This window comes from Lepisosteus platostomus, chromosome 3 (assembly GCF_059453375.1).
Source record: "Lepisosteus platostomus isolate fLepPlt1 chromosome 3, fLepPlt1.hap1, whole genome shotgun sequence".
NCBI lineage: Eukaryota > Metazoa > Chordata > Actinopteri > Semionotiformes > Lepisosteidae > Lepisosteus > Lepisosteus platostomus.
Window position 1 is genome coordinate 71,533,443 of NC_142613.1, and position 144,179 is coordinate 71,677,621.

Here is a 144,179-nt window from a genome sequence, read left to right on the forward strand (position 1 = left end):
TATGAGTTATCTACTGCTTCTTTCTTTTTCTTTTGGGATTAGCTAATCTGCTCTTCCACTCTACCTGATATCAAGCTGTCAGAGAGTTAATGCATTGCACCCAGCAAGACTATCTATTCTACTCCTCTTATCCATCAAACCACCCTGTTTTGACAAACGGTACTGAAAGAATGTATGACAGAGTGGAATACTGTGTGTATGATCTGAGCCTACTTTCTATTGTGTATGTGGCCGCTCACTAGTGCTCACAGTGGCAAAATGAGGAGGACCAAGCCCAGTGAAACCTAGCCTAGTATTTCACTGCCTGATTCTTCACACGCACACAGGTCTACATGCTTATTCTTTTTTGCCCTTTCCAATAAAATGAAAAAAATAGTATTTTAGCACTTTCTATGGGTAAAAAACAATGTGAGGTATTAACCACCCTTTGCAATGTGATCTACCATTATAGTTGCTTAATGGAATAAATCAAGGACAGATACTGGATTCCTGTTTCAATGATTTATAAGTGACTTTCAGGTCAAGAAAGACATGATCATAGAAAAAAGTGTTCTACAGTAATCGATCCGAGAAAGAAAAAATAGAGCTACCTGATCTCAGTGTTACCTTTTTGCTTTTTACTTGATTAATTAAAAGAAGAAAAGTAGAATATATTTTTATCTCATGAACTCACACAGGAATCATTGTATTCAGTCAAGAAGAGCAAGTGTGTCCACAAATTAGAAGTTTTATTTTCTTGATTTCAGGTTCTGGGTTCTTACAGAGGTGGCAGCAGTGAGAAGGACCAAGAAGATGAGTCTTGAGAACATACAGAGGAAATGAAAATCATTTAAAAGAAGCATGTTTATGAAAAACAGTGCAGCTCAAAGTAATTTAGAGCTCTAAAGCCGTATGTATTGTATTGTATGTGTGATGTGGATTATATTCTATTGTCTGGAAGTTTGCATGCTAACCAATGTAAGATGACTAGATGCTTTTTGTCATCCTAAGGTCCAGCAGGAGTGGCTCCAAGGATTCCTCGACATGTTCGTCAGAAGTAGCAAAGCTGTGGTGACCAAATCCAGAGGCTCTTCTCCGTAGTTTTTTAATTAAGCACATTTTTCTCTGATAAGTTGCTCACCCATAGTCATAACATAACAAACTTCAAAAACATAAATCATACTTCCTGTGCTGCAGTTATTAGCTGTGCTGTATCTCGAATTCTTGCTTCACTACTCCCCTGTGTCCCTGTATGGCATAAAGTGGTTAGAAAATGGATTGATTGATTGCTTGATTAATATATTTAACAGCATTAGGGTTAGGGCTACAGCCCATAGTTAATTACAATTCTATATTCAGCATTGCAGTATTATATTTTTTAATGTTAAGTCTGTTTTGTAAGGTGTCAGCAATATGCACAAACAATATTGAAAGGGTGACCATTTATCACAAGACTGCAGTTATGTCCCCTGAGACCTCTAGTCTCTTCTGGTTTTTCTTTAGTTAAGCGTTCACCTACTTAATTGGCCCAATTAATTGATTTCCTGGCTGAATTAAATCCAGGCACCAGAAGGTTCTGTAAAGAGAACAGGACCTAAGGATCTTCTAGTTTTCATTCAACCTCTATTCCTTTCAGTGGAACAAATTATTGAATCAAGAAGTTAAGTCACCTATTCGTTTACATATTAATCTGCTGCTATTCGCAAATTACCTGAGTACCTAAATCCAAGATAAGAAATCCACACATTAAAGATTGGAGTTGAGCATTCGTGTTTTATAAGAAGATGATATATCCAAGAGATACTGGAGATATTCTGTACCCAAAGAGTTGCAGGGGTATGGAACAAGTTACCCTGCCATATTGCTGAAGCCAATACCCCGCTTTCTTTCAAAACGTGGTTGATAGGCTCTCTGGATCAATAAGCCACTAACTACCAAATGTTTGTAACATTTCTTTTGTTCTTATGAGTTGTCCATACAATACCTACTTCACAATGAGGTGGTGCTTTTTCAACATTTGACACTACTGTATGTCTTGCACCCTGACTACTATCAATTCCTGCATTGTTTTAGTTAAATTTATAGACTGAAATAGTTTAATGTTTTTACATTGATACATTATGAGTTCATTCATACTCCAAACCACATTTCTTACAGGTTACCTGTCATACAGTATGAATAATGCAGCATACTTAGCTTTCCAATAATTTTAAAGGACGTGTTCATATCCCTGTCACATTTCTTTCGGTCAAAGAAGCTTATACACCATTATTAAGATTTAATGCAAATATGTGAACGCAAGGCATCAGTTTTAGCATCACTGCTTGTATTTAAATTCGTAGCTACCTCTGAGATGTTTACTGATGTTGCTAACACTGCGCCAATAAAACAATTAAGATATGGAGTGAAGGTAATTAGCCGAGATCAGCATTAGACAAATGTGTTATATTGGTTTTAATAATGCCAAGTAATGCTAAAATTGTAAACATCATTAAAACCTAGCCCACGGTGTATTTCCTTCTTCATAAGATGTTCTCCGACTCTTTTCAACTAATCAGTAGTACATAGTTGTCATGGGTTCATTTTCAGAACAGCACTGTAATAAGAGAATGCACACCTTTACACCTTGTTAAAATAAAACAAATGAAAAGTAACTCAAAAGCCAGAGTGCCTTTACAGCAACAATAAGACAACAGTAAGCAGGGTGATTTCAATCATTCCAGTCATGTAAGCTGAACCGTAGCTCAGGTACAGTATGCCATCGTCTGCTACAGTCATGCCTCAAACTACTTCAGTTAACCTTGCGTTTGATTTTCAGCAATCAGAATTTATACCGGAGCCCAGTGATCTTCCCTTCAAATCCTTGAAGGGCAACAAGCCACCAACCAGGTTTTAGAAGGAACCTAAACCCACTCAATGATTAAAGACTTGGGCATTCTGTATTTGCAATTAAGACCAATTAATTAAATAATTGATTAAGAGATCAGGTAGAATGAGAAATATAAAGGCTGGGAGTCTAACCAAATCTGGATTAAACACCTTAAGGCTTTAAAGGGACAGCATTTTTTAAAAAGTAATTATGTGTTTTAGAAATAATTCTTTTTCCCTTCTTTGTGGCCCTGGTATGAGATATGAGTAAGGTGAAAGATTACATTTTATGGGTGATGTTATGGCTAGTTTTATTACATGGAAGTTAGATTTTATGTCTTCTACAACTAAACCTTGAAATACAGCATTAATTTAAATTACTTGTGTTAATCTCTTAGAGATTAATGCAAAATAAGATGATTTATTAATATTTAAAATGCTGTATTGCAGGGATGGTGTTACACAATTACTTGTAAGGGCAGCACACAAAACACAAACAGAACATTGTGGTTTAGAAGCTCAGAAAAGTTTTTTTATGATAATTATTAGTAAAATAACTATGTTAATAATATTCAGGCTTTGCTAATTTCAGTACTGAGAACTGATCAGTAAATGAAAAAAAAATCACCTTTCTAAGTTGAATTTTAGGATTTGAGTATTTAATTTGTTGTGATTTTTTCTTTTACTAATACTTTTAAATTTTCCCTGTGGCCATACTCCCAGGTGGGGAGATGCTTAGATGCTTACCTTGCAAATTGGAAAAGCTATTTTTATGGAACTATCCCTCCTGTGATAATTCATCTACTGGTATGAAATCCCTCACACAAAGACAAACATTGTTTTATCATTTCATCACAGGACTACGGGGTCTGCTATATTCATCAGCCTCAGCCTTATCCCACATCTAAGCATTTTATTTCACATTTATTACTCTTCTATGTTAGAATTAATTCGAAAATTAATTAGAATTATTTTTTATTGAATACAGTAGTGAACACTGCATTGGTTAAATATGAAAAAATACATATCTTTTAACAGCAGCCTTAGCTTAGGTCATGGTTTATGGTGCACTGTTTTATTTTATGAAAACAGTCCCAAATTGTAATATTTTATGAACTATATATAGTATGCCAGAACCTTCTATATTTTGATGGGAAAAACTCCTGATAAGAGAATATATTTCCTTCTGAAGGATTTTATTTTTAATTTGCTGTGAGTCTTACACAATTGTTCCAAAACCATTGTGATTTTTATTTTTGAATTTTATATCAGACTTCTGTCACACCAGATGAATTTAATTCTGAAACTGTTTTGGCTACAGTTATCAAAAAAATGTATCCCATGAACACTAGCGGAACTTTCATCAGTTTCCAGCGCATTTTTGTGAAACAGTTTAGATGTTAATTACTGTATTGTGGCCTTGAAAAAATGTAGCATCTGCATGATTAATGTGGTCCGGGGTGATCTGTTCACGTAAATTATGATTTTTCTCTAAGCAGAAATGAAATTTCAGTACATTGGTGCGGAATATCAGTCATGTGTGCCTCAGAAAATACAAATAGAGCTGTTTTAATATTAAAATATTTTTTTTCATATTAAAAGAGACTTCGTTTCTTTAGAGTTCAGAATGAAGAGAGAACACAAGTGGAAACTACACAGAAGTGTGTTTAAAACTATAGTAGGAACAGAAGACACTTCTATACCCTAAGGGTTGTAGGTGTGTGGACGAGCTACACTGCCATGTGGTTGAAGTCAATATGGTTTCAAGAAATGCCTGAATGAGATTTTTAGTTCAATTAGCTACTAACTACCAAATGCGTTAGATGGAATGAATGGCCTCTTCTCATCTCTTTTACTGTTGTTAAAGGTTTATTGTGCTTAAGTTCTTAAAATTTCTACATTTGTTGTTCATCTCAAGAACAAAACCACCTTCCAGGTTTCTGCTTGGTTACTTATCACTGCAGCTTGAGGCAGACATTTACTGTGGACGATGAAAATGAAATGTATCCAGTCACATTTTTCATTCGAATATCTGAAATAAATTCGAACACGATGTTCAAGAAAATGGATATGTTGTTGTTGAATAGCAAAAATGGAACAGTTTCACTCCATGGGATCCTCCAGAGAACAGCTTGACGAGATTCCTGAATCAATAAGCTAAAGCAGCCAAACAAGCAACATGGGCCTAATTGCATCTTCATGTCTAAAACCTTTTTCATGTTATTATATTGGCTTTAATTAGTGAGGAAAAAGACGAGCTGCACAGAATATTTTTAGAGGCAGAACTGGGAAACAAATTTAACACTTCTTAGTTATGCGGCCTGTAGTTTTCTACTCTCTTCTGCAAAGGTCAGGGGTCATACTAGTATTGCAATATTGCTCAGATACTGTATGTTGAAATGTCAGCTTGAGCGAGAATACAGTATGTTCTCATCACCCCCATCATTTATTCCTAATAATCATTACGGCCCAGCATCATTATTTTTAGTTTCTCCCTTTCCCTAACCCCGTCCCCATTAGTGGCCCCTTCCTCTTTCTGCTCTGGAGAAGGGCCACCCCCTGATAAGGACTTGCTCTCCGGAGTTACCACCATCTCTCACCCTCCCCACAGCACCATGTGTCCCAGCCATTAAAACGATGTGCCGTTGCTAGTACTGCAAGAACAAATCCCCACGTTTATCAGGGTCGTGCCACAGCTACAGACTACTGAGACTATTGAGCACATTGCCATTTGATTGGTGCCATGGAGGCAGTTCTGACAATAATATAATATAATATAATGGCAATGTTTGAGCTCACTGTGTATGTTTCCTACTGGCCTCCTCCATAGCGCATAGTCTATCAACACCTCGGTTCAGCCACAGGGGCCCTCAGACATATAGTATCTCACCAACTGGCCGTAATACTAATTCCTTGTACCTACATGGTGCTTTTCATCCCAAAGGATTTGAACACAATTGTGACCAGCAGTTTCACACCTCCAAGGAGACTTAGCTGTCTCTATGATTTTGATACAGGATGCAGATACAGCTGCCCTCCTCCCTATTTCAACATGTGCTCCTTTAGTAGCGGGTTGAGGGTAGCAGGGTTCTGGGAGATTCCAGACTGGGAGAGAGGCTGACCAAACCTCTGACTGAACCTCTGACAAATGTAAGAAACAAAGCTGTGAAAATAGTCTGAGGGACCCGAACGAAGTCTTGCTTTGTTTGAAAATGTTTGGTTTTGCTTCAAAACAATAGAGGAAGCTGTCATTTCTCCAGCCGGTAACAAAGATTTGAACACAGGTGGAGACTTACAGCACACTCCAGCGTGGTGCTCCAACAGCCCCACTGCACAACAGGTGAGATAACGAAGTGAGAGATTGTTTCACTAAGTGAATCAAGGGGAGATTTAGGTAGGCCAGGTATGCACACTCTCAATGAGTTTCCACCAGTTAACATAACACTTTTATTCACAGCTCTGAAGTTCTGAATCTGGTGTAGATCAAACCCAATGAAATTGCTTCTGTTACATCCTGAATAAACTATGCTTTTGGATGCTTCTGTAACTTTGTAGGGGTTAAGAGCATCTAAGCAGAAATCCCCTGACTTACAGGATGTTCCACTTGAGCTGTTACTGGTGATATGGAATTAAATTGGCTATTTAATACTTTTATTCAAAACAAAGTGCAAATTTTTCATCGCAGATCTACAGGCCATTGAAACAGCTCATTCTCTGTGGATGGAAACCTACTGTACAGTACATGTATTATCTAACACTGTACACCATGACTAGACAGGCTTCCTGAGGGACCAGTTTGGTTCTGATCATTTATAGCTCATCCTCCATGATCTGGTTGAGACTCCTCACCATCTTGATTTTTGAGCGGTGCTTTCTTTAGATCCAGAGAAGGAATTTGATTTTGTGGAATGGATCTGTAGGCAGTTCTGGACCACTTTGGGTTTGGCCTTTCATGTATTAATAGGATCTGTACCTCATACAGTAGTACAACTGCTTGTGTGTGGACTGGGGTTAGTTATATCCTGCCAATATTCCGTTGCACTGGACTGAGGCACTTGTAAGAGCTTTTCAATATCACCATTACTGTTTGTGCTTTTGGTATAACTACAGCCATCGGCTAATAGACAAAATAATTGCATGTCACTCTGTCCCAGTCGTCTCTCTCTGCGCTGAAGGATTTAATGTGTTTCTTGCTGATGTTCCACACGCCTTAAAACTATTTGAACCGTTGGACTTTCTGGGTCCAAACTGAATTTGTCATTTTGCATCTGAATGCCACTTCTGTGACAAACATATTTCTAATAAATTGCAGTCTCCAGGTTTTGATTTCCTGGGTATGAGGATCTGACCCTCTATACGTATATAAAGGTATAACTGCATTCACAAAATCTATTGTATTTTACAAATGTACATGGAGACTGGGACAACCTTGGACTGCATTTGCAAAAGCTCAATTTTTATGAAAAGTGTGACTAGACTACAATTTTGAAGTAAAATAACTGACAGTGTCATCACAATAGCAACAACAATGATCCTATATTTGACTTGATATGTCAGCTGAGAACAGGTTCTGATTTGAAATGATGACTTCACCAAAAGGCTTCCAACAATATTGTGCAGAAGACGAACAAGGAAAGAAAGATAGGATGTGGAAGGATGTCATGTTTTTTTTTCCTTTCAGACTTTAACTCTCTTTCCTATTTCTGTAAGACTCACCCTCATTTATTGTCCTTTTGGTGTGTTCATTTTTCTGTCATAGTTTATTTTTTGATTTTTAAGAAACTTGATAAAATTTTTAAAACAGTGATCACAAATAATACAACAACAAATAGAACACATTCATCTGCCAAAATACTGATCATTGAAGAATATATTCTGCCATCACATGGAACACTCTTCAATTAAACATTCCCTTAAAGCAGTCACTGCTAAGAGGCACTAGTCTGGCCCAACATGCTGTGACTTTCACTCTTCGGCAATTACAAACGGACAGCAGGCTAGAGGAGAAGTGATGTCCAGGGAGTCTTTAAAGTCAGAATAGTGTCTCTCAGTAAATCACACTGCTAGTCCACAATTTTTCCATATGTTCTTATTTTGACACCTTCTGTTCCATGTAGATTTTGGGGGGGGTTTTGTGGCAAAGAAGAATATCCACACTGTGGTTAAAAAGAAGATCGATTGAGGGATTATCAGTCAGGTCTAGAAATGACTGATGTAGTTTAAACAAGTCTAAGATCTTCTGGGCTCCGTTTCTGTGTTGCCACGCGATACACTCCTCTGCTTGTCATTATTCAGCATTATTTTTTATTCAGCACTTTAAATGGTCCCTATAAATATATTACTTTAATTGTTTACAACTGACTTTAAAAAAAAATCCAAATATGATAGTAGCTGTGTAAATGTGTTTATTGCAAGTAAGTGCCGTTTTCCTTCTGTATAGTCAAGTAGCCTGTGAGTAGAAGGTGTATGGTCGAGTTGCAGTAAAGCCACTGCATGGCTGGACAATGAGCTAGAGAGCCCAGCTTCTTTATGGGGATTAATGCAGAGGCAATAATTCAGAGGAGCCCGTCGAATTAGTTTCTGGGAGGAGGGAGGATGCTAGAGCACTGAGCAAACACCCTCATGATGATGGGAGGCATGCAGTAGAACTGTGGCCTGGAACCTCAACACCACTGTGTCTTAATCACTGCCAAATGGTTTCTAATGAATATGGGATACTAATTATGACGTACTGCAGCTGGAATTCTAAAGGAGCGGTGGAAATAAACTTTACACAACAGGAAAAGAAAGTCATTATGGGTTGCTTTCTATCAAATGGGCTGGCTTTAGGAAAACAAGCTGTTGTGAACTTTACCCTGCAGGGTTTGGATGTTCAAAACCATCTGTGGCTTTTATTTGATATGGACAAGAGAGGAGACGCTCCTAGGTTTCCAGGTTACACAGATACAGCTTAATTAAAGAAGCAGAACCCATGAGAGAATGTGTCTTGGAAACTAATGGGGTTTCTGGCCTTATAGTGCTAAAAGCAGCTTGAAAATAATTTACTGCTAGGTTTAAAATGGTGATTTATAGTCTCCAGTGCAATTACAACATTTTGTACTATAGTTTGACATTAATTAAGATAATTATCGAAAGAAAGAAAAACTGCTCGCAAAAGACCTTTACAAAACCTTATTTTTTTCAAGAAGAAAATTTCACAAAGACTCTATTTTGGGCAGATCAGCAGGATGTTACCTGATATAAATACCTTTCTTGTGTACTGCAGTATTTCAAGACATGCTCCAAAAAGTCTCCATTTAACATGAATGTATTTTGTTCTATAATGTACACCTTGGTGTGGTTTATTTCTCACCTCTTACAGTACTTACAGTAGCTCATTGTACAAAAGAAAATGCCTGCATTAGCAGGAAGTGGCACACAACAGAGCTGTTCAGTTTCGGACTCTTTGGAGTGTATCACTCAAACTAACAGGAAGTTGTGCACATAATCTTGGGAGATCTACTGTATACAGTTAGGTGAGCGGGGCTGTGCTTGTGCCAGTGACGTGTTAAAAGATGTGCACGGCTCGGTGAAGTCTGCCTACTTTTAATGAACTCTCCTGTTGAGTGCTTTCTTCACTACCTCCACTTTCACTGTCGGAAAGTCTCGCCATTTGTATCACTGACCCCACGGATTTTTCAGCTCAGTCTAAGGGATTTCGAGGGGAAGAAACCGAGGAGTTCTTTCAGCCACGCAGATAAACATGGTCAGGGTTGTTCCATTCAAAAGTTGGTCGGCTGTGTGCACTTTGCCACAGAGGGAATTCTAGAATGCAGTTTGTGACAGGATGAAAGGAAGGTATAAGGCAGATAGTAAACAATTGTTGTGGTCCAAATTCAGACCTAAATTGTCTGTTATATGCCCTAAAAAATTTTGTTTATAAATAAAATGCACCTTCCTTTCAGAAACATAAAAGTATTCCATTATTACTCAAAACCCCCTGCTGAGGTTTACTTTATTTCATTATATATACAGTAAACATGTACAATGGCAGCACATACTGTACATTCACATTAATGTTACTAATACTGCTCCTTTATTTCATTAAAAACCAAATGTTACTCACCAGGTATGCTTCTGGCTCTCTTTGAACTCAGCACTCAGAGACAATGAGGAAAAAACAATAAAGTCGGACCATGAAAAATGTATTTTCTCAGCATAAATAAGTTTATAAGCATGACAGAAAATATTCCTCTGATGGTATCAAACTTAAATTGCATGTCACAAAAGGCAGGCAAGATGAATGAGGGAAATCCTCTTAGCTGTTGATGTACAGTAGATGTCATGAAAGAAGGGACAAAGAGGACATTAATAACCTTCCCCTTGCTCTCGTTTATGGGGGATTAATTTTTGTTTTTAAAAGAAATGATCAGATTTCAGCTGACTTTTGTTGTTTCAGCTGACACTGGTGTTGTGGTTCTCTGAAATGTATGATTTTCTCCTTGACTGACCATCCTTTATCTTAAACCTTCTTAGTTCTATGTCCTCAAAATACAGTTCAAGGTAACACAAGTAATTAAATATTCCAGTGATTGTTTCCAAATATCTAAACAGATCATTAAATTCTCTCTGTATAGTTGGTAAAATTGTTAAATTGATAGCCGGCAGGATGAATAACCAATAAAAAGGCATAAATGACATTGAGATATGTAGTTGAAAGCAAACAATTTCAACCAAGGGAAAATATGTTAAAATTACACAAAGCATTAGCAGGATCTCACTTTGAATATAGTGCTTAATTTTGATCAGCACATTGCAAAAAAGGATGGTGGCTTAGGAATCCATTAAAGATGAATGACCATGTAAATTTCCAAACTTGAAGAAATGCTGTAAATGATCTGATAAATGAATGAAAAAATGAAACATTTAAATAATATTATAAAATGAATTTTGCCTTGATTCAAGGAGATGGGTGGATCATCTATTCGTCCATGATGTTGATTCAATTAGTCATGCTTATTTCAAAACAGATCATGTTTGTGTCATCTTTTTCTTAAGGTGCTTTATTTGCTTCATTTGCAAAAAGAAAATAATTATGTACTGTACACTATGATGCAAGTGCCAGTGGTAACAGAAGAATTGTGTCTGTCTACCCTTATGTGATGAAGATGCATAATTTTGTATAATATAAAAAATACATCAATCAGAACCATAAGCCTCTTGCACAGCTAATACAGACATAAACATTAAATATTTATAATTGAATTTATGTACAGGTGCAATTATATTAAAAAATTCAATTCCATACTTACTGTATGCATTATTAAAGGGACAGATTTGTCAATGATTAGATGAGGCATGAATCATTCTGACATGAATTACTGTACATGTTGTGATGCCCCTAGGGGTGTGATTGTGGAAGGACACTACTTTCCCAGGTTTGTCCGTTGATTTTTTTTATGTTTTTGACTGCAGCAAGATAGCCATGGAGAGAAACCAAGATGCGAGATGGTGGTGTGACTTTATGTCTGAAACAAGGCCCAGGTGTGTGTTAAAGTAGTCTTTTGTTTTCTGTGAATATGTGTGTTCCTTGTATGTACTTTTAGGAACAAATGTTAGGTTTTAGTTGACAGAGGAGTAAAACTATAATGATGTAGGATAACTGTAGTGCTCTGGACTATGGGTGCACTGATTGCTCTGGGAGATATAAAGAACCTGTTGCTGGGGAAAATGGACTTAGTACCTTTAAACTTATTAGGTGGCATAGTTGTCTAGTAGTTCAAGTATCCTGCACATTGAAGTCACTATACAGTATATCTACCTGTGAGACTACCAGCAGTAAAAGTAGATTAGATAGAAAGAAAAAAATTAAACCTGCTTTCACTGTATTTGTGGCTTTCCATTTCCATACAACATCAATAAAACAGTATCTTTCTAATGGGTCTCTTCAGTGACCTTCTAGCAACATGGCTTGGCAAAACTTACCCAGCTGGCCTCTCTACCTCTGACCATACATTCTTTCTAAAGGTGAATGTGTAGTTCTCTCCTTCAGTGGGTTTGTTCTTTCTAACTGAGCTCATACTGTATCTTTGTTGATCGTTTGATACACAGAGAAATATGCATTCTGGTCATTCCTCCTACCTTTGCCAAGTTTCCAAACAGCCTGTCCTGAAGAAGATCAATCAGGACAGCAAAGCTTACTTTCCGGAGGTCAGCAAACACAAAATAATTAAATGAAAACAAGAAGAAAAATGTCATTTCTCTTGTAGTCTTTAGCCTCCCAAGAGAATTAGAGAATCTTCACCTTTTCTGGATTACTGAAGTATGTTTGTTTTCAACTGAGATTAAACCTCATGTCAAGCTCCTCTTCTTCACACCCTATTCTACACATTGAATCTGTGCAACACTAATATATTTACTCCTTAATATTCCAATAATTCAATTAATTCTTAAATTTAAACACCAGAATATTACAAGTTTATTTATACCAAATCATTTTTATTTAAAGAAATACAGTACCTTCAAAGTATTTTATACATTGTACTACTAAGTGGCCCTTGAAACTACTGAATAAGTTTACTTGATTCAACTTTATTATTTGATGCTACTGTAGCTCCCTGGATGTTGTTGGCACTTTATCCACCTACAGTACAACCAGTCATCACTTGAACAGTGAACATGCCCCATACAGCTCCAAATTGCTTTTCTTCTAAAAGTGATTTAGCATTGATTGTCATCTGTACTAGGCTGTCTTAAGAAAGGTTTGCAGTGGCAGCTGACCTGCCACTTGAGGCCGATTAGTTGTGAATAGCCACACCAGAGGTGAAGGAGTTCATTATTGGGCAATTGGTAAAGGGTTTAGAATTTCACATCTTACACGTGCAGAAAATCCACACCCTCAGTCAGGTTCGTTTGTGAGAAAGGCACAGTGAGTGTATTATGTATGCGTACAGGAATTGCTCAGCCACAAAAGCCGTAGTGAATTCAAAGTACAAGCTGGGACTTTCTCATTTATATACAGTAGTCAAAAAGTTAACGAAAACATGCACAGGGAGGAAGCGTTTCCTGAGGAGTGATACCACTCCAAGGGAGTAGTTAACATATTTGTGCAATGAAGCATTAAGCAAAGATATCACAGAACAAAGACATCTTATTTATAACTCCAGATATCCACTCCCCACTAGTCCTTGGACATTATTTTTAAGTCTGGTGCAATTTCAGCTCCGCAAATCTTATCTGACAACTTCTGTTACTCCTCGGGTAATTTATCTGCTCAACAATAGCTAAGAGCTCCAATATGCTCTTAACCCTTTCCTTCACATGTGTGCAATGGGTGTACATGATCGTTGCAGAAGGGGGTTTGTCTTGGATGTTGTCTTTTTGTTGTAAGAACTTGAAAAGACCTATAACAAAGCCTCCTGGACACTTCTCCTGATGAATGTGACCTGACCTGGTCAGAGTAGGCTCTGTCGCACTATAATTCTAGATTCCCCCTTTTCATTCATGGTTCATTCACACTGACTAGAGGAACAGCCTTCATGCAGATAAAATAGTTTGTGGTGCGGTTTCTTCCGGACCAGCATTTATTTTTTAAAATGCCCAGTCTGTTGACAAGTGACGTGCTATAGAAGCTGCCATCCTTCAGAAAACATGCTGAAACAAGGCCCTGACTGCAGTGCTTGGTCATTAAATATCCCAAGGGAGTAGTAATAAGAGTAGGGGTGTTTACCCTGGTGACATTACATTTTGTACTTGCACAATCTGGCATACTTTAAACCATCCCTTAATCCAGTTTTCTACCTGAAGTGCTGTGTGTTAGAGCTGCAGTCATATAATGATCCTGTACATTGCTCTGGTGAGTGAGCCACTTCAGTGGTGGTTGAAGCAAGCTCCTGAGTTCCTATGTGTCAGGTGCTTTGGGAAGAACAGTGTGATACAAATGCAAGGATTATTACTACTACATAAAAAAAAACTGCTGTTGAAAGAATGCCGGTTAGCAGAAAAACCTTCTATGATGCAGTCCAAGATACACAGTAATGTCTATGACTGCAACATAAAGAAAAACACAACACATCCTTGGGCTGAATTAGTCATAAACAGCCACCGACTTCAACAGCCTGGTTATTTCTGCTCATTGTACTTACTGGCCATGTATATCCAAAAGGCTTCTTGATAAAACTGAGGCCCTGTGAAAACCCCTTGTTGCTAAGGAAACCTCTGGATTACAGAAACATCCTGTTCTGTTTGCCTGCCTGTACACATTTCCTTCCACCAACCAGTCCTACTATTCTAGCTGATATGATGTCAATTATTATATCTATCATCTAGATTTTAAGAATTTTACATTTATAGGGGTATAAAAAGATGACCACTTTAGTTATATTATAAATTAAAATAGAAATGTCATTATATTTTTTTACTAAATGCTGCTTATTGTAATCATCGATTAAGAAACATTTTTAATAAATGCTGTCAGTGGCACAGTGATGCTGGGGTTAGCATTGCTGCCTTGCAGAGCTGGAGCCCAGAGTTCAATTCTGGACCTGGGGTGCTGTCTGTGTGGAGTTTGAATGTTCTCCCTGTGCTCATGCAGGTTTCCTCCAGGTGCTCTGGTTTCCCCCCCACAGTCTGAAAACATTCTGATAGGTTCACTGACTTAGAAAATGGATGGATGGAATAAACTTTGTTTGCAAAAACAATTTAAGTCAAATTGTTCAAATGTTCTTAAAAATGAGCAATTGATTTTGTTTTACTATGTTAGCTTTCATGAACAATTATGTAAATATGAAGCATTCAGTATTTGAAGTTATAGTCCTTAGTTTTTAAATAAAATCAAAAGATTATGCACATATGTTAAGGTCATTCAAACCCTCTAATTGCTAGTAATTAACCACTGCCTCTCATCTCAAATGATTGAAAAATAATTACAGATACAAATTTACCAGATTTGAATCAATTTTTAAAATCATAGACTTTAACTGTTTTTAAGTATTGAAATAATTTTACTATATTATTTGCCATATTTTGTGCAAAATTAATTTCATTTTCATCACTAAAATAAATGTGGAATGTAAAATCACATACACTACAAAAATTCAATCTTTTAACATGCATGAAGATTCATAATAACGCCTCTGTGACATTAAACATTGTCTGCATATTATCATTGAACTCTAAAGAGAAAAAATCTTATCATTCATGCTGGCTTTGTGTGAAATAAAAGATAACCTTGCAGGTGACAATGGACTGCTGTTCTGTTATTGCTTTCTGACCTCACTGAAGTTTATTCCAAATATATTGAATTTTTTCTTAGTGTGTAAAAATACCTCTCTTTATTGCCTTTTTACTCTTGCTTCCCATTTAGTGTTATGAAAACAATTAGGGTTTAACAGAAACAAATGAAACTATATATACTGTAGATCGATGCTATAGGAGTTCTGAAACTAATGTGTTTAGAGCACCATGCACATCACTACATTCTCACCGATAAGACTATTTTATAGTCAGAACACAAATGTTTTCAATCAGTTCTGTCGTTCCATTTTCACTGAGATGGCCTTAACAATGCATGTCATGCTGAAAGCCTATACAGTAGGTAAGCTGTGAAGACAAATAACACAAACACAAACAGAATTCAGGAATACAGAAAATCAAGCAATGTTCTAACCCCAGAAGTGGGAGTGATTTTTGTCAAACTATTTAAGCTGATGAAATGGTAGATTTTTTTCTATTACAGAGATGGCAAATTTGAAATCAAACACCATGCCTTTTTTTTCCAGGTTATACCTGAGTGACTGGATCTATGGGGAAAACAAAAGATGAAGACATTTGTATGGCACCACTTGCCGAGATATTTACCCTTTTTCCCCCTATCTACTAAACTAGAGAGCCAGAATACTTACTTCCTGATGTTGATGTTGGTGTATTAATCGCTGGCTTTCAGTGCACTAATCACTGCTCCATGTACTTTTTTAACCTTAACCTCTCTCCAAAAGCTGGGAACTTCAAACTACAGTACCTGGGAAATACACTCAAAAATATACTTCCTTCTAAGCCCTACAAAATATTTAAAAATTATTAGTTGAGGAATTTATTCATTCAGTTGAGGGGGTAATTCAAACCGGAAGACAATGGAATGCTCAGTTTCTAGGGACATTTGTTTGGAGAAAAGTGATGTCAGGGAAAGGTTGCCTCCATCGTGTCACCCACAAAACATTAGCACGCCTGTGAGAATATCTCAATGTCAGAGCACAGCTCCAGTGGCGTAATAGGGTTTAAATGAGGAGAACTAAATAATAATAATAATAATAATAAATTTTGTTTTATATAGCGCCTTTAAAGGTGGCTTCTCAAAGCGCTTTACAGGATGACAATAACAATAAATAAGAAGACTACAACAATAAATAAGAAAATTTCACAAGACAGGACACAATTATAATTACAGCAATACAACAATAACAATAGAGGAGACCGTGGAAGATGGTATTAAGAAGAGCAGAGGGGTGAAGAATGGAACCAGTTAAGTAAAGGCTTTTCTGAAAAGGAGGGTTTTGAGTCTGGATTTGAAGGAGTTTAGAGAAGGTGACTCTCTAATATCCTTGGGCAAGGAGTTCCAGAGCTTGGGGGCATAGCAGGAGAAGGCCCTGTCGCCCATACAATGTAGACGGGCTTGGGGGACAGTAAGGAGGGCAGAATTTGAAGAGCGGAGGTTGCGAGGTGGGGAGTAGGGCGATAAAAGTTCAGACAGGTATTGAGGTGCCAAGCCATGTAAAGCCTTGTAGGTGAGCATGAGGATTTTAAAGTCTATGCGGAATTTGACCGGAAGCCAGTGCAAGGACTCCAGGATAGGAGTAATGTGAACACTTGCACTAGATCTGGTCAGGATTCTGGCTGCTGAATTTTGGACATACTGCAGCTTGTTCAGAGTAGATTTAGATACCCCAGGGAGCAGAGCATTGCAGTAGTCAATTCGAGAGAATACAAATATGTTGATCAGCTTTTCAGCCACAGTTAATGATAGCATAGGGCGTAGTCTTGCGATATTTCTAAGGTGAAAAAAAGATGTTTTGACAGTATGCTGTACATGTGGGTCGAATGTTAAGCCAGAATCGAATATAACCCCAAGGTTTTTCAATTTTGATTGGAGCTCAAGTACAGAGCCATCTACAGACAGGGTTACAGGACTGGCTTTACAAAGTTGATGGGGGGTACCAATAAGCATGACTTCAGTCTTGTCACAGTTAAGATGAAGGAAGTTTTGAGTCATCCAAATTTTTTTTTTTTCGGATGATTACCAGTTAATTGGATGAAGGTCCCTCTGATAAAGCCTGATGTATTCTGATAGCCCTGGGAAAAATGGGGTCAAAAATGGGGTCACTAGTGGGAATGTTACGGGTTCCCAGGGGTTCCCTGCCCACCCGGGCATGACATCAGTCTTTGAAGAAAATATTTTTGCAAGGCAATTTATGTCAGCTAAACACCATCAAATATGGTGAGCAAATACTTTTTCACAGACAATACAAGCATAAAAAAATGTCTAGAGAATACCTATGGCATTAGCCATCATTAACAGTTGTAGGGTTTAACTGTTGTTTATGGATAAACCGGTTAAGAAAGGCCCACCTTCCAAATGCAAGCCACCATCATCACTACGGCGTTGCACAGTTCCTGAAATCTTGAGGGATGTCGACGTTTTCTGCACTAAAGAGAATCAGACTTGACACACTGTCAAATCCTTACTCTCAATGGAGAGCCATTTTTTTTTTATCTGACATGAAGTATTTAATGATTGACAATCTTATTGAATGCTTCCTTTAACAGAAATATCTTAAAGGTAAAGGGGAAAAATCACCACATTCAACCGCTTTTTAATGAAAGGCATTGTTGCTTGGTCTTTTGTGTATTGCAAAATGGTGCACTTGAGCTTCACGGCAATAATGATGCTATTTATATAATTAAGAAACCTGACTGGAGGTCAGGAAAGGTGTGCAGAACAATGTCTGAAGAATGAATGGAGGACAGTACGGAGCATAAGAGAAAAAGAGAAAGCTGAAGAAGCTCTTGGCGGCTTATGATGGAAGCGAAATGTGTAGCAAACTGAACAAGCAGCTTAAAATAAAATTCTCATGGAGTGTGAACACATACAAGAGCTGCAAATGCATTGGAACACAATTTGAACACATGGAAGAAAAAAAGAAAACTTGGGGAAATCTTGAAGGGATTTCTTGGAGCACAGCACTGAGCAGAGGTGGCCAGCCTTTCCACTGAACCAACAGGTGTTGTTAGCCCTGAAGAAACGTAAAAGAGAGGCTGGGATTGAAATATCCTGTAGCAGCACAGAAAGAGGATTTTGGCAATAATGATCCCAGCATTAATCATCATCACTTCAGTAGGTACACCGTTAGTGGGAACAGCCCACTCTAAAGAGCTCAGGAAAAACGGTCCAAGCATAGTATACTAGTATACTCTGCTGCCCAAAGTACAAGTTTGAAAGTTTAAAGAGTTTGAGGGAAAGGAACACAAAGGTACAGGAGAGGAGAGAATATTGGTGGCCTGTTCCTGAAAAATATAATTCTAATGCAACAGCAAATAAACATTTAAAATGACCAAATAAAACATAATTTTCTTCTAAATAAAGAACAAAAGCATGGATAAAAATGTGAAGAGGCACTTTGACCATCCCACCCATTTGGGAGTTGGTAGTTAATTCATCCAAGGATCTCACCCAGACATTTCTTGAAAGAATCCAGAGTATTACAGTATCTTCTGCATTATGACCATATAGCTGGTTCCATAATTCCTACAACCCAATTTTTAAATGCATTTCCATATCATTTAAACTTTCATCTTCTGAATTGTGTTTAATGGCTGACCCTAATACACGACAAGGATTGAGTCTGGCAAATGCGGTTGAGATTTTTTTTTGACTACTGGAAACAGATACCTTCTCCGTTCAAAACTGAACAAAAAGGATCAGTTCTTTCGGCCTATCACTGTAGGATATCCTTTTAATCCCTCAGGATGTTTCTCATTGCTCTTCTCTAGACTGATTCCACAGAAGGCAGTGTAATGTCTGTAATTGTACACATGAATCTAAATGAGGTCTTACTATAACGTTCACCCCAGCTGCTGCTCTACAGGGGGAGTTAGCTGTGTCACGTCAGGTGGTTGTCGTCGTCTTCCTGCCTCCTTGGGGATTTGGAACACTCTGAACCGGTTTACGGCCATGCCAGTGCCTGGTGTTCTGGAACAATAAGTACTTGGATCTGACAGAGCTCAGAGCACTGTCATCGTGATTGACTAAGAGCCTTCAGATGAGAAGTAAAACCGAGGTCCTGACTCTCTGTGGTCATTACAAATCCCAGAGCATTTCTCGAAAAGAGTAGGGGTGTTACCCCGGTGTCCTGGCCAAATTTGCCCCTGGCCTTTACCAATCATGGCCTCCTAATAATCCCCATCTATGAATTGGCTTCTTCACTCTGTCCTCCCCACTGAGAGCTGGTGTGTGAGGAGCATACTGGTGTACTATGGCTGCTGTCGTATCATCCAGGTGGGGCTGCACAATGGTGGCAATAGAGGAGAGTCCCCATTACCTGAAAAGCGCTTTGAGTGGAGTGTCCAGAAAAGTGCGATGTAAGTGTAAGGAATTATTATTATTAGGAGCCCCCTCGAGTTTGGTTTCTGTGTTTCCCTGCCTTGCTTCCGCGTTACGCTTGTTGGTACTCTGACCTCTGCTTGCTTTGCAGCTTCTTGTCTCTCAACATTTACTCGGCTCTGAACCTGGACCGATTGCTATCTGCGACCCCTGGATTAAGTCCCTCGCTTCAGCCCAAGAACCCGTTGTTCCCTGGTTAGGTGTGGTGGTACGTCTTTTTGTGCGATTGGACTTGTTGGCACGCCCATCGGCTGGCGGCCAGCCACTCTACCTCCAAGCGTGTGTGCTCCGTCACCCCTGTTCTCAGGAATGCATAGCTCTGGGTGGACTGGGAAGTCCCGGATACTGGCGGGCAGCTGGGGAGCCTAACTCGGTCGCTTTCTGCCCTGCAGTTGAGTTTTCTTCCACTCCAGGAATGTGCAGGACCCACCTCAGTATTGTAGCATGTTAATATACTTACTGGTGCATTGTACAATTTTAACATAACCTCCCTTGATTTCTACATTTCTATGTCATTCTCTTACTTTATATATACAGTATATCCTAAACATTTTGTTTGCCTTTAAAATTCTTTCCCATGTTGTCTTGAAGATGCAAACACCTAAGTCTTTCAATTTATGTTAAGTTAGATGTAAAAATCAGTTCTCCAAAGCTAACAAATTACAACATGTTTCAGTCCCTATCTTTGGATTATCCTCAAAATTCTGTGAAATTAAACTTCTCTCTGGTGGGATCATCTTCACCTTTATCCTAGACACAAAAATCTTGTGAAAGACATGCTGTTTTTCTCTTTTCTAGAACAACAATGCTATATGAATAAAGAATATTAATCTTTAAGGAGCCAACAAATCAAAACAAATAAATTTTCTATGTGTTGAATATATTTTTTAAACTAGGCAGTGCCACATAAGAGTTATCTGCATGCAAGTGCCTCAAATACATAATATTTTACATATTCTTTGATTCATAGTTCTAGTTCTATTTGTTCATTCTTTGATAATAATAAAAAATTCTAACATAATAAAAAACAGACTCTCAACAATTAAGTTCTTTGTGATCCAAAGATGGCACTGGACCTTCTTTATATTTGGTTTGTACAAGTAGGACTGAGTACAAAACTTAAGTTAAAGAAATCTTAACACCAATGCCATTATTCATGTAACAGTACATAAGACTTGAACCCACAACCCTAAGAGATTCTCAGTCCTATACACAAATCCACACTGATCAATATGTAGAAAAATAACATTACAATGTTTTGTACTACTGTACAGAGATAAGAGAGACACTGATCCACTTCAATATTTGTGATTTTATTAAAATATAGTATTAGTCTTAAGTATATTATAAATATTAGAGTATTATACTATGGAGCTTTCATAGCTATATGGAGTATGACCCTATAATTTCATAGGGAAATCATTGTATGCTTATTATAATTAGCCCTTATAAAGTATAAAACAAAAGCTATGCAAGAAAAAAAGCTAATTACATTAGGAAACTATATTGTATACAGTACATGTGCTTCATGTACAGTACATAGTGCAATAGTCTTTATGTTTCAATATACCTCCTGAGTAAATGCAGGTGACTTAATATTCAGCATGGTTCCTTTTCTAGAGGAAAGTCTGAAATAACCTAACCTTTAAATTTCCGCAAAATTTCTAAATTTCCCTACAGTCAAATAAGAGCCTTTAAACATAAATTAAAGAACTGAAAGTTTTTACCTGATACCTTTACAGTACATCTCGGAGGACTTAATTAAAATCTCTCCTCTGATGCATGATGATGATTTAACAAAGCGAACTGCTTTGAAACCCCAGGCAGGGCTTTATAAAGAACATAAAAAAGTTAAAATGAGAGGGGGCCATTTGTCCTAACCATCTAATTTTTCTGCTGGTTCCTAATTGATCTGAAGATGCCGTCCAGCTGTATCTTGGGTGTAGGCTTCAATAACATGCCTGTATATCATTCTCCACACACCTTCAACTTTTTGAGTAAAGAAGAGCTCTCTAATTCGTGTTTCACTGTTGATTCTGAAGACGTCCACGAGCTAGACTTTGTGAATGCACGCTTGAAGGTGAAAAGATAACATTCATAATGTGCTGTATTCAAAGCTTTGCACTTTCCATATGCAAACGTTTTGCAAGTTTGCTTCACCGGCGCAACAAAGCTGAGTTATCATGTCAGATATACTGCTCATGGTGTTTCATCCTCATCTGGAAAGTGAAGGTAGTTTTGGTTTTGATGGGAGACACACATGCCCAGAACTATCTGCATTCATTTTGTTTTTATCATCCATCCATTTTCACTCCACTTCTCCTGGGGAGGGGAGCGGTTGTTTTTATCATCTTACAGCCAAGTTTAATTGATTCAATGGGTTAGTCTTTGGATGAAACTAAGAATAACTAAGAAGGGTTAAAATAAAAGTCATACAGTGGCTGGTTGTCAAAAAAACAACATCACTTGTTCAATTCTTATGGCATCTTCTTTGGCATGTCAGCAATGCTGATGGTTGGAATACAGGCTATTCAGTAGTAGAAAAAGGAAACCAGGAAGAAGAAAGTAAACTGTTTCAAGCTATGGAGTTTTTTTATCTACCATATATGACTATGAAAACCATTACGCTATCGCGTATTATACTGTAGCTGTAGCACTGTCCGAAAATGTAACTACATTTCATCTCATGTAAAATCGAATTCATATTTAAAATGCTTTGCAAACAAAATGAATTGCACTAAAAATTACAATGATATTTTTTTTTATTTTGGTATGAACATACAGAGATTTAGACATTGAATAAACATAATAGGATTCTAACTCCTAGTAAACAACTTTAATTTTGGTCAAATTCCCCAGTGAATTAGGTGCCCCCGATTAACCAAAAGGGTTCTTTTGTTAAATGCAAATGACAGTTGAAAAGACATTGGTAAGGAGATGAAGTTTTCCCTATTCCAAACTTATCTGTGTAAATATATGTACTGAAAATGAAAGGAAATGAAGGAAAATGCTCCTCATTAAACAATCATGACTGCTGACACAGCAGCTACTAAATCTTTATCCCTCAGTCTTATTTACGTTTCATTTTTCTTTCTTACCATAGACATGCAGTAAAAAAAAATCATCCCAAATAATGCAGGGATAGAAGTAAAAAAGATTTTACAATTAATACAATTTAATACGTCATTAGTTCATGTGCTTCGGGTCAGGTGGTTCCTCTCACATTCAAGTTCCTAATTTACTCCTTTCCAACTGCAGTGCAGGACGTTCAAACCACTTGAGGGAGACTGTAACCTCTTCCAAGAGCTAACAGCAAATAGAGACGTGAGGGCGTCTTAAACTGGTCACCCATGCAACCATATCAAATATCACCAACACAAAAAAAAACACACATATGAAGCAAAGAGTAAGAAAATACAAACAAGGAATAATAAATAGCAGAAATCCAATGGGTGTTCACCACAAAGGCTCTCTCCAAACAAGCGGGATTAAATAATGGTGAATCAATAGAATCTCACCCCAAAGCAGCTACAGTATATATGTATAAATAATTAAAAAAAAACTTACAGTAGTTTCTAGGAGAAACAGTCTTCAAAGAAGAAGTTAAAATAAAACCACTGCTGAAAGTATCAGGAAGGCAATAGGAGATCCCCATAGTTCATATTTTATAATTGCGGCTGAGGGGGGAAAAATTGCTTCCAAAAATGTGAACTGGGGAAAAAGGAAGTTGAAAAAATGTTAAGAGAAAAGGTATGGTAACAGATCCACCCGTTTCCCCCGATCCCTACAGGGCCTCGGACCCACCCGTTTCCCCAGATTCCTACAGGGGATTCGGACCCACCCGTTTCCCCTGATTCCTGCAGGGCCTCGGACCCACCCGTTTCCCCAGATCCCTACAGGGGATTCGGACCCACCCGTTTCCCCAGATTCCTACAGGGGATTCGGACCCACCCGTTTCCCCAGATTCCTACAGGGGATTCGGACCCACCTGTTTCCCCAGATCCCTACAGGGCCTCGGACCCACCCGTTTCCCCAGATTCCTACAGGGGATTCGGACCCACCCGTTTCCCCAGATTCCTACAGGGGATTCGGACCCACCCGTTTCCCCAGATTCCTACAGGGGATTCGGACCCACCCGTTTCCCCAAATTCCTACAGGGGATTCGGACCCACCCGCTTCCCCAGATTCCTACAGGGGATTCGGACCCACCCGTTTCCCCTGATTCCTGCAGGGCCTCGGACCCACCCGTTTCCCCTGATTCCTGCAGGGCCTCGGACCCACCCGTTTCCCCAGATCCCTACAGGGGATTCGGACCCACCCGTTTCCCCAGATTCCTACAGGGGATTCGGACCCACCCGTTTCCCCAGATTCCTACAGGGCCTCGGACCCACCCGTTTCCCCCAGATTACTGTGCCGCTCTAGCTGTCTACATTTGGGTGCTCCTGGATGTCATACACTTTTTGTACAGTACATTCTCCTGTAATCACTTTGCATTTGGCTGTCTTTCCTCTGCTTACCCTTCACCAGTCAGTTCACCAATCTTTGTTTTCCCTCGAGTCTCTGTCTAGAGAGGGCTGTGACATCAGAGGCTCAGGTTTTGCCGGGCAACCATCTTGTTTCCATCTGTGCTACCTTTGGCTTCAGTGGAAGTGCATTAATTAACCAACTCCCTTCCATACTAATTCACTCTCTGACAACAAAAGGCTGTGGTGCTTTTGGTTTCACGAATGCGTCTGAAAAGTGATTAAAGAAAATGTACTGATCCCTTTGGAACGTGAAAAGGAAGAAAACATGAGAACTAAAGGTCTTATGGCTCATCATCTTACTGTATGTGAACTTAAGTCTCCATGCAATATTCTTTTGAACAGCAATGTAATCAAATCAAAAATCTCTATGATAAAGCTTAAGAGGTCTTAGACATTTGCTAGATGTCAACAATGAAATTAAAAATTAAATGACTAATTCTATGATTAGGATTCTGAGAGTAAGCCTGAATTCTGAAAAAAAAAAACCATCTGAGATAGATTTAAGATAATTCCTTGGTATTCTACTGTATATTGTATCCTTAGTCCTCTGTTTAATCCTGAATATGTTCAAAATACAATATCTTGTAAAAGCATTCAGAGACTTGCAGTTTTCACATTTTGTTACTTTAAAGCTTGCAGTCATTATACTTTGAAAATGTAAATACAAATTCTTATAGAAACAAACTACTTCATACATCAAGCAACAAAAAAAGAATTGCATAATTAATATGGAAGAGATATGGAAAAGCAATGAATGGAAAAGTATTTAAACACTTTGCTGGGTCAAACCTAAATTAATTAAGGTGCACAAAATTAACTCAATGAGGCACACAATTGGTTGAGTGGTCTCTGTGTGCAATAACAGTGCTTTTAATGATTTCATAACAAATGAACTTGTCTCTGTAAGGTCCCTCAGTTAGGTAGTGAATTTCAAACATGAAGACTGGGGAGATTTTAAATCTTCAAATAGAACTGTATATAGGCACAGTATAAGAAAGGTACAGTATAAGAGCTTTCAAACTGCTTACATTGAAATAATTCTGAGGCTAGCTGTTAGTATCTCCTCTGATCCCTTACATGCCAGCAGCCATTTCACCCTGCAACTCACAACTGGCAGCCCACTGAAGCTCAGCAGGTGTGAGCCTGGTCAGTACCTGGATGCGAGACTTCCTGGGAAAAACTAAGGTTGCTGCTGGAAGAGGTGTTAGTGGGGCCAACAGGGGGCGCTCACCCTGTGGTCCATGTGGGTCCTAATGCCCCAGTATAGTGATGGGGACACTATACTGTGAACTGGCGCCGTCCTTCGGATGAGACGTAAAACCGAGGTCCTGACTCTCGGTGGTCATTAAAAATCCCAGGGCGTTTCTCGAAAAGAGTAGGAATGTAACCCCGGCGTCCTGGCCAAATTTCCCATTGGCCCTTGCCAATCATGGCCTCCTAATAATCCCTATCTATGAATTGGCTTCATCACTCTGCTCTCCTCCCCACTGAGAGCTGGTGTGTGGGGAGCATTCTGGCGCACTATGGCTGCCGTCACATCATCCAGGTGGGGCTGCACACTGGTGGTGGTGGAGGGGAGTCCCCATTACCTGTAAAGTGCTTTGAGTGGAGTCTCCAGAAAAGCGCTATATAAGTGTAAGCAATTATTATTATTATTATTATTATTATTATTATTATTATTACATGCTCTGCATGAAGAATACCAACTTCTGCCTTCAAACAGACATTTTAGAAGTCCCTCTATGCAGACTTAAAATTGGGAAATGCTTGATCCCACATTCAAACTTCTCAATAAATGAGTTCACAATAAAGGAGTATTGAGTTATGAGTCAAGTACAATGAGTAGTGGTTGTGTGCAAAATGAAGGAGTATCATACAATTACAGGGGTTCGGGTTGATTGTGGGGGATTCCTGCAACACATTGCGTGTAATGAGTATGCATGGGTCGATATCTTTTATGTAATGTTATGTTTATTTTTAATGTAATGTTTGACTGTTTATATATTTGTGCAAGTCTCTCTGTGTGTAAAATATAGCTGCTTATATGCAAAAGAAAATTCTGAGAACTCAGGTAATATATTATCATATCCACCCGTCCATTTCTGACCACTATATCTAATTTAGGCACAGTAATTTAGGGCAGTGAAGGAGCTGGAGCAAATCCCAGCAAGCAACGGGTGAAATGCATCATTCTTCCCGGATGAAACACCAGTCCATTGCAGTGTACCTCATCATTATCAAACAATTCAAAAACTCTAAATATCACTTGGAGCACCGTGGAGTCAATGATTAAAAAGTGGAATGTGTATTGTATCATCCGGATAGTGCCTGACTGTCCTTCCAAACAACGCAGCTGGGCAAGGAGGAAACTGGTTTGGAATGCCACTGCGAGACCTACTGAAACTTTGAAAGAGTTATAGACTTTCAAGACAAAATTGGAACGTGTTGAGTAAATGCTAAGCTTTACATCTGACACCAACCCCACATTGTGCATGGTTCAGACCGTCAGTGCTGAAGTCAAGGTGGTGGCGCCTTAATGTCATAGCTCTGCTTTTCATCAGCAGGGACAGGGAAGAGTGACGTGACTCAAGAGTGATGGGAACATACGTAGACAGAACTACCAATTTATCTTATTGCAAAAATGCCAAAAAAAATGCAATTACCCGGATGTCAAAAGAAACTTATTGTATTTTAGCATGCATGTTTCTGAAATATGAGGTATACAGGTTTTGATTAGTGATGAAATAGTTTTTGGAACAATTCTGATTAATAGAGGGACTCTTCAAAACCACATCATTGGAGGGGAGCTGTTCTGAGTGCAGCACAGCTGAATGTCAAGCCTGGTGAAAACCGAGAAAGAAAAACACAGAATGGGGCTGATATACCTCAAGTGCAACACGACAGGTCACAAGCTGGGAGACCACGAGTCTCAACACCTCACCAAGATCGAGGGGTGGTCCGAGTGGGATCGTTCTAGCAAGTGTGTTTTATTACCACAGAACTTAACTCGCATTGATAATGGCAACGTGGGTGCCCAGTGCCACAATGATCACGTCCAAGGAACTCCATCGCTGCCCCTCCTTTGCTCTCACCACCGCAGGAAAATATTCCAACAGGACAACATTCCTCGTGCTGCTTGTGTCGCAGTGGCGTTCTTGAGAGACGAGAAGGTGACCGCCGTGCTGCAGATGCCCTACACACTAAGCCTGAGCACATTAGTAGTGGGATGAGCTAGGGCAACCTTTGCCATGCAGACTCAGGAGATTCACAGAAAACTGCTTGTCCAGGCTCTAGGGAGGATCCCACAAGAGAACCTCTGCAAAGTGATACATGGCAGATGTAAAGTTTGTAATGCTCCAAACAGTGGCCACACATATCACTGCTTTGTAACTTTCACAGCACATCTAAGGAGAGATGTCAGACATAATGAATAGAATTAATGTAATGATCATATCTGATAAAATGCCAGTGCAAGTTGTTTTTGCTCTCCTGATCAAATATGTGTTGTAGTTTTTTTCTTCTGTATATAATTGCAGTATTGTGTATTTTTTCTGTACTCCACTAAAATTCTCTTATGTAGGCATTTTTAGGATCTTGATTGTGTGTGGAAGTTACTTGAGCTGTCACACTTCATGTGATCCCCCATTGCAGTTGCTACACTTCACTGGAAGATGGCTTCTCCTCACTGTTTCTTATGAACCTGGGTTGAAGGCAACATTGTCATCCCCTGCTGGCAGAAAACCAAAATGGAAGCTCGATTAGTAAACAGTGTTCAAGTAGGAGTCCCCAGTCCCGGTTCTGGAGAACCAGGGTGTCTACAATATTAAGGTACAGGGCAGTCTCTTGAGCATCCACACTGCCATACTATCTGCCTGAAAATGACATGCCCCCAACATGTATCCTTCCAAAACACTGATCAGTTGAGTTCGCATATTTCATGCGATTTAAGTGAGCTTGGTCGAAAGTCTACACTTATAGGACTGGATTCTTCACATGGTGCTTTCCTTAATCTGCCAAAGGGCGTATTAAGCTGAAACCATGTACTGTAGATGTTGCTGTTGCAATTGTAAAATCTCACCTAAGGATTTGGCACCGATTATTATTTTCAGCCTGCCTGCTAATGTCACTCTCCACTCTGAAGTCATTTAAATGTCTGAGAATGTAATTTGAGGACACTAACAGTCCACACTTCCTTTGATCCTCAAAACTTGAGACAACAGAAAAAGATTTGTGTGGTAGGATGAATGTCTCTTACCTCTAGCTGTACTATACAGCATATCTTACATGCACCCTTCCTGTTAGGGTACAGTTGAAGTGGCTTCAATGAACTTTAATTTTTTCCTCCCCTCTTCAAACAATTGACATGCTTATGGCATTTCTCCAAGATTCAGATCTCCACACTCAAAGTGACTGTCCTTCTGCATTCCCACATTGAGAGGCAGTTGTGTTTTTTCCTTAGAGAACACTAGACATTGTTCACTGAACATCCCTGTAACTCAAGGTTCAAACTCTTATTGAACCATTATTCTCATTGTAGTATTTCTTTCATTCAGAACACAAAGGAGGATTTATTTTCCAGGTAGAAGTCATGCCCTTGAACTCTCCTGTCACAGCAGATTTCACCCAGGATTATTTTATTTACAGCTTTCTATGTAAATCGATCTGCTTCATGCATTTTGCTTTTGGTAGTCTGTCACAGAATCCTTGGGAAGTTTCCAGTCTCCCCTCATACATTAGGATGCACAGGAGAGTGATGAAGAACAACAAGTAGGACAAAAGGCAAGAATCCAGTATCCTCACTTCAAAAAGAGTTACACTATGTCTGTGAATGACCTTTGACAGGGCACTTTTCCAGTACAGTTTCTCCCCTTGGGTCAGAATCATGGTAAACAGCGTCTTGTTAAGCCTTTCATTTTGATTGACCCATTGTGGAGGTTGGGATTATGTGCCGAGCCACTGCAACACCGTTATTTCAATTTCGCGAACGTCTCCCCTCCCCCACGTCTTAGTCTTTTGTTGTGGTAGGTCTTAATATGAATCCTGAAAGTGACAGCCAGCATAAGTACAGTAACACCAACAGGTAAACCGTGGCCTCACACAGACCACATTTTAAACTTGCCCAAAACTGAAATGGCAGCAAAATTACTCGTGCATATAAGTTTTAGAAATGTATCATGGAAATGTATACTGCAGTATCCACATCACACTACCAAACAAACCATCTCCATTAAAGACACAGAACGTGCATACTGAAAACCAGAAAACGCAAACAAAAGATTTTGCGATCTTTTTCTCTCCTGTACAAGCCAGCAGCCTCACACTATCACCTAACGGCACGTGATATTTACTTTGTTCTTTTAAAAATATATTTATCTATTTCTTCCTAAACGCTACTTTATACCTTTTAAGACAACCGACACCACCCAGTTCAAGCGCAAGACATGAAACGCGAGAATCCACCGGCCTCGGGCAGATACAAACAACTGCTACTGCTTCCGCTTCCGCTTCCGCTTCCGGCAGGTGTGGTTTGATGAGACCTCGAAGGGTTAAATAGTCGTAGATTAGTCATCACAGTTAACGATTTTTACATTTTTGATACGATCAGGATTTGAATTCGGTAACAGCAGTCATTTATATTGTCTTTAATGAATTTAACTGGAAAATTGAAGACTAATGATGATATGGACAGAGACATCGAGGAAGGTAATGATGTGTCCGTCTGGCCAGTTTATTTTGATCTAACCTGACGGATCACTTTAATTAAACGCGGCTGTTTTTGTCTGTTTTTGTTTGCTAACGTCACGTAAATTAATTGTATTTTCGATTTAAGTCTGTAGACTGATTTCTGTACACTACGTTTACTATCTTTTAAAAAAGTTTGGATGAGGGGAGACGCGGTATTCAAGTTCAAGTTCATATAAATACGAAATATCGTTCCTCTTGGTCCACGGGGCAAACAGAGGTTAATTCCACATTAAAAAAATAAATAAAACAATAACAAATACGACTTGGAGATTGAGCAGGAATACGAGGAAAGGCGGCAGGAAAGGAGGATTTTGAACAATGATGAAACGCTATAGGTCACAAGTGGAAACTACGCGCCAGTGTATTTAAGTCTGACAGCAAGAGGCTCTTTACACGAAGGAGTGTGGGAGCGTGGAGCTACCCTGCTAGTTGGTTGTACGTTAAATGCTGGCTTCATGCTTTTAACGGAAATATTAAATCGTTGGGGAAAAAAGTAACATTTAAAGACTTCCTCTGAAAATGTACTGTGGCGTTTCTACTATTTTTATGACAAACCGATGACTTCCCAGCCCCCTGAAGAAGACTTCGCAGGCGACATTTCTCCTTATTCAATGTATTATTTCTCTTTACTCCTCATCGTGGGATTAACCTTTACTTTTCCCATCTAAATTAAATCATGTAGTGAGAATGTTATGAATAATATCCGCTGGTATCGTCTGATCACTTCCGTTTACATACTGGAAAAGTCACAAAGTCCCCGTTTACACGGTGAACGGAGTGTTCCATCTAAGTGTTCGCTTCCCACTGAAAATCCAGTATCAATTTCTCCTTGGATTTTGGTATACATTATTTTTTTTTGTAGAAAGTGCGTTTTGCAGCACTAATACTTAGCAGCGTTTAACCTACTTTTTGTTTGATCGATTTCGCGGGCAGTTCTCTTAAATCCCGCTTTTGTTTTAGTTTTTATTTTGAATACACCCTAGCCCTCCATCTAGACGTTGTACAATATTAAATTCAAAATGATATTAATCATATTGATATTAATTATATTGTCTTTTCGATAAACGACCGCAAGGAGTTTGCGCATGCGTTTCGTTTGTGTCGTACCTTCTCCGTACGTGAGGATTTATTTAAATTAATCCAGACCTAGCGAAATGTCCCAGGTCCAGTCTTCATTCATAGCCATGTTATCCCCTTTCACACGTACAAAATGTGCACATGTAGACAATGCATTTTACGTGGTGGGATATATACTGTATGAGAATAATATGTATAGAGCAATATTACAGGTCAGTTGTTGTTATTATTATTGTTGTTGTTGTTGTTGTTGTTATTAGAGCCCATACAAGGAAAATCGTTGTTTTATCATCTAAAACATGCTAAAAATATCAAATTAAATAAGAAACACAAGTGGTTAGAAGTCCAATAGAAGATAAATGATGATTAGAAAATGAAGCAGACACAGACAGCATTTTAATTAAAGCCTTCCTGAAAATAAATGTTTTGAGTTTGGGTTTGAATACACTTAGGGTGGGTGACTCCTATCCCAGAGCTTTGGGGCCTGTAGCACGTACTGTTAACGAGCTTGGGAGACATAATGATGACCGTAATCAGATGCAGCGAAAGATTGCAGGGTTTTTTGGTACAGTTGAAGTCTACAAAGGGCAATATTTCTGAAATGGCAGAATGATGTTTTTACTATATTTTGCACTTCAGGGTCAAAAGTCAAGCCAGGATAAAATATCACTCCTAAATTCTTCAATTCGGATTGAAGTTCAAGTACAGTGCCATCTAGGGTTCCTGCACTGGCTTTACATAGGTGATGGGAGGTGTCAAGTACAGCACCTTGTCCTCAGTCTTGTCATAGTTTAAGTGAAGGATGATGTAATTAGAGAGTGCAGAAACAGCTAACTCAATGTCAGGTTTAGTATGGACATAGATTTGGGTGTCATCAGGTTAGAAATGATCATTCAGACCAAGTGATTTTAATATCTGACAGAGTGGGTAATCATAAATGTTGAATATCATGAGGCCCAATATCGAGTCCTGGGGAACATCAGACTCAACAAACCCAACTTCAGGACATTTAAAATAGTCCTATAAAGCTACATCCATGCATAATCCATAGAAGATTTTAAATACTTATTTAGCATAAGAAAAGTTAACCATTATCTCATTGAAAAATTAATTATAATGCCGTCTTAACTGAATTTTTCATCCAGGCCTTTTAGAAAGTGGGTATAAAAGGAACTTATTGATTACTGGTTCACCCACTTAAAACCAGGTGCTGATACACTAAGATGTTGTGTAAGAGAAATTAAAGTAAGATCTTGATTTAAAGAGGTGAAATAAGATCTTATGCAACATTGCAGTGAATGTGGTTGGTTAGCTGGAACCAGCTTTCCTCAGACATGTCTAATGCTAGACAAGGCAGTCTGCTGTGCGGAGAATATTACACCTGCCAGCAAACACAATAATAAGGAGAAATGCCTTGTTTAGACTGACAAGATCTGTCATGTTAAAGTTTCACAGTCTTCATTTTGGAAGAAAAATGACAATAATCTGAGGTTTTGTCATATTTAAAAAAGAGTGACTTGAATTGTGGTGCAAACAGGCATTCAGGTAGTTTTTTTTAAAACTGAAGTAGTCTCAAATGAGGGCTTAGAAAATGGATTCTGATATGACAGATATGAAGATTCTTGAATATTAGGGTGGTACTCACACCCTTGAATTATTTTGAGAAAACGCACAGCGAATGTGTCTGTTCTGGATTGGAATTCTCAAGATGCTCGGTCTTCCTCCCCTCCATCCTTATTTTCAGGAGCAAGCCTGCAAACCTGGTACCGCAGGACAGCAGAGCTAGGTCTGGCCCTCGCTATCATCCTTAATAAACCGCCAGAGCAAAGCGGGAGGCAGTACACAGAATATCTGGTCACCAGGCTTCAGAGCAGAGATGAGAGCTGGAAGGCGAAAGCAGAGGAACTTCAGGAGAAAGTATTACAACTACAACAGGAACTCTTTCTCACCAAAATGCTCTCTAGACCAGAAAGCAGGGGTGAAAGAGGTACAGTACTTTCCCCTTTACTTGTTAGTGCTAAATGTAGAGAATGTTTTGTGAGATTACTGGCTGCTTAGTTTAAATTGCTTTAAGTATCACTATTTTATATACAGGTACATTTGAAAGGGCATACAGTACATGTAATAGCAATGAAGCCAAAACAGACTTAAGTTCAGTTCAGTTTATTTGTCATATGCACGAGTGCAATGCAATGCTTATGCTTAAGCATGTATTAATACATATTAATATATATTACTCTTAGCTTACTGTAGCAGGGTATTCATAGCTACAAGAATTAAACATGCAAGTGGCAAATTCACTGAGCTGTGTCTGCAAAATAGAAAAGACAGTAATGACCTTTGAACCTTTGATCTTTGCTTTCACAGACTGTATGTAATGCCTTTCTTTAAATGGGTCTTGAAGTTTGTGCAGCTTCACTAGGTATTATTTAAGCACCAGTACCCAAACAGCCGTGAGTCGTTGTTAAATTGATCTGATTAAGTCAAACCAATTAAATTGATTAAGAAATTGATTAAATAAATGGAAGCCATTGGACCCCTCTAGCCTCTTTGGTATATAAGAGCCGGTTTCTTGAAAGAAGCCAGGGCATCACCTTCAGCAACGTGGCTGAGTACAGTGTGGTGAAAAAGTACACCCCCTTAAGATTTTATGATGTAACATATTTAGACACATTTGACCTTTGCATAGTCCACATTAAGTACTAATAGTAGATAAAATTGACCTGGTTTCACCAATAACACACACAAAGTCTACTTTTCCATCTTTTATTTTACAAAACATCAGGCAGCATTCAATATCTATGTGTGAAAAACCTTGATTCACTGACTTGTGACACCCCCTTTGGCAGCTAGATGTTTGAATTAAATGTTTCCTGTAAGAGTTGATCAGTGTCTCGTATCGCCTTGAAGGAATTCTGGCCCACTCTTCCTTAGAGAACTGTTTCACTTTTGTGTTGTTTTAGGGCTTTCGTGTATGCAATGCTTTCTTTAAGTCCTGCCTCAGCACCTCTGTGGGGATTAATTAATTAATTAATACACTTTAATTAATAATTGCCTACACATCCACCTGGATGATGCGATGGCAGCCATAGTACACCAGTACACTCACTACACATCAGCTCTCAGTGGGGAGGAGAACAGAGTGATGAAGCCAGTTCATAGATAGGGATCATTAGGAGGCCATGATTGGTAAGGGCCAATGGGAAATTTGGCCAGGACACCAGGGTTACATACCTACTCTTTTTGAGAAACACCCTGGGATTTTTAATGACCACAGAGAGTCAGGACCTTGGTTTCACGTCTCATCTGAAGGACGGCGCCTTTAGGTCTGTACTCTGCATTTTCCTCTAGAACAGTCTGGTACACTGTGGAATCGCCGATAAAATCAAGGACAGCAAGACGTCCAGGTCCTGAGTCCGCAAACGAGGCTCAAATCACGCCCACCACTGTGCTTGATGGCTGGTTCTTCTGGTCTAAACAGTGTTTGGTTTTCGCCAAACATGTTGTTTTGCATTATGGCCAAACAGCTCCACCTTTGAGTCAGCCAGTACACAAAGATCTCGGACATCTAATGATGGCAGATTTTTAAAAAATAAATAAATAATGACAGTCTATTTTTTGTGGTATAGGTTAAATTAAGTTTTATCTACTGTTATGACTTGGTGAGGACGAGGTGAAGGCCAAATATGTTTAAATATGTTAAACCTTACCTTTTCACCACACTATAGCTTGTTTCATACTCCTACATCTCTTTTGGTAAAGATATGCCTTCTGTTCTGTGTTTTAAATGTCCACAGTTCAGCATTTTCAACCTGTCAGTGTTGGACATTCCTTTAAACCCTTGAATATATCTGGTTACTTCGCTTGGGACTGATTCCACAGCAGACATATTTTGTTTGTAACATGTCCACGATATTCTTAATGTGTTTTCCAAAGGGCATCTCTAAATTAGTAACTATACTGTATATCCTAAAATTGTCTTGTTAACTGCTTCCCCATATTGAAAAACATCTCAACATAAAAGTCATTTTCATAAGTAACCTCATCAGGCTCCACATTTCCCATGTTGTGTGCATAGTTTGTCTTTACTACAGTACCTGCAAGCAACACCCTGTACTTGTCTATGTTCAGTGCTAGATCATCAGCCAAGTCTTTGCCCATTCTTGAGAATTTTATTTAAATCTTTGTTTATTTCTTTTGCGGGTTCTACAATGTTTGCTTATCCTCACGCTTTGGTATCATCTGCAGACTTTCCTCGATTACTGATTTGGAATTAGGAACAGCAGTGGGTTTAGTACCGATCCCTTTGGCACTCACTTTTTTTCCTTCATCACCCTCCCCTGTAAAAAAGGTTCACTTTCAGTTTAAAGATGATAGGCATGTGGGGAAATGGGGTGCGTCCAAACTGAGAATGGGGTAAAAGAAGACAAAAGGTACAGATAATGTTGAAAAGGGAGTATGATGATGTAAATAAGGGAGTTATCTGATAGTTATAAAGCTTTATACAGTATGTAGCTGTACTTTAAATAAAGTGAATGCTTTGAGTAGTCAATTGTAAATGACCTTACAAGAAATCCTGTATCTAACAAGATAATACAGGTGAATTGTTTAATAGCAGCAGTGGTTAGAATTGATGCCTTGCACTCCATTCCTTGGCTGCTACCTGTGTGGAGTTTGCATGGTCTCTCCATATTTGCGTCGGTTTCCTCCAGAGGCTCTGGTTTCCTCCCAAAGTTCGAATACAAGCTGGTTGGTTAATTGACTTCTTTAAAAATTCAGCGTGTGTGTCTGACAGCCCTGTGATGGACAGGCGGCCCGAACGGGGTGTATCCTGCCTTCTGTGATTTGCTTGCCAGGATAGGCACTGACTCCCCCTTGCATCCCTGCAACGGGATCAGCGGATTAGAAAACGGGCGGATGTTTAATGGACTGCTGAAGTCAGAACGACAACACCAGGCCCTCCAGGACCCGAGGTCGGGGCTCTTGTGTGAAAGACGAGCCAGGCCCTCTTGCTGAAGGCTTCCGCCTTTTTGTTTCAGGAGAGAGCTCCGTGGAAATACTGTCTCAAGACGTCCTGTGTTCCACGAGCCACGAGCCGAATCCGGAAGAAGATTCCGGATGCGACACCGGAAACATGGGGAGCCTGCCCCCGAGTCAGGAACTCGGGGACCTGGCCGTGCAGCAGGCCTCTTCAAGGCGCGAGGTCGCGTTCGGGGCTTGGGACTTCGAAAGCAAGAAGGTCAAAGCCGTTCATTTCCACACCAAGTTTTTACGAAATGTACTGGGTCTCAGAAGAATCAAGGAGTTGGGAAACGCAACACCCGACCCCCTTGCTTCTGACCAGAACTATAGCATAATAGGAGATTCTGTCTGCCAGTTGCTGGACTGCGTGTCGTTCTTGTACCGAGACTGTGAGGCTGTCCTTCCCAGCTCGCTTCTCCTTGAGGCTGGCCAGGCTGTTGCAAGTGCAGTGGAACAGGGGATGTCGTGTGAGCAGGCCTGCACCCAGTTTGTGAAGAAAATGGAAGAGTTCCTGAAGGAGTTTACGAGTTTAATATTGGAAAATAACCAGCTCAATAGGGTAAGTGTGATTAGAAAGCTGTTTTTTTTTTAGTTGCTTTTGAAACGACATCTAGCGTGTCACTTGCACTGTCGTTTTTAATTTTCTTTGCCCCCCTCCCAAAAAAGTATTTTTTTCATATAAGATGAGTATTTCAATCTGGTTAATATCAATATCATTTTATACCGTCTATTAATCACTTAGCAAGTTTTAATGGCAAGTCTTGATTAAGTGCCACTAATTAAAGTGTGTACTCTGGTGGAGGGTATTTAAGGAATTGCTATCAGAAATGTGTCTGATAAGGAGAAGCATCAAAGCTGTGTGATAATGCTGTATTAAAAGTGCTGTAAAAGCCTTGAGATTATTATCGGACGTAGTGAAGACTTGGAGGAAATGACAAAGCTGGGCTTACACAGTGTGTTAGGTCTTCATAATGTCTGGGAACGATAAGAGTTATGTGACATTTGACTAAACGATTCTGAGAATCTCCAACATTTCCACATATAACAGGGCCTTCAGAGTTTGATGTTAAACTTAGAAAATACGATGCTTTTCCTCACTCTCGTTTTCACACAGCTGTGTATAAAAGATATGTAGCTGTCTCTCTCTTATTCTTATGTTTTTCTCAGAAAATCTTTCAGGAAAAAGAAAATCTTAGAATTCAATTTCAGAGACTCAGAAATGTTACTGAAAAACATGGTTATTTGAGAATTTGCTGTTTTATTTCAAATTAAATCAAATAAAAGTGTATTTTTCAAATGCACAACAATACAGCGTGCAGCAGTAGTTGCTGGCAATGAAATGTCTGTTTTAGTAGTTTAATTTAATTTTAGTAGTATCCTCGACATGACTGTTAATCCTGGCATCTTGCCACTGAAATACTGTTTTGCTTGTCTTGGGAAACAAAAACCTGAAATCTAGGTTTCGTAACTAGATAGCAACCTTACCTCTCAGTCTTAATAAAGCATACATTTTCTTACTGTAAAATTATGAACTGAAAAAGGTTTTTTTTTCTATAGTGCGTTACCTGTTGTGAATCTTATGTTGTCTTGTGTCTGTCTGCTCCACCATCTTGTGTCAGATGGAGCCTGTCAACCCCCGCCTTAAAATGGAGGTTCATCTGTCTGGTTGGGCTTATAGTATATAACTTATAAACTAGATTCAAGTTTTGTAATAACCTGTAGTTTTTTTTTCCTGTTTGCCTTTTTGTTGTGCTTTGGTTTCCCTTATTAAACCTGCACTTATTTTGTTGCTTTTCTGATGGATTGGCATTTTGGCATTCTTTTTTTTGACTTGGCTGACTGCGCACGAGCAAGTCACAGGGCGCTTGTACGCTCACTGACTTGAGAATCTCATCCTGCTGTTTTTTGAAAGACGCTAAGGTATCCGGCGCTGGGTGTGATAGGTGGCTTGTTCCAGACTCCCATAACCTGTTTTGTAAGGAAGTGGCTCCTCTTCATAGATGTGAAGGCACTGTCCCTTTACTTTTAGTTTGTGTACTCTGGTTCATGTATCATTGCTGATTCTGAGGAAGTTCATAGGGTTTTTTCTTTGTCAGAGTCTTTGAGGACGTTGAATACTTAAATCAGGACCTCTCGCAGTTTTCTTTGTTCTTTTAACTTGTCAGAGTTGGACATTCCTTTATCCCAGGAATGCTCTTCTTTGGAGTGATTCGAGAGAGTGTCGAGTAGTTCCCAAATGTGGCCCAAAATAACTATAATTTATTAACTTCCCTTCCTAAAGGAAGTAAATTAAGCAGCAATGAAGTTGAGTGAGTTGCTTGGTCAAGATCATTGTTGATTTTATATTTGTAGCTTATTTTTGCTACCTGCATATAAAACTCTTCAAAGGAACACATTTTTCAGCATGGAATAAACCTTTAACTTTTTATACCTAACCTGAAGTCTGCTAGAATAGTGTTTAATAAAGGGACAAGTAAAGGTTTTATGCCATGCTGAAAAAATAAGAAAAGAAACAAAGCACACCGATGTGAATTATCCCTCATTTACCCAGGTATTTCCATTTTTTGTGCACTAGCTGTGGTGGTTTTGTGGTGTGCAGTGTGAGTAGTAACATCTGCTGCAGTGTGTTGAAAACTCGAGTTACTGTATGTGCGGTTATCTGCTGGAAACAGACAAACCTGCATCAGCTTTGCCATAAGATGATTTTTCTGTTCTGCACCTTTTCAGCTGACGAGGTTCTGCGGACGTGCTACCCATGATGTTGTCTTTTGTCATGATTTCAAAGCGTGTTTATAACATGACCGAGGAGACATCAATTGCAGTGCCATTTTTGTGGATTGCTTCTTACCAAGTGGTGTATATACAGCTCATTGACAGCAGGTGGGGTTCATCGAAACCACTGTATTGTGCACTTTAAAAAGGAAATAAATAGCAAGGCAAATGGGGACCGAATGCTCTTAGATAAATGCTTATCTTGGTGACAGCTCGTGTGCTAAAAGGCTTCTTTTCTCCACATGTACGGCACAAAGGACTGTCATCCTTGCTAACATTTTTTGTTTCTTTGGAAGTAGTGTCTCTGCAGCAAGCTAACAATTATCGAAGTGTCGCCAGTTACTTATACCGCTACAGTAAATAGTAAGGCTGCAAGATAAAATAAATATAAAATGCCAATGTTTTCTTCTCGTATTAGAAAAGAACATAATTCTCTGCAATTCCAAAGCTGTATTAATTGTAATGTTATTTAGGCAAAGACTGGCATTTTTTTTGTCAGTTTTTTTTTTCGTTCACAATTGTTGTGCTGTGTTATTCACTCTGGAATAATGTGGTGATAAATTTTGTGTTATAAACTGCTGAAAGCAAAAGGGTACTTCATACGTCTAACACAGTGGGCCGTTCTCTCCTGCCCCCTGAGTGCTAGTCTGATAAGCAGGGAGACAAAAAGGGGGCCGGTAGCCTATATTGGGGGGGGGGGGGGAAGACAACATGAATATCTTACATTAACACCTTTAAAATGTTTGCAAAAACAATGGGGACTGTCTCATTCCTGGCAGCGATATTTTAGTGTAGGAAATCCGTACAGCGATTTCAGAGGCTGGGCTTTTTCTCCGAGTACAGTATGTCGGTGTCTGTCTTATTAAGGTGTAATATTATAAGATTTAAATGGATTTTCATGTCTGTACTGTTCTTGGGATTAATAACAGTGTATTTTATAGGGTGATGATTGCCGGTCATTAATGACTGGGCATTATTCAGAGCTGAGTGATTCAAATTTGTCAAAGCTGCCCCAAGTCCTTGAAGCTCCTTGTTCAGTATTTGTTCAGGTGTTGCTTTTTAATTGGACTGCTTATATCGTGTCAGATATCTTCATGTTACCTTGCATGTGCTTGTGCAAAGGTTGAGGCTTCCTCGTTTAACTTTTGCCGCCTTTGTTTTGTCTTCTCCAGCGCTGCAAAGTCAACGGCATTTTCCACCTCAGTGCATTTCAATTATGCTAACCATGTCACAGTTTATCCCTTGCTCTGTTGAAAAATGACTGCCTTGGAACGGCGAGAGGTTATTCATAATGTGTGTAAAAACTTTGAAATTTCCAGTTTGAGTGTCTTCAAAACGGTTAAAGGACTAAGAAACATTCTTTTCCAAATTTTCAGCAACTAAAGTGGAACACCCTGTATGGTGTTCAAGGCATTTAAGACTTATCTCCTGTAAACTGTGTTGAAGGTGTCAGACTTTAAATTTACTTGAATGATTTCAATAATTTCAGAATCGTTTCATTACTTTCAGTTATGAGTTCCTCATAACTTCTATAACTGTGCTTGTTCCTGCTTTCAGTAATGGTATTTCCCTGTATTAATGTTATTATGTAACACGACCCTCCTGTTCAGCCGGAGAATTCTGTTCGTTTCCAAACTTCAGCTTGTGTGGTCTTGCTGGTCTCCATACTGTACATACTGTAGATGCCCTGGTGCTGCATACTTTATTACTGAATGCAGAATATTCCTTTGTCAGTTACTGTCTTGGCATCTCCATTTATTAGCTTTTAAATTGTGTGCAATCATTTACATGTCAAAAGTGTTAAATAAATGCAGTCACAGTTGAGTTGGGAAGGGCATTCTGTCCCTTTATCAAATGAAGATGAATAGACGCACTTTATATAATGCATCTGCAGTGCCATTGACTTGTAGTTTATTAAACGACACGTTGACACCCGACTGCAGAGGAAAAAACACATTTGGGTGATTCAGCATGCTGGTGTGGAGTTAAGAGCTGTTAAATTACACACCCGAGGCCTGGGGTTCAGTTCTCGTCTCGGGGATTTGTCTCTCTAGAGTTGATCCGTTCTCCCCATGTCTGTGTGAGTTTTAACCCAGTGCTCTAGTTTCCTCTGGCCTCCCGCTGATACACTTGCTAGGTTTGATTGGCGGGTCTCCGTTGTACCTGCATGTCCATCCCTAGGCACTCCCTGTCTCTGGCGTGCAGCGGCCCTAGCCAGGAGATGGAGAAGTAAGTCTGTACTTTTAGAGAGAGCTTTGTAGAGGGAATTAATCGCGTCCCAAAGTCGCTTACCATATTTTCTCATATTTGGCTTTTAGTGGAGTGGCCATGATTACCAACCAGAATGTGGACCATGGTTTCCTTCCTTAGTGAAGATCAGGCTGGAGACGCGGTGTGTGATGTAGGTTCTGGGGTCAGTGAATTAGTACCTTTGACAGAGGAGGCTCACAAGGCCAGTTATAACACTGAAATCAGAGCTGGAGCTAGTCGATGAATAGCTGCCTTTCACTGCAGTTCATACCCACACTATCTCGCTATGAACTGAAAAATGATATCCTGTCCATCTGACTTTTTTAGTGTATTTCTAAACTTGTTTCTCTTTCTTGCATTCTTCATCGTCATCCTGTTTTTTGTTTTTTTTTTCAGGAAAGCCAGAGACAACTTTTGTTGAGAACAAAATATATATATATATATAAAATTAAGTTTAATTCAATATTATTTGACATATATTCAATTTCACCCAACTTCACTGAAAGTGTAGGCCTGTATTGATGATGATGATGATGATGCGTGCTATGTTTCCTCGTTCATCAAAACACAGGAAATTAATTTTGTTTGTAGAAATATGACAACATTTAAAGATTAGGATTGTCATGCTGTTAGAACCAAGGCCATAAATAATCAGCTTTCCTTTCTGAAATTCATTTGATGTATTCCACTCATCGTGCACTGGTGTATAAACTCATGACAGTGTTTATGGTCAATGTGAACACAAGTAAAGTTGTCAGATGTCTTTTACATAATGGAGTTGAGGAGATAATTATGTCCACAATCTTTTTCGCAGTAATGGCATTTTGATCCGTGCTATTTGAAGCACATCTTCAGGGACATAAAGTAAAATTTGTTTTGTTTCCCTAAGGAAAATAAATGTTCACATCCTGTAGAAAAACTACTGAAGCACCTGTGGAGAGATGAAGAAAAGTTGTTGAGTAATTTGTTGCCAAGTGATAGTGGCAAACCGTGTAAATGAGAATGATTGAATTCATTAGTTTGGTCAGATATTACTTCCCTTAGAATCATTTTGAACTGTCATGACATGCAGTAAAAAAATTAAGGGTCAAATTAAAGGATGGAATTGTGTGAAAGGAAAAGTCTTGATTTTACCTCCTGGATCATATTCCAAATATATTTATTACTGCCCAATAATTTGGACCTGTCTCATGCTGTACTGTGAAATGCTTTCTCCTCAAACTCATTATTTGGTATCCACTGTATGTAAATCTGAATTTGCCGTAACATGTTGAATGCTTGTTTGTAAAGGTCAAAAGAGGCTTGGTGTCATGTACTAAATTTCCTTCATTGTGTCTTCTCTGAAGTCTTCTGAATAGAAAAGATTTGAAATCAAGGAAAACACTGCTCTGGCTGAAGTCTTGTTTGAGAAGAGAGAAGTTCTCCTCTGCCCTTTCTCGCTAATCTTTGGTCTCCTCTTCACCTACCGCAATAATGCTTCACCTTCTACTTTGACATTCCTTTCCCCTGGTAGCCCTTGCTGAAGATTTTGTGATCACTGTGTGAGTGTTTCTTCTTTCTAGTCCAGTCTCAAGACATTTTACAATACAAGCTATGTATGGCAGGGTCTGTAAAGTACAGGGGTGAGAGACCTCCACAGTGACCAGGCTGCTGCTGTCAGTGGTATGTGTGGGCCAGTAGGTGGCACCCTTTCCTCCACAGTATGCCAACTATGGGCAGTTTGCTGTGGCATGTCTACCATTCTTAAGATGAAACTATAAAGCAGAATCCTAACTAATTGCTCATTAGTGATTCTATGACGCTGTTCGGAGGAGTAGGGGTGTTAACCCAGATATCCTGCCTAAATTCCTCTCAGGGCATGAGCAGTCTGGCCTTCCCAAGAGTGTACAATTACAGGAAAGCAGAATACGAAGGAAGGCAGAGAGACTTGGAAGGGGACAGGATAAATCTAGAATTGGTCATAAATGGACGGCAATGTGTTGGAGGTGTTTGGTTTTGTAAATCATTCCAAGGGCAAGAAACTGAAAGTCGGGAAAGTGGTGGCTCATATAGTTAAATAAGTCTGAAAAATATAAGGGGAAAGAAAGCACTTTATTGAGCATTCAAGAAGTCTGTGGAGTTGACTTGTCAGATCTCTTGTTCGAAAACCACTGCAGTGTTTGCAGAACGTCTGCTTCTCACTGGCATGATCGAACTGCGGATTGAGTCTTTCAGCACGCCTTCAGAACAGGCTGATAACTAAAGTCTTGAGGACAGACCCCTCTGGATTTCTAGGTCTCATTCACTCCCCTTCTGGAGGAGAAAATCTGCAGCCTGCTTCACTGATCGGCTTCCTATGTTACACAGCTGCCTGTCTACTGCTGTATACCTGGCTGCTCGGGGCACACACTAATGGTCTACAGCTGCAGGCCATTAAGACACAAGCTTCTGGAGAAGAGGCTCCGCCCCACAACTAGGCCGAAATCTGCCAATCCGTTGTCTTTTTAAGACGATTCGTAGCGTGTTGACTTCTGTAATCTCTGCTTTAGCCTATTTTAAAGCTCGTTTTGTGGTGTTGTTTTTGCACATCTTTATTTTGAGAAAAACACTATCAGATGAGGACCAGGGAACCCTGTTTTTTTGTGAATGGAAATATTAGCCTGTTTGCTGATCTACTCCATTAAAAGAATGACAAAAAAGCAACATTTTTAGTAACATTACATTTTAGCAAATGGAAGTTTGGTGAGCTCTGCTATTGCTAACATTTCAGTCAAGGGCAGTTTGCTGGCTGAACATGAATGTGTATCAGTGTTTTAGGGATGCTGTACAGTGATGACTCTGTGTAGCTGTGACACATTTAGACTGGAATTATTGTGGAACCTGACTATTCTGCATTTAAGCTAAAGGTGTAATAATGTGATTTCAGAAAGGTTCCATTATTAATAAATGCGTTAATGTAGACAAATTGCTAAATAATAATTGAATTTGAATTTGGCATAACAATATATTTCAGGTACAAGATGATTGGCATGCCTTTGGTCCTGGGTTCGAATCTAGACTGGGGTACCTTCTGTGTGGAAGTGCTCTGGCTTCCTCCCACCTTCGAAAAACTTGCTGGCTACCTTAATTGGTCTTTAAGTTGACTTTGATGGAGTACTTGTGCCCTGCAATGTTTTGGAATCAAAAGACATAGCAGACACGTCCATCTGAGAAAGGATGAATCGAAGGAAGATGATTGGAAACCTTTTCACAAGTTTGTCCTTCAGAATTCAGTATCACGGTACAGCGTTCGACACACCGCAGTGTTTGGTTAGGCTGAGGCGACTGGGTATCAAGTTTTGAGATTCTTCTTAAAAGGCAGACTGTATTTTGTGTGCTTTTGCTCTTCTCTTCAGTGAATGAATAAAGAACGCTTACTTTAAAAAGCTTTGATAATTGTAGTTAAAAGTCCATTTTGATCTGTGTAATGTATAATTACAGGAGATTTATGCTTAGCTTTAAATGTCCTTGACGTATTAGAATGAATATGTGTTTTATAATGTAAGATTAAAGCAGTGGAGTTATTCCGTTTTCAAAACAAAATAATACACATTGCATTTTTATTAATCGCTAAAGGGATACAACCAGTTATAGCCTCAGAAGCATCTGATGATGACAGGACTTGCTCGTACACTGTATGTCACATTGTGGTTAGGGGGCAGGAATTATAACTGGAAGCATGTGGGCTCGAATCACAGGTGAGACACTGCTGTTGTACTTCTGAGTTAATACTTCACCCGGATGGCTCTGGTGAAATACTCAGCTGTGTGAATTATACAGTAAGTTGTAAACTAGCCAGCAGCCATATCGCCCTGCAACTCACAACTGGCAACCCACTGAAGCTCAGCAGGTGTGAGCCTGGTCAGTACCTGGATGAGAGACCTGGGAAAACCTAATGCTGCTGCTGGAAGAGGTGTTAGTGGGGCCAGCAGGGGGCGCTCACCCTGCAGTCCATGTGGGTCCTAATGCCCCAGTATAGTGACGGGGACACTATACTGTAAACGGGCACCGTCCTTCGGATGAGACGTAAAACCGAGGTCCTAAATCTCTGTGGTTATTGAAAATCCCAGGGCGTTTCTCGAAAAGAGTAGGGGTGTAACCCCAGCGTCCTGGCCACATTTCCCACTGGCCCTTACCAATCATGGCCTCCTAATAATCGGCTTTATTACTCTGCTCTCCTCCCCACTAATAGCTGATGTGTGGTGAGTGTACTGGCGCACTATGGCTACCATCACATCATCCAGGTGGGGCTGCACATTGGTGGAGGGGAGTCCCTATTACCTGTAAAGCGCTTTGAGTGGAGTGTCCAGAAAAGATAAAATCCCAATAAATTGGTCATTAGTAATTCTTTCTAGGGTATATTTGAAAAGCAAAGAGCAAACATCATTAGTGTTGTTTTCACTAGATGTCATGTGTCTTTTCTTTACATTTAAAAAGCAGGACATTTTATAAACTTACATTTTGCAAACATAAAACATTTTTGAGCATTTATGATATGAGCTTTATTTTGTACAGGAGGCTTTCAAAATTGCAGTTACAGTACTTACTCGCTTAGAAATATTTTTCCTAACAGCTTTTTTTCTAGTGCATCAGGACTGTCTGCTTGTGCAGCTTACATTCCATCATATTGACCCGTGTTTGAAAAACTGAAGTCTTTAGAACTGCCATTGACGTTTGGATGTAAAATAGTGTGAACGAAACACCCTTCCATCTTCTCACTACTTCATCCAATTCAAGGCCGCAGGAGAGCCAGAGCCTATCCTGGCAAGCAAGGGGCTCAAGGCGGGGTACACTCTGGACAGGACACCAGTCCGTGGCAGGACGCACACACACTCACACCAGGGCCGATTTTACAGAAGCTGTAGCCTTGGACTGGTGCTGTCTGTCCTGTAAGACCTTTTAGTGCCGTCAACAGATGAATGAGTCTTCTCATTCTCTGGGCAGGGCGGTAGCTCTGTGGCTCAGGATCTGCACCTGTGGCTGGAAGGTTGCCGGTTCGAATCCCACAGCCAGCAGGGGAATCCTACTCCGTTGGGCCCCTGCGCAAAGCCCTTAACCCCAACTGCTCCAGGGCCGCCGTATAAATGGCTGACCCTGCGCTCTGACCCCCAGCTTCTCTCCCTGTCTGTGTGTCTCATGGAGAGCAAGCTGGGGTATGTGAAAAGACGAATTCCTAAAACCAGAAATATGTATGGCTAATAAAGTGATCTTATCTTAAAAGATGGGCTAGTGAGAAGTGTGGATAAAAAACCCTTTTTCTTATCATCCTTGATTAATCTAAACATGTCATGCCTTTTAAGAGCTTTGTATCTGTCAAACCAGACATGTTTTCCTGTTCTGTTTTTTAGAAAATGTGAGTTAAATATAAATTAGAAGAAAATCAAAACTAGTTTTTCATAATTAGTCAGATGTCTCTGGCTGACAAACAGTGGCCAGCAGTGTTTATTTCAGAATGAAAACCTTCACTACATATACATAACTCAGGTTTAACAGTAGGTATACTGTAGCTGATCATCTTGGTTCAGTATTTGTGCTGCAGCCTGATAATATTGTAAAATATTTAAGTATATCATGATTCTTAACCTGACTATTGCTGTGCTATTTCACGATGAATTAGGTTTAATTTAATAAAACAGAGCCTATAATTGGAGATCTTGCAACAAAAGTTTCAATTCTGAACTTTATTATTAAACACTAGGGGAAATGTGTTTTTTTTTGTGCAGCAGAGTTCAACGCAACAAGACAACATAACTGTCACCAGCAAAAAGGTCATGACAAACCATATCATCCGTTTTAATGTCTGTAGTCTGTTGGGTTTTAGATTGTGTGGCAAACACGTATAACTATAGAGTGCTACTACCTTGACAGATACTGTATTTTCTGAAATTGCTGTAGCTTGTCATAGTCCTCCCTGGGTTTGCTGATAACCAGATTTGCTAAGGCTCCCTGTGTTTTTACAGTGGGTGTAATATGCACTTATTCCACATTATTAACTTCCAGTACCTAAAAGACACATGCTGCTGCATTATAATTAACACCATTCATATTTGCACAGTAGAGCCTGATGGGCACATTTATGGGGAACCTTGGCTCTACCTCTCTCACAGCAAGCTTGCAATAATGGTTTGAACAAAGCATATATTACATCAAGTATATAATTTATTTCTGTGTGAGAGGTGCCCTTTGAAGCACTTTGTATGTTTCTTTTACAATGAGGAGAATATAACTGGTGTGCTATAATAAGCCATGAAATGTGGAATTTGAGCAAAACATGGTAGCAAATATTTCATTTTAAACAAAAAAGCAAATTGTCTCTTTAGACTGTCAGCGGAAGTAGCTGTAGTTTCTTTTCCCAGTTATATTTTTATTACAAAACCCAGTATAGTATCTTTAAAAGAAGGTAGATGGATTATGTCTACAATTAGACATTGTTAAAGTTAGTTTTGGTGGTGGACAGAAAATAGTGGCAGACTAGGAATTCTGCAACTCACAAATTGGGACTGTGTTGTTCAGTGTGAAAACGGCACAAAGTAATCAATTTACCTGGGGCATGGGAAGCATTGAAGCATTAAAACACTGAATAAAGAGAAATTGCAGGGCCCCAAGTCTAAAAGTCTAAAGTCTCGCAAAAGACTTCAAAAGAATGTGGCAATGTTAACACCATAACCTTAATTGCTACGCAAATTAGTGTACCCCTTGATAATTAGTGTACCCCCTTAAAAATCACCATTTAGCAAAAATCCCAAAAGAGATCCCCATGTGTTCTTACGTTTCTATGTTGTATGTTTTTTTTCCAGATAAAAAATATCTTTATTTTGTCCAATTAATAAGTGGTATTTGGTTTAAGAGTCCTACCGAGTGATTATCTGTAGTAGCTGAGGATTTAAAAACAATATTGATCAAGCAGTAGCAAATGAATTGGTCTAAAATTGGATTTGTAGTATTCAAGTAATCTTTCAGTAAACATCTGTGCTTTTTGTAATATATGTAACCATTTTCAAAAGATTACCTTACAAACAGCATAATCTTGAACTGCAGTTCATAAGCTGTAGGCTGAAGACATTGCTTTATAGATTAATATTACCAAGAATATTAATAGGACATGATGTACTGGGAGGTACAAAAACACAACACAAGAGTATCAGAACCTAGAGAAGTTTTTAATATCTTATATTATAATAAATGTGAATGTGATTCTAAATATTATGTACAGCTTAGAAAAAAGAAAATTAACGATATTTTGTAACTGGAAATCTCTTTCATGGACAGACCATGTTATGCATGCATTGTTATCAGCATCAAATGATGTGACGGCAGCCATAGTGCACCAGTACTCTCCCCACACACCAGCTCTCAGTGGGGAGGAGAGCAGAGTGATGAGGCCAGTTCAGAGATGGGGATTATTAGGAGGCCATGATTGGTAAAGGTCAATGGGAAATTTATGCATGCAATTTCTAATTACTGTATATGGTCCTTATTGCTATAGTGCTGACTCACAACCTGTTCTGTCATGCCTGACTTCCTTGAACAGAGTAATCAAAATTTCACGCTATTTCACTAGCTCACATATAGAATCTAACTATTTATTCTTGACCCTTCTTGAATTAAGGTGTAAACGTTTCTTTATTAGGACTGAATTTTGTGTTATGGATGTGTGTGGAGTGATGATACAATAATGTAAAAATAATCAAATACAATTACATGAAATTCAATGAGACCTTTGGAAATTATACCAGAAAAGAGTAGTTAAGAACCTTGGCACGTAACAGCCGTCCTGAGAAATACATGTGTTTTATTAAGTATGATGTTACTGTGTAGTACATTGTGATCTTGATAAGTGCCCACTGTCTTTATTACTTTGCTCGAGACAATATTGTAGCATCGTAAGAGTGCCTTTTGTTTTAGGTTTCACGCATCTTTATATGTTTTTTAAAATAATCATTTTGGAATAATTCTTTACTGTCTTGCTAAAATGTAAAATGAAATGAAAGAAAAATGTGGGTATTTTCTTTCTGCATGGCCTGCATATATTCTGTTTTTTTTCTGGATTTGCTGATTTATGTCAGGTAATCTGTCTATTGATTTAATTGCATGTCCAGGGTGGAGCTTAACTTAATAATACAGTAATATAGTTCGGTGTTTCACATGTTTTTGCCTCTGCAGGTGTACCAAGCTGTCAGGTGATATCTGGGTCTATAATAAAAAACACCTTTATCAGAAGGGAGAAGAGACAAACAACCTCATGAATACAAATGATTACATGAGGTGAAAGCTTGTCAGATAACTTGAAAGGCCTTTCCAAAAACCATTGGGGATATTATGTTGGTAAAACAAGTCAATAAATTCCCCAGCTCTGTGATAAAAACTGCACTGAGAGGAAATATTTAGAAGAGTTGCTTTCTGTAATGCTGTGTGTAGCATATTAAAGACGCTTTCAAAGCCACTGGGAAAAGGACGAAGAAGGATCTCTAGGACTACCTTGCTAAAATGGTTTTGCAGTTGAGACACCTTTTATTTTATTAATTTTTATTTTAAGTGAATTTGTTTTTTTCAAGGGCACAGCATCTCATGCAGCTCATTGGCAGAGAAGCTGGACTCTTCTTCCAGAGATAATATATTAAGAAAAAGGCGTCTTCTTGCCTCGTATAGCCGTTTCTAGTTTGTTTTATCCATGAAATCTTCCTTAATAAATACCAAACAAAATTTTGTATTGCATTCCAGTGTTCAAATATTTTCTATAGCTGCATTTCTGTGACATTTGTCACAACTACTGATTACACTATGACGATCATGCACTGGGTATACTGTGATAAATGCGGAGAAGCCTCAGATAAAGCAACCTCTTCCTCTTTCCAGCAGCTTTGGGTTTTCAGATGGAAGAGGTACAGTACAACCTTGATTTTGTTTATACTAATTAATAACAATTATATTGCATTAGTCACTTGCAGAGAATTAAACCAGATGATCTCCGATCTCATTCAAAAAGAGTGCTTGTCTCAAATATTTTAACAGATTTGGATTTATCTTGTCATGACTGAACTGCATTGCAGTATGCAATTTTGAATGAGTCTGAAAACCAGTCTTGGTGTTTTAACATGATATACTACTCTTTTTGGCCGGTCTATAGCTTCCAGTAACATGGGTGCACTGTGTCACATTCTCTCATAGCAGCAGTGAGAGAAACAGTGCAATATGCAATGTCTGTACTGCCTGTAAACCAAGCTGTGTTCCGTGCACGCTGTGTACTTCACTTGCATTATTTCATAGGATCACACTGACGTTTTAGCTAGTTATGTAATTGCCTTTTTGCGTAAATTGCACAAAATGAATCCATTCCATTTACTTTTAATACCTTAATAAAATCACGTTGATGCTATAACCTTTTTGATAAATTATCTGTGACTGAAGCAAAAATAAACATGGCCACAGGTGCAGGACATGCTCATTGCTCAGGTCAGACAATCCAGAACGTTATGTGTTCTGGTGCCTAGTCACGTTTTTGACATGCTGAAAGCTTATTAAATCTCTTGTGATCTTTTAGTTTCAGACGCAGGAGTCCCTAGCAGACTTCCTGATCCTTCTGGGAAGAAGCAGCTTGTTAAAGTCTTCATTCGTCTGTCACCTTCTTTCACAAATCAGCCACTTTGCAGATGAAGTACAGCAGGCATGTCAGGTATTGCTGCTTTTTTTTATTGATGGCTTGAAAACACAAGTGCTTGGAAACCCTGATATTTCTTGTAGACATAAATGAATAGGAGAAGTTTCAGTTTCTACCTTCATCAGTATCATTAGCCTTCTGTGATCTTGAAGTTTCTTATCTAGATTTGTCATTGTACAAAATGCAAAGGCTCAGTGTTTCAATTCACTTGTAGAAATAAGCACTATTTTTTTTTCTCAGAAAAAAATTCAGTTCACTTCAACTTTATTTATTATACTTACACAGGTGCATAGTATAGTGAAAAGTGTTTCTCATTAGTCACTCAGGTGTAGTATATAAATAGAACAGAAGACAATAGACAGTAACACAATAACAATAACAGTGTAATAACATAACAGTGTAATCAAAACTGTGCAAATACAGTGATACGGTAGTACACAGAAAAAAAGACTGAGCATCAGAAGAAACGTATCACTCTATGTCTGTATTTTTGATTAGAAAAATAAAACTTACAGACTTTGGTTATTAATTAAGTGGTTTTGGCATCATTTTGATTGATGTTACCACAGGAGAACAATGTCTTTGTACCATTGCTGTGTTGAAGGCTGCACTGAGTCACCTCAGGTGGACTCTCCAACTACGGAGTCAAGTCCTATGTAGGGATGAATCAAGGTTTTGCATCGACAGTGCTGGTGGCACTGGCGTGGGGAGCGATACACCCATCTCATGTCTACAACCAGGATATGTGAGAGTGATGGGAAAGAAACCCACAAGACCTGGCACAGGGTATGCATCTCAGAAGTACAGAGATTGCTTCTAACAGTGGCCAGACACTCACTATGAGCTTGTGGCTTTGACAATAGTCCCCCTGTTGATCTGCCATGTTGATGACAAATGCTAACAAGCAGAATGAGTATACCTAGCTCATATCTGTTCTATAAAAAATCAATGAATCTGCCATGAAAAAGGTTCTTTTTCCTGATAATCGCTCTGTGAATTTGTTGCCGTTAAAAGTTATATTCTCGGTTTCTTTAATGCCTGGTATATTAACAGTGAAGTACATTCAGAAGGAACATTAACAGCTTCCTGTTGACTGTTGACATGGTGCTGTTTATGCTTTGAACACCACGCACATACAGAGTTCTCTTTCTGTGTGGTATGCATGATTTTATCAGCAAAAAAAAGTAAGCAAAAATCCATGGGATATCTTTCATTATTATTGATAGGCGATAGAAAGGCATGACTTATTTTGTAATCTCTTTTCACAAGCGTACATTTTACAGCCTATGAATATAATATAAAAAACATCTTCAGGTGCCTGCTTATCTCAACACAATCTGTCGTATATTGTTTTATGTTATCTGCTTAGAATTTATAACAAGTGACATGTGGCAGAGAGGAGATTTGATTCAGAAAGCAGTGATGTGACACTGTTGAAACTTAAGTAGTAGGAAGGTGGTTTATGATGACTGTTTTATAAGCTAAAGGTGGATCAGGGAAAACTGATGCACACTTTTTATACAAATACAGAAAGTACGTTGAAATTATTTGATAATAAATGTTAATGCTGAAATACTGAACAAGAAATCTCAATGGGAAAATGCTGGATAGAAAAAAAAAACATATAATTCAGAACTGCAGGTCAACATGGAAATATATAAAATAATACTCAAAGATAGAAGTTTTCAAAATATCCAGAACTGAGAATCTATTCGGGTTGTAACGTGGAAGAGCTCCGAAGTGAACAAGGAAAAGCTTTCAAAGTTTTACTGATCACTCAGTGTTAATGCGCTGGTGCCCAACATGATAAAGGCAGCAATAACGAAATACATTTTTTGGAGAAATACCAAGTTTTCGTTTCCGAATGTGGCACTAGTACAGTTGAATCACCGTGAGTAAGTGGCACCATGTAGAGAAGTCATTAATTCAGACCCATGGTGCTCAGCTCCAGTCTGGGTGGGCAGCAGTACAGCAGGTCTCCTGGCTCTCTGTAAATCTCCAGCACCTGAAGAGCTGGGAAGGGGTTGTTCATTTGGTTAAATTAAAGTAATAATCTTTAAAAGAGTGCCAGAAGTTCTTGCTTTTTAACAGCAAAATACGAGGCCCTGGATTCTTTCTTTCACTGAACTGTGACATATGGTGCTCTGTGCAAATAGTTTTTTTGTTGTTGTTGTTACTCTGTTTTTATTAAGGCCAATGAACCTGAACCTGTTACTGCACTATTTTTTATTTATTTTCATTGTTTTTCTTCTCTTCAAACCAAAAGAAAACACTCTTCTGGTGACACATAGTGAATAAAATGAACCTCAAGATCATTTTAACTTAGGGCCGTGTTGTCTGTTGCTAATGCTATCGAAGAAAACGGACACATGATCGAGTCTACCGTAGCTTTGTACATTGCTGTCAAGCTACAGGCTCATGTGTATATGTTGTAGTCATTTGATTGACAGATAAGCAAGATGATGAAGGTAATTGGATGATTGTTTGTAGGTGATGTTAGAAGAGGCTGTTTTGTCCTCTCAGTGAAGGAAGAATAAAATAGTCTGGAAAATTGCCAGTCCCTAATTTTAATGCATCATTTAATTTGGAGACAAAGGTGAATAAATACATTTTATATAAAAGTATATAAATTAAAGTCTTTATTGTATATTTTTGATGTTTTCTTTTTGCAAACGCTTGATATATTTTTTTCAATCCTAAGTGAAGTGGTGCTTGTTCACAATGTAGGAAAGGCAAAGGCCTTGGAGATCCACCTCAATTTACTTTCTAATGGATAAAGCCGGTAAATGCAGACTTCCCAAGCAAGTGCGGAATCGGAATACAAATTACAGGGAATGAGAACAAAAGCAAGAGCCTTAATAGAAAAGGCAGAAGGTTTGATTCTCAGCTCACAAATCCCCATGAAAAATCTGCAAGGAAACAGGTTGTCCTGAATGTAAGCTCTAAATATGGTGTGTGAGAAATATATTGATTTAAGCCACCAGTGCATTTAGCAGACACAGCAGTGGGAAACAAATCAATAGCACATTTTCTATTGGTTAATATAACTTTGCAATGTCCACATTTGTACTCTTACTCTTTGACTGTAAAATTAACTTTATATACGGAAAGCAGCAGCTGCTGCAGGCCAGAGCCGCTTAATCTTTGACAGCAGTTATTTTTTCCCATCTGTCATGGTTGTCATCGTTGCACAAAACTCCATTGACGAGCAAATCAAAGTGTTGAACTAACACGCTTAGAATATGCAGCTCTTGATTGTGTACCACAGGTAGGAAAAGGGATATCTGGGTGTTAGGCTGTGTGTGGCCAGTCACGTTTATCCATTCGTTTCCGAATTAATTAATTCAATTCAGGGTTGCCGCGGAGTTGGGGCCTATCGCGGCAAGCAGCAAGCTCAAGGCAGGGTACACCCTGGGTGGGACGTCTGTCCACCACAGGGCACGCACAGACACTGTTACGTTCTGGGTTTTTTTTGGCTCCCCTCCCGGGCGGGGGTGCGTTTATTGAGGTGGCTGTGTCCCTAAATTGGATCTCTCTCTCTCTCTCTCTCTCTCTCTCTCTCTCTCTCTCTCTCTCTCTCTCTCTCTCTCTCTCTCTCTCTCTCTCTCTCTCTCTCTCTCTCTCTCTCTGGGTTGGTTGAAGAGAGGGGCCCGGTTTTAAATGCCGGGACGGGACGTCCTGGGAGGGTGTCTGAAGAGAGGTGCCAGAAGAAGAAACGGGGAAACGTGCGAGGCGGCGGATTTGTTTTCTGGGCTGTGGTGTAGGGTTGGGATTGCTGTGGCACCCGTGGTTTTTTTGTTTTCCGCTACGGTTTAGTATAGAGTAGAAAGACAGCTTGCGGAAGCCTTTTCTTTGGCTTTGCCACCCCTTTCTCGGGAGACGGGTTTAGTGGGTAATTGGGTTGTAGAATAGTGTAGTTAGGTTTTTTTTTTTTATTCGCTTACCCCTGTGTGTTTTTTACTTCCTAGCGTTTTCCTCCGTCCTACACATAGTTGTGTGTATTCCTGTCCGTTAAACCCTGGCCCATATGTTAGTCCCCCTTCACCCCTAGGCTGAGCCATATTGGGGACATAACATATTTGGGGGCTCTTCCGGGATCTGAACCCAGGACCTCTCGCACCCAAAGGGAGAATCATACCACACACTCACAAATACACACACTCACAGCAGGGTCAGTTTACAGAAGCCAGTATGTCTTGGGTCTCTTGGAGGAAACCTGAACACCCAAAGGAAAATTACATGTTTCTTTGAAACCTTGTTTTCTTTTAAAATAAGATCACTTTATTAGCCATATACAATTTCTTGTATTAGGAATTTGTCTCGTCACATACCCCAACTTACTCTCCATGAGACACACAGACCGAGAGAAGCTTGGGGTCAGAGCGCAGGGTCAGCCATTTATACGGCACCCCTGGAGCAGTTGGGGTGAAGGGCCTTGCTCAGGGGCCCAACGGAGTAGGATTCCTCTGCCGGCTGCGGGATACGAACAGGCAACCTTCCAGCCACAGAGCCACTGCACTGCCCCATTTTCATATTATGGTCAGGTCAGAATGTTGTTAGGCTGCTAACAGAACCCGTTAAACTGTGTAAACGTGTAAAAAACGTATCCTGTTCAATCAAAACAAAGTAATATTATTTAGACCAATGATACAGCCGGCATATACATTTGTTTGTTGATTGTTCTTGCTCAGAGGCGCTTGTAGTTCATATTATCAAAAAATATGTATACCAAGATGTTTCAGAACAAGAATTTACTTGATGAGGGGACATAATGTGTGTAGAAAACCATCAAGCGAGTGTATTTTGCAAAAGAAGCCTTGAGACATGCTGATAAGGCTATAAGGCATATAGTGTCAAGGGAAACTTTCATTAACTCACCATAATCAAGTGAATTAAAAACACTTTTGTCCTTGTAGCTTCTACTTAGTATGAGGTTTTACCTGTCAAAGAAATTCTATCAACAAACGAATAGTATCGGGACTTAAGAAAGTTTACTACACACTCATTGCAGAATTCCTGTTCTGGTCACTGTTTCCTTATTATTCATGGTTAATAGTGTCGTTCTTGGATTGCAGGTGTAGCACTGGGTTCTGGAATACTGACTTTTGAAGATACCATTTTCCATTCCTGTTTTAGATTCTTGGAAAAATCTGTGTTCTTGGCTTCATACATAAATATCCGAATGCCTATAGTGGCCAGATGAATTCAAAAAAAAATATGCTGCATTTTGATTTTCATTAGAATTTTAAATATAGTAATAGTGTTGAAGTACCGTTTTATGTGTGAGCACCTGGGAAATAACCTGAAACACCTTGGGAATAATCCATAAAAAATAATCTGAGTTTATTTGCTGCGTCAGTCCAGGACTTCCACAATATGAGAGATTAGTACTCCAGTGTAGCTCAGTGTTGCATGATGAATGCACACAGTTGACACCACCATTCCTGTGGAACGAGTGAATATCAAAGTGCAGCTGCAGAGTTTTGTCAAATCAATTCTTCTAAATTGTACGCTTCAGCTTGAATGTGCTCTGAAGAAATCTAAGAGTTCACAGCTTGGGGTAAGATTGCCCAGGCTTACAACAGACTTGTTCAGTCATGTCAGAGGAGTGTTCAGAATGTCTCCAATTTAGCCCAAATTAATGCCTCACAGACCAAACATGTTCTGTTTTTCTTCTATCATTTTGTTTAGAGTAAGCAGTTTAATTTGTAGAGTACCTTCATTACTATACAGCCATGATTAATTTTTAACCACACAAGGTATAAAATTAGGTCGATTACAAAGTTACTTTTTTAATAGACGTATTATTCCTAGGGTTAAATTCTGTTTTTGTATTTCATCAGTTCCAATTTCAGTATCGAGCCAACCTGAAGTCTCCACTAACAATTATCTGACTGCACTGATGCTTTTTTGGAATTATTGCCTATGATAAAGCCAGAACTATCTTAGGGATGTGGGAGAGAAATGAATAATAGATTTCAGCACTTTAATAAAATTGAACTTTGTTATGAGAAAGATTGACAAGGACCAGAATGAGCTTTAAACTTTGTCTGCTGCTCTTAAGTCCATTTCTCCTGCAAGCCAAAATGTCTTGCTTGGAAAAATTGATTTTTTTTACCCTGCCTTACTGGCGAGCTTCAAGAACAGAACATATAGGTTTTGCAGTTGCACATCAAAGAATAAAATTAATTTTTTTATTGATTTAATGAAGTTCTTTATTTCTTAATTCCTTAAATCTTTATTTTAGGATAAGATGATTGCAATATCTGCTGGTGCTTTTAGGTATAATGTGTATTTGTAAGTCCTCTTCTGTGAAGTTCAGGAAGCTTCAGCATTGTTTAACCTTTCAGTGCTGAAAGAATTGACATCTGTTCATTATTTAGTAGATCTTGCCACTTTTCTTTATTATTTGTGCTTTTCTAGCTGAAAAAGATCACTGTAATTAGTGTAGCTAAGTGGGTTTGAGAGACAGAATCCTATTTATGAGATCAAATGACTTGTGGTTCACTTAAAGTAGCCTAATATGTGTAGCTTGCAGAATCTCAAAGGATAGTTCTCCCTGTGTAAACGCTGTTAATGCTTCATTTTATAGTTAATTACAACTAAAAGATTACTGCATATTTTAGAAGTGCATAGACAAGAGTATATCAGTCAAAGCACACAGTGCTGTATGTCAAAATAAACACCCCAGTTCTACATGTGCCACATGACAATGAGTAGCTACTCTTATGGACAGATGGGTAGATAAAAGTGGTCTTATTTGACGATATGCATACCGTTTTTAATATGTACTGATGCATTTTGAATATCTGAATATTCCATCCTTTAGTGATCAATAAGCAGGGTCCTTGATGTACTTTCACTTATGTTTATGTGGAAGACAATTATTAGGAATTCCATGTGACTTTGATAGTGTGTCTCTGTACTGTGGAAGGAAACTGGAGCACCCAGAGAAAACCTACATGAACAGGGAGAGAACATTCATACTGTACTCCACATAGAGGGCTTCCTGCCTTAAAGATCTTCCTGAGGCAGTCTTCTGTAAAATGTTGTGAAAAATGCTCTGTAGATTGGGAGAGAGTTTTCCATTATTCTGTATTCCCTGTGTCTTCTGGTTCTTTCGTCCATGTCAACCTGAAGACCTATTTTTTTTAATGAGTTGCTTAAAACGGGTAGCAGCCAGGGACTTGAGAATTGACATACCCATCTATCAAAAGGGTGAAAAAATGGAATATGAAAAATAATGGACAATAAGTCTGATTTACGTGCAAGGTAATGGACAGTTATATGGAAAGAATATCTTGGCAATATATCACCATGGGTTTAGAAAAGGTCGGTCTTGCCTAACCCACATGTCAGAGCTCTTTTAATAAGCAATAACACTAAGGGCTATGCAGTACAGTATGGGTAACAGCCAAAATAAAGGAAATTCGAGGGATGCAATAAATGAGCTATACAAAGAATATTGAAAGCAGGTGCTTCAGCACAAGTGATACCTTCATTAATTAAGCAATTAGCATCCCATCATGCTGAGGGTCATGTATAAATATGCTGGGAAGGCCCGCTTGCCCGTTATTTTGGGTATGATGACAAGAAGAGGAGATCAGTGACTTTGAGAGAGGGGTGATTGCTGGGACACATTTGGTAGGAGCTCCAGTGATGAAGACGGCTCGACGTGCTGATGTGTCACCAGGACCAGTGGCCGAGGTGATGTCGGCCTGGACGTCTGAGGGAAAGACAGCGCTGTGAACAACAGCGCGTCCTCCTCGACCCTGATGTCCATGCATGGGCTCGACAGGCAAGGCAAAAACGACGAGCAACCCTGAATCAGTTGACTGCTCGTGTCAAACTAAGGCATGAGCAGGCAGCTTCACAGAGAGGGACACTGCGGTTGGGTTGTAGAGCATAAAGCTCTTATTATACCTAAATCAGTAAAGTGGTGCAAAGAACAAAGAAAGTGGTCTGTTGAGCAGTGGGGAAACAAGTCGTATGATCAGATGAGTCACCTTCACCGTGTTTTCAAGCAGACAAGTACATGTGTGGCACATCACAACAGAAGCCTACAGGCTCGATTGCCTTTTGTTTTGTGGCTCTATTTCGGCGAGGAGAATGTTTTTCTGGGCTGGTTTAGGTCCACTCGATTCCTTTGAGGGCAAGGTAGATCCATCCTGTGGTGAAACATTTCTATCGTGATGGGAGTGGAATCCGTCAGGAAGACCATGCCCCCATCCACAGGGCACAAGTGGTCACCGAATGACCGCTGACGAGCATGAAAACAATGGATACCAGCTTCCATGGCCATGCCAGCCACCAGAACTCAGCCCAGCTGAGCACTTATGGGAAATTCTGGATCGGTGCATGAGGTAGTGTTTTCTACCACCAGGGACAGGACACCAAATGCTGGAATTTCATGTAGAAGAATGGAATCTCATCTCTCCAATAGAGTTCCAGACGCTTGCAGAATGGATGCCCAGGGACACTGAAGCTTGCGGTGGCCCAACCCCTAATTAAGAGACTTTGTTGTTTTTTCCTTTACTTTGGCAGTTACTCAATGAGTTACATAAAGTTACTTATTAAAGATTAATTCTCAATTTGCAGGCCATGGGTAATTGGGCAAACACGAGTGTTTGGAATGAGAATTTGATATTAAATAGAATACAGAACATACAAATAAGGGGTGAATATACACATGCCTTGTTAAGTGGGCACTTTATTTACAAGCGTTCGCTAAAATGAAGAATACATATATTCTGTATGTATAGAATATATTCTGTATTCTATGCGTATATGGGAGACAAGCTAACTTCCCTGCTAATACGAGCTCCGAGCTTGTAGCTCGTTCTTCCATTTTTATTTTTTGCTTCTTTTGGCTGTTGCTGTCTCAACTACCTTAACAGAAATTGTAAGGATATTATACTAGTTGCAGTGCAGAATGGAATATTGAAAGCACAATTTGTAAAAATCATATCGATTCATTAATGTTAACATGCTCTACAATGGAATCTTTAGTTTTGTTTTGATTAGGCGCACGATGAAAGCACAGTATCAACATCACCAGACAGCTTAATGCTCTGTCGTTTACAATTATGAGTTTTATTTTGTCTTTGACCACACTAGATTGACTCTCATTTTGGAGCCAGTTGTGCTTGCATTCCAGCCTATAATCATTCTGTGTGATTAATCATTATTCTTGATTATTCTGTGCAATATATGTACTTTATTAGGGTTTTTCTACATTTTCCAGTCAGAGAAATCTTTAGTCGGTGCCCCTCTCAGGTAGGACCTCCCAATTAAACGAAAACATAGGTTGAATTCAAGGATGATCCTGAATTGTAAATCTGATTTACTGTCTGAATGTTTTGAAGGTATGAGTAGCCTGTAATGTCGAGAAGAAAATCTCAGAATATACTAATTAAATTGTGGATGTGACTCCTAGCTTGCTGATGATGTCTGAGAACAAATACGGTTTTTCATCACCTTGCAGTGCAGCGCAGATGAGGGTGAAATGACACCTTCAGTTGAATTAATAAATAAAAGGCTGCCTGTGGCAGTAAATGTGTAAAAAGTTATCAACATGCTGTGCACTCTCTACAGCACAGCCCAGCAGCGTAAAAAAAGAATAAAACATAAAATATGGTACAAAAATCAGGTTAGTCAGTGAGCTATTGCACATGGATACTTTTTCAGTTGTGACCATGAAATAAGTGAAAAAGGAGTCCAAAAAATTGAGCAGTGAATGTAATTAGAGAAACGCACTTAATAAGGGATGTGATCTCCTTTTACAACATTATGGGCTTCACAGCGCCTTCTCCTGCTCCAAATGAGGTTATCCATCAAAACTGGAGGACGAGAAATTTCACTTTTATACAAGGGCACATTAGAACAAAATGGTATCATCCTGTTTGATTTGTCGCCTCTTCTCAGCAAAGGTTTTGACCACCCTGTGCACTGTCTTCTTGTTCTTGAAGAAATGTCCACGCCTGGGCTTGCAGCTGGGTTTGTCACAAGATCTCGGCTGGATTGTCGAGGGGGGAGCGGTGGGTCTGTGGCTCAGGATCTGTGCCTGTGGCTGGAAGGTTGCCGGTTCGAATCCCGCAGCCGGCAGAGGATTCCTACTCCGTGGGGCCCCTAAGCAAGGCCCTTAACTCCAACTGCTGTAGGGGCGCTGTATAAATGGCTGACCCTGCGCTCTGACCCCAAGCTTTTCTCCCTGTCTGTGTGTCTCACAGAGAGCAAGCTGGGGTATGGAAAAAGAATGCAAGAAATTGTATATGGCCAATAAAGTGATCGATCTTGTCAGCTAGCCCTGCGGGGCATTTCCACCGAGGAAACGTGACGTCACTTCTGAAGAGTTGGGGTCTTCTTCCTGGAGCATGAGGTTCACAATAAACACCTCTGGGTGAAATGTGAGGATGTGCTGCAGTCTGTCGATAGGAGTAGACTTTAATTACTACGCTCCTGGCATGATATTTCCCTTTCTGCAGGCGTTACATTCTCCCCAAAGTTAAAACTCCTGTGTTGGTGTTACTCATGTGTATTCAGAGCTTGAGGCAGCTGGAGACTTTCTGAAGGGTTGCCTGATAACCATTAACCCTGTAATATGGCAGTATAATACTGTGATAATTATAATATATCGCAGTATAGAATAATTTATTTCTAAAAGTCAAACAAGTGGCCCTCTCTTGTTTGTAAACATTGTTTTTGTTTTCTTTGCATTAATTTGTTCATAAGCTATTTATAATTCATAACTGGAATTATATACAAACTTTTTCTTCCGTTTCCACAATTACTTCCAGTGCGCTGTATGACCTTTGTACTAGTTAGGGAGGTGTTGGTAGGAATTGTTTATTATCACTACTTTTTAGATTTTGTCAGAATCCGATAAAAAAGCTAACAGGATGTCCGATGACGTAACTCCATGTCTGTATGATATTGCCTGCTGTGTGCTGTTGGATGTAATTCATTTTTAGACACTTGTTTCCTCAGCCATGGAGGAAAAGGAGTTTTCTTTCTTCTTTATAGTGTGATGTTTTAAAAATTCGTATAAGAGTTTTTAATCTTTGAGAAGAATTACTAAGGGGAACAAACTGCGTGGAGAAGTAACTCCCCATCTTCAGGGAACAAATATTACATTAATTAATGGGAAGGTTATTATAGTTGTTGAAAAGAAGGAAGTTATCATTGAAAGCATTAATCTGTATCCCATTATAGGGAATAAGCTGAAGAAATATAGAGCAATAATCACTTGTAAATTTAGGGTGAGTGAATTGAAAGTGTGGAAAGCAGTCATGCAAGTGAAAGAGCAAGGAGAGGATGCCCTTGAGTTCTCAAATGATGGCATTCAAGAAGTAATATATTATTAGTACCCAAGGTAAAGTTCAGCATAAAAACACAAATGCCAAAGTGGCCAGTTGTCATTGCTGTTGGACACATCCGGAATATGAATGAACCTTGCCTTCTGTGCAGACCGTGTATGTCCTTCATGAAAGTAAACAGATGCCCAGTACAACACAGAAGTATTAGCCCCCTTGCATAAGCAACCAAAAAACAGCAGTGCAGTAAGAGCCTACCTGTACGTGCCCTGGAAGTATTGTCGGTAACGAAGTCTGACGTTTCGTGAGTGTTTAGTGAATATCAATCCATCATCACAAGCCTTGAGAGTGCTGCCAATAGACATAAAGAACATGTGGTCAACCAGACCCAGTCAATAGCATGGAGCAGCCTAAGAAGAATTGATTAAGGCGTTGCTTCTGCACAAGGTTTGCTATCAGTGCTATCGGTGCAAGGCTTTATTAAAGCCAATTGAAAAGCTAGCTTATTGCAATCAGTGTTAATTTTGTAGCTATTGTTACAGTACCAGCGTTATATTTGATCTTCCAGTGCAGTAATACTCTTCCCAAAGTGGCAAAGGTTACGCCTTTCTGCCTCCATCTGTGGTCAGTGTCATGCATGGCCTGTTTTATGGCTGGATCTCAGAGCTGTCAAGCATGTGTGTGTGGGATGCTTCGGGCAGAATCTTGTCCTTTTAACCTTTGTGTAAAAGCCAAATGTTTATGGGCTTAGAGAAAGGCAGATCAAAATGTTTGTAGTGAAACATGGTGATCGTGGTGTCATGAGTGACGATGGTATGGGCTGCCATTGAGTGTGGTAAAACAAATTGAGTCTGTTATCATTCATTTATAACTCTTGCAAATGGCAGTATCACCCTGCAACACACAACTGGCTACTGACTGAAGATCAGGAGGTGTGAGCCTGGCCAGTACCTTGATGGGAGACCTCCTGGGAAAAACTAAGGTTCCTGCTGGAAGAGGTGTTGGGGGGGGCCAGCAGGGGGCGCTCACCCTGCGGTCTGTGACGGGGACACTCTCCTGTAAAAAGGTGCCGTTCTTCAGCTGAGACGTAAAACTGAGCAAGTTCAAAGCCCATAAGTCGAGAGCAGACCCAAAAGGGCAGAACCTAGACCAAGGAGCTATTCAGAAGTTGATACCAGGCCGAATCACACCCTTTATTATTACATACATACATTTTCTTCTCTTTTCAGCCTGGAATAAGCCTTTACTTGTTCTTTTGAAACAGAACAATTATTTGATGTTTCAGTGGTTCTGATTGTATTCTACTAGTGCCCTGTGCACAGTATATTGTTTCATGTTGAAATGCTCTGGTAGTAGTAGATGTCAGACGATAGTCAAATATCATACAGGTCTGACACTAGTTTGAGAATGGGCAAAATTGTCAAAGTTAACAGACTTAATAAAGCACTGCCACGTGTCAGGGAATACTGAGTGAGGTCACAAGCCTCCTTTAATTTTTCATGAAGATGTGGTAGTTGGGAATCAGGCAATAGCTGAAGAGTAATTTATGATGATACAAACACAAAATTTTACACAGTAATATTTTCAGAGTACCGTGAATTCTAGAGCCACCAACACTGTAGCAAGTATTTCCCACTCAGCTCTTCACACTGAAGAAACAGGGGTACACTCAGACGTGAGCTCAAATCGTGAAAAAGACCCCTTTTCTGTTTCTCTGCTGATTCTCTTTTTTTTTTCTTTTTTGTTGTCTGCTTTTTTAAGTACTTGGTTGCTCGCGTGAGCTTGGCTGGTTAGGGTCAGGGTTCCAAAAGTTGTCAACCATCTAGCTTGTCACCCGTTTGTGGGCTCACCCATAGATTAGTGAACCTGAACTGTAAAGAAATTGTCAACATCTTTTACCCCCTTTCTCCAAGAATTCATATAATACTGATGCCATGACAGACAAGTGAAAATAAACAGCTGACGTGCTCATACCCAACACATAACAGTGTGGAAGACTTGTGTGTGCTTTCAGTCACACCCAAACTGTTCTAAGTTTTAATGTAATGTCTGTTCCTTTTCAATTCAATTCAATTCAAGCTTTATTTTTTTAAGTCCCCTAGAGGAAGTTTTTTTTCGGCACAGTCAAACACAACACAATGACAAAAAAACATCATCAAAAGGGAAGAGAATACAGTAGTGTTACAGGAGAAAAGAAACGAGACAAGGTGGTTACATTGCTTTGTTTTAGAGTGTGATTGCAGTGGGAATGAAAGATTTCCCGAGTCTGTTGGTTTTACACCTAGGGGCACAGAGGCGTCTCCCAGATGGGAGACACTTACCACTAGATTCTTCAATAGCTTCTATCCACAAGCAGTGAGACTGGCGAACACATTTAGCCATCCCCCTCGGAGCACACCTACACCATCGCCATCTACCTCTTTATGATTTCTTATCTATTGCACATCTCCAGTCACTGTTTACACGTCTGTGTTTACATTCAAACTGTCTGCATGTTTACTTGCACATTGTCTACTGTTTGTTTGTATATTGTCTTGATGCACTGTTTGCACTTTGTTTTGTTTTTTTACACTTGTTTTACAATTGAGAGACTTTCTGTAAGTAAGAATTCCATTTTCCCAGTACCGGTTACATATGGCAATAAAGTTCAAGTTCAAGTTCAAGAAGCGTGAATTCTTGAATGGAGGAGGTGAGAAACACACTCCCTGGTGCTTTTGGCTTTCTTAGTCACCCTCTGTTTGTAAAGGATGCTAAAGTTGATTTGATTATTCCCGATTATTTTGCCACTTATATTTACTAATTTACCCAGGCTATTACAATTACCGGTACTTATGTTGCCAAACCAACAAGTGAAGCAGTATGTTAAGACACTTTCAATGAATGATTTGTAGAAAAGTGTAAGAATAGTTTTATCTACCTTAAAGAAGCTGAGTTTTGTAAGAAAGAAGAGTCTCTGTTGGTCTTTTTTATAGATAGTGTCACAACATTTGTGCCATTTTAAGTTTTTGTCAATGACCAGTCCCAAGTACTTATAGTCATCAACAATTTCAACAGGCTGACCATCAATTATAGTAAGTTGTGGAGGTGTGGTATTTTTCCTAAAATCAATAACCAGTTCCTTTGTTTTTAAAACATTTAACATTTTTTTTGACTGGCACGATATTTAAATGTTCACTCTTACTGACTACTACGACCAAGACAAAAATAAAACTCAGCAAGGACATACTGTACAATATAACTTGATGTGTTTAGACAAAAAACACTATTATGTATAACATAAGGCAGTTTTTTAAAGATGGGGAAAGAGGACTCTGGGTTTCACAGATCTCAGCTCGTGCTTTCAATATTTAAAACAATATGTTCAGGTAAAATGGAAATCAGGTATCACTGAGGATAGCTTAGCATGCATAATGAAAATTTATGGGTGCTGGGTGTTGTGATTAAGTATACACTCCTTCAATGCCCTTACCCAGTACATTCATAAAACTAAGATTAATCAGAGGAAGTTCTGTCAGTGTCCTGCAATTAATTAAGAAGCCCATTGTGGTACTTCAAAACAAACAGCCTTTGTTCGAAAGTACAGCTGAGGAGCTGCTGTCAAGAATGCCATCTCCTTATTTTATAAAGTCTTACTTCATTATGATAAATGGGAGTTATCCAACTTGAAAAGCACCTTCATTTTCCCTGGTCCCAGGAGTAATTATCACTGGAATTGATGCTTCATAATTAATGCCTGAAAAACATTTTGAGTTTTAAATAGAATCTGTTTTGTCATAAACAGTTGCAAAGCAGCAGGGATGTAAAGGTCAATGTTGTTACTGACATCTGTAATACATTCTAGTATTTCTTCTTAATTTGGTTTGAAATATTAACCGATATTGAGACTTGAAGTCTGAACTCTTGAATGGGAATGCTGGCCAAAGCTGTAATGTCGAGAATGTTAGTAGCATTCTCGGAACTGAGGTTAGTACTGTACATCTTGTACAGGATCTGCTGCAAACGAGAATGGTAGACATGAGACGTGTGTAAGAACAGCAAGTGTCAAACAATAGGAAAAGGAAGTCTAATGCATGTCAATGTTGCCAGCGTTCTGATCGAGGCACCAGAACAGGATGTAGTGGGACATGAGCCTGCCTTGGTCATTCATCAGGAAGCTGCCTTCTCCAGGGACGAGTCATGGCAAGCAGAGAGCCTGTCTTGGAACTGAGGGAGTGCAGCTGGGACAACTTCCACACAGAAGGGGTGCCACTCCAAAGGCAGGGGAACCAGACCAAGACCCAAGCGCGATAAGGCAGCAGCACTAACAGCCATGCCACAGTAGCACTGTGAAAATACAGAAGCAGGGCGATGGTGAGGAGGGGTATCTGTTTACATCATTTTACATCCAGTCAAGATACAAAATCTAGCCATTCTCCCTAGCTGACCGGAGATCTCTCTCTTTCAGTATGGACAAGACGCAGGCACTGCAGCATTGTTCTGCCTGCTGCAGAGGATGTGATTTTCCTGGTGTGCTGTAAAGAGCTCAGTGTGCTGAAGAGAAAACATTGAGACAAAGTGATCATTTCAACTCTGGGAACAGTTTGGTTCAGGTCAAATGCATGTACAAGGAAAACATGTTCATTCTATACCACCATTGTTTCATTGGCAGGAAAATTAAAGATGCATCTTTTTACTTTCTTGACATATTCTTGACATATTTAGCAATGTGAACCCATGGCAATCTGCTTAAGTGAAATGGCAGACTCTTTATTTACAGTGTGAATTTAGGTTAATAAGTTTAAGAAAACCAATTCATAGTTTTACCTGCTCGATTAGTTGTTGTTGTTGTTGTTGTTATTATGTATGGAAGCCCGTTTCCGCCAGGAAGTAAAAAAAAAACGCGCTATGGTATCTCCGAATTCCGACTTAGTATCTCCGAATTCCGACTTTATATCTCAGAATTGCGACTGCAATATCTCACATTAGCGACTTCGAAAGCCCACATTTCATTGTCTGTCCTTTTGTTATTGTAACAGATTCGGGTTCTAGGGCTGGTGCCCTCGCCGCTCCCACCCTAGTTCGTGCCTCACTGCATGGGCTCGGACCCAGGTCTTGCCAGCTGAGCTAAAGAAGACCTTTTTTTAAGTAAAAAGGGACATACAATGGAAATATGTAAAAAGCATAAGTTTCAGCTTTTATAATTGTGAATTCCTCTGGATGTGAAGCGTCTATTTCTGTATCGTATTTAATATTCTGTCTCCGTTTTTGTATTTCTGGTGTTTAAATAAAAACTTTTTTTAAAAGCCCACCGTGCACTATTCCATCCGGGTACTATGGAAGCCTCACTGGCGGAAATGGGATTCTATAAAAATTAGTGTAATTAATTTGATTTTTATCAGGGCACTGTACAAGACAAGTCTTCAGGCTTATAGATCCTATGATCCTGTACGATTTATGAATATGGTGTAACGGAACGGCCGACATACAGGTTGTACGATCTGGTTGCAGTGTGGTGACGGCACCGCCCTCCCCTGCGCATACCAGGGATGCTGGGCGCCGAGGTTAAAGAAAGTGGTCTTGAGCTCAGCTGGCAAGACCTGGGTTTGAGCCCATGCAGTGAGGCACAAACTAGGGTGGGAGTGGCGAGGGCACAAGCCCTAGAACCCGAATCTGTTACAATAACAAAAGGATAGACAATGAAATGTGGGCTCTTTCGAAGTCGCAAATGTGAGATACGAAGTCAGAATTCTGAGATACTAAGTCGGAATTCTGAGATACCATAGCGCGTTTTCTTTTTTTACTCCCTGGCGGAAACGGGCTTCCATAATTATGATAATTCCATAATTATCTATTATACAATATCCAGTCTTCATTGTGAATTGGTTAATAAACTCATTATGCTGTCCACCTTTGTGGTAAGTCTTGAACATGAAGGGTAAGATTTTATTTTAATTTCGCAGGGCACTAAAAATTAAAAGAGGTGGCAGTGGTGCAGGTTTCAGTTTAATACTGCAGTGCACTGGCAGAAAACAGTGTAGACGTCTAGACTGTGTGCTGACTTTCTTCCCTGGACTTTGTCGTGACTAATAGGTCTAGGTGACAGCAGTGGGTGAACAGTTTTTAATTGTATTAGTATCCTTGGGAACTTCCATTGTCTCTTGTTTAGAAAGTCTCTCTCTCAGTCCAAACATCCTGCCATTTCTGATCATTTTATCCAATACAGGGGCGTGGGGCAGAATACACCCTGGAGAGGATGCCAGTTCATCTCCTGTTGCACAGACATCCACACTCACACCAGGGCCAGTGAGTAAAGCTGAGATGGACCCTTTCCTTGCTCAGTGTTTAGGTAGTGAGTCTGTTTAGGTAGTGTAGTGTGTATCCTGTTATTGGGGGGGGAGGCTGACTACTTGACAGATCTATGCAGGACTTCATCTGTCACAGCTCTGTCTCAGAGGAAAGCCAGGTCTGAACAAATGTTTTTCAACCATTGTAGTCAATCTATCTACGGAAATCAATTTGCTGTTTTTTTAGTTGTAGTTTTCACTTTGGATCTTTAATATTTTTATATGTTGGAGTTAGAAAATTTATTTTTTCGAGATGACCGGCTTTCACTCTTTTTAATTTGTGCCTTCAGCAGTGGGATATGTGTGAGTGATTTGTTGCGAATTCCAAAAGAAAGGAAAATGCAAAGACTTTAGTTATATAATGGGCAGCATGGTGGCCCAGTGATTAGCATTGCCGTCTCACTGCAATGGGGTCCTGGGGTCAATACCTGGGGTGCTGTCTGTGTGCCCACATGTTCTCCCCATGTGGACATGGGTTTCCTCCTACAGTCCAAAAGCATGCTGGAAGGTTCTGGGAAGCTGGCCCTCGTGTGAGTGTGTACCTGTCTCTGTGTGCCCTGTGCTGCACTGTGGTCCTGTCCAGGCTGTATCCTGCTCTGACTCACCACGACCCAGGACACGATAAAGAGATTCGAAACTGGGTGGATGGACAAATACACCACCAAAATGATTGCTTTACCAACAGCTTGTAATAAAGTTCATGTCATGATGAACTGCATTTTTAAAACCAGTCCTGATCCGAGCAGAATGGGGTTTTTGTCAGTACAGGGGTGTTTGGATTCCTCGGTTCTTGTTACAATTCTGGAAGCAGGAAGACTTTAAAGTTGGTGCTGTGCAACGTTTTAGCAGTAGGTTCAGATGAAGGAAAGATACCTTGGAGATACTACTAATATATTCATAATCATTAGACTCATACTATAATCGTTCATGGAGATTTGTAGACCAGAATAATTGTATTTTAGAGACAAAGCTTTCTTGCTGGAGCTTGGATCAACAAAACCCAGATTCAGAGGGGCCTGGTGGAGTGTAGTCCACAATCCCTGGGTTTTTCTAGAAGAGCAGGAGTCTGCAAACCTGTTGCATCTTCAGATCTTCAGCACAGCTTTTACTGCTGCTGCTAATGCACCCCAGCCTTAAATGTAACCATGGATCACTTGACGTCAGTGGTAAATGATTACAAAATCACTGCTCTGAATGACATTTTCTGTGAGTGCATTGTCACAGAGCATTGATTTAAGATACAATTTTTCTTTGCTGATATATTAATAAAAAAGCAGTGTAAGGCACAGTGCAGTTCCGTAAAGTAATTCTACTGCTGTGCTTCTAATTCAGTCACTGCTGATGTTTCCTTCGCAGTACAGCATTCTTTCATCAAAACAAAAAAGAAGCACCTAAGAACATTCAGTAATCTCTTTATTATTTGATAGGTAATAAGCACTGGACCACAAAACAACAAGGAGATAAAATTTGTACTTGAGTGTCTATAAAAGCCATGAATTTCATTATAATTCCATTACTGTGTAGAATGTATTCTGTATTATACAGGGTATTTTCTGTCAGAAAACGATGTATTTTATTGTGTATTTTAAAAGTCAAATATGTGCCACTGAAAAATGATAAACCCCCATGCATACCAAAATATGAATAACTTTGCTTGTACCCAAAAAATGAATCATAGTAGAGTGCTTTCTATGTGATGTATGCATCTGTCTTTTTCTATGGAACTTGCAGTCCATTGAGATCCAGGAAGGAGTAACGCAGTTGTGTACAGGAATAACCCGGAACATTGCAGGAATATACATCCCTAATGGGGGAGCAGTTTTGTCCAATGTGTAATACCTGACAACCTGCATCACTAGAACATGAAGGGACTGTGAAGCCATGAAGCAGAGGCCAGGTACCAGCAGATTATCAATTACCAACACCGTAAATACATTATGCATTGTTACATACAGGCATTGTTCCTGTGTTTTGCAAATTAGAAAATAAGAATGAAAAGAAATGCTTCCTACCTCTGTTTATAGTTAGAATTAGTACTGCATTTGCAAAGGCAAAAAAATGTCTTTGATGAAAACTAAGTAAATAATGATTCTTTTTTACTGACATCTAAAGAAATTACTAGCTTGAGAAATGTGGGGTGAGTGGTAACAAAGTGAATCTCAAATGAATATGTTATATGAATATTTTCTCTAATGAAATAGACATTTCAGAAAATGGACGAAATAGAAGCATTTTACTGTTCTGTAATCTGAAAGTATGGAGTGGAAGACTGGAGAAGGATAAGCATTTTATGTTGTACTGTACTTCTAGCCCATACTGCCACAGTGGTGTTCAGCCTCAAGTGTGAGCATGTTCCAGGCTGAAAAGGTCTCATACTGCTACTTGTTCAGTGTTCTCTGTAAACTAAACTTTGATTATTCCTTCCATTGAGATGGTGAATTTTCTAGTGAGTGAGTTGAGTCTTTTTGTTCACTCCTCTCAGAAATTACTTAAGTTTACATTGATTGTATTTTAGTTTTGGAAGGTTGAAGTGTAACCCATTATGAGTATTAGTTGTGTTAGATTTTTTTAAATGATAGTTAAATGAAGATAAGCTGCGACAGTAACCTGTCGTGCTGTAATAGTCTGCCATTACGTTTGCTATTCTTGGAAAAGGAATAAAAGATTATTAAGAGATGATGGCTTATGAGTCATCAAAGCATTAAATAGCAACGATCACCATTGTCCTTATTACTGCACACAGATCAAATGACGTTCCTGAAAATGAACTGGTTTGATCAAAGTCTTATTATTAGATAAAAACTGCGCTTCTGTGCAACTATTACAGTCATAAATCGGTCTTTCATGTCGGTACATTAGCATTGTGATGTTATGTGAAGAGGTTGCAGCATTGTTGTAGGGAAAGTACAGTGCCTTGTAAAAGTATTCAGAGCCTTCCTATGAGATCTATTTTGGTGAAATATAAAAATGAGGCTTACACATTTGTTTTTCTTCAAAACCTCATCTCTCAAACTGAAGATCGCATATGTATTCAAACCCAGGCAATCGATATTAGGTATCTGATTTTTGCAGCAATTACAGCTGCAAGTCCTTTTTTGGACACTGTATCAACTTTGCACATTAGCATTTTGCAATTTCTGCTTGTTCTTCTTGGCATATTTACTCCAGGTCTCTCAAATTGCATGGGGATCACTTATGACCTTTGGGCCCCTCATTGACATTCACTGTCTTGTTCTTAAGCCTTTCCAGTATAGTACTGGCATTCTGCTTTGGATCATTAATCTGCTGAAACTTTAATTTTTGTCCCAGACTTACAGTAGGTCTGAAGCTGGTTTCCCTCAAAGCTCTTTCCTTTTCCTCTTTGCTCCATCTACTGTATCCCCTTTAAGTCTTTGTGGTGCGGCAGCTCTGTGGCTAGGGATCTGCGCCTGTGGCTGGAAGGTTGCCGGTTCGTATCCCGTGGCCGGCAGAGGAATCCTACTCCGTTTTGCCCCTGAGCAAGGCCCTTTACCCCAACTGCTCCAGGGGCGCTGTATAAATGGCTGACCCTGTGCTCTGACCCCAAGCTACTCTCCCTGTTTGTGTGTCTCATGGAGAGCAAGTTGGGGTATGTGAAAAGACAAATTCCTAATGCAAGAAATTGTATATGGCCAATAAAGTGATCTTATCTTAGATACAAAGAAGTGAAAGAAAAAATATAACACATATCACACATAAAATACAGTACTCAAAATTACCAATACATACTTTTATAACAGTGTTGAGTCAAAAGACCAGCTGCTCTGTTCTGATCTCTCATCCATCTTAACCTTCTTCCCGAGGGAAGGAGCTCAAAGCAGGGGAAAAGCTGTGTGAGAATGGCCAGTAATAATCTTCGGGGTTTTCCGATTTAAATGTGTTGCGTGTGTGCAAGCAACAGGTGTTAGGTCACAGCCAGTATTTTAGAAGCTGTGTAGACCACTCTAACCAAACTCTTTACTCTCCCGAGAGGCAAACCCCACTATAACAGAAAAATTTAACACACTCTCAACTGGTGCCCTGCAAAAACGGACCATTGCTTTCGGAGACACTCCGAACTTTCTGAGCCGCCTGAGTCTCTGGTGGGCCTTTTTTTCATGTCACGGTGGAGGAGATTATTGTGCCAAGAAACTCAAAGTTCTCCACTCCCTCTACTATCTGACCAGCAATCACAAGAGGTGGCAGTTCCTGCTGGTCACATCTGGAATCAAGGAGGACCTCTTTGGGTTTACTGATATAATGCTGGAGATTGTTTTGGCTGCACCAGCTCACCAAAGCAGTGACCACCTTCCGGTGCAGAGATTGCTCTTTTATTGGAATTACCCCTGCCAGGGTAGTATCGTCTGCAAACCCAATTCATTTTAATGATTCAGTAGTAGGTACACAGGGGTTAGTGTACAGGCAGTACGGAAGTGGTGACAGAGAGAAGGCTTGGAGGGCGCCTGTATTTCAAACCAGTTACCGTGAGAGCTTCTGATGTATTTTGACCCACCTGTCTCCTGCTTGATAAACAAATCTAGAACCCAGAATCACGTTGGTTGACTTATACCTATGTCAATTAGCTAATGAAGAAGACTCTGGGAAACAATTGTATTACAGGCCGAGTTGTAATCTACAAACAAGATCCGTTCATACATACTTGGCACCTTGTACAGGTGTGAGATGGAGTGCAATAGAGGCACAGGTAGACTCCTGTAAGCCCTGTGAGGAAATGGGTGGATGTTGGACAGATATATCCATACAAGCCATTCTAACTGAGCTGTGTATTTGGCTTTTGCTTTCAGAACTGACCACTCAAACTCATATTTGATTGCTTTATACAAAATTCTGGCTCCACACTTAAGCGCATCAGCAGCCTTATCACTCCGCAACTCACAACTGGCAGCCCACTGAAGCTCAGCACGGGTGAGCCTGGTCAGTACCTGGATGGGAGACCTCCTGGGAAAAGCTAAGGTTGCTGCTGGAAGAGGTGTTAATGGGGCCAGCAGAGGGTGGTCCATGTGCCCCAGTATAGTAACGGGGACACTATACTTTAAACGGGTGCCATCCTTTGGATGAGACGTAAAACTGAGGTCCTGACTCTCTGTGATCATTAAAAATCCCAGGGTGTTTCTCGAAAAGAGTAGGGGTGTAACCCCAGCGTCCTGGCCAAATTTCCCATTGGCCCTTACCAGTCAGGGCCTCCTAATAATCCCCATCTGTGAACTGGCTTCATTACTCTGCTCTCCTCCCCACTGAGAGCTGGTGTGTGGTGAGCGTACTGGTGCACTATGGCTGCCGTCGCATCATCCAGGTGGGGCTGCACACTGGTGGTGGTGGAGGGGATCCCCATGTTCTGTAGAGCTCTTTGAGTGGAGTGTCCAGAAAAAGCGCTATATAAGTGTAAGCAATTATTTTATTTTTTTTAAAAAAAAGGGTTTTAAGATTTTTGCTGATCCATAGTTTGTTGATATAAACAGCCACTGTCCTAGAAGGACACATCTTCGCCTTGCTTGACAGTAGGGATGGTGATGAATGAGCGATACCAGCTGTGACTGAGCGATGCCAGCCCAGCTATGCTGAGCTTGCGTCAGATGTAACACTTTGCTTTTAGACAGAAAAGGACTGATTTTTTTTTAATGCCATAAAAAAATAATAACACGTTTGCAGTATCAAACAGTATCACGTAGGTGCCTTGTGGTGAACCCCTTCTGGCATCTCAGATGTTTTGTTTTCAGTTTTAGAGTAGAGTAGTTTATTGCCACATGACAGCAGATGGTGTGAATCTCACCAATTGATGGTAGATCATATCCTATAATCCTCTGTGCGTCTTTGTCATGCATTGTAGTATTGCTGTACCACACAGTGATACCACTAGTTAGGACACTTAAGCCTCTTTGTGGAGCAACCAGAAGAGTGTTGAATTGTAACCCTGACTTTATACTTCACCAAAGCAGGCAGTAGCTAGTAGTTTACTTTGCCTCCTAGAGCACAGAGGTTAACATCACTCAGAGGGAAGCCGGCTATAGAAACTGGCTACGATCACTCTCAGACACTGTGTTAGCTTAAGAGCTACAGACTCCAGCAAGCCCACTGAGTGACTACCTGGTGACATCTAAGTCAGAGTAACTATGCCTTCTAACCATGGTGACGTCCTGCAGGTCCCTGCCAGTGTGGGCTTCGTGAAAGCTGGTGGTGTGTGGTCACCGGTGTGCACTCAGAAGGGATTCACATGGGATCCCTTATTTAAAAGTTTATTTTCTAAAAAATTAGAAAGCACCATAGGAGTGTATCCACAGTTATTCATAGGACCAGAGTACTGGAGGATCTGGTACTGGGTATCTGTGCCAGCCTCTATAAGGGCGCTGCTCCTAACTCCTGTGCCCCCACCTCATCACCTGGTTACAGATCCTTACAGGTGTTCCCCCATCTCAGCTGCTGAACTCTGGAACTCGTTTAAAGTTGCCGTTGGCCTCCCAGTGGCAACGCTGACCAGTTTTAGTCCTTGCTTGACTGCTCAGTTTGGACAGCCTGATCGAAGCAGAGTGTGTGTGCGCCTTCCACGATCCACTTCAGCTTGCTCAAAGAGGTATTAAGGGGCTTTACAATATATTTTCTCCTGATCTGTGGCTTTATAAAAGCTCCCAGGTCTTCATGTTTAAGTCTTTGTTTAAAATTCACTGCCTGACAGAGAAACCTGAAAGAGAAATGCGAACCACTGTTATTGTCCACAAGCCCTTCAGCTAATTCTGTGGTTTGTTAAAGTAATTGTACACACCTACCTTTTTTTAGACTTGCCACAACAAAGGGTTTGAATACTTACGTAATCATCACTTCATATTAATTATTGTGAAGGTTTGTTTTTTGCTTTGGATGCGTGGAAGAGTGGAATGGGTCATATAAGTAAGTGTCATGACCGCAAGCTTTAAAGCAGGAAAATGTGAATTCCTTTGCAAAGCACAATTCATAAATGCATAGTACATAATACTGTTCTAAATGCATGAGACGAATTAAGCAAGTGTGTATATTAAACTAAACACGTACATATATATGTTCAGGTGGGGAGCTGTGTCAGCATGTGTAGGCTGCAAAGGAACAAGTAATACTGTAGGTTTATTCCATGCTAGAAAGAGAAGAAAGAAAACACAACGTTTCGGCCGTGGAGCCTTCTTCAGGTGTGAGGAAAATATACATGTTAAAGTAGATGGTACATTCAGGCAGTAGGTTCAGACAAGAGAGGGGTCCATGTCTGAACCCCATTCCCTATCGTGTGCTGACCTCGATCATGTGTTCCACACACTGTAAATAACAGCGTACTGGGTTGTTCCTTACAGCTGTAATTTATTTGTCTGTTTCCCCGATACTTGTCAGTTTTAATGATCCCATGATGGTACACAACCTCTTGTGTGTCATTAAAAATATTTCAAAATTGCACAGGAACAGTATGTCTCATTTGGCAAATGTAAGGGACATACAAATAAGGGAGATATTTTTTTTGTTAATTTCCGTGTGGTAATAATTAATGTGCAAGACAGCCGGTGCCTGTTGCCAGTTCTTTCTAATATTTGCTACAGTGTAGCACAAGACTGGATTGTTTCCATTTGAACAATGAAACAGGTGGAATAATAAATGTGTGAAAAGTTACCCTTTTAGGTAATTTTAAATAAAGGACAGACAAAAAAAACATGCAAACTACATACAATCTTCTCCCAACATTCTTTTATTTACAGGTCAAAATGTATTCACTGTGAATATTCATTTCTTGTTATCCAGAATTGGAGAATGTTCCTGAAATGTGTTACATAACTTTTTTTTTTCTTTAAAGTTATTTAAAAGTTGAACAACAAGTTGTACTTCTTGTCTCCGTGCTGCGGTTCAGCTAGCGACTGTTAATCTTGATTTGTGTTTCATAACTGTGTATCATTTTAGTTCCAAATGAAGTGTTGGCAGTGGCTATTTTATTTTTGTTAGTGGCACTTTGTCAGACTCTTAGTTGAAATAAATGAAAGGCAATGAAAGCACTTAAACTGAGAGTATTGTGTCAGTATTCTTTTAATTAAAGTTGTTGCAAGCAAATATAAAACTGCTACCCAAAATACAGTGCACGTTTTAATGATTCATCCCTTAAGTACAAACAGCCAATATTTTATGTATTGTAATTTTTTGCACTGTTGAATTTGCTGTTTGTAATTAATAAGCTTCAGATGTTGGTATGTTAATACTGACACACCAGAATGTATGATCTTTCAGACCTCATCGTTGGTTTCATCAATTTCTAATATTTTGTGCTTCTAAAATGGTAAGTACATTTTGTGGTTGTTTTTCAAATGGTCCATATTTAGCATTCTGATGGGAGAGCAGCAGCAGATTAAAATCTTCTTTATATAATTTATGTTTATTAGTTTTGCTGCCATTAATAAGTAATCGAGTTACAGTCCTGAGCAGTGTTCTTGCTGTCTGAGAGCTGGAATGTTATATGCCCCTTAGAGAGCAAAATCAGTGCTTAATATAAATTAGAATTGTTTTCCACAGAATTATTGTTGATGGGACAAATAAACTAGATTAACAAAGTTTAAAATATTACAATGCCCCAGATCTTTTGATGGCTCATTTTTTTTAGTTTCAGGAAATACAAATGAAAATACTGTCTGCTAACATGAAACCGTGATTTGTCTTGTTCTTTTTTGTATCTATTTATTTTCTGCAGGGATCACACTAGCTGATATCATGTTATTTCATTTCTTATTTTCTTTGCCATTTATTTGTACTTTACGCTGATTGCGTCCTCTTTTTTTGCTAAACTGACTGTATCTGTGAAAATAACATTTTCATATTGCTAGGCAGTATTCAAGGAAAGCAATTATAATAAGCCTGTGCAGCTGAGCACGGTAAACAGCAGGACCTCCATGTTGCTCACCTATATGCTTGGCCCTAGTAATACAACAGGACGGTAGCTAACATCAGATCAATCGTTTGTATGGCTAGAGGAACAATGAAGCAGTTTCTTTAAATTAAATTTAAGATGCCTCTAATAGAAAAGGAAATCACAGTCCGCTAAAGCAGACAGACTATTGATCCATCCATCCTTTTGCTGACTGCTTCATCCAGCTATTCCAGCAGACAGTGGACGCAAGTTGGGGTACACCCTGGACAGCACACCAGTAGGCCTATTTACAAGACTGTGCAGACTGTGATTTCCTTTTCTAGTTGAGGCGTCTTTAATTGCTTTTAAAGAAACTGCTTCATCGTTCATCTAGCCATAAGGGCGGAGCGGTGGCACTGTGGCTAAGGGATCTGCGCCTGTGGCTGGAAAGTTGCCGGTTCAAATCCCACAGCCGGCAAAGGAATCCTACTCCATTGGGCCCCTGAGCAAGGCCCTTAACCCCAACTGCTCCAGGGGTGGCATATAAATGGCTGACCCTGCACTCTGACCCCGAGCTTCTCTCTCCTTGTCAAAACCTTTGTTTTTGATTCAGAACTTAATATATTCTATATTAATATATTATTTTAAATTAAATAAAAAGAAATGGCATTGACAAAATTATTTACACCCAAGACTCAATATTTGGTAACACAGCCTTTGGTCAAAATAACTGCAATCAAGCGCTTCCTATAGCCATCGGTGAGCTTCCTAAACCTCTGTACTGGCAGTCTGGCCCACTCTTCCAACTGCTCCACGTCTCCCAGATTTGAAGGGTACCTTCTTCCAGCTGCTGTTCTCAGATCTCTCCACAGGTCTTCAATGGGATGTAGATCTGGACTAATTGCTGGCCACTTCAGAACAGTCCAGCATAGTAAAGCACACCATCTCTATGTTTACAGAAAACAAAATGAAGACTTCAAAGAAAAGAACACCTTCCCTACAGTGAAACATGGAGGATTTTCAGTGATGTTTTGGGGCTGCTTTGCTGTCACTGGCACAGGTGCCTTGAACGTGTGTGTGCATGCCATCATGAAATCAGGAGAGTACCAAGGCATGTTGGAGCGCAGTGTCATACCCAGTGTCAGAAAGCTGGGTCTCCATCAAAGGTCATGGGTCTTCCAGCACGACAATGACCCCAAACACACTTCAAAAGGCACCCAGGAATGGGTCAGGACAAAGCGCTGGACTGTTCTGAAGCGGCCAGCAAGGAGTCCAGATCTAAATCCCATTGAAAACCTGTGGAAAGATCCTTTTGTTGTCTGGTATGCAATGTAATGTGAGCATATTGCCTGTGCATAGGGTAAAAAAAAAATGCTTCCTGTGGACTTAACAATCAATTTCCCAGAACTGCAGAAGGAGAGGAAAATGACTGGTGACCTTTTTGACTTTCATAATAATCCTTACAGAGCTTTGTTGTCCTCACTTTTTAATGTGCTTCTCAATTGCGAAGTTCATTTAAAATCAAATAGTGGTATAGTTGCATGTTTTTTTCTGATATGTGTTCCAATGTCAGGTCAGGTTCAATGGAGATCTGCAATCTCTGAAGTATAGTTATTATCCTGATTGGTGTTTTTTCAATTTAGTTTGAAAGCTTTATCATCCCCTGGGGGATATTTGCTTTACGGTAGAGTCCCACACAACAATAACAACAGAGACAGGCAACCATCACCAACAAAGAATAGAGTACAGCAGTGTTTCTAGAGATAAGAGAGTTAGTTTACGGTGTTTGAGAGTACGATTGCAGAGTTGATGAAAGATTTCCCGAGTCTGTTACCATTACACTTGGGGACGCAGAGATGTCTCCCAGAAGGGAGTACTGTGAATTCACTGTGGAGGGGTTGATCCACGCACTCTTTGACCAGAATGCATCACCAGTGGCTGATATGTGAGGGGTTTATCATCTCTGAGCTCCCTGTGCCTTCAAGGAGATCATTGGACAAAAGTTTAGAGCGATTATAAGCTCAAAAGAAGTTTAATTGAACTGATTTTAAAAATATTTATCATTGTGGAAGCTACTGTAAAACCTGAAAGTATTCATGCAGAGAATAAGCTGAAACGTACAGTTACTGATTCACTTACATTGACTGTAGCATATCCTTTCAGTAAGAAAAATATTCCAGTCAAAATAATGGCAAAATGATAACATTTGTAATTTGGTTAATGTCATTCTTTGTATTTTTTTTTTACTTTTTATTTGTCAGATATCCAGGATATTGGGTTCTTCTTACAGTTTTTTGTCAGCGTTTAATCGGAGCTGCTTGACAGTCGCAGTTCATTTGTGGGTCAAATAAAAACCAACTGCTTCAGATTGCATCTTTGCTTTCAACTCGTCTGGGGACTTGGAATAGGCCTATTTTACAAACACGGTTCAAAGTTAACAACCTGCCTGTCAAGCCACATACTGTAGCATTGACGCTCCTGGGATGTTTGTAGACATCTTCAAAACAGCAGGGTTTGGTACAATTAAACCTTCAAAAAGAACCTCCTGGGTCAAGGTGACTGGACTTTTCTCTGTAAACTGTCAGAACTTGATATAGAATTTCTAACAGTATGTTGTCTTGGCATTTGAGAGATTTTATGTTTACGTGAAATGTAATTAAGTTTTAAAAGGATTACATACATTCTGTACAGGTTTCAGCACATATGAACTCCTGAACTGAAATGAGGAGTTTTGTTTCTCTTGTCTAACAAACAAAATTAGGTTGGATCATTAAGGAATAGTATCATTTAGGGGGTAGAATAACTAATATAGAATGTAGGCAAGATACAGCAGCTCAGGAATGGTCTATAGCAGACTTAGTCATAGATACAGACCTTTTTGGTTTGTAGGTGTCAGAAAATATACCGACACTTCTTCAATGTACTGTTTGCCTTTCAAATGCGGAGCTTTAAATTGTGACTGCAATCACAGGCTTAATGCACATTGCAGACCGTACATTTAGAGACATAAATAGAACTCTGCATCAGTCTTTGTTCTTGCCTTTTTATTGTGTCTGACTATGAAATGTAATATGTAAAAGGGACTGAGGATATCAGGAGTGTGAATAGTATTCACGCTGCATGATTGGTTACAGTATATGCAGTTTTGTTCTAATTGAAATACATTTGCATTGCTCTTTAATGACTAGGCTTTTGTTCGGCATCTTTTGGCAGGCAGTACCCAGGTAATCTTTGGGATTTTTCTGTGACAGTGGTGTTGCTATTCTGAAGCAAGCTGGAATGTATTTGTCAGGCAGCATGCTATAAAATACTGACTGCTAAGGAGATGATTGGTTAGTCAGTAGAGCTGCAAATGAGAATATAACATGCTGCTTTCTGCTTGCTACACTGTATATACAGTAGATTGTTTTTCTTGAAGCTTATGCATATGGATTCTTGTCATATAAAACATCTGTTACTGGTTTATATTAAAGACCTTTGTGGCAGTAAGAGAATTAACAGATTAAGTGGCTTTAGGAATGCTTTCACAATTTAAGGATAGTCTTTGATCCACTACATTATTTGAACATAGTCCAGACTGTGGGGATATGTTATGTTAGCCCAGGATATAAAAAACTCAGGAATTTTTAGATTTGGATAAACGTTATTTTCTATGTTGTTGGATGTTGGAAGGGCATGCTGTTGAAGGCCTAGGAGAGCAGTAGAGACCCTGTGCGTAGCGGAAAAAGGGGTAACATGGAGGTGAGCCCAGGCTCAGGGGGTCAGACGATGTCGGGTAGAAACCTGTGCCCTCGGGCCGCGGAGGAGACGGCCTGGTGCTGGGCGGGTCTCAAGACATCCGGACCCTCAATGCTGAGCGAGGAGGAAAGCGTGACCCGGAAATAAATACCCCCAAACGAAGACACACTGGAAGGACAAGCAAAGCACAGGGAAACTAGGAACAGGACAGAGTAGGAGCGCCCTCTAGAGGTAGAGGGAGTGACACTAACATTTTATGGTAGAGGCTTGAGTCACAACCTAAACGTGATTCCAATATAGTGTGTTGTTAACCTTCTCTGCTGATGTCATTTCTCTTTTTTATGCTTTTATGCTGCAGACATCGACATTATAGCAGGGATCTAGAACATTAAAAAGCTGAGTTTCAGGAACTATTCATGTCTTTCTGTATTAACAATGTAACTTGTAAATGTGTCAGTGGTCACTGTTTTTTTGTGTGTTTTTGATACACTGCTTTAAATTATATCAATACTTATGTTTTTTACCATTCGATGTAAAGTAGCTCTTAATATCTTTTTTTATATTAATGTGTAGGTTACAGTATATTTTATATTTCAGAAGTCATGATTCTGAATGCAAGATGTTACCTTTTCTGGAAGAAACTACAGTTATTTACATATGTTGGCTAAAGCAGAATAAAAATACAAATGTACATTAAGTATTTGTTGCATGAATAAGAAAATGTGCTAAGACTTTCAGTACTGGATATTGAAAAATATTCCTAAATATTGTTCAGATTTATTCATGCGTTGTGTACTACTAAACATTGAATCCACTGCATAACCATAAAAAATACATATTCTAAATTAACAGTCGATTGTGTTGATATACTTTAAAAATTGAAACTGCTCTGAATTTAAATGGTTTTAAGTCATGATAGTTTCACAAAACCCCACAGTGATGCCACATTAGAAGTGAGAGATGGATGTATTACAAGGCATGTCAGGATATTTTATAAACAAAATCTTATTTCCTCTGTAAGGACTTTACCATCTTGGATAATATCCCAGAAGGATAATGACCTAAAGCAAATCAGATATACTGCCAGAGGGGTTTGTAATATAAACTAACGAAACCAGTTGACAAGCAAAATAATTTAAGAAGAAAAAAATATGGCCTTCTCCTTTGTCAGTGAGAAAGGTGGCCTTCACTTCCAGGCATTGAACACAGCCCAGTGCCTCCAACTATGGTCCCAGCACAGTTCAGCATCCAGGGTATTACCATAATCTACAATAGGACATTCTGTTGAACACCTACACAAGAATTGACCTACTGTCTGGTGCAGTTTGCCTTTAAGACCATTTGACATTTGGTTACTATTTGACATTGATTCCGTGTGCCTGTTAAGGCCTAACACTGCAGAATAAGCAGGACCCTATGTGGCGCGTGTTGGTTTTCTGGAAGGCAGACAAATCCGAAAAGTTTGGTCCAAAAAAAGAGTGAAATCCAAAGGTAAAAGAACTTGGTCGAAAATCCGGAAGACTTGCTCAGGAGAAATTTGTGGGAAGAGTTTGCCAACGAGCTCACGAGAGAGAGGACTCCAATACCAAGCATGGGAATGTGGGACATGAGGGTTTAAATAGTGAAGGAGACAGGTGTGATAGGTTAACAAGGTGATGAGGTTCAAATAGTGGCAGGTGCCGCGCATGGTCGTAACAGTGCCACCTTTGACCAGCAGGCTGCATGTCTGAATTTCAGTGTCTCTATTGTAGTTGAAAGGCAGGTGGTCCAACGTTGGGTCATAGATCATGGTTCACGGATCAGGTCCTGCTGCTGGCACCAGACAAAGCAACTCTTTGTTTTGTTATGGATCTCAACGCAGGGGATAGACCCCATCTACACAGCACATGCCCACATAGACTGTAGGCCTGTCTACCAATCCTTTCATCCTGCCACTCAGCCGCCCCCAGCTGGGATTCCTGGCCATTCCAAAGAGGTGCTGCTGCTTTGTGGACTCTCTTTCAAGGAACAATTATCCAAGACTAATGTGGATGGATGTGAAGTATTTGTGGGCTCACAGATGAGGTAGTGTTCTTCAGAGCAGCTCCAGTTTCTTTCTCAGCACTTCAGGAAAATTTAACTTGGACTCATCTGCCCATAAAACCTTGTTCCAGCAACCCCCTCAGTCATCTTTTTACTGCTCAATGAATTTTAGAAAGGATTTAACTGCAAATTGTCTTAGTCTTGTCCTGCAGAGTAGCCTTTATTATAGCACTCGGCGTAGGCCTGGTCTTCTGCAAACTGTGAGTCTTGATACAATCACCCTTGACCTCTGTAGTTTGATGGAGATATCTTTGACAGGTGTTTAAGGGTTTTTCTTGACAGCTCTGATAGTTTGTCTGACATCAACTACGGAGAGAGAGAGCCTGTCTGGTTTAGGCGTGTTGGTGATTATACCTGTGGTTTCTTTCTTCTTAGGTATATTCCAAGTTGTAGAGTTTTTCTTTTCTTCCAACTTCTTTAACAGGATTTGCCTTAGTTTTCGTGTCGAATTTCATCTGTGGAATCCAAACACTGAATCCCAACACTTCTGTGCCTTCAAAATAAAGGGGCTCCACACTCTCAGTTTGTTTAATTGATCCAGGAGTGTAGAACTGTATTGAATTTATTAAAAATAAAATGTGTAGGAATTGTACTTATCAGACGTTTCTTTTTTCTCCATGAGAAAATAGTAGTAGCAGTCGTAGTAGAGTTCACTGTGAAAATCCCAGTTTAGACATCAGTGTCCCAGTTAGAAGGCACTGCAGCTGCAAGGTTTGGGTTTCAGGATCCAGTTTACAAAAAGGCCTAATTGAACTTTGGTGTACAGGTTCAGTAGTTAATTGTGGGTAAATAATGTTAATATATTAATTCATATTTTCTATTTCAAGGAGCCATGGTAATGTTAGTAACCCATCATTCTTTCATTAATTTGACCTGATTTTTTATCTTTTAGATGAAGATCTGAGCTTTTCTATCCAGGTTCATTGCATTGTTACTGTCTAATCTTAATAGCGCCATGAATGTACAGTCGGTAGTTCTTATTCACATTGCTGTTCTCACAGGGTGAAATGTTGAAATATTTTAGTATGTACCCCAGTTATTATTAGGTTGTGCATGTAAGCCACAATCTTGTAACCCTTTTTACATAAATTAGCAAACTGTGTCCTATACCTAAAGTCAATCTATAAAATAGAAAAATCTTTCAGCTCTCATTAATGAGGCATACAAAAATGTGGAAGGGATGATGAGGCATGTATGGATTTGTTGTAATTTTCCTTTAGTGTTACCATGCCAGAGACTTTCAGAAATGATGGATGTTTCACAGGATCAGGTTAACACCACTCTTTGATAGTCCAGGACGAGGAGAAAAGCACTTACCATTCTGTACAGAAACTACCGAGATTCTCCCCCGGAAGGTCAGACGTCTACCTCTCAAACATGAACCACTGCAACAGATTGTAAGAGGAATTATGCATGATAGTGCGTACAGTGATGGGATAACAACACACCTGGAGTAGCTGCGCAGAAGGTCACAGGCTGCTTATGTTTAACATCCCAGAGGTAACACTATCCCAGTACCACACACTACAGAGCATTAGTCCTGAGATATATTGTTTCAGTAAAAGAAATAAATGTGTTTTTTCAAATTTTAATGAATACCAGTGTAAAATATCCTCTTACGCATGGTGGTGAATATGCCGGTGACACATACTACATTTTAGGCTTGTGGGAACAGGGGTCAGAATGACATCCATTTCCAAAATGCCTAAGCAGTCGGACAAATTTATTTCATTTTCTTTGAGCCAAGTAGAATGTGTCCGGCTTTAAAATATAGTTATCATACGCACTGTATGATGCACAGAATGATCAGTACAGACTTCTGCTTTCCAATAGAAAAACCCGACAAAAGAATTTGATTTGCAGTAGGGTGTTCCAGTTAAGACAAAGTCAACAGGCACTAATTCGAGTTCTCTAAATAGAATCTGGTTTCATATTAACTCTATTTCTCTATTGCAGTATCGCAGCTTCCATAGTATTCTGCGTGTATACAGTATATACAGAGGTTATTGAGATATCACATTCACAGCATGATACTTGAACCTCATAAAAACATGAAGGAATGCACATCCTTAGTGTTAACTAGCGTTTGGCACAAATTACAATAGGTGAGTTGCAGTGTTACTAGTATGTTTGTTTTTGGGGGGGTGGGGGTGTGGGGGTGTGGGGGCTACTCAAGAAACAAAAGGCGTATGGATTGGATTCTGTGTAAAATGCTTCAACTGGGGCTGATCACTCATTCTGTTCAATGATCTCGGGCTAGTAAATGAACATACTGAAGAGAAAATGTCATACCATTTTATTTCTACTTCTGAGGCATTCCTGTTTGTTCCAACATTTTCTTAGCTTCTTAATATTTTCATGACTATATTCCATGTTTTATATTCTTGTTTGGAAACCGAGGTTAGTCTAACGAGCAGTGCTGTTTATCCTTCTGTTGTGCTTATGCTTTGGCTTGCTTTGTCTCCTGCTTGACTGGGTGACTGTTTAGAAAGCTGTTGCCTTTCTTGGCAGTTGAGCATTTGCGAAAGATATTTAATTTTCAATGTGACTGCCTTACACAAATTATTTTTTCTAAAAAACAATATCTGTATTGGTTTTTCCTTATTAAATATGAAATGAGAAAATATGAACTATGTACAAAAAAAAGAAAACAACAATAAAAAGGGAGAATGTGTAAAACATCCAGACAGTTTGCATATTTACAAATGGCCCATATAATGGCAGTGATTCAAAACACAAGTTCGTTTTTAACATAAATGCATGTTGTATACCAGGCTTAAATATATTACTTTTCATAAAGTAGTTCCCCTAATTTAAGCCTTTACTCCCTTTCTTTCTAGATGTTACACCAATGATTCTCTAGAAAGTTTAGAAATGAATCCCATATCTCTCTGAATTCCCCCATTTTTAATTTTAGGAGATAAGTAATCTTTTCCAATGCAAGGCATGAAGTCACCACTCCCTTCAACCACCGTGACACACAAGGACTTTCTTCCTGTCTGCAAACACAGGCTATCGCTTGTTTTGCTTCTAAAAGGCAGATGGTTACCAATGAACACTGCTTTTTAGTCATCCTAAGCCCTTCTGGGTTGTATGTTAAAAATGCTTATCTTAGGGTTAGGAGGCAATTTCTTACCAATAATCTGTGAAGCTATATGCAATACCTTCTTCCATAAACCCTGAACTTTCAGACATGCAGTGAAATAATGTGCCTTTGTTATCTTTGCATTTAATACAGAAGTCAGGAATATTAGGATTGAACTGATGAAGTTTATGTGGTGTGACATATAGTCTTCCCACCCACAAACTGTAAGAGTTTTAAGATAGTATTCACAGTCTGAGTCTGACCTTTCAATCAAGTTTCCCTCCACTCTTCCTCAGAGATGTCTACTTGTATATCTGTCTTCCAAGATTGAAGCCTACAGTCAAACGATTCTTTCGATTTTTCAACTAGTACCCTGTACGATAATGAAACCTGTCCCCTTCCTTTGATTATTTTAAGGCATAATTCTCTAAGGTGGGTAACAGAGGTTGGTCCAATGAGTGATTCTGCTTTGACAGGATGTAACTTCTCAGTTACTTAAAGAAGTGGGTTTTTGGAATATTTTTTGGAGTATTTCTAAGATCCTCAAAAGTCATGTAGTACCCATCTTTATAAAGATCTGATACCTGCCTAATACCTATATTTGACCTTAATTTAATATGATTAATTAGAATTAATACCATAATTTATTCTAAGCCTGGTCAGTACCTGGATGGGAGACCTCCTGGGAAAAACTAAGGTTGCTGCTGGAAGAGGTGTTAGTGGGGCCAGCAGGGGGCGCTCACCCTGCGGCTCATGTGGGTCCTAATGCCCCAGTGTAGTGACGGGGACACTATACTGTAAACAGGTGCCATCCTTCGGATGAGACATAAAACCGAGGTCCTGACTCTCTGTGGTCATTAAAAATCCCAGGGCGTTTCTCGAAAAGAGTAGGGATGTAACCCCGGCATCCTGGCCAAATTTCCCATCGGCCTTTATCAATCATGGCCTCCTAACAATCCCCCTCTATGAATTGGCTTCATTACTCTGCTCTCCTCCCCACTGATAGCTGATGTGTGGTGAGCGTTCTGGCGCACTATGGCTGCCGTCGCATCATCCAGGTGGGGCTGCACACTGGTGGTGGTGGAGGGGATCCCCATTACCTGTAAAGCGCTTTGAGTGGAGTGTCCAGAAAAGCGCTATATAAGTGTAAGCAATTATTATTATTATTATTATTATTTAAATCCTGGATCAGACCTCCCAGACCTTACTGAAGATGGGAGTAAACTGAGATATCTGTGAAGCCCCCCCCCAGATATGAAAGGGTCTCATGCCCATCAGATGAAAAAAGATATACAGTAGATTCAGTGGGATCTTAGCTATTGATTGAGATTCAATCAGCATCCAAGCAGGTGGTGAATCTGTTCTGAAATTAAACATGCAAGCCTGGATTTGTGCTGCCCAGTTGTACCATTTTAGTTTCGGTAATTGTAGCCCTCCAGTATCATATGGTAAATATAGTTCTTCAATAAATTAAAAAAGGAAGGAGGAAGGTGGAGAGGGATTGACTGAAAAAGATGCAGAAATTTTAGTAAAACTGACATTTTAATTACATTGGTTCTCCCAATCATTGATATGGGATTTTGGTCCACCTATTTATTGATTCTATTACAGATTCTATTAAAGGATTACAATTTGCTGGGATTATTTTGTTGACCTCTGGGGTAATCTTAATGCCTAAATAATTAAATCTCTCCTTGCAGACCACAAAAGGGGTTTTTGAAGTGGTGGATGACTTCTCTCATTCTCGTATAAGAACATTAGAGCTGATTTATTGTTATTTATCTTATATCCTGAAAAAAGCCCATATGTTTTAATGAAATGTAAAAGTGAGGGTATTAAATGGTTTAAATTGGAAAGAAATAAAATTGTCATATAATGCTATCCGATGTTCTACATTACTATACAGTGCCTTGCGAAAGTATTCGGCCCCCTTGAACTTTTCAACCTTATGCCACATTTCAGGCTTCAAACATAAAGATATACATTTTTTATTTTATGTGAAGAATCACCAACAAGTGGGACACAATTGTGAAGTGGAACGAAATCTATTGGATTTTTGAAACTTTTTTAACTAATAAAAAAATGAAAAGTGGGGCGTGCAAAATTATTCGGCCCCTTTACTTTCAGTGCAGCAAACTCACTCCAGAAGTTCAGCGAGGATCTCTGAATGATCCAATGTTGTCCTAAATGACTGATGGTGATAAATAGAATCCACCTGTGTGTAATCAAGTCTCTGTATAAATGCACCTGCTCTCAAGGTTCTGTTGAAAGCGCAGAGAGCATCATGAAGACCAAGGAACACACCAGGCAGGTCCGTAATACTGTTGTGGAGAAGTTTAAAGCCGGATTTGGATACAAAAAGATTTCCCAAGCTTCAAACATCCCAAGGAGCACTGTGCAAGCGATCATCTTGAAATGGAAGGAGTATCAGACCACTGCAAATCTACCAAGACCTGGCCGTCCCTCTAAACTTTCAGCTCAGACAAGGAGAAGACTGATCAGAGATGCAGCCAAGAGGCCCATGATCACTCTGGATGAACTGCAGAGAACTACAGCTGAGGTGGGAGAGTCTGTCCATAGGACAACAATCAGTCTTACACTGCACAAATCTGGCCTTTATGGAAGAGTGGCAAGAAGAAAGCCATTTCTCAAAGATATCCATAAAAAGTCTCGTCTAAAGTTTGCCACAAGCCACCTGGGAGACACCCCAAACATGTGGAAGAAGGTGCTCTGGTCAGATGAAACCAAAATCGAACTTTTTGGCCACAATGCAAAACGATATGTTTGGCGTAAAAGCAACACAGCTCATCACCCTCAACACACCATCCCCACTGTCAAACATGGTGGTGGCAGCATCATGGTTTGGGCCTGCTTTTCTTCAGCAGGGACAGGGAAGATGGTTAAAATTGAGGGGAAGATGGATGCAGCCAAATACAGGACCATTCTGGATGAAAACCTGTTGGAGTCTGCAAAAGACCTGAAACTGGGACGGAGATTTATCTTCCAACAAGACAATGATCCCAAACATACAGCAAAATCTACAAAGGAATGGTTCACAAATAAACGTATCCAGGTGTTTGAATGGCCAAGTCAAAGTCCAGACCTGAATCCAATCGAGAATCTGTGGAAAGAGCTGAAAACTGCTGTTCACAAACGCTCTCCATCCAACCTCACTGAGCTCGAGCTGTTTTGCAAGGAAGAATGGGCAAGAATTTCAGTCTCTCGATGTGCAAAACTGATAGAGACATACCCCAAGCGACTTGCAGCTGTAATCGCAGCAAAAGGTGGCTCTACAAAGTATTAACGCAAGGGGGGCGAATAATTTTGCACGCCCCACTTTTCATTTTTTTATTAGTTAAAAAAGTTTCAAAAATCCAATAGATTTCGTTCCACTTCACAATTGTGTCCCACTTGTTGGTGATTCTTCACATAAAATAAAAAATTTATATCTTTATGTTTGAAGCCTGAAATGTGGCAAAAGGTTGAAAAGTTCAAGGGGGCCGAATACTTTCGCAAGGCACTGTATACCATTAATGCTGGTATGTTTTTGAAGAGCCAAAGCTAATGGTTCAATGTCTAGTGTAAACAACTAAGGCGACAAAGGACATCCTTGTCGTGTTCCTCTGCAGAGATTAAAATGAGTAGATATCAAACCATTGGTTAGAATTTCAGCAGACTGGTTATCATAAATGACTTTAATCCATCTGAGAAACCCTTTTCCTATCCCCATTCTGGATAGAACCTCAAACAGATACTGATGTTCGATCCGATCAAACGCTTTCTCTGCGTCTTAATGATAATATTGCATTGTCAGGCACCCTTTTCTTTTCATATACAATGTTGGGTACCGTTCTGATATTGTGGAATGCATGCCTATCTTTAACAAATCCAATTTGATCACTATGAACTACTTGAGGCAAAAGATTCTCTAGTCTTTTTGCCAAAACATTACACAGAATCTTTGTGTCATTATTGATCAGTGAAATGGGTCTGTATGACCCCTGATTTAATGGTAATTTTCCAGGTTTTAGTAACAGTGTAATTAATTTACAATTTAATAAAGGAGGCAGAGTTCCATTTTTATATGATTCTTGGTACATGTCCATAAGTGGGTGAATTAGTTTACTTTTAAATATTTTATAGATTTCTATAGGGATGCCATTGGGACCTGGTGTCTTTCCAACGTTCATGTTGACAATGGCTTCAGACGCCTCATCGACCTCAAGTTATCCTCTAAACTTGCAACTAAATCCTCCTCTAGAGTTCCTAAAAAGTCTGACTGCTGGGGCTGGCAGGCCTCTGAATATTCTAAACTATGTAGAGTCTCATAATAACATCTAAATGCATGATTTATCTCTGTGGGATCAAATGTAAGATCTCCGTCATTAGACTGAATGGCATTTATTGCTCTCTGATTGTATCTGTTTGATGCGCCAAGCCAATAATTTGCCAGCTCTTTCTCCCTGTTCCTAATAACTTTGTTTCAGTTGCAGTAAACGTTTTGCTGCCTGATTCGTTGATAATTCATTATAGAGGGCTTTTACTTAATTCAATTCAGAAATTAATTCAAAGGAGCTATTTGAAAATATTTTGCCTTTTAGTTCTTTTATTCCGTTCTCTAATCTTTTGGAAGGCTTTAATTAGAGCTTGTATAGATAATGGTTTGACCTTTAAGAAATGCTTTAAAAGCTTCCCATCTCACACAAGCTGAAGTCTGAGTTGTATTTACCTCCAAAAAGAAATCTATTTGTGCTTCAAGAAATGTGAAAAAGTCAGAGTCTCTCAGCCAAGTTGTTTGAAAACTCCACCTAGGAGGTCCTCCGAGAGAGTTTGGACATAGATAGTTAAATGAAACAAATGCATGGTCTGAAATGATTACCAACATTTTGTAATTTTAGGCAATAATTCTATGGATATCAAGAAATAGTCTATATGAGAAAAAGTTTGATAAGCATCTGAATAACAACAGAAAGCCTTGAGTTCAGGGTTTCTAAATCTCCAAATGTTCAATAGGTTAAAATCTTCTATACAATGCTGTAGCTCTTTCCTTGTTTGCGGATGAGAAGTGTAAATATCAGTCGACCTATCTTTTTCAGGGCAGAGAGTACAGTTAAAATATTGGATCTTTTACTTGTAGAGGAACTGATTTGTGCATAAGAGTAATGACTCCTCTTGCCTGAGAGTTACACAAGGCAAAAAACACCTGTCCTGGCCATCTCTTGCGTACTCTATCTGTATCCTCAGACATTAAATGGGTCTCCTGGAGAAAAAACGTATTTTAGATTTGAATTGTCTTATTCTGTTCATAACTTGCTTTAACTTAATAACTTTACTCAAGCCTCTAATATTCCATGATGTAAATTGTATTTCAAAAGGCATAAATAATTTATGATTAGAATTGTACCATCTGTATTATGCTCACTGCTGATAATAGTAATCCTAATTTCTGTGCCTCCGACGGGCTATCAAAGGTGCTACGTTTTTTGTCACACAAAATATTTCAGGGTAGATGATTCCGTATCTGAGACCAGGGATATCAAGAGCCCGATGGTCCTTCTTCACTGCTTCAAACCTCATCGTTTTCGGTGAAGCTCTGCTGAAACATTACATTACATTATTCGTTGATTTTCAACCATTATTGTCCCCTTGTCTCCTGCTGCTTTCATGACCCGACCCTTGTCGCTGTAGTTTGATAATGTTATTATAACATCTCTTGGGAAGGATCGTGACGAGTCTTCGTTAATTCGGCCAATTCTATGTGCCCTCTCAGTGACCGGGGGGGGAGGGGCAGAAAAGACATCGTCGCCCAGCACCTCAGGGAGCCACTTTTGTCGAAAAGCACACGTCTTTACCGCTCTTTCTTTTCTGGTAGGCCTATAAGTCACAGGTTCTGTCAGCGACAATGATTTTCCAAATCATCCACCTTGACAGCCCTCAAGCGTAAGGACCGAATGGCTGCCGCCTCTTAGATCAGATAAGATCACTTTATTGGCCATACACAATTTCTTGCATTAGGCATTTGTCTTTTCACATACCCCAGCTTGCTCTCCATGAGACACACAGACAGGGAGAGAGAAGCTTGGGGTCAGAGCGCAGGGTCAGCCATTTAGACGACACCCCTGGAGCAGTTGGGGTGAAGGGCCTTGCTCAGGGGCCCAGCAGAGTAGGAATCCTCTGCCGGCTGCAGGATTTGAACCGGCAACCTTCCAGCCACAGGCGCAGATCCTCAGCCACAGACCCACCGCTCCGCCATCACAGATGCCACTGCTTCTTTCCACAGCCTCTTCATTGTATGTCAATTTCTTGATTCATTGTGAATGTTAAGCTGTTCAGGCTCCTTGAGGCAGTTTCCTTTGGTTGGGGTCTGCCACACTCACTTTCTTGCGTTTTGAGTTGTATGGTGTGCAGATTGTCAATAGCAAATCAAGCAAGTGCTGTAAAAGGAATTAGGCACTAGAATGAAGATGGAGCTTAACCCTGAGAAATCTGTTCTGTTTTTGGGTGCAAGTGTATTGTAAAGACCAGTGTTCGTGTTTTCACCAGAAGAACAGATCTCGTTATAAATTAGGGTAGTGGCTTGTGTGGGATTAGTAGAGCTCTGGTGCCACTTGTAATAAATGGAGGAATAAGACCAAATTAAGTTAAAAATCAGACACTGGCTCATCTAACAAGCCAATTTATCAAAATAGATTGTAAATAGTGACTCTGTGTTGGATTAAGCTGTTAGAAAATGGATCGATGGGTAGATTGTAAAACACTCCACTAGACTGCCAGTCAAACACAATCAAGTACTGTAGCTTCTTTGTACCCGACACAGCAGTTACTGTATAGTTCATTAAGTTAATTAACGCACAACAGCTTTGAAGACACATATAAATCCATTATTATAGTACATTGATCATTACTTACGAATATTTACATTAACCATGGGATCTGAAAGAGACGCAAATTCAGTATGAGGAAGGAAAAAAGATTCTTAGAAAAAATCCAGGAACCACTGAACTGGATTCCTAGACTGGCCAGTCACCTCTTGGGGCTGCGATTCCCTTACTGTGTTAGAATATCTTTTCATGCCTCACAACCAAAGAAGATCTAGTTTAAGCACTCGTGGTCTACAGTTTCACCACTTCACAGTGGTGATGTGGCTGTATTGAGCTGAGTGGCAATTGCCATTTCACAGTCACCATACAGTAACCTATACAATATTATCTTACATACTGTTACAGCTGTAGATGACTCTGGAAGTGTCTGTGAACTGTGGAATTTGTTTTAGAATCCTGAAACAATGAGTAATGCCTAGCTAGTGTCAACATTTCCGGCTTCAAAGCATAAGGGATGTTTGCTGAGATCTAGGGGTTTCAGATTCAGTGATCAAAACAATTGTACCATATTTTACCTACTGTAGTTGATTAAATTCTGTGTAAACTTTTAAAAGTGTAGGATAAAAGACAGAGGGACTGAAGAGAAGGAGAGAACAGAACACAGAGAGAGAGAGAGGAGATGGAACACAAGGCATTTGGCAGGCGAGTGGTCCTTGTTTGAGATCATCCGAAAAGACCCGCCTGGAGTCTAACAATACAGCACAATAATCCACTTACATTATGCGTCCTCAATAAGCATGAGATGTAAAAAATAATATAGAAGCAGAATCAAAACAATGGTACTTCCTTCTGGAGAAAGGTGGAGACCAGCATCAGTACAAAAGCAATATTAGTTTTCCTAAAGGATGCGAAAGGTGTTTTTCAGCATAACAGAAAAATCAGTAAGTGAAACAACTTGAGTGGAATTCACTTAGCTCTACAGTACCAAGTATTGAGCATGCACTTCAGACAGAAAGGCTGTCACATTCCCTTTTGTACTAAAATCTTCCGGATCAAGAGTTTTGCTGGTGTTATTCCTGGCTTTTGTTTGTTTAGAAAACATTGCAATCTTTATAATCTGACATGTTGACAAACTGATTTATTGAAAAGGAAACCGAGTGTATTTCTGAGAATGGTCTTGCTAGGAGATGATTTGCTTACCTTGTCATTGTGACTCGGATGATAACAGAATACAGATGTGTGGAGTAAAGCTTAAAAACAGAAAGTGCTAATATTTCAAATAATGTGGTTGCTGAGGCAGTTTGAAAATGCATTTGAAAGTATGTTATTAATATACTAATGGCTGCACAGAATATACAAATGTATTTTTTAAGATGTAAAGTAGACATAAAAGATACAGGACTGCTGACCAAAGTTCTGTATCATAAGATTCAGTGTTGTGCATCATCCCTCACATTTCCTGTTTATCCTCATAAAAAAGGAAAATAGAAGTATCTTGTTATCTTTACCCAGATTAATTGTGAAGTGTGGTAATTAAATCTGTCCAATAGGTACGTGGTGTTATAAAAGTCAGTGTCTTGTGAAAAAATTTTCAAGTGTTTATACAGCATCTAATCATTGGTCTTTATAAGATTAAGAAGTGCTGCTCAGCATCAGTCTTGGACAAAGAGAGTGATTCCAAGAACTTTACGTCGGCAAAAATAATATTGGTTGCTTGTTTATAAACATCAGACTGTATTTGAAATAAGTGGAATTGACAAGTATGCTTATCAGTGGTCCCTACTTATGTGAAAATAAGTTTAAAAAACCTTATTTTATAATTTGTTTACAAAATCCATTTCACTTGTGAGACTGCAGTGCACACAAAAGAACTTGTCTTTCACGGTGAAGAGAACAGGGGTCCATTTTCATACAGTGGTAAAACTCTATAGGCGGTTGCCTGTAAATCTGTAAATATATCATGCTGTGGCTGTTATACTAAAGGGCTCCAGGACTTTACGCTGCTTGTGAATATCCCATTGCAGAGAGCGATGGTCTTGGACCAGAGCACAGGACTCAGCTATACAATTACAAAGTAACTGTTCATTTAAAAACTGTACTGTTTATTTTATATGGTATCAATCCTTCCTTTGACAGCTGCAATGAGCTGTTAACTGTTGAGCTTCCTTCCTGAGCTTAATCAGCTTGCACAGGTGTTGCCCTGCTTTGTGAAAACACATTCATTGCTCTGAGTCTACGCCGGTCCACAGACGTATTAATGTACTTCAAAATGCTGCTTCAGCTACTGTAAATGTCCAGTGTCCCAGTGTTGATCTACAGTAGGTGATACAGATGGCCTCTTGAGTATGAGGTGTTGCAGCTAGAGCAGAGGTAAGAGAAAGAGCAGAATGGGATGTGTGACAGTACCATGGCCACCCAACACACACACTCGCTGCACACAGCGCTGGAAGGCTGTGGGACTGGCACCACAGCTGCGGCTCATAGAAATCGCAGACTTTAAGATTTTGTGTTCCAGAATTCAAAGCCATCCAAGAAAAGCTGGATTTCCCTTTCCTTTTTTTATGGCAGACTAAGATATCCTTTCTCTAAAAGAGCAGAATTCAGCTTGCCTTGTGCTTCCAATACGCTGTTCTGCTTGCTTGAATATCCAATATTGCTCCTCCCCACTCACCTACGAGCAACTGTTCTTTCAACACCAAGTTACAGGTAGACCTTCCTCATACCTCATACCAGCAATCATAGTGCTGACTGGAGGAGAGGCGGCACATCGCTCACCAACAGCAATGTAAACGCGCTTGTGACTACTGGTCATGGAAGTCCACAGGCGTTGTTGTGTGTGCTATGAGAGCCGTTGCTGATTAATTATTCCTATTCTTTCAAACTCCTTGGCAGTATTTGGCCAATTTTGCCACTGCCTGGCAAATTGCAGTCACAATGGCCTGCTGTCGCGATCCAGGTTTAACCCGTGACGTCTGAATCCCGGAGTTCAGCCTCTGCCATCAGTTATGAAAATAACAACACTAGTGTTTGAGTACTAAAGTAGTTTTAGCTGTTACAGAGGCATTGTTCCATCCAGGCAGAAAAAGATATTTAAAAAGCTGTAGCACTGCAGGAATAAACATCAAAGGTAAGGCCAAGAAAATGTCCCCGTTATCTCAAAATTCATCCAAATGTACTGGCCAAATTTTGATTAGACCCTTTCAAAATGTAGGTTCTAACAGTACCTAACCACACTAGGGCAGTTATAGCAGATGTTCTAGAGTTTAAGATAAATAGATAAAATTTGAAAAAAGGCCCATTCCCACTCTCCAACAACTCATAGCAAGCCCATTCATTTAATGGACTCTCAGAAGAGAATTTACAGGCCAGGCTGAAAGAGTATAAATAGATCCCCATTGAAAAAAGGGAACTTGACAGTTGATGAAATATCAAAGAGACTGCTTTGAAGTGCTTTCGAACTCAGAAAGGACACTGCTATTGACCTTCTATTAGCTGAATAAATCTGTGCTAAGGGTTCCAGATGGAGAAGTTATGAAATACCTGCTGCTTTTTTCCAGTGTGGTACCAAAAATGATTATTCTATATGTATGTACATAATGCAAAATGCAATCAAATAAGATAAATTGTCTTGTTTCTTGGTGCATTTTTTTATTTTTGTTTATCATTTTCGTTAATAAAGAGGTAGTAATTAGATATTAAGCCTGACTGTAAAAACTACACAGTTACAGCAGAAACTAAGCAGTCATTGGTGCCATAGTTTGTATTACTGATAGAACAAATCACACAGGCACTAATATACATTACATACATTAACATACAGTGTTATAAAAAAGGCACCTGTTTTTTTTAAGAACAAAGGTGTTTGAGTTGTGCTGGGCTTCAGGATCAGTTTTTCCTTAAAAAATAATCAATTACGGTTACAGTTTACTTATTTGAGAAATGTATTATCTTTGAAATGGAAAAGAAGTTTAATTGCTTTAAGGGATAATGTATTACTTTACAAAGTAACTATACAAAATACTATAGATCACTGTAACTGATATGTTTATAAATTATTTTGTTGACCTCAGCCCTACTGTAGTTCAAGCTATGCTCTCCTTAGAGATGGATTCAACGTACTGCAGCTAAAAGAAAATGATAGTTTCGGGAGGTAAGGATAGTTTCTGATCAACAAAAAACCCTTCACAGGACAGGACTGCTCTCTAATACCTAGTACCTACTAGTCATCAGATTTGTAAATTGTTATGATTTATATTTATATAAGCAGATGCCCTTATCCAATCCAGACCACTAACAGTGATACATCATTTACACATAAGAGTACAAAAGCTTTGATAACGTACAAATACAGTACAATGTATTATAACAACTACTATATTATTAAAAATATCTGAATAATGTGTTGGTAATCCAGACACTCTGTTGGTATGCTTTGCAGGTGTACTCACTGCATTACTTCAGGCTTAAAACTAGAGGCTCAGGACTTCAACTACAGATGGTGCTGAATACATTTTGCTAATCATATCATAAAACACTGTTGACAGATCATAAGTCTTCTTTTTCAAGCTGCTTTGCCGATGATCTGATATAATATATCCTGTGATTATTTCTGCTGATCATGACTTCCAAATGAGGCTTTTGGGTTCGTTCTTTTTTTAACTCTCCACTATAAGGTTTCCAGAAAGCTCACCTGATAAGATGAGGTGCCTGTACGTTGTCTAGTACAACCCAGAGTTACCCCAGGGAGCAATGTGTTTCTGTCGTCTGTCTCTTCAAGTACGTTTTACTGTGTACGGGATGTGGGTCAGTTCTGTATCCGAGACACTTCGGGCCAAAGAATCTCCTGGTTTCCGTGGTGCTAAGCCGATAATGGTGCGTACATAACTCCCCCTCCATCACAAGGGTTACCTCTCTAGCTATCCTGGGGTCCCCGCTTATACAGCTGGGTGGGCTGGAGCAATGGGAGTAGATAGATAGATAAGACTTTATTGATCTCGTTGGGAAATTGATGATTTGATAACGTAAAAATACAGCACAATGTTTTATAACAATGTATAACAATGTATTATAACAATGTATAACAATGTATTATAACAACTAGTAAAGCACCTCACTGAAAGTACCATCCCCAATCTACCCGTCATGAGACCAGAGAGGAAGCCACTCCTCTGCAGTGCTCTCATGCATGCTGAAAGAAAAGCAAAACAAAACAGTCTGTAAAGTGCAAGATATCTGTTACAAGTGGCCAGCCAGAATTGTACATCAGTTCATTTCATTTTCTTTTGGGCTGGAGTTTGGAATATAGAAACGAAATAACAGTTAATTATCCACACCTTAGGAAAAACATTTTAATATTAGGAAAGATGTATAAAAAAAACATAGCACAGACCAAATAGATTTACTATGTTTTCTTGTTTCAGAGTTTGATTTCTGCAATAGTTGTATTGTTTTACAATTGAGAAATTGTATCTCTGTGACTGTCATGGTCATCTGGGGTGAGAGATACTATTACATTTTTGGCAGTGAGGACTTTCAAAGCAAGCTTAAAAGAGCAGAGGAGGTCTTTAAAACGATAGATATCAAAGGTCTGCGGTGCAAGTGAAAGAGATGGGACTATGAGGACCCTCGATTTATAATTTAGTTCGGTCTGTAGTTTGTGGATAGATTATCTGTCTTATTCAGCCAGGAACAGAGAACCTCTCAGAACACTTGTAAGCCATCAAGATGAAAAAACAACAAGGACACTCAGGCTCAACCATATAATTAAGAAAGTTATAGCTAAATTATACTGAAAAGAAATTAGTAATGTGCATTAAGGCCCTAAATGATGTAAGCCTCAGCAGGATGTAACACAAATACTTTTTTTTGCATCGAAGTTTTTTTTTCAGTATCCTAGTTTAGGTTTCATGCTTTAAAAGGCATTTTAAGGATAAATTAGGTCAGGACGAGGTGAGGGAGGAAAAAACCCAGAATGTTGGAAGCACAGATATTTTGCAAGACTTCCAGAGCTGGTTCTTGTTAGGTGCAATTAAGCAGATGTGGGATTAAGAAATTGACACTAAAGCAGTTGCTTTCTGACTTTGGCTGAAACGCACCACTACTGAACCTTCTATTAGGTGACTGGGAGTATAGCAGGGTGTCACTGTATCTCTCACCAATATGTTTCAACACTCATTTTAAATATTGTTTCTACAAAATCTGTTCTATACAACGAAGTCTACCTCATGTGTAAGTCTAGAAAAGGTGATGACAAGTACCATCAAACAAGTTATTGTATACTTTAATGGCAAAGGTACTGAATGTTGTTGTTCAGGGATTTGCCTTTGAGTTTCTTTCTGTATTTTCGAAAGGAGAATTCTCTGTATCCCTACAAAGAAAAAAAACTATCAAGACTTGGGTGTGTGTGTTTCAATTACCAAACAAAAAGAAAGAAAATCCTTAGAAAGTATGTTAAATCAAGTTATAAAAGGACTGTATTTCTTGTAGTGTAAAATCAGCTTTCCTGTAACAGCATGATGGGAGTTTTCTGAGGATATCACCTGATAGAAGGAGAAAATGCATCTTATTTAGTTTGAGATTGTCATTCTTTTAGAGAATGTACCTGACTGAAAGAGATAAGGCACAAGGTACTCAAAAGACCTGTGTAAAATCTTGTGTTTTTTGTTTTTATCAAGAGCTTAACTGATTTAAAGTGAATGTCCATAAATATCACTAGCACAACATATCAGCTATATACATTAACCTTTACAAATTGTAAAACCTCAAATGTGAAATTTCAAAACATGATTCACATGACATATTCCTTATTGTGTATATTGAGTTCAGTATCCTAGACACCGATACAACAGGAAAGAGCACAATGAGAGAGATTACAAACACAGATCAGGACATGCTGTGGCAGAGCACCCCTGCTGTGAAATATGGGTTCTTTTCCAGCTTGAAATGAAAGAAAGCATTGAAGCAGACTGTAAAGAGAGTGTTGGCCAATAAGGGTCATCAGCGATCATGTGACACCTGTAAATGAGATCACTGGGTGGCAGTTAGCTAATTGGTTGTGGTTAAGAACTCATTCTCACATGGTGCTAAGTAGTGGTATGTTTGGGAGATATAAAAGACCTTACTGTGGTATGGGTTGGGGTTTTGGGTACAGTCGGGGGAAACTGTTTTACAGTCTTCCTGTTGTAAATCTGTTGAAAACTCCACAATAATTGCTCCTGCACTGCTCAGCATTGGCAATATGTCTTCCATCATCCAGTCATTCTTCCTTTCACTGAAGCGTTTTGGAGAGTATTCAGACTCTTTTTATGAAACAAAAAGGTCTTCAGGGGAGACAGCCATTCATCTGTTTTGAAAATAAAAGCTCCATTCTAAACCTGTGAATGGGACTGTCAAAAATTGTTGCACTTGATATTTATGTGCTATACATAGTATTGGAAGGTAAAGAACCAGCTTCTGATCCAAGACAAAGATGGATTGAAGGTGATTTTGGTAGTTCTGCACGGAAAGATAGCAGGATTTCATTTGCTCTCTCAAAGCGTGTGTAAAAGTTAATATTGGCTTCTTTCTGTATCTGCACCGCTTTAACTGATGAACTGTAACTAGGAGTTAATTTAGCCAAAATAATAACAGATGCACATCAACATTTTTCAACATACATAAATGAAAGTACAGTATGATAAAAGGTATGAAAAGGAGTGCAGAGTATAGCAGCATAAACATAAAAAATAATTTAATATTTTAAAATAATGTTTAAATTCACACCCTCTAAATATGTTGAAAAGCTTCTAGGCATTTCTCTAAGTCACCCTTACAGTATTTCTAGTAAGTATTAAGGGAGGCCAAACACAAAAGCAAAACACTAGGCACATGAACATGGGAGCACACAGAATTGTCTAAAGATCTAAAGTTAAATAGTATTGGCCTACACCGTATTAACAATTAGTGACAGCTATAAAAAATCCATAAGAAATCCCAGTTTTGTCTGCAATGCCCATCATGAAATATATCTAGTCAGAAAAGTGGTTTGCGAAGATAACTCAAACCCAAGAGCTACAATTGGGTATCCTCAGAAAACCCTGGCATCATCGGGATACAGAGTTTCCAAGACTTGTCAGTCGACATTGAGTCTGGGGTTTGTGGCAGAGGTTCAAAATAAAATAAAGAGAAAAGATATGACACTGCCAAACAGCAATTAGTTGACACCTCGAGTGAATTGGATCCATGTGATATGCTTGGTTGAACCATAAATTGTTTTTTTTTTTGGAAAGTCTCACTAATAAACACAAATCGCACAGAAGGGCGGAGCTCAGATTGAAAATAACTGTCTTCCCTCGTGTGAAGAATACAGATGACTTGTCTTCTGCTTTAAGGTTGGTTTGCCTCCTCTGGTCACGAATGGAATTCACAGTATGATAACTGTACAAAGCATGTATCAAGCTCAATGGCCCAAAAGTTAAGAGGGTATAAAAATCACTGTTCGTGTTTGGTTATCACAGTCTGCAGTAGAACACTTACTGTATGAGCTGAAGAAAATAAATCTTAAGGGCAGATCATGCGTCTGGAGAGGATGGAGAAGTTCTGCATGGAGGAGCAGTGAAAGACCCCTCATGAATAGTTTAAGAAACCATTAAAAGGCTTCAGTAAGCTCCTCAAGGTTATCAGCAACAAAGGAGGGTCACAAAAAGTATTTCTGGGGTATGAATTGTTTTAATGACCAGGCATTTAGAAATGTATGGCCTTTGACAGGTGTCGTGTTTATACAGTACGTACAGCACGTACATCTCTTGCTTCCAATTTGCACAGTTCCTTGAAGGTGTGAATAATTATGGAGGCTGCTGTGTTTGGCCTCATCGAGTGTGAGAAAGTGAATGAGACCCAGAGATCCTGCCACGGACGGATGTGACCAGTGTGTCTGGGAGTGGCGACAAGGTACTGTTTACTTTTGCCTTTCCTGGGAAGGCAGGCACCCCTGTCTGTGCTCCCTCTGTTCTGGTAGTGGTACAAGATGCCCCCTGCATCACTATCCTGAAGAAGCTTACTTTCTCATCACATTCTAACCCCCGATACACAAATGGTTTCACGCTCGATGAAGCGTTTGGAAACTAATTTTATCCCAAAAGCCCTAGTCAGCACCTTGGCTTTAAAAGACCTCGATCTGTTCACAAGTTGGGAAGTTTAATTGCAGAGCTGATCTAAAACTGAAAAGGCAGTTACAGTTAATTTCCTTTTTGCCCTGCTACATACACATATAGTTAACTTTATAGTGTGACAGTAACACAAGCTATGTTCCTTTCTCAGACTCAGGCTCATTGAGTAATAAGATTCTGCTTTATTCAGGATACTTTTTAATAACCTTTACACAAGCTGTTGCTGTTGTTGATTATTCTTCCATTTTAATTTAATCTGTTTATTGCATCTCTGATGTGCTTGTCCTTTGTCACCTACTCATGGATTGGTCTTCCAAAAGTATTCTTTTAAATAACATCTCATTAAAATCTCTTTGATTTCCCTGCCTTCTCAGCGTTTTTTGTGAGTTTCTCGGCTTTTGTTCCTGCGATGACTAGAAGGTTCTGGCATTTAAAGTAAGGGTCTAAATGATCAATGGCCATTATAAGTGTTTTTTCTTGCCTTTTGAGAAACACAACAATGTTCAGTAATTCTTTGTTGGCTCATTTTAGTATTTCAAAGGGCACCTTTTAATAATATTTCCACTCATACTTGCTTCCCTTTTTTTCTAATTTGTAGAATATCTCGGGGACACCAGTTATACAGAGCCTTGCCGCTGGCCTCATTAAAGTGCTAAACAATTTTTAATGGAGATTTTCTTGCCTTGGAACTTTTTTGAAAATTAGTTTGCTTGAGTGAAAACATTAAGATTAATGTATGAATAAGAAGGCATTGCTCGGTGCGTTATGGTTTTCCTTTTCCACTGCGTAGTTTATTGTTCAGCTTATTTCTTTTAACTAGCTGTAGACGTGAAGAAGGCTCAACACGTGTTTCTTGTATCTACTTTTCAGTGTGGAATTAATCTTGCCTTTGCAGATCCACACTCGAACAATTGCATTAGTTTACGAACCCTTTGCTGTGGCAAACTCACAGTAATGCAGTTTTAAAAAATTGCTCTGATGAGTCCACACGTCTGTCTGTGTGCAGTAAGACCGGCTCACGTGATTTCACAGTAATATACCTGACATATGTACAGTAAGTTCTTTCAGTCAGGTAGTGAATTTCAGGCATAGATTCAAACAAGGAGATCAAGGGGCTTTAAAAGCAACTCAGGGATAAAGTTGAATAAAAACAAACATCTGGAGCCAAGTATAGAAACATATTATATAGTCTTTGAAATTTCTAGGAGCACAATGACGTTAATAATTAAGAAGTGGAAGGTACTCGGACACATCCTTCAGTCTGTCCCACCAAACTGAGCAGCCAAGCAAAGAAGACACTGGTTTGGGATGTCACCTGAGGCCAACAGCAACTTTTGAAGAGTTACAGAGTTCAGTGGCAGAGATGGAAGAAATTGTCTATACGTCAACAATATCCCAGTCACCCCACAAGGGGACTTGCATGTAACGGAAAACAAAAACACGTCAATCCCGCATGGAAGTTTTGGATGTTTCGGCTAAGCCCTTTAAGTAATACTGCAAACATGCGGCAAAAGATTTGTGGTCATATAAGACAATAAGCGAAACTTGATGGTTTAAGGGCAAAGTGGTCCATCTAATGCAAACCCACCCAAAAGCATCACTCAGTCAACACCTTCTCTGTTTTCAAGCATGGTTGTGGCAGCATTAGGTTATAGTTTGGCTGCTCAGCAGCCAAGACTGGGAAGCTTGTCAATGTTGATGTGAACATGAATGAAACAAAATTCTAGCGAATACATATGAGAGAAACCTGTCACACCCACGCTGGGAGTGCCTTGTGTCCTGCCATTGCTACAGTAGTAGTGACCAGCACATTTGCACGCAATGCAGCCGGTCTCAAACCTCGTGCAAACGAGGTCGGGATGTTAGTCAATCGAACCTAATATCCTTATATATATTCCAGTCAGGCAGCCAATCCACTGGAGGATCATCCCGTTAATCGGGATATATAAGGCAGGATTCTCTCCTTGACCGGCGCGCTGACTTTAGAGCTGCTTTGTTAGCTTCTGCTGACACATTACCCCCTTGCTGTTTCTTTTTTGCTCGACCGAGATAAAAAATCTGATTAAATCAAGAGGAGTTTTCAACTATCTGCTTATATTCAGGCACGCGACTTACAATTTTCTCTCTCTCGGTCTCCTTGTCTGCTCTTTGCTATCCTCTCCATCGTTTCTCTCTTAATTGCTCGTCGCTCCAGGATCTCCTTGAGCCCTGCGCGTGGGTCAGGACCTGTTGCCTGCTGCAGCGCTCTCTCCAGCTCTGTCCACTGTTGTAACAAAGCCTGCTTCAGATCCAAATCTGAGCCAAAACCACCCTTTCTGCAGGAACATGATCTGCAGAAAGTTTAATGTTCCTGAGTGGCCCCATCAAAGTCCTTACTTAATCTTATTGAGAACCTGTGGAAAGACCTTAAAGGGCGGAGCGTTGGCTCTGTGGCTAAGGATCTGCGCCTGTGGCTGGAAGGTTGCCGGTTCAAATCCCGCAGCCGGCAGAGGAATCCTACTCTTGGGCTCCTGAGCAAGGCCCTTCACCCCAACTGCTCCAGGGGTGCTGTACAGTATAAATGGTTGACCCTGTGCTCTGACCCCAAGCTTCTCTCCCTGTCTGTGTGTCTCATGGAGAGCAAGCTGGGGTATGCGAAAAGACAATTCCTAATGAAATTGTAAAGGGTAAATAAAGCGATGTTGTTATTATTATTAAAGCTGCTATCCATAAGTGAACCCAAAGCAGCAAAAATTGCACCAAGCCAGTGTTTGTGCTTAATAGAGACTTACTCAAAATGACAAGCAGCTGCAATCAACAGATTTCAATTTCTTCTTGTTAGTCTTTACTGACATTTCCTAGGAGACTTCAGTTAGAGTCTTCAGGTTTTGACTAAAATACATCCCCAAAATGAGTCACCAAAAGAAGACACTGAGTACTTTCACAAGGTGTTGCACTGTATGTAGAGGCCTCCAGAGGCTTCCTGTTTATAAACTAGTATAAAAGGAGGCTAACACTTAGACATTAAATGGCAGCATGCATTATCCCGCTTCTGGTCAGAGATCTCTTTAAAGACTGCAGGTTAGTTGGGGGATGGTTATAAAACAGAAAAGCTGAATCTACTACTTTCAACTTCTTGTTGGTTGAATATCCTTTATTCTCTTCAGACTATTGAATTGAACATGCTGCCTTTGATATTACTCTAGGTGTCTGTAAAACGTTTCAGAACTTTTGTGGAAGATGTGAGCAGAATTTGTTTGTGGTGAAATCTGTGCTTTGTGCCTCTCTTCATTTTCTTTATACTATATGTTTTCTGGGCTCTTCACATTATGGTTTCTAAACTACTGTAATCAGATCCCAGACCGAATCATGTGTACCATCGGGTAGAGGTGAGAATCTAAATTTGTATTTGCGATTAAGCATTTTATGGAGCTCATTTGACAACATTGCGTTTGGTGAAATGTCCATTTTTATTTCAATAATGCCCCAGTAAATAGAGATGTAGAGTTTCTGGAATTATATTTGTATCACAATACAAAATACCATACTTTATTTTACAGTACATGGGTTCAGCAGTTTTTAAGTAGAGTACACCATGCGTGTTGCACCTGTCAGATGGTCTTTTATTTTTTCATGGTTGCCTTCAGCATGCCACACTACTGAAATCTACTTCAAGTGCAATTTAACTATTCCACACTTGTGCCACTGACGGGTAAGTACTTTCAGTTCAAATCAAATGTGAACATGTTCAAATATACTGGCATCTGTGTCTGTATGCACATCAATATCTAGAGAAAAAAACATTCCTTTCTTGTGAAAATCAGTGATCAATTTTGATTAACTATTTCCTTTGCAGTTGACCTTCAGTTTCAGTTCCCCACTTTTTATACCCACCACTATCTAAATTTATTACATTTAAGAAATTCACATAACTGAGGAAAATCAGTCTTTTTTACAGGGGAGTGCTGTCTCATTCAAATGCGATGATATATGTAATAGAAAGGGTACAAACAAGAAGTGAACAATAAGTCTGTATGGCTTATTTTGTTGCTAGTAGACAAGATCTGAGAATCTCATCCAGCCATTTTTTGAAAGAAAGCAAGTCCGCTCTGAGATGTGATCCAGAGTCCCTTGGCCTCTGTATTAATTCCCACAATGCTTTGTGTGCCATCATTGTGGTGCACCAGGTGGAAGTTATGCATGTGCCTCTGTGATTTGGAGCGCAAGAATCATATTAATAAATGTGAAAAACGTTTTAGAAAATGACAAGTCAAGCACCAAAAGGTCAATGTCTCTGAAGTGAAGATAAGGAATAGGAGTATTATTTTTTTCTTCTTTTCCAGTGATATAGCAGGGTTTAGGTCATCCTTTCTGGCTCTCAATGCAGAGAACAAAATAATTTCACGGAGTATGGCTCATAAACTTCTCATTTGAAAAGTACAAGTAGCCTGACACCTGGTCATATTCCAAAAGGACTTCTTACGCATCTGAGGGATTTCATTTCAAAATCCAGTTTGAAGAATTTAAACAGACCCACACAAAAGCAGCAGTTAAAACTAACGTGGAATTAATACACGCTAAACTGTTTCTATTAATTATATAAAATTAATTATATATCCATTAGTCGGACCTCAATATGGCACCCACACAGTTTAATGGCATATGGTTCACTGATGAAGACAGATGCCTACCTGACTGCATGTTTCTGTAGAATTTGCAAGGGAAAGTATCCTAAATTTAAAAATACTCCAGCAAGTGAAAGAATCTAAAAAAATCTTTGCTATAGGGCTTGGCGATATATAGAAAATGTATCGATACCGACGTTAAGAATCTCTCACTGACCTAATTTTGCTTATGTCTGGATTTTCGGTAAAGGCTCTCCCTGCTATTGTGCTTTCATGAGTGTCTGCTTAAAAAAGTAAACACACAGTCGTCATATCCAGTCACATGCTTCTCCATCGTCCAACCTTCCTTCTTCATTCAAAACGCAAGGAAGCGCGCCGGGCTCATGCTGAACCCCAGTCAGGCAGGGATGACTCAAGTACAAATGAAGACGAGCTGGTATCTAAACAAAACGCAGTGTCGATCGTTTGGTCATATTTAGGCTTCAGCAAACAGGATACTGAACAAAGCGGAGTCAGATGGAAACTCTGTCTGAAAACCGTTTCTGCGCCCAAATGTAACACGAGCAACTTGTTTCATCACTTGAAGCACAACCATGTTGTGGAAAACGAAGAGTGCATGGCCAAAAAACGAGAGAGTCTGACAAGCGCACTCGTGGCCAAAATGATTCCCCCAAACAGCTGTCTCTAACACAAGCATTTACTAATGCCACTCAATACGCAAAAGATTCACGCAGTTATAACGAAATAACTAACATTCCATACTAAATAGCGAAGGACATGGTCCCAATTGCTACAGTGGAACACAGTGGTTTCAAAAGACTCGTTCAAACCCTTGACAAGAGATACGTTGTGACCTCCAGAAAATATTTTTTCTCAAATTGCGGTGCCTGACAATTACAAAGCTTTAATAGTTTCGCATATTTAAAACATGATCTTTCAGCTTATCATGTAATCATATAATTTCAAGGGTTTCAAAAAATTATCGTTAATTTATCGTTATCGAGGTAAATGTGTGAAATTATCGTGATATTGATTTGAGGTCATATCGCCCAACCCTACTCTGCTACAAGGAATGAGGTAGGCCAACGCTACCTTGAAGTTCAAAAATTGTGTTTACGAATTAAGGATCCATTTTATGCTGTGGGCGTTTTGGATGGTCATGAATTATTTATACCTTATGACTTGGGAGATCATATACTGTAGTTATCTTAAATTTGAGATGTATTGTAGCAATGTGAAGGCTTTGAAGGAGAGCAACTTGTTGAAAAGTTTTTCAATTCTAATCCTTCTCTCCCTCCTTGATACTGTGAGGAAGTGATCAGTAGTTTCATAATACGTCAGCAGAAGACGGCTTGATCTGTTATTGAGGGCAATCCGGAGCAGATTTGAGAGCACTTGAGGGCAGAGCGGTGGCTCTGTGGCTCAGGATCAGTGCCTGTGGCTGTAAGGTTGCCGGTTCAAATCCCACGGCTGGCAGAGGAATCATACTCCGCTGGGCCCCTGAGCAAGTCCCTTAACCCCAACTGCTCCGGGGGCACTGTATGGCTGACCCTGCACTCTGACCCCAAGCTTCTCTCTGTCTGTGTCTCATAGAAAGCAAACTGAAGTATGTGAAAAATTCCTAATGTAAGAAATTGTATATGGCCAATAAAGTGATCTTATCTCATATCTTGATTGCTCTGGCCCTGGGCAGGTTGCCCAGCTACTGCATTGCAAAGGGAAAAAGGCACAGTTTAGAATAGCCAATTAAACCTAGTTGCCATGCATTTAGTAGGTGGGAGGATGTGGATTCATGCTTAATAATTCATGAATTCAGGATTATGACGAGCTTTTAGCAGCAGATTTTTTTTTTTGTGAAGGTACAAACTGGCATATTTGATTGCTACAAAATCATTTTTGTAGTTAATCAAAATGTATCCATTATTCTCAACCTTTGATCTAGGCTGCAACCACAAAATCAATAACTAGAAGCTTTTAAAACAGCTCAACATAATACCATGGCTTTTCCCTTAATTTGATGTAGAAATAAAAAAGAATCTTTTAACTATGATAGCTGTACTTTTCATTTAAAAAGTTTGCATTTTGTATGTTTTTAAATCTTTAGATTTTAACATTGCATGCTTTTATTTATTTTTTCAGAATCAAAGCCGAAAGCTTCCAGAGTTTGACATTGCCAAGTATGAGAACACATTCTATCTGTTTTGGATCTTGGAACAACTTCTCCAGACTGATGAAAGAGGAGCTGGACCAGTTCCTCAGGATTCTTCTGAGCTAAGAGTGTGGCATCAGAGACTGCAGAAGAGTTTTCTTTGTTTGTCTGATGAATTTCCTTTGTTTGCCATCTATATGTGGCGAATTGGAGCCTACCTATGTACAGACACCGAAATAAAGTGATTTTTTTGTTTTTTAAATTATGTTTTACTATATAATAAAACCTAAAAAGAGTGTTTTAATAAGAACTGAAATATAGTTCTATCAGTTACTGTAGATCCATTATTTAAAGAAAAAGGAAAAATCTAGCTTTCCCTAGTTATCATTTTCTTTGTTGCTTGTGCAATACAAATCTTGAAAAGTGTTGGTCCTATTTTAACCAGAATGGCTGCCTCACCTACTCTTTAATTTAATCAGATTGCAAATTGATTCTGTTCAGAGAGTTCATGTGACAAGCTTTAAATTTGGACAACAGCATCTCAAAAAGCATTAATGCTGCAGAAAGGATACCTACTGTATTTAACCTACATTTTCTACTACAATTTCAAAATTCTTCTTCTGAAGCCTGATTTAGGCAACAGATGGATGTTGTTCCTGTTTTCTCATTCCTGCTGATCCTTTGTATTGTCCCTTTCCAGCTGAGTTTAATTCTTAAATATCCATCCAGTATTTTGAAAAACAATGGAGGTTTAACATTACATTTTACATACTGTACTTCATCCCCATTTTATTCAAAATTGGAGAAATGCTGTTACTCCAAGTATTCCAAAACAGTTTTACACTACACATAATTTATGCTCTATAATAAAGATGATTGTCAAGAGTTGCTAAGATGGTCACAATTGTAAATCGCACTCCAGCCAGTAGCCCATCTCATCAGCCAGTCTCACCTGGTTCAAAGTAGAGCCTGTACAGTACTTACTGCATTATAGTTTCATTGCCAAACATTGGCACTTGCTTGAAAAACATCGAAAATGCTTGCCACTGTTTCCAGTTGTTATTTCATCGCGTGATGTAGAAAAGCTCCCAGCTGGCTGAGGAATAAGAGAATTCATTCGTGAGACACAGTGTGGAAGGTGGAAAGGCTGGCTGGACGTGGAGTTACAAAGGGCTGATGGAGAACAGACTGAGCCCAGGAACGGACACTATCCCATTGAAATGGGATAATCATTGGAAATGGGATTTTTACAGGAGGGACTTTTTTACTGAAAATGTTGTGGAATTGGTTCCCTGGTTTATTTCAAGAAACAAGATCCTTGGATCAATCAACTACTAGCTACCAAACAAGCTGGATGGGCCAAATCTTTAATAAGCTTTCATATGTTTTTATTAAATATTTAGCAGGAATTGATTCGTTCTCATGAAACAGAGATACAGATACAGTAAATGTAGAAAGACTGATGTTGAATTGTGATACATTCGATAATCTCTTACCGATGGTATTAAAGTTAGTGTTTATTGAGTATTCAATGTAGCTAGCAGTAGTGTATAAGGCTTCGAAATACCATAAAACCTCTACTTCTGCCAGGGTTACAGTTGCATTTCACTTGGCTTAATTAAGGTGGTATGATGTGAGATTCAGGTTTAGCCTGAAAGACTTGTGCGAGCTGGATGTTGGCTTTTGCCTATGAAAAAGTCCCTCAACCTCAAAGTGACAAAGTTTTTAAAACGTAACTCACACTGTTCCAGGACAAATGTTGGAACAATAATTCAAGTCTTAATTTAAGGGGAGTTAAAACACTAAAACCTAACTACTTCATACAGAAAGAATATGAAATGGACAAACGTGACTTGAATACATTGCAAGGTATTCTGACCCTAGCCTCAGCCATTTTCCAAGCCCTACATTTGCTGCTCATTAAATCATTAAACCGAGGTGTAATACTATCTGTGTTAAAGGTATTCCAAATTTGAACAGTAGCACATTTGGACATTTTGCGATAGAACTATGGTTCAACCTTCCATTCAGTACACGAAACCTTAGTTCAGATTACAGCTACGTTTTTGCTGGACTTAAAAGTTGCAGTATGAGTGTTGTTTTGGAGTTAACTTTACATTTTGTTTTCAAATTCGGAGTTAGGAATAATCGTTTCCTTACATTAAGATTGTGCAGTGTACCTACATGTGGTTCGCCGTTGTAGAACTTATTTTTGAGGTGCTCACTTCTCCAATTGGAATCAGTTTCATCATGTCTTCATAAATTATTGACATGTTAAGGGTGCCTTTCAGCTGATATCAATCATTTCAACGGTTCCGCCAGATGCCAGCCTTTCTCCATGTCATCTTCTCATCTTTCATATCCTGTCAGCAGCAGAGGGGAACAAAGCAGACACTTCAGCTGGCTTTGGTGCTGCTGGTGTACAGTACGTGCTCAGATCATTAATTTTTTACTGTTTGTTCTTTAATACATCAGATGGAACCCTATGTGCTCTTACTGGTGAGGTATCCAAAATGTGACTTCTAATACTGTATAGTATTCATAGTGTTTTAAAAATCTTCGCCAATTTATCTACAAGTACCAAATGTCAGTCATTTCTTATTGTTCGTTTGTTTGCACAGTGTGTATAATAAGTCCAATAAATTAATTTTTATTAATCCCTCTCTACGTACAGGAACCCAGAATACTAAAATGCCTCTCGACATCAAACACAAATCTCTCAACAATCACAATTCCCAGCCTAGGTCAGCTGCTCACTACTGTCTTTTCCCCAGGTGCAGTGCGCAACCAAGGATCTGCTCTCTTAGCCAAACAGCAGATGTGATACCACAGAAAGCCCCACTTATTAATAAAAAAAACCTCAAGTATTTGGTCTAACCACTTTCAGGCACATCAAGTTGGTATTGTTTTAATTGTGTACTAGATCAAATATTTGATAGGCGCTATCACAATCACGCTACAGTGTTAGAAACCCGGGGGTGTCACAAAATGGGGTGGTTATTAAATATACAATAAGAGTATCATCCGGTGCTGACACCATCTTGCTAGGCAAGCAAAATTGGGACTAATAAGTCTTTCCAGAAAAGGTATTGCAGAGTGTTACGTGGTGGCATATGCCTTATTTATTTTATATTCCAACACAGCTTGATAATAGAGTAACCAGGCCCAGACTTAGCCAAATATTTGTTAATAATATACAATACACACCACACAACTGTACACAATATACAACGGTAATCACTATGAACAAATATTTAGATTGACTTTCAAAGTCCCACCTTCTGCTGACTTAGAAAAACCAGAACTCCTGTCATAATCCAAATACAAGAAATCAAACCAACCCTGCATCCTAATAGGATCCTAATTAAACAGACTAAATCCCCCTCTCTAAACGAACTCACAATTGGAAAAGGAACTGATTTCCCTGTTGTCTACAAAGGCATCCCTAAAATAAGAGAGGAGTTGATAGCTTTAGGATTCCACAACATTCCCAAATTCCTAAAACAGAGCCAGCAACATAATCAGAATAAAACTCGGAGTCCGGCTCTCATTCAGTGTTTGGGATACCAGGATACAATCTTTTTTCAAGTCGGACTGAAAACAGGCGCTCACTCATGTTACAGGCTCTTCTGCATGTTTCTTTCTCCATCCGTCGGAAACTGGCTTAATGACCTCACTAGATCATTGTTGAATATCCATGTTCCTGTGCGTCTCGTGGAGAGCAAGCTGGGGTATGCGAAAAGACAAATTCCTATTGCAAGAAATTGTATATGGCTGATAAAGTGATCTCTCTCAATATAAATTAATAAATGTAATGATTTACAGTGACGTTTAAATACCCTTAGATGGAGTTAGAAATGAAAGTTTGGGAGCGATGTGAACAACCAAGTTCAATCAGACTTGGCTGTCAGTAATTAGCAATCATTCCTGATGTGACTTCCTCTCCTAAAACACTATAAATACAGCACTTGATCCCCTTCTCTCCCTCGTGTACGTCTTGCACCTCTCCTCCTCTGCAGCTGCCCCTTGGTCACTCCTCACTCTGCAGGGAGGGTCAGGTCAGCCCTCAGGCAAGTGGGTTAAGCCAATTTCTCACTAAATAATAATAATTGCTTACACTTATATAGCGCTTTTCTAGACTCTCCACTCAAAGCGCTTTACAGGTAATGGGGACTCCCCTCCACCACCACCAGTGTGCAGCCCCACCTGGATGGTGCAACAGCAGCCATAGTGTGCCAGAACGCTCACCACACACCAGCTATCAGTGGGGAGGAGAACAGAGTGATGAAGCCCTTACTCTTTCCGAGAAACGGAATTACCACAGAGTCAGGACCTTGGTTTACATCTCAACCGAAGGATGGTGCCTTTTAACAGTAAAGAGTCCCCGTCACTATACTGGGGCATTAGGACCCACACAGACCACATGGGGAGCGCCCCCTACTGGCCCCACTAGTGCCCACAGGTGCCCTGACTACAACAACAGTATTTTAGTTATTGCCAGAGATTGTTGTTTTTTTTTTGTTTTGAATGAAAAAAAGTAATTTTGATGGAGCTTATTTTTCTCCATAAATGTAATTGTGCAAAAAAATAAGTAAAAAGAGGTGCAGTTCTTTTGGCGTACCTGCGATTCTTACATACACCTTGTACAAGCCATATAATTGTAGTTCCCATCTGATATTTCTTACATAATTCAAACTTTCTACAGTTACAGTATTTGGCATCAGTATATGAATGTCCAAACGTTGCTGTTTATACATTTGCTTTTGTTAAGTTTTAAAACATTATTTTTTATATGCCAAGGTCTTAAGCAACTGCAAACACGAATCTCTAAAATTGAATTCATAATGTTATCGTGGTTCACTGCAATGACTACAACTGCAAACTGCCAAATTGCAGCCCACAAACTACAGACTATCTCCTCAGAGTTTAGCACAAGTATATTTCCTTCCTTTTAAGAGACCCTGGATGGATAGCCCTTTAAAGAAGTTGTCATCTGAGATCTGAGATTTTACTTGTGTCCCCGTTGTGCCACTCAGATATTTGAGAGTAGTGGAGCACAGAGTGAATGATCAAATGTCAAAGCAGGAACATAACATCAGCTGTGCATGAAAATCTATGCTCACATAATGGCACCACCTTTCATAAGTGAACAAACATGCCCAACAATGGCAAACAGTTCATGAATGTGTCTCTGCCAAATGAGTTCTGAAGTTGTGTTTTTACAACATATCACTGAACTTCATTCCAGCTGTTTAGTCACATGCACATGATAATTGCAATGAAATTAAATTAATAAATCAAATCAGATAATACCATGGAAAAAACACAGAGACAGAAGTAATTGTGAAATCAATTAGGAGCAAAATGTGTTTATGATCTGTAGCCATTTCTGATACAGATACACAGTTTGACTAAAGGAAACGCATTATTGAAGACCATCAATTTGCAAGAGCTTTTTACAATGGTTTTAATTGTTTTGGACTCATGCTTTTTGGTTTGAAAAAACGTTTCCAATCTTATGATTGGAGAGCTTCGGAGACACATGGCAGGAATGCTCTGTTGAAACCCCAGCTAGGGTTAGGGTTAGCATTACTGTACTATTTAGATATCTTTTAAACTCAGTGCTGGACTTTGGGTCCCAAGTGAACTACAGGACGAGTGATAATTAGCCAGAAATGCCCACTCATTTCAAAACAATTTTTGCAGACTTTTTCTGCTTATTCAAGGATTTACTAAAATAAATGAATCATTGAAGACAATCAATTTCCAAGAGGTTTCCTCAATGATTTTGATTGTTTTAGACTTGATTTGATTAACCTTTTACATTCTGATGACTGGAGGGCTTCAGAAACAGGTGGCAGGAATGCTCTGAAACCCCAGCTAGGGTTAGGGTTAGCATTCCTATACTACTTTGACATTTTTTACCTTCAGTGCTCGATTTTGGATCCCAAGTGAACTTTAGGAAGAGTGATAATTATCTCCTATCTGCAACTATTTTCAGAGACTTTTGGCATCCTATGTAGTGTATTGCAGCTGCCCATTCATTTCAGTAAACTTTGTTTTGCGTTTTTCTGCTTATTTACAGCTCCAGTTTTTAACTTTGTCTCGTCTGTCTACAACCCCTCGCCGGCTTCTGCTCCGGCTTTTAACTTTGTCTTGTTCGTCTTGGATTGATCACCTGACTCTGGACATCTGCCTGCACAATATCCCTTCAGACTCCCTTTATGGACAGTTCGCTTGGACCAAGCCCCCCAGAGCACCTTCGTCATGCCCTCCCCAGTTCCTCTACCAGCCCAGTTCCTCGTCTCCTCCCCGTGTCTGTTCACTCCCTTCTGGATTGTGTCCTCTGTATAGGGTCCTGAAAGACACTTCGTAACACCTATACTAGGCCGAATTTGTAACGGGTTGTTATCATTTTATGTTTTTATTTCAGTTGTTTAAAGTCTATTAATGGGCTATAACAATAGGTAGTGTATTAATAGCGTAGCGTAGTGATAAACTGGTCATTTAAAGTTAAACAGGTATGCTTTAAAATGATTATGAAAATGGCTGAACAGGAGAAATAATGTTACAAAGATGTCACTTTACTCCCCTCATTTTAAGTATTTCTTAGAACAATAACTAATAACAATAACAATAACAATAACAAATAATGGGTTGAAATTGTTGAGGGGTCTGTTATGGGTCTAGAATTCTGGGCAGTTTTTATCCCCTGTCATGTTCTAGGCTCTTAGCTCAGCTAGAGCTGCATCGTTCCTCTTCTGTTTAGTAATAGTGTAAAGTCAAGTGAGATAAGACAAGATCACTTTATTGGCCCTATACAATTTCTTGCTTTAGGAATTTGTCTTTTCGCATACCCCAGCTTGCTCTCCATGAGTCACACAGACAGGGAGAGAGAAGCTTGGGGTCAGAGCGCAGGGTCAGCCATTTATACAGCACACCTGGAGCAGTTGGGGTGAAGGGCCTTGTTCAGGGGCCCAACGGAGTAGGATTCCTCTGCCAACCGCAGGATTTGAACCAGCAACCTTCCAGCTACAGGTGCAGATGCAGATCCTTAGCCACAGTGTCACTGTTCTGCTCTGAGGTGGTCCCAGGGGGCTAATTGTACTCAGGTTCTGCTTATTGGATCCAGTTAAGCCCCTCCTTAGTGTATATGAGGGTGTAACTGGGAAGATTGTTTTTGATTGGGAACCAAACAGTGTTGCTTCTTTACTTTGTTGTTGCTGGTTTGTACATTTGCCACCTGGTAATTTATAATAAGGAGCCAAAAATCCCCAAATAGGAGTAGCATTTTTTGGTTAAAGGAGCCTAAACTTATATGATTGTGACAACTTTGCACTAAGTTACAGACAACAACTAGCCTAGACAGGAACAGTTCATAAGGGAAATTACCACATTATAGCCCTGATGACTGTAACATGTTACCAATGTTTCACCACAATCAGATATACAGTAGCTGAACTTGTACAAGCTGTGTCCTTATTCAGTAACAGAAAGACCCTACTAGAAAGTAGATTCAGATTATTTGATTGCACAGTAAAGATACTGGAGTTACAGATTGCTACTCAAGTAATCTAGAGCTGGCTTTATTCCAAGGAATTATTGCTAACAACTAAGTGCAAAGCAATTGTAGTTCCTAATGACATTTTCATTGACAATGGTCATCTGCTCCACAATACTGAGTTCAAACAGTTTTCCACTGTCTAGGGGTCTGTAGATAGAAAATCTAGCCCCAGTTACAAAAGATCAAATGGTTTGGCACAAACCTCAGTAAAAATAGAGAAACGACACAACAGGGCAAGAGAGGTTTCTACAAGTGCTTCTTGAGCTATAGGAACTACAAATTTTCTTCAGCACAAATGCAGATGTAAAAGTGTTAAACTTACTGCCCAAAGGTAGCTTCTCAGAACCAGAGACAGTGATCAGGTGAAAAGTATAGAAGAAAAATAATATATATATATACACTCAGGTGGTTAGCTGCATCAGCATGCGCAGGCTGCAAAGGAAAAAGCTCACACCCGAAGAAGGCTCCACAGCCAAAATGCTGTGTTTTCTTTCTTCTCTTTTCAGTATGTAATAAACCTATTGCTTGTTCCTATATATATTTTCCTACTAGAGAGCCTGATTCGAATCTGGGAGATCAGGTCCATCTCAGGAATACCAAGGTACAGCAGAAATCTGGATACCATACAAGCACAACTGGCACATGGTTGTATAGAAAAAAGATTGAATGTGACACTGAAGTGAGTTGCCACTGTGTAGCTCTACATCTACAGCTTTCTACTGCAGAGACAAACCTGTAACGAACAGTTCTTTCCGGACCCTATGCGAACGACACAATCCGAAGAAGTGGGGAAACACTAGGAAAACGTCATGCAGGGATACGGGGCTGACAACAGGGGGGCGTGTCCAAAGTGCGCTGGTGCACGGGGGAGGTGTGGCCGAGGCAAACAATCCAAAAGTAATCCATAGAGGGTATCCAAAAACACAAGAATAAGTCCATAGCCAGGTGATCCATCCAAACTAGGAATTAAAACCATGAACCGGGTCTGAACTGGCGGACAGGGAACGGGAACAGAGATTAAAACCTTAACGGGACCAGGCGCTTCCAGGTCCCGGACTCGCACGGTGCAGAAACCAGATGCAGAGCCAGGATGAGAGCGTCAGCGCCTGGCTTTTAAGGTGGGCTGGGAAAAGGGATCAGGTGCACAGAATTAAGTCTAAAGTGAAAGGGCTGGAGCACCCTTAAGGAGGGGGGACTATAATCTTGACAGTACGCCCCTCCTTTTCAGGGCGGCTCTGAAGCCCTAAGAAAAAAAAAGGGAGAAAAAAAAAACCCGATGGAATCCAGGCTGCCAGGGTGCCGTCCGCGGGGTCCAGGTGTTGGCTCTGCATCTGGTTTCCACACCGTGCGAGTCCGGGACCTGGAAGCGCCTGGTCCCGTTAAGGTTTTAATCTCTGTTCCCGTTCCCTGTCTGCCGGTTCCGACCCGGTTCATGGTTTTAATTCCTTGTTTGGATGGATCTCCTGGCTATGGACTTACTCTTGTGTTTTTGGATTCCCTCTATGGATTACTCTTTTGGATTGTTTGCCTCGGCCACACCTCCCCCGTGCACCAGCGCACTTTGGGCACGCCCCCCTGTTTTCAGCCCCGTATCCCTGCATGACGTTTTCCTAGTATTTCCCCACTTCTTCGGATTGTGTCGTCCGCATAGGGTCCGGAAAGAACTGTTCCTTACACAAACCCACCGAAACCAGTCCATTCTGTTTGCAAGGGGACTAAAACAAAGAGAGATGTAGCTCAGACTGCTAAGTCAAACAACATCCTCACCAGGGATTTTCAAAGAGAGAATATCATGCTCCAGAGCAATGTATTGAACCTTGTTAGGATAGTAAAGTGAATAAGAATGTAGTCTCACTAGACACACTAGAACTGGAATCTTCTCTTCAATGCAGGCTTGATTTGGATTTTAAAGTTATTTCCTTCACACTTTAGAAGCTGGAGTCCTGCATCCACCAGGATTTTCAAAACCCTTTTTGAAATGTTTTTTTCTGATTAATTGTTGCACCAGTTCAATGGAAATGTCCATATGTCCATTTTACCAGTACACCAGGATTTGGAAGCTTTTTGAAAGCTGTTATCTACAATTGGTTCATCAACGGACTTCTCTTTTTATATCACAAAATCTACAAAGGCCAATTATTTTCACCTTCCTGGTATGGAAGAGCCAGTTGAAAAATTGTCCATATCTCGATTCTCATCTGCAATCTCCACAACCGCACACAGTGAGGAAGTGGAGGCTGACTCCTCAGACCCACCCACCTTTGAGACATTTGTCTTTCAGCACATGACTGGAAACACAGCCCAGTACTGGAGGCTCAGCAACTCCAGGAAAGGAAAGGCACTGTCCTCACTAATGACATCAAAAGCCCGCAGAAGCCTGGGAGGCCAGAGGTGTCACTGAGCACTGAGAGAGTCCTGGATGAGCTCCTTTGGCAGCCCTCAGCGAGTGCTGGTCACAGTTGGCTAATGACATGACCTGGGGACCTTTGTTGGTGGGTGGCAGGTCATTCTTTAGGCATGTGGAGAAAGATATAATTCTACCTTTAGCAAAGGCAAACAGATTATTGGACCATAGTCCCACTGCGCTCTGTCAGTGATGACCTTGGTGGCATCCATATGTTGTTAAATATAGACAATGTAGTGAATGGTTTAAAGCTGTAATCAAGCTAAATTTGTCAAATTTAAAAGAGTTTAAACAGTTGCAGGATGAAAAAAATGTATTTATGTTGCATGTGGAGAATATGAAAGCTTGTACTCAGCACAACAATTGACTTTGTTTACTTCATTAAAGTATTCCTTTCAGAACAGGGCTAATGAGGTTAGAGTGAAAGGTGCATTTTACAAGTACTGTATGGTTAAAAGGATTAAAACCAAGCAACCATGCTAAAGGCGATTTGATGGTCTATTGTTTTTCTTAATGGAGTTTCTCTGGAGAGTTGTTGCCCTTCATAATTAGAGATGCTTTCTTTTTCACTGCTGCCTGAGGATTGATCCTGACAACTGCCTCCGATAGTAGACAAGGATCAGCAAATCAAAACAGAGGCTTCGGTCAAATGGACTGGTCTATGAATGTCTTTTGAACTGTAAATGAAAAGCAAACAAATGAAGTAAATAAAACAAAGAAGGATAATACATAAACAACTGAAGCTAATTACTGAAGGGACCCATCCCATAGTGGTGCAATTATCCACTGATAATTGTGCCACTGTGCTATCTAGCCCCTTTCAGAGATAACCTAGTCCCAGCTGTTTAGGATTTGTGCATCTAATTCCTATAATCAAACTAATCCCTAGGTTTTTAAAATTGAAAACTTGATCTTCGTTTCTGTTTGCAGGTCACGATTCTTGCTCTTCTGATTTGGGAACATTTAGACCGACGTTGCTGTTCCACAAGGAATTCAAAAAATTTGAAAGAAATCTCAATCAACCCTTTCAATATAATGTGTGTAATGAGCTGTATCTAACCAACTTTACAATATGATCAAAGCCAAATTAGTGCTGGTTAAAACACATTTACTCCGTAGCCAAGTACTTTTGGGGCCTGGTGTTTGATTTCTTGAAGCTGATGTTTTCTGACAGTATTTACAGCTAGCCAGACTGTCTTATCTGATAAATGGTTTAATAAGTTTTATTATTGCTAAGATGAGCATGCCTGCAATAGCAATGTGCTTTCTGCTGTCTAGAGTAGATTTATTTCCAATGAATCTCTTGGGGTCAGGACTTCCTATTTACCTCTTTGGTTGAAGCTTGACTGACTTGAATGTCATTTGAAGCATTTGAGGTCCCACATAAAAACATTGTTATTCATATATCTCTTAAGAAGTTTCATAAAAATATGTGCCCAGCTTGACTGATATTTCACATACAGAACTCACATTCCCTGCTATTGCTTGTAACAGTGGACCGGTGTCACCTAAGACTGTGTCAAAATTGAATCTAAATCAGCGTCTAACACGTCAAGTAATTATTTATTGTTTGGTTCAATATGTAGGGGAAAATGTTATTTTTGGAAGGTATCATTTGTAAAATTGTTTTCTATAATTCTTTAACAACCTAATGCTTGGATACAAGCTATATTTATGCCTTATTTGTGTGCTGCATGTTGATCAGGTGCTCAGACTAAACAGTGTTTCCTTTGTAAAGCATAATAGTTATAGATTACTGCAAGCTAACAACACAAATACCACTTATGATTTATAGTTCACTTTAAATATAAAATTTGAATAAACGAAACAGTTCAAAGAAAGCAAGACATAGGTATCTAGAAGTTAAACCTACACTAAAAAACATGCCTTTACAATTAATCTAGTAACAATATGGTTCTATGAAACTGGAAATAAAATTTTGTATTATTTATATATATAACATAAGAAAGGTCTGAAAAATGAAAAAGGGTCTTTCAACTCATCTTGCTCACTAGTTAGTTTGATAAATCTAAAATTTGGTCCTGTAGTCTCATGGAATTACACAGAGTTTGGGCCTCCACCATCTGGCTGGGAAGCTTGTTCCAGAGACCACCGATATCTGAGTAAAGCAGTTTTCCCTATTCTCTATCCTAATCGAATTCCCCCCAAGTTACCTAGTTTGAACCTATCCATTATCCATTAGGATTTTGTTGACCTGAAGACTGAAGAGATTTAGCTCCCTCAATCTGCCTATTTACTACAGCCCTCTGAAACCAGCACTCATTTTCTTTGCTCTTTTAGGATCCCTTCCTAAGGCAGCAACATGTTTTCTGTGATATGGGGACCAAAACTGAACTTAATTCAGGTCTGGTGTGGAAAGGGGTATAGATACAACAAGAATGAAGTGTTTTTAAAAATTTCTAATAATCTGTCTGCTACCTTGATTCGATAACAAGCTAGAAATTTAATGCTCTGTGTGAAACTCTAGAAATGAAGCAGCTGAAGCAGCATTTCAGAGAACCAGAAGCCAGGGCATCATAAACAGGGTTCGTATTCTCCCTAATGATGATTTCTCCAACATGGGCATCTCTGAGTCTCCTCCACAGAGGGAGACCATCTTGACTATGACCCAGGGTCAGATGTCATGGCCAATCATCCAAAAGATGACCAACCCAACAGGAACATGCCAGGTGATGACCAATCATGATTTCCTGGTTTAAAGGGTACTGGACAGTGGGCAGCTTCGTTTCCCTTGCTCTACTTTCTCATTCAAACCTTGGCACTCTGACAACACCACCAACCACATCCCACCTACGGCTTTTGTCTGAGTCAGGACAGGATGCCAAGCTGAGAGAGTGAGTACATATGTAAAAATAATTCTGTCCGAGATCCTCTCTGCACCGGAAGAAATCTTGTGACTTGTGAGTCAATTGTAAATTGGGCTTGATTACCAGAATACAGTTCTACCACATCCTTGGAGTGCTTTTTGTGTTTTGTCTGAAAATGTCATTGGACCCTTAGTGTGTGACAAATGACACTCTCACAACATGGAGTACAAACAGCACAGTCTTTATTTTGAACAAATCCATAGTATCTCTCCTTGAGAGCAAAAATGAGTGAGCATCCAGCTTTCTTAGCAGCCGCCATTTTGTTCATAATGTTCGGCTTTTCACTTACAGTAAGTGTGAAAAATGTTAGCAGTGGCGCGGATTGATTGAGACTGAGAAAACTTTAGGCTAGCCCCGCTAAAACTAATGAAGCAAATAAACCAACTGATGTTCTTGTATGCCAAATAGCTTTAATTGGGTAGAGAATTACAGATGTCTTGCATAGTTGTTATTGTTTTTAACTTAATTTCTTTGTGGGTTATTAGACATTTATTGCATGTCTTACTTTCAGGCCAGTAATGGCACATGTGCTGTATTTTGCCAACTCCATGTACAGTGTATGTTCTTGTTACTGGTGTGGATCATTTTGGACGTATCTGTGTTGCATTTAATTTGCACTCATACTCCTTTTTTCATATGATCTATGTAGTTGCAAATGAATAGTTGCCTTACGTATCAACAAGACTAAAATAACCAAATCTTTTAACACAGACATTGAATTTAATTGGGTCTATTTAGCCCTGTAAATAGAGATGAGATTCTCATTTGCAGTCTTGTCCAGATGCTACATTTGCCTGACTGTCATGTCAGACATAGAAGTTACAAAATATTGCCAGTGAAAGACTGCTGTGTTTCCAGGATGCCTGGGACAAAAATGTAGTTGCTTTATATTATGGGGATAATAGAGAAGCTCTATTATATTTTATAATAAACACCAGGCTTACGAAAATGTGATTTAAAACAGCTAATTAAACCAGCAAGAGTAACAATGGTACTTCCACAGCTGTGAAAACTCAATGCACAATCAAGAAATAAGCTTTAGTTTTAGGGCTTATTTAAAGACTTAACATTTTAAAAACATTATTTCTGTCCTGTTTTGTAACACTGAAGAAACCAATATGGACAGTAATGTTTTCGAAATGCTGTTTTGTAAAAATATGTTTTTGCTGTGTATTATTGAAATGTGCCTCTCAGATCTTTTATATTAAAAGATTAATATAAGGCACGTGTAGAATTTTAGCTTTTGTTTTTGGGCCTTTTTTATACGTTTAGCAATGTCAATTGTTGTGTTCAATTCCCTCATTTCAGATGTGTACAAATTATGGATCAAAAGAAGCATGTAAGGCACATGTGTAGAATTATTACATGTGTTAGTACCAATTCCCCTTCACTTTCCCACCTCTTAAGCTTTTCACTATATGTTGGTCAGATGGAATATTTTGATGTCATCTAAAGTGCTGAGTCCTCAGAATCAAATGTGTAGGAAATACACAGAGTGTACAAAACATTAGGGAAGCCTGCTCTTTCCTTGAAATGGACTGATCAGGTGAATTGAGGTGAAAGCTATGATCCCTTGCTGATTTCACCTGTTGAATCCACTTCAATCAGTGTGGATGGAGGGGAGGGGACAGGGAGTTTAAAGAAGGAGTTTTAAGGCTTGAGACAACTGAGACATGGACTGTATATGGGAGGTGAGTGAGGCACTGGTTTGAGTGTGTTAAGAACTGCAGCGCTGCTGGGTTTTCCATCCCAGCGGTGTCCCATGTGTATTTAGAACGGTGCAGCCAATGGCAGGCTCATTGATGAAGACGGAGAAAGGAGACCGTCATGAATTGTGCGGGTCAACAGACGGTCTACAGTTAGTCAACTGTCAGTCCAGTACAACACTGGTGCCAAAAGACCCATAAAAGAATGCACAACTCATCGCACCTTTCCACGGATAGGGTATGGCAGCTGACAACCTGCCAACAGGTTCCACTTCTTTCAGCAAAAAACAAGAAACTGCAGTTACAGTGGGCTAAGGAACAAAAACATTGGACACTGGAGGACTGGAAAAGCATTGCCTGGTCTGATGAATCTTAGTTCCTGCTATTTCACGCTGATGGGAAGCCTAGGTTATGGAGAAAGCCAAGTCATGCTGTGTGTCAACATTGCAGGCTGGTGGTGGTGTGATGGTGGGCGGTGTGTTTTCATGGCACATTTTTCATTTGTGCATCCCTTCATGGAGGCAGTGTATCCATCTGCAAATGGATTTTTTCAGCAGGATAATACTCCGTGCCACAAGTTACAAGACTGTCCAGGAATGGTTCCACGAACATGACAACGAAATTCAGCCTAATGCGGTGGCCTGCACAGTCACCAGATCTGAATTCAATTGAACATTTGTCGGATGAGATGGGAGTGAGCTATTCTGGAAGCACTGGAGTCAGCATGAGCCCATGCCTCAGCGAATCAAGGCTGTTCTAAGGGTAAAAGAGGGTGCAACACAATATTAGGAAGACATCCCTAAAGTATTGTACACTCAGTGTACACTAGCATTAAGTTCTGAATGTATGAATGTACATTACTAGGATATACTTTTTTCATCACTTGTGGTTATGTTGATAGTGTTAATGTTTATTTGTATTTCTAGTTTTTCCGGGACTGTATCTGAAGAGTTAATCTTATAACTCTTATAAGGGCTATTTAGGAAAAATCAGCAACCGTTTAAGAAATTTTAACATAAATGTGTAATGGTAGCTGGTCTAGGCTCCCGTGAAGCGTAGTTCAGGACCCTGTGCAGACGGTATCATCCAGAAGTAAGTGGAGAAGGACGACGGGGAGGAGACGACAAGGATCAGGAGGGGTTGACAGACAGGGGGCGTGGCGACAGTGAACCGTTGCTCGGGTAGCGTAGCCAGGGCGAACAAATCCAAGGAGCGGGGGGAAATCCGAGGCGAAGTCCAAGGTCCAAAACCGGGTGATCCATCCAAGACGAAAACAAGACATGGTTAAAAACCGGAACGGGATCCGGTACAGGGACAGGGAATAAAAACAGGATGATGAGGACAGACGCTCCGAGCCCCAGACTCAGTCGGTCAGGACGCCGTGATGAAGCCTATGCCGTCGGGTCTCTCCTGGACCAGCTGGTAGGTGGGCTTCTGGACGTCCATCTTTCAATGCTGAGCCAGGAATGGCGAGAGCGCTAGGTTTAAATAAGGAGGGGCAGAACAAGGGGCAGGTGCACATAATCGGGTAAAATGAAAGAGCCGGAGCGCCCTTAAGAGGAGGTATTAATGGGTCACTTAAGTGGGTCTTCATGAATCTCAGAAGTATTTCTGTCACTGAAGTGGCAAGGTGTGTTATTTGACCATTACTTCAAAGTAATTTCTGAAACACGGAAACGTTCCTGTATAATATATATAAATAAAATATGAAGTTCAGCAATAAAAACATTATCTTCACTATGATAATATATTAACATATTTTTCTTTTGTAGTTTAGGGCTCTTTCCATTTCAGACAATGACTTCTCAGTCTGGCAATCAATGCCAATACCTTCTGCTTCTGCTCAGGACATATGGCTTCACTTCTGCAGGATATCATAATCAAATCCTTCCTATTGTTGATAAAAGGATACAGAATAAGTTGTTTTACTACTTCTAGAGGTATTGTTGACAGCTTGGTGTGGAATATTTGCAGTTCTTCTGTGGCTCCAAGCTTGCAACTTTTCAATTTCTTAGGCATCTTCAAATTAAATATAAGTTTCAGTAGTTTGGTTGCTTTTTAATAATAACCAAACAAGCCAACAAGTATGAAGGGATAGAGTACTCAATACTTTGGGGTTAACATGCCTGGCAGTGGCAATGGTAGCCAAAGAGCAGGGCAATCACAACCACCCAAATGAGGAATGAGCTAGGTAGCAGCTGCAATGGTGAAGTTGGGGTGGAGGGAATGGTGCTGCAGCAGCTGTTCAATTAAAGAAAGAGCAAGTCCCAAAGTGTTCCACAGAATACAGAACCATATAGCCACCAAGGCTTATTGAAACACCCTGTTCATTTTTAAGAACAATCTTACTGTTGCTATAGTTATGTTTAATTATTATTCCATTATTATAATTATCAATTACATATTAGGTTTTCAACATGTATTATTTTGTTTATTTAAATTCTTTTCAATGAAGAAAGCTGCACAAAACCCATTTGACCCATGTCTGATTGACAAATCTCTAGATGAAAGAGGGAGGAATGAGAATATCACAGTGACAGATGGAAGAAGGTAAGTATAATACCGTAAACAAATCAAAAACTAAATAAGATTAAATATGTGTAGGCGTAAACTGCATCAACTTTAAAAGTTGGATCAAATTTGCTATACAAAAGCTGGATAATTTCTGATTCTGTTCACATCAGTAGATATTCTGAGTCTTTCCCTTCTGCCAAAACAAGAATTAGATTTAAGACGAAATAAACTGTTGTTTTAAATAAATGTTTTTTTTTCCTAAGGTATGTCTCATTTATAGTAAATTAGTTGTGTGTAGACTGTCTATAATTGGATAAGTAAGCTTTATGTTTTAAGAGAAAAAGGATTGTTACTCAGTAAAGTTTTATATATTTATTGGAGTTTTAGTAGATGGAGAGGAGTGAAGAGTAGGGAAGCAGCAAGAAACGTATTCTGCACTGAGCAAAGCATTGGCTCTTGCAGTCTGTGGTTCACTCTCACTGAAGCCCTGAGGTGGGTCTGGCACACGATGATCACTGTGGGACCACCAGTCACAGCACAGAAAGTTAATGCTCTGGAATTAATACAGTGAATATTAATTACAATGACAGTTCAGGTGGGTGGCTGCGTCAGCGTGCGTAGGCTGCAAAGGAACAAGTAATAGGTTTATTCCATGCTGAAAAGAGAAGAATGAAAACACAATGAAGGCTTCAGGCTTCTTCACACCTGAAGAAGGCTCTACGGCCGAAACGTTGTGTTTTCCTTCTTCTCTTTTCAGCATGGAATAAACCTATTACTTGTTTAATTGTAATGATTATATATTACTTAATACAATATATAGTACTACAGTGTTTCCCAATCCTAGTCCCGGAGTACCTCCCCCCCAAAAAAATATCCACAAATCCAAGTTTTAGTATGTGCCAGCATTTCTTTTTTTCATAAGCAATAGCTGATGCAAAGAAGGAAACAAAGAGGAGACTATAAAGAAATAGATTAAAGGGAATGGTCTTCAATTGGTGTGTTTAATGTTAGAAACATAAGTGACATCAACAGACAAATTAACTTTAAAGTAAGTTAATCAGTTATTCAGTACCCTGCTATGCTAATGTGCGTATGGAACATTTGTGTTATATTTTAAATTGGAGTAACTACTGTGATCAAACGGATCTTATTCCTTCTGGTTTTTTTTGCATATGACTCAATGATTACAGCCAAGAAGTACTGATATCACTACAGCTGCACTGTGTTACAGTTTCCTTATTCTTATGTATTTCTCTGCTGATATTGACTCTCTGAGCTCTTTCTATGTCTGACTAGGTGTATTTCTCACGACATTTCACCCCTCACATTATCTGACTTCTGTCCATTTTTGCATGGAAATTGAAAACATTTTATTTCATAACAAAACAACGTTTTAGATTGCATTTGTCAGAGCTGTTATCCTTTTTCCTTGTTGGTGCTGCCTGAATCTTGCTTTTTTTCTCACACCCGTTACTTGAAGATAGTCGATTCTTATTTTGATGTCTTTGCGGTTTGTAAATAAGTGTGTGACGCTGATAAGAAAGTTCACTCATGAGAGTGTAAAAATACATTTCAAGGACTGTATAAACTGTATACATTTCATTATTTTAAACTTGTTATTAATTCTTTATCATTTTCCAATGTTATGTGGTGGAGGATTATATGTCTAAATTAGTTCATCACATTCACTAGGCTTTATTGAAAGATAATAGAATTCTCTATCTCCTTCACATTATACACACAAATACAGGCAGTTTTCAACTGTGCCAATTTTTCATTAGCTGCCGAGAAAGCTTTTCAATGGGAATAGTGTGTTATATTGGTTCAGGATCAGGTTTCATTAATATGGTTATATTTTTATATGCGAACCCTTCAGCAATGGTACTGACAGACGGCAAGTATTCTTCCCAGTTAGCTATTTTTATTATCCTCGATGCCCGCATTCATCTTTATTTTTAGCCTTATCTTTGGAAAGTCTAGCTCAGGCTGTTTGTTAATCTACCACTTCTACTGCTATTGCCAATATTAATGCGTAGATGTGTAGTAATGTCTCCCAAATCTGCTATTTCTGCCGATTCTGTTGCTCTGTCAGGGCATACTGTACTATTAATTGGTCCCAAGTCTGTGTTACTGTCATTAAACTGTGCCATTTTACCTACAGTTGTGCTGCTGATCCAACATTCCCGATACCTCTAGGTTCTCTTTTCTCTACATGCCATCACGGTAAACAATTTTCATAACATTGAACAGACGGATTTACTTTCCCAGTTCTCTTAAACTTTAAGAAAAGAACATGCATCCTTGCATTTTTTTTAGTTTTGAGAGTCCTTTCACACCTCCTAGGTTGTTAGACTACATTCTATAATTTCACAATTCGTATGGGAAGGGAAGAGAGTCAATGAAATCCTCCGTTCTACAGCAGGAAAGGTCGGCAGGAGGCCTGACCCACACCTTCCATTTTATTTCTATTAATTTTGCGCTCCTTGTCTGTTTGGAGATTTAATTTCTTTCTTTATACATAAACCAGAATTCAGCTGAATTGAACATGTATTTTACATGCTTAAAAAGAATGAAGTCCTGTCTTGCCAATAATAGGCATAAACTCAAAATAGCTGCAGCAAAGTCTTAGCAAAGCCCTTAAGTGATTACACATATAGTAGTGTTTGCTGAACTCAGTGGCTATCGGTCGACATTCAGTTATGGCCTCAAAAGACTGTGCAGCTAAATACTGACTTTTACGCTCAGAAATGAACTCAAAGTACTTACAGTCACAAGAAATTACTGGTTTGTTCACAAAGTTCTATGAAGATCATATTCATGAATGGAATTACCCCAATGTAAATTGTACTGTATGCTGTATTGTTCTAATCATTCAGATCAATCTCATGACCACAAGATTGTGATACAAGTACAGATTGCATGACTCTGAAGTGGAAATATATTAAAGTAATTAAGATCCTTTGATTTGCTGGATGAAAAAAATATAAAATTAAGAATACAAGAACATTTGGAAAGGGGCGGGTTTTTATAATCTATATACTGTAGGTCATTTTAGTTTTTAGTCATTCAGCCGTTTTGTTAAAGTAGCCAGATTAGTGGCTTCAACAATATAACTGGTAAATTAGTAATAAATAAAAAGCCCAATTAGTTGTTGTGATTTATTGAAGATTGTATTATTTATTCACTACATCAGTAAGAAAAAAATATCACATACAAAAATTTAAGTAGGGAGCTGCGTCAGCATGCACAGGCAGCAAAGAACAGGTAAAGGTTTATTCCATGCTGAAAGGAAAAGTAAAGAGAAAGAGACAATGTTTCGGCTGTAGAGCTTCTTCAGAGGGCCTGAATCACACCTGTGAATCACACCTGAAGAGGGCTCTACAGCTGAAACATTGTCTCTTTCTCTTCACTTTTCCTTTCAGCATGAAATATAAAACAGCACAATTTGCGTTCAGAGTTTTAAGTATGTACTATACACTGCATTGCAAAAAATATTCACTCCTGCTGATAATCTCACATTTTGGTGAATCACATGTGTTTTACTGTATATTATGTCTTTTTTTCAAATGACGTTTTCTTCCTCAAAACTGTAACAATTATACCGAACACAATTTTCTGTATAGGAAGTTGAATATCAGTAAAGTCCACAGCGATTGCATACTTACTGTAAGTATTCATTCCCCTAACACATTGCCTGGTGGAACCACTGTACCTTTGGAAGAAATGACTGCGCTCTTCGCATAGTGGGGTGGTGTAATTCTATACATTCTTTTTGGCAAAATTGCTCATTTCGACAAGTGCTAGGATTCGCCTGTATTTTGCACCCTCTTTTTTCTCTCAGTCCTGATAAGATTCCCTGCTGATACGAGGCATCCCCATAATCACGATGCTGTCACCACTATTATTCTTGACAGTTTGGACGGTGGTGACTGGGTGATATGCTGTTTTGGGATTATGTCAGATGTAACTCCTTGCATTTAGATGAAGAAGTTCACTTTTTGTCTCATCAGAACATAAAAGCTTCAACCACATGTCTGCATTGTATTTTAAATGAAATATAAACTGAGCTTTTCTTTAGTAAAGACTTCTTTCTTTCATGGACATTTATACAGTGAAAATAGAGTGAACAGTGACTATCATCTCAGACAAAGAACATTGCAAATCATTCTAAGTCACTGTTAGTCTCACAGTGGAATCCTTAACCAGTTTCCTTGCTTGCCCAGCCACCCAGTTTGTTGGGACAGTGCGATCTAGGCAGTGTAATGTGCATTCTATTTCTTAATGTTGGGGTTAGTAAAAAAAAAGGGAAGGTAATCTCCTAATCTGTGGCTCTCTACCATTTTATCCTTGACTTGTTTTGAAAGCTGCTTTGTGTTCATGGTCGACTTGTCATATTATTATGTTGTGACTTGAAATTCAATATCTATCTGAGGGGACTTACAGAGACAAATGCATTTTTCAGTAACACCATGTGTATTTTACTTTATTTTTTTCAGTATACCCAGTACAGTAAATAAAAGCATAACATTCTATTTAAGAGTCAAACATAAACGCTGTTCAAGTGGTAGCTCTTTGTACGCATCCTGCATGGTTCTGTCACGATTATAATCCCTCTTCTTAAAGGCGCTCCGGCTTTTTCTTATTTTTCTAATTATGTGCACTTGCCCCCAGTCCTGCCCCTCTCGCTACTCCTGGCTCTGCATTGGAAGACGGACGCCCGGAGGCCCGCCTACCATCAAGTCGCCCTTCATCCGCAGCTTGAGGGCATAGGCCTCCTATCGGCATCCTGACCCTGCTGAGTCTGGGGCCCGGAGCACCTGGCTTCGTCATCCTGTTTTTATTCCCTGTCCCTGTACCGGATCCCGTTCCGGTTTTTAACTCTGTTTTGTCCCGTCTCGGATGGATCACCCGGTTTTGGACCTTGGACTTCCCCCGGATTTCCCCCCTGGACTCCTTGGACTTGTTTGCCTTGGCCACGCCCCTTGAGCGCCCGATCACCGTTGTCACACCCCCGTCTGTCAACCCCTCCTGATCCTCGTCGTCTCCTCCCCATCATCCTTCTCCACTTACTTCCGGATTATACCGTCTGCATAGGGTCCAGAACTTACGGGAGCCTGGACCAGCTCCCGTTACAGTTACAGATCCAAACTTTTTATTGCCAAACATCTGATTTTAAAATAGAAATGAAAGAGCTTTTGGACACTTTCAAACAAAACATTAAATGCCACAGCTTTTGCTTTAGGCTTGCTTAGCATTTGTTTAAATATCCCTTGCTACTTTGCAGATTTTGCAAACAGCTGTTTAATTTTGAAATTCAGTTATTCTGGGCTCACACAGAAGTCACACACAGAGGCAGCAGGCCCTCTGCTTTAGCTTCAGGGCTCTGGTTCTGACATACTAAGATAGAGATTAAAAGATGAAGAAACAATGAACAAATAGAAGCCATATGCACTCTGTTTGATGGAGAAATGCTAGGGAACACAATTAGGATTTAATTTGAGGACGATTGATTTTTTTTTTCCAGAGTTATGTCCTTGCAGTACAGTTATAAAGAGTGGATGGGAGTCTAAGTAAAAAAAAAAAATTTAAAGTATTTTTAATTTTACATACTGGAGGTGAAGATATACTTCATCAGTGTAACACGTAGTGCCTGGTTTCTTACCAAGGAGGGCATATTGCCTTTTTTCCTCTAATGCAGAGAAGTGCCCTTGGAGTATGCCTTGAAACATATTGAAACATACCTGAAACTTGCCTCTTTATCTTTCTGCGGTCTTGCCTTCTGCTGTTGCACCATCTTCTTCTTTTCCCTGAGGTACAGGTGGACCTATAAATCTCAGCTGATGTAACCGAAGACCAATCAGAGCGCTACATTCTGCCATGACGTATTAGGCATACGTTGCTTTAATTTTATGACAATATCAATCCTTTTTTATGTCAGGTAGGTACAAATTCTTACTTTCCATGAAGACACGTCCAAATGCATGTTGATGTTGCACAGAAGGCAAAACAGTGACAGAACTGTTAAAAAGAAAAGAGAACAAATAATATAAAAGCACACAGTATTAACAAGGGTATCAGGTAGAAAACTTTTACACATGAATTAACATGTACATACACTACTAGGTATTGACTATATAAACCAATTTTATATATAAAACCAATTAAACCAGGCAAATCAATCTACCAGAGACAAATGAATATGGTTAAATATCTAAGAAATATTTTATGATTTTCATGAAAGACAAAATACTGTATATACTGTAAATGAAAAGTATGAGGAAGTATAAATAAAATACAATGCTCAACATAAATATACAAGAAAATGAGATTAAAAGGATAGCAGCAATAAAAGCTCAACATTAGAATAAGAAAAAAAGCACAAATGAGAAATAGAAATGGAGAGGTCATAATATCTTAAAAAACAGATATATTTAATGCTCTCAGGCTCAATATCTGAGAAAAGGATCATTATGATAATTTCTTTTTGCAGCAAATTCAAAAGCAGCTTGAGGTCCTCTTTCAGACATCAGGATATCTGCAGGTCATAGGCTTGTAAACACAAAATCCAATATTGAACTAATATTATCTGTTCTGTGCTGCTGCAATGACCTCTTTCCTACCCCAGACCATACACCATGTTTACCACACCTCACTATCATTAGAAAATACACAGATAGGCAATTTACTGAAAATAACCTTGCCTCCTGTTTCCTGTGTAAAGGCTATTATGTTCATTGTTACTGCACTTTAAACACGCAGCGCCTGTTTTTTTTTTATTTTGCAGATGCAAGGCAGAAGGGTTAATTATAACGCAATTAACTGTGCTGGTACCTGTCCAAAATTGCAGGCGGAGCTAATAATTAATGAGACCACGGATATTCGAGAAACAATTTACTGAAAAGAAGAAACACGTTACGAGATTCAATAATACAAAGGTCAGGTAAAAAGCTAAAAGAAGCAGGTTCCAGATTGATATAGAATAGATATGTCCTGGGCAGCTCCAGATATTTTGCACTAATTACATAAAGTCAACCCTCGCTTTTCGCGGGGGATAGTGTCCAAGGCCTCCCGCCTATTATTAGTGGATACAAAAATCCACTAATAATTGACCGCTTTCTCCAAAACAACCCCGGTCCTCCCCCAAAAAAACCCCAACATTTTAGTATTTTTTTTCTAATCAAGGATAATTAAGAGAACATTCGAGAGCATACTGCTTGATTTTCACATTTTTTGACACATGGAAAGGGAGGGGGAAGACGAAGGAAAGGCATAAAAGTCTTGGTAACTAAAATTTCTGCCCAGTAAACGACTTTATTATTATTTTTTTACACGTTTTCATACAGCTTTTAATGTGCCTTTGTTATTAAATCCCTTTTAGTCATTAAGCAAAACAATGAAAATGAAAAGCATTTTATTGTTCACCCACGTCTAATGTCGTTTTGCGACTGGCTTGCTTTCACTGGCTGGAGTTTCTATTCTTTGCAGAAACATTGTGATGGGGAGCTGTCTCTTTTTTTTTCTCTTCAACTCCTGGAACATCATGTGGTATGGCTCGGAGACCTGTTCCAGTTGCCGAACAATTTTAATGCTCCTTTCCATTGAAGGGTCCAAGGGGACGTTATCCTATGCCCCGGTTTCCGGAGGTCCTGGAATAGAGCTGCAGAACACTCGGGTGTCCATTGCTGTTCTTGCGCCTCCTTTTCTTCCCCGTCCTCTTCACTGGCACTCTTGATAAACTCGTCAAGGTCCTCCTCTGTTAATTCATCTTTGGGCTCTACCACCTCCCCAGTTTCTGTCACGATTGTAGTCCCTCCCCCTTAAGGGCACTTCGCTCTTTCACTTCTGAGTTGTTTTTTTGCACCTGCCCCCACTCCAGCCTCCTATTCATCCCACCTTAAAAGCCAGACGCTCACTCTGTTCCGGGCTCTGCATTGGTTCCTGTACCAGGCGAGTCCGGGATCTGAGCATCTGGTCCCATTTCCCCCTTTTCCCCTCGACCCTCCACCGGATCCTGCTCCGGTTTTTATTCCTGTTTGTCTTTGTCTCGGATGGACCGCCCGGCTTGAATTTCCCTTTGGACTCTGTTTTGGATTGTTATGGACACGCCCCCTGTTTTTAATTCCTGACTCCTGCATGCTTTCCCCCCCGTGTTTTCCTCACTCATTCCCGGATTATATCGTCTGCATAGGGTCCCGAAAGAATTAACGGACATGAAAAGACACAAAGGTAGGCTAATATGCTGCCGCCCGCCCGGTACTTCCCCAAATGTACCCGCGAATAAACGAAACCACGGCGTACGGGCCTGCGAAAAGCGAGAGGTGACTGTATTTACAGCAGTACTTCTGCCTTGTCCCCTGACCTCTAAAGCTCCTTACTGGGATGGACGTTCTCTGAGGAAAGCCAGGTTTCTGATGCAGGTGGTGTTGGTGGAACAGTAGGTGGCCCTAGTCGGTTGAGACATTAGTGTTCATCAGTCTGAGATTTTTTCTCAAACATTAATACGCGTTTAAGTCGTTTTAGAGGGTATTATTTTACAATTCACTTAAAATGGCAGTAGGAAAACAATATTTTTCTGGACTATTTTTTCTAATTGACAGAAGATTATACTGTAAATTATTATAATCTAGTTTTATTACGGGACTGGATTTTAAAGGTGTAATGCTGGAATACAACGGTATAAAACAGTATACGGGATAGATGCCAAAATGTTACAGAATACAATAACAAAATGCAGATGCAGAATGGATCTGTATCCAAAAAGAGGTTCTGTGTTTACAAGTAAAATTGTAAATTACAATGATAAACTCGAATGTGATTTCTAAAGAGAAATTAGTCAATTACTCAAAAGATGGCTTCTTGTCTGATCAAAAACAATGAACAGAACTACAAAGTTTGTTTTAAGGCACTAGTAGAGTATAAATCTAAATTCAATGATTTAGTACACAATATTGAATCTCCATCACTAGGGTGACTGACAGAGTTCATATTCACCATGACACCTCTACCCTTCACCATTCCTGCCATTGATCAGATTAAGAGCACTGCTGATCAATGTGAACCGTTGCTCAAGTGAATAACTGCAAAGTTGTTTTGATTTATCACTAACAAAAGAGAGACACTTTATTCATACGTGTTACTACAGTAAACAAACCAACACAAAAGTAAAACAAGAATGCTTTCTGATCATATTGTGGCTACAATGTCCGATGAAAGCAAGCTACTGTATTCATTTTATCCTGACTGTAATATAAAATGTATTTGTTAAGATAATTTCATTTGGCTATTTTTTAAATAAAATCCTGTTTTGTTTCATAGTATGAAAGTGAACATGAAGTTATATCCTATATATAGTCCTAAAAGAAAACACAAGATGAAAGCAATTACTGTATGTGTACTTGGAGGTAATGAGCAAAATAGCATGTTGGCTTCATGAACATCTGCGAAAGCTAATGTGTTGAAATATACAGATATTTTAAAATATTCTAAACTACTATTTCAAGTAGTACTAGTACCAAAAAATGCAGTTATATGTACATCAGGCTAATTAGAATAAGTAATAAGTGGAAAGCCCACCTGCCTTTTTTGTCAAATATTGTATATCAGTGATTCTCAGTCCTGGTCCTGTAGTAACGGTGTCTGCTGGCTTTCCTTCCAGCTGGGTCCGACTCACCAGTGCTGAGAGACATAAAAGTTGCAGGGCTGATGGTAACTGATCTGCTTGCTTGTTTCGACTTTTTTTCTTCTGCACTCTGGCCTTGGTTTCAGAAACACCATAACTCCTTGTGTAATCCTTGTGTGTTACGGATCTCCTCCAGCTGGGTTTATAATCATAGACTAATTTACGAATTACTTTTTTTTTAAGAAAGAGGATTATAATTTCTAAAAAAAGTCATTTATGGGGAATACCATCCAAAACTTCAATGAGTTGGCAAAATCGATCGAGCACTTACGGTAAGACCTGGCATAACCAGCTTGGCTGGCTGGAGGACGAGGAGGCTGTGACCCCCCATGTGGACTGGAGGGTGTCCAGGGGGCAGCTGCTCAGGTGGAGATGGGCGGTAAGACGGATGGTCAAGATGAATGTAAAAAACGAAACAGAAAGGTTTACTTATGGTATTGATGGCGTTCAGAAATGATGTCAGGGACGATTACGAGTGAGGGCAGCAGAGGTAAAAATGAGCCTGGTCCCCATCGTCCCTCCCGAGCCTTTGTTGTCAAGTCCGTGAGGTATCATCTGACATGTTCCAAGCTGCACAGGACGGGAGAGGTGGGTCCTGCAGTGTTGACTCTCTTTTTGAAGCCACTGCCAGCCTTATAGGCTCCATGTATGTCACAGGAGTCCTTGTTCTCCCCTGGCGTCACTCCGTCGGTGGTGCAGCCCCATCTTGGTGACACTGCAAGTGACACAGCCCAGTCTGGGCCACAGATCTCCGGGCTGGTGACTCTACTAGAGTAGATATGCTGTAGCTCCTTTACAACTCTCTTTGGGCTGTGGCTCTCAGAACTCAGAACGCTGAACGAAATTTATGATTGGTATGAATCCAGTGCTAGTTAAGTGAGTTTCAGGAATGACGTTCAGGTTTCCGAGCTGCAATATAACCGATTGGAAGTAAGCACAAAGCAAAACACTCATTCACTGAGGGAGTTATCACTTCAGTGTTCTTCCCATATGTGTCTCTTCACCATCAATTGATAGGCAATTGGTCATAAGTAAGAGAGCATATTCTTAATTAGAATACACCGCTTTCTTAATGCTGAGGTTATGACAGCCTATTACATGGCACATCTAAACTGGGAAGATGCTCTTGGATGGTGTGGAGGTGGGGAAATTGTTTTCTTCTTTCTGTCTCTCTTATCTTTTTTCATGAGTCACAGCTGGATAACTTAGCCACATAATTCACGACTAAATTATAATAACTTCTTATTCCCTTTTATAAGCCGCAATGTTGTCTGCTGCTAATTCTTAGAAAGATGAAAATGGACTAAATTACATTAGCTGGAAAGTGAAAGGTCTCAATCATCCAGTGAAGCACAGCCAGGTTTTTTTTCTCACTGCAGAAGCTTAATAATAGCACTATATATCTTCAGCAGACCTGCTTGAATATGCTGGACACCTCTCATTTACACAGAACATATGAAAAATTGCAATTGAGAGGTGGCTATTCAGCCCATTGTGCGTGTTTGGTAGTTTAGTAGTGAAGTGAATCTAAAGTTTCTTTGGGCCTCAACAAAAAAGTCTGGCATGCCAGTTCTAGACACCCAGAAGCTTTTGTTTAAAACACCACTTTTTTTCCCTGTCGTGAATTAATTCCCTTTTAGTTGGACCTCATGTTCTTGTGAGAAATACTGTAGTCCCTAGGTTAACCTTATCTATACTGCCTTAGGTTCTAATGCACTTGAATCAAATCACCTCTCAGTCTCCTTTGTTCTAAATGAGACAGACCATTAGACTGTTAAAACTAAAGAGATTCAGTTGCCTTAACCTGTGTTTCAGTGCCAATCCCCAGAGATCAAGAATTCTTGTTGCTCTTCTTTGAGCTCTTTCTGTTGCAATAATATTGTTTTTGTGGTGTGGTAACACAACCTGAGCACAGGATTCTACGTTAGAATATTCATGCATTGTGAAGTTTAGGTATAACTTCCCTGGATTTATATTCTGCACTTCTTTCTACAGTATATACCCAAACATTGTTTGCCTTTCTCCCACACTGTGTCGATGAGTACATAAAAGAAACTACATATACACTTAGATCCCTTTCATGTGTCTGGATTGTTTCTGATGCTCTGAATTCCTCATGTGTTCTGTAGAATATTTGGTATGCTCTTTCTGATCACTTTACACTGATCAAAGTTATATTGTATCATTGGCCAAGTGTCTGACAATTGTGTGACAACTCTGTTACTCCAACTTTCACTCCAAATTCTGGAGTGCAACCGTAATGATGCGGAAAAAAATGTTTGCCGTTGTTACTAGCATGTTTTATAATAAGTAATAGGTTTATTCCATGCTGAAAAAAGAAGAAAGAAAACGCAACGTTTAGGCCGTGGAGCCTTCTTCAGGTGTGAAGAAGTGCTCACACCTGAAGAAGGCTCCATGGCTGAAACGTTGTGTTTTCTTTCTTCTTTTTTCACATCATCTAACATTAGGTGCTGATTTTAACAGTGTCAACTTTTAATTCTTCTAAATAAACACATTCCAAGTCAACCCTTTCCATCTGGTTATCTTTGGATGCTTTATTTAAAATAAAGGATACAAATCAGACTTTTTTTATTCCTTACTTGAACACAATTTTCCATTCCCACAGTGTCTCTCCCTTTCTCACATATTAACATATTTACTACGTCTTCCTTGATAGTAAATTACCCTCAGTCAGTAACATCACCTACAACAGGATAGGTATATCTGAATTTATGCCTCTGGTGATTGAATTGGCCTTTCCTAATCATGACATATCCCCGGTGGTTCAATAACACCTTAATCTCTAACAAAGTCTTTGTGAATACCAACATTAAGTTCTTTTAGTTACTAATAGCACCCCTGGTGATTTCTGCTTCACACTGTGCTAGGCCTCAAATTACATGATCTCATACACTGCCCAGATTAATAAACAGTGCACAAAGAATCTGTTTGGTTTTAATGATTTTATCTTAGTCAATATGCAAACACTCCTACACCAGGCTTGTATTTGCAGAGGATAGCAGTACCCAATGGATGTGAACATCTTTTAATCAAATAAGCAGAATTGGTTACTGTTAAAATTATTATGATGGATATATGAACATGGAGTTAATCTTAGTGCAGCTTATTGACTCCACTGGCCAGCTTCATCCCAAATGAATAAAGAACTTTGAAAATGCTCAGTTTCAACATCTGAAGACCAAAAAGATATCAAAGATAAAATATCAAAGCTGACATTTTCATTAATTTCTGAAACCTTGAACTATCTTCAAATACCACAAATTCAAAGACCATTATCAGCTGGAATCAAAACCTGTGTCTAATGGTTAAAACATATGCATCAGGGTAAGGACTGACCCAAAAAATTTTCAATTGGATTCCAGCAATAAGATTAGCATGTTTGTATGCAGCCAGTAACTTTTGATTATGCACTAAGCATGCCCCTAAACAGTATACAGTATGAGTTGTGTTCAACATTGGATTTCTACCTATTGGACATCTCCAGTGCCTTGTAGAAGTTTTAAGGTTGGAGTCTGCTGAGTTGTATTTATTCTAAATGAAGCTCAGAGGGTGAAAGCCAGTGGCACTATATGTGCCATCATTTTGTAATTGAATAAAGTGCTCCTGTGCTCCTGTGTCCTGAGGATTTTTATTAATCATAACATCCACAATGTAATTTTCTGAAACTCTGATCTCCCTCGATGTGGAAAAAGCTTTTGACTATGTGGAATTGGATTACCTACTCATTACAATAAAGGAGTTTGAGTTTGGCCCAAATGTTACATCTTGACCTGTCTCCATTAGTTTCGCTTTGCACTAATGGTACTGTATGCAATCCCAGTATTTCCCTTTCCACTGTGACATCAAGCAAATCTGTTTCCTGTCTGCCAAAGTAAATGAATGATGAAATGTGGATTAAATAGTTCAGGGTAGAGTTGAAATAAAACAATATGTCTCCCTTCACACTGATGCCCTTCAAGTGTCACAGAAACAGCTACAGTATTTCACTACCGCGTCCTGTCAATTTCAGATCTGTTTGGGCTTAAAAAATTGTAAAATTTGCATATTTGCAAAAAAATTGCATATTTATAAAAGTGAACTATTTTTTCCTTCCCTAAACTTCTAACTCATTCTCATTGAAAGCTCTCCCCAATCTAATCAGTCCTTTCCTTCACTATAATACATGAGACAACAATTTGGCTGCCGGTCCTCTTTTCCTCTCACACTGGGTGTATTAATTCAATTAAAATGAACACCCCTGCCATTTTTATAGCTGCTTCCATGTGACCCCATTTTCATTAAAAAGTCTCTTCAATGGCACAGATAAAGAGATAAATTTCCTCTTTTATGCAGAACAAAGAACCGTTTCTTTTGTGCTCCTCTCGTCTCTTAAAAGTCGTTGTCTGTTTCAATAACATCCTCGCCACTGGGCGCAGATTAGTCCATTTTGAGCTGCCATTAAAATCATGTTTCCACCATCATTAGCAGACAATTAATTTCTAATTTAATAGTCATGTTATTGAAACATCAAAAGATCTATAATTTAACAATATCTTTGAATGCTTTAATATATACTTTAATGATATCTTATCACTTTGATTATATTCCTTTGAACAACTGAGCTACTGAGAACACTTTTTTTTTACCAAGATCATATTTTTTTTCATGCTCTCAAAATACATGAACTTGTGAGAAAAAGCAGCTCCTTGATTTTCTTGGCCAAACCCTGGCTAACATTAATCGAAAACCCTTTCTGGAAAGGCACCACTTCTATTATTCACAATAAAGTATTTGCCCGATAGTGAATCGCATTAAAAGCCTTGAAATCTGCATGGGAGTGGATCTGTTATTTCTAATGATGAGTGGAAGAGGTATCTTTGCTGAATTCACTCCTGTGCTAGACACTGACTATTGTCTATACATGTGGTTAGTTCACTGTCTACCCTCCAACCACTCTGAATCTCAGACCAGCTTCTTTCTTACACTTGAGTACATCTACCAAACTCCAGCAAGGCAAATATGTGATTCCTAATAACTAGACTGGGACCTTTAGCTTCTTCAGGCAGATCTTATGCACTAGGTCTTCAATCTTGCCTTTTTGATCAAACAGAGCATAAGCATGAACCTGTGTACAGTATGTGTCCAGAATTACATTAGCGCAAGTTGCAGAGTTTACTCAACTCAGTGGCTGAGACTAACCAACTCCATAAAAATTCAGTATTTAAGAAATCAACAATTACATACAAAAGTAAACAATAATATTCAAACTTCTAATATTGCTAATTATGTCTGTAAAGAAAAAACTGGTGTGTTTACATTAGTTCCTATGTCAAATCTCTAAATTCAACTCCAAAACTAAACTGAGTTTGAATAGAATTGAATCTTTTATACTCCACAACTCTACAGAAATACTGTAGTTGGTGGTGTTTATAAATATTACTTATATATAACAATAAATATAAACTTCTGTCTGTGATTAAACAAATGAGACGGTAGATTTTTGAAAAGTAGATGTTTTAAAAACTGAATGGCAGTGTCACTTTTGTGGAACATCTCTGTTCTGCCACAGCAGAAGATCCACAAATTCCGCTCAATTTATAAAATAGTACAATGCTAACAAAACTGTTAGAAGACAGTATTGTGCTCATCAGTATCAGCAAAGCAAGATAGACATTCTAAACTGAAGACTAGATTCGTTCTCCCCAGCGAGTGTCGTGTACTGACACATAAAATGAATTATACATCAGACGTACAAAACTGGTCTCAGGTTTCTTTAATCTGTTATATACAATATTAATGTAGCAATGAAGACTGTAGTCACAAATTGAGCCAATAAGTATTTTAACTGGAAATATGAGCTTAAGAAATGTGTTAAATTTATGCTGTGACAAATTTAATTTGAAGATAAAAATGATTTTTAGATGGGTGTTTGAGTTCAGCAATGGTGTTGATATGCTGTTGTCCTAACAAGAAACATGAAAACATTAAAAGATATGATCTACTTATATTGGACTGATCATATTATATTACATATTGTATAGCTGCTGAAGAGAACAAAGGTGTCCCATCCCGGAGGGTGTACCCTGCCTTGTCCTGTTGTTTTTGGGATAGCCTGGATAGACCTGGAATTGGATATAGAGGTTAGAAAACGGATGGATGGATGTTTCTGTTAGACGGACTGCCATAAAGAAAAGGTGATCACTCCGTTTTTTCTTGTTCTTGGATTTTAAATGTTAGTTGTCAATCATTCATTCTCAATTAATGCTACTTATATAAAAAATAATATACAATATCCTACTTCAGTTAAACGAGTGGCAAATTGTCATTCTCTGCATTAAATAAAACTAAGTTTGTAAATGTTCCTAAAAATAAAGACTTCATTTAGAAGGTTTCATTTTTACATGATAAAATAATATACTGAAATTCTAAATAATCCTATGGCTGAATGAAGAATGGAGAAATCTTATTCATGGTTTTTTTCTGATAATATTGGTCATAAAGGTTTTTTAAAACATTTTCAGAAAGCATTTGCAACTGTGAGATAGAAACCACCTCAGAAGTCCTGCTGTGACTCTTCCTTTTGAAAAGAGATTCTCATCCATTTCGATCTACAAATTTTATACTCATCCTCTGTCTCTGAACGATAGCCTTTTTGAAGTGCAGTAGAACTCAAGTTAGTTTTTTTGAAGCATTCCTATCATTTTGGCAGATTATCATTTGTTTTATGATGTTTCAACTTAAGTTAAGTTTCTTTTTGTACTTTAAGGATTCTTGTTTTAAGTAAGTTGGTGAAATATTAAGTATTTTCAGCTTCACTCTGCAGTACATCTGACACTTGGTCACTGAATCTCAGCAGAGAGGGCTGACTCATGCCTGAATTAATACCAACAGGGGTTCAAAACTTCTACTTCAGAAAGGCAAAAGTGCAGTGAATGTCAATAACAGTATAATTGAATTGACTGACATGCATTGCTGTTTCTTAGGGTATCACATCAGTTCTTGTGAATATGAATTTGCGGTTTACAGCTCAATAACATCAGATGCACTGTAATTGTTTTTTTACTCAGATTTCTCTTATGCTAAGCTTTGATTTTGTGATTTCAGAATCTCTTCTGAGAAGGTTATTTTGGATGATTAGACGAATAATTTTCAATTATTGTTTTTTGCAGCGTGCACTAATCAGTCAGAGGTATACTTTACATAGTCAACAGCTTTAACAGCCTGACTTCATATCTATCTATCTATCTATCTATCTATCTATCTATCTATCAATCAATCAATCAATGCTTACACAGAAGGACAACTTCTGTATATTTTTTCTGTATATTTTTAATGCTTCAGTAGCATTAAACTATGGGTTGAGTTCGGTCAGACATAAATTAAGACAGAGAAGAGGCCCTAATTTGAATTTGGGAGTTTTTCTGGGGTAACTCACTGTGACAGATTCTCCCAAGATGGAAGCATAGCCGGTGGTCCAGCACATGAAAACCCAAACCAAATTAGAAAAACAATTTAAACAGCCCAGGGAACCAGCCCAATGTTATGCTCGCTTCCCATCCTAAAAGTTATTATACAGTATCTGTATATTCAAGAATATTTAGATATATCAGAGCGGTGGCTCTGTGGCTGAGGATCTGTGCCTGTGGCTGGAAGGTTGCTGGTTCAAATCCTGCAGCCAGCAGAGGAATCCTACTCCGTTGGGCCCCTGAGCAAGGCCCTTAACCCCAACTGCTCCAGGTGCACTGTACAATCTCTGACCCCAAGCTTCTGTGTGTCTCATGCAGAGCATGCTGGGGTATCCGAAAAAGACAAATTCCAAATGCAAGAAATTGTATATGGCCAATAAAGTGATCTCTCTATCCGACACGCAGCAGTGGAAATACCCTCAGCCAGTCAATTCCATCTGGCCAGGTATGTGCATTAGCTGTCTTCCTTTTACTGGTCTCCCAAAATGGAAAGCGACAGAGGCTGCTGTGAAAAATGTCCAGTCGTAACCTAGTGTATACACTACTCTTTCAGAGCATTTAATCTTGAATAGAACTCCCCTAATCTTTCTATTTCAAAGATATGTATTGCTCAGTGTGCCAAGTAATTGTGAGATTCTTGCCAAGCAAACTGACTCTTCAGTCAAAGCTTATATAGGGATCTGGCAACCTCAGGCATAGCCAGTTCACTGCTTTCCTCACGAAAATACGAGGAATGCTATTCTCTGATTGGGTAGCAAACAAGTAAAGGTTAATTCCACAACGAAAAATAAAAACATGTAATGCAGCATCGTGGCTGTTGAGCTTTTTTCAGGTGTGAGAGAAGGTTTAACACAAGAAACATAGTTTTTCTTCCATCTGGTTTTCAGAGTGAAATGAACTTTTCCTAGGTCCTTTGCAACCAATACACACTGACACAGCTCTCCACACCAAGTAGTGAAGAGAACATTGAGACATTTGAATAATATGCACTTCCCTAATAGTCTTTCTAAATTGCACATTTTTAAAGTAGTTAATTAGTAAATAAGTAAAAGTAGTAAATAGTTCAGGTGGGTAGCTGCGTCAGCATGCGTAGGCTGCAAAGGAACAAGTAATAGGTTTATTCTATGCTGAAAAAAAGAAGAAAGAGAACACAATGTTTCGGCCGTGGAGCCTTCTTCAGGTGTCAACTGAAGAAGTCACACCTGAAGAAGGCTCCACGGCCGAAACGTTGTGTTCTCTTTCTTCTTTTTTTCAGCATGGAATAAACCTATTACTTGTTCCAAAGTAGTA

The 144,179-nt window shown here is 39.3% G+C and overlaps 1 protein-coding gene and 1 long non-coding RNA gene across 5 annotated transcripts in view; both read left to right on the forward strand.

Annotated features, from left to right (window-relative positions):
- Window positions 1-2,480, forward strand: part of LOC148675395 (uncharacterized) — a 7,441-nt gene extending 4,961 nt beyond the window's left edge. For both annotated transcript variants that reach the window (XR_015935513.1, XR_015935514.1), the window contains exons 3-4: window positions 747-889; window positions 991-2,480. This is a non-coding gene — a long non-coding RNA (uncharacterized LOC148675395). The remainder of the gene's footprint in view (window positions 1-746; window positions 890-990) is intronic.
- A 27,046-nt stretch (window positions 2,481-29,526) lies between these two features.
- mei4 (meiosis-specific, MEI4 homolog (S. cerevisiae)) lies at window positions 29,527-108,964 on the forward strand. 3 transcript variants are annotated; one of them, XM_088626704.1, is made up of 5 exons: window positions 29,527-29,709; window positions 32,573-32,815; window positions 35,868-36,409; window positions 50,432-50,563; window positions 108,659-108,964. In XM_088626704.1, exons 1-5 carry the CDS (start codon window positions 29,652-29,654, stop codon window positions 108,911-108,913), a joined length of 1,230 nt encoding a protein of 409 aa, XP_088482830.1. In that variant the 5' UTR covers window positions 29,527-29,651; the 3' UTR covers window positions 108,914-108,964. The 3 variants fall into 3 exon arrangements, with proteins under 3 accessions (XP_088482830.1, XP_088482832.1, XP_088482833.1); XM_088626706.1 differs by lacking the exon at window positions 108,659-108,964 and adding an exon at window positions 60,517-60,799; XM_088626707.1 differs by lacking the exon at window positions 32,573-32,815.
- The last annotated feature ends 35,215 nt before the right edge of the window (window positions 108,965-144,179 follow it).

Bases quoted from the DNA above. Each gene is read 5' to 3' on its own strand.
- mei4 (XM_088626704.1), top strand. From the start codon at position 29,652: ATGAATTTAACTGGAAAATTGAAGACTAATGATGATATGGACAGAGAC. The intron at 29,710-32,572 runs GTAATGATGTGT...CCTTATTTTCAG, and splicing joins GGACAGAGACATCGAGGAAG to GAGCAAGCCTGCAAACCTGG. The intron at 36,410-50,431 runs GTAAGTGTGATT...GTGATCTTTTAG, and splicing joins AAAATAACCAGCTCAATAGG to TTTCAGACGCAGGAGTCCCT.